At 36.4% G+C, this 144,179-nt stretch overlaps 1 protein-coding gene across 2 annotated transcripts; it reads left to right on the forward strand.

Moving 5' to 3' along the window:
- Positions 1 to 954: 954 nt before the first annotated feature.
- Positions 955 to 105,242, forward strand: ephb1 (EPH receptor B1). Of its 2 annotated transcripts, none has more exons than XM_077723981.1 (17): positions 955 to 1,251; positions 30,536 to 30,600; positions 39,497 to 40,178; positions 55,318 to 55,473; positions 59,377 to 59,712; positions 66,592 to 66,716; positions 70,585 to 70,747; positions 73,811 to 73,919; positions 74,493 to 74,557; positions 78,704 to 78,892; positions 79,426 to 79,673; positions 88,880 to 89,095; positions 98,258 to 98,407; positions 100,263 to 100,456; positions 100,992 to 101,147; positions 101,902 to 103,103; positions 104,848 to 105,242. In XM_077723981.1, exons 1-16 carry the CDS (start codon positions 1,191 to 1,193, stop codon positions 102,008 to 102,010), a joined length of 3,024 nt encoding a protein of 1,007 aa, XP_077580107.1. In that variant the 5' UTR covers positions 955 to 1,190; the 3' UTR covers positions 102,011 to 103,103; positions 104,848 to 105,242. The 2 variants fall into 2 exon arrangements, with proteins under 2 accessions (XP_077580107.1, XP_077580108.1); XM_077723982.1 differs by having other exon boundaries at positions 78,770 to 78,892.
- The last annotated feature ends 38,937 nt before the right edge of the window (positions 105,243 to 144,179 follow it).

Raw genomic sequence — 144,179 nt, forward strand, 5'->3', positions numbered from 1 at the left:
ACAGGCCAGGAGAGAAATAAATGCGAGGTCAGCTCACCCCATGCCTTGTTCAGGTAGGTGACAAACTTTACAGTTTTCGCTGTTGCATATGTACAGTGTATATGTCCCCGTTTCTTCTTAAGGATGGGCTAACGGAAACAAATCTATTGTTCTCACCTTCCCCATATTCTTCCTTCCTATGCACCCCCTAGGGTGTGGACAGCAAACAGGAACAGATTGCTGTTTGCTGCTCATATTGCTGATGACACTGGGATGTCATGATGACTACTGGTTTCGGACAAAGTAAGGCCAGATGGCCTTTAAGGGACAATGTCAGCATGACAGCCCGGGGACTGATATTTCATGCTGCCCAATATTTTATCGTTACAAAAGCTACTGTTAAAGCGATGATGGGAACATTGGATAACAAACAATGAACAATAAAATTCCACAAATTTAGATAAATACTCAATATAAAATCGATTTTGAGGATAGATTTTTTAAAAATAATTTTTATTCAATATTTTTGGGGTGTTTCTTCTATCTCGCATATGCTTTACAATACATTTTAGTCAAACTATGGTTAAATTATCATTTATTTTAAAAGTACTGTATTGAAAAAAAAGTATTAATATTGAATTTGCACTTAAATGTGGTCATTATTTGGAGAATCGAATATTTATTGAAGAGATAGTTGCTTTAAAACAATGAAACACTGATACAAAGGTAACTAGTTAGAAAAGTTGTCAGGGATAAAAACATGAAGCTGTAATGTGAAAGAAATCCTGTTGAGGGCGCTACCTCCTTTCACTTGATCGCAAACAGCTTCAAGTTTTAGAAGAAGTTTTGTGTTTTCACTACGTGAGATGGGCTGAGCTAAGATGCCGATTGGTCAGCGAGTTCCGGTCGTGGCAGCTGATTGGCTGTTACGCTCAATCCATTTGTGAATGGTCCTCGCTGGGTCTCCCCACGCCTCCACGCGGTTCCATCGCCCCCCCATTCCCCTTCACTCGCAGGCAGCGGCTTGCTCCACCTGAAGCACTTTCTGAGCGCTTTTTTTGTGACACTTTGTTTACTACGCTTTGAAATGTGTCTCCTAGACAAAGCGTATATCTGCTGGAGTACCCGATTTTGAAAAGAGAAGGAATTTCTTTGACCCACACCCATCGGGCGTGTTGGCAATTCGGGTGGACAAGCAGTGGAGACCCAACATGAGAGTGGATTTCTTTGCCGTCCTTGGCGTGATGATCATCACTTGTTCAGCGATGGAAGGTAAGACACTTTAAAAAAATACATGCATTTATTTCTTTTCCACGTGGATTTAACACTTTTGGGTATTACATACTTGCGCTTGCCGTTGCACTTGACATAGATGATGGGATGTCAATCACGTGGAGCGCAACCAGCTGCGGCTTCAATCATGATTGCAGAATACAATGCAAATGTTTGTAAATAAATTTCTGTTTTTAGGCGATTTTTGGGGCCTTTTTGAACAATCACTATTTAGTGTCGTTTGTTGCATCAAAATATAACAAAAAATCTCCCTTTTAATATGTTTGATTAAATGCTTTTTCATGATTTCCAGAGATCTAGGGCACATTTTCATTCAAAACTGTTTTAAATATAGATATTGGTCATAAATAGTGTACCGAAAGATATATTTTGTTTTAATTGGAAAAGAAGTCGTAATAAAATGTGGTCAATGTTGCTCAGTAGATTAATCAATCTTTATTGTTAGGTGCATGCCCCGGAAGTGGCAATTTGAATTGAATTGATTTTATTATTATGATAAAAGTATAATGAGATTCACATAATACTGTAAATTGTCTGTAGCTGTAAATGTATATTAAAAAAAACATTTAGTTATTTTTATAATTGTTTATATATACTCTGTAATTGGCCTGAAATCAGTCCAGAGTATCTGTATTGTCATAGGGGATGGCTACATGTTTATCATAATATAAATTATAGTGAAAATTTATATTTCTTCAAAAGCAGGTCATTTTGATTTGTTGTTGTTGTTGTTGTTGTTGTTGTTTAAATGCACTAGTATTATTATTTGCAAGTTATGGGATGTCACAATGCTGTTTTGCCTATGGGTTCCCTACTGCTGGTTTGTATCATAACAATCGGTAATGCATTTTATCTTTTGTCTCTCTTATACTTTTTATCTATTTCTTTCTCATACATTTATTTATCTGCACAAAAAATGAATCGTCGCTGTTCAATGTTTTTTTATTTTTTTATTTCCCCATTATGCTTCTGGTTAGACATCTACATTATCTTTTCTTATTTTATTATGCAGTATCCCTTCCTTGCTCCACAGAAAAACTATATGATTTGTTCCACTGCAGTTTTTGTGTATATAGTGTATATTTGCTCATAGTTGTTGAGGTACCCGGCAAGTTTTTGATTCAGATTAGTGGAGGGTGTTGCAAAATGGCTTGGTTGTTGCTTAGTTGAAAAGATGTTGACGTTGGGAAACAGATTGGGGGTGGGGAGTGGGCTTGGTCTACAGGTTATTATGGTAATAAGATGGAAATTGATTTCCTTGTTTGGGCCACTAGTGTAATTGAAAGGAGGTGCAAATATAAGCTGTTTTTTTCATTGACTTTGCCAGTCACTGTTTTGCACTCATAACTAGGAATGAATGAATGAAATTGATCAACTATGAGAATAATCAATGCTCATTGGTTTAACCCAAGGGTAGGGAACATGTGGCTCAGGAGCCACATGTGGCTCTTTCGATGGTGCTGATTTAATCTTCTTTTTTTGCATTAGACTGCTAGAATGCATACTCTTCTTGATTAGCAACTGCATAAGAATGTTGTCAAAAGTATTCATTTTTTTCCACTTTAAAAGTGGTGAAATTACTAAAATAAAAGACAACCATTTACATGTATTTTCACTTTTAAATTCGGAGTATGCTGTCAAGGAATAACATTAGAAAATATGAATTGTTTATGGATATCTTTGTCAAAAATGTTCCCGACCCGTGGTTTAACCAATTAAGAATCTTAGTGGTATACTCTTGAGAAAAATAATGCTCCATCAGAGGATGAATATAGTTTAACTGACCATACCTAATTTCTGTTTTAGGGAGTATAATTTTAGACAGACTCAACTGGAACTTTTCTAAATACATCCAAATACAATTATTCCCCTTGAAAAAAATATTGGTCCTCTTATATATCACAATATGGACGTACAACAATTGAAATATTGTGTTTGTATTCCCTTAGAAAGAAAGATTTGTTCATCTTTTCTGCTATGCATCCCCCTCATTTGCCTTTTCAGACTCAGGCATTCATTCCCTTAACTCCCCACCACTTCCCCTGGATACTCCCTCAGCTGACGTTCTCTCCGTAATACATGCTTCTTTCTCACCAGGCACTGTTGTTATTCCCCATTGCTTGTTTCTGTTTGCCCTTAAACCAATTAGGCTTAAATAAACCTGCTCATTTAACAGCCAATAACTGAAGATCTGGAAATGAGGACTAGGGGATGTTGTACAAAGGTAGACGGGGTGTGGAATGAAGTGAGACAAGTAGGGAGGTCAAGTTTTCAGGCTCCATGCATATTTGACAAACCAGAAGAAATTGAGTACAGCTGTGTAATTGTGCTAAGTTACAGATTTACTTTCATAGGAAAACATTGACCAAATGCCATAACACGTTCGTAAAGAATTCCCTGTTATAAATAGCCCTAGCGTCATTGAGGTTTGCTGAACTTGACATTACTGATTTCACATTAGTTTCATCCGTTTTAATATGTAGACCACGGGTGTCAAAGTGGCGGCCCGCGGGCCAAATGTGGCCCGCCGCATCATTTTGTGCGGTCCGAGTAAGTAAATTGTGAGTGCCAACATTCAGTTTTAGGATCAAATTCAAATGAAGATTATAGATGTATATTTTATTTGCTAATTTTCCCCTTTTAAATCAATAATTGCATTTTTTTATCCATTTTTGGGGTTTTTTAGGTCTTTTTTTTGCTAAAATATGTATAATAAAATAAAAATATATATATATATATGTATAAATATTTGATTTTTTATGAAATATCAGCCATATTTAGACACCAAATATATCCTTATTTTAAACATTATTCTAATGTCGCACATCTGCTAAGAGAGTTCTTTGTTTAGGTGCCAGGATCCCAAAACAAAAAAATCAGGTTTACTTTGCCCACAGGCACAACTGTTGAGACCACCTCATATTGTTTTTTTTTCCCTCTCTTAATTTTCCACCTGTTTTGCACCACTCTCTGTGTAATGCACATGTAGTTGCCTAGCTTTGGAGGTACTCCACTCAAGCCATTATGACGAACATGGGCAGTCAACATGCCCTCATTCCATAATGGAAGCTTACTTTTCCCACAACAAAGTGCAGCAACATTCAGATTTTGCTCATGTGGCCTTGTGAACTACGCAAAGCCTGGCATTGACCCTTGTCTGCTTCCTGTGTACCTGCAGCATTAATGTGGAGTTTGTGTAAGAGTACTCCTCTCATATGTGGGTATGGGAGCTTGAAGCTAATGCATGCTTGCAGGTTTGTTTCTCCACAATAACATTTTCTGCGGCATTAATATGAACTGTAACTCCTCACTCACCTAAATGCAGCACAACCTGAAAACACTAAATGAATATGCACACACATATGCAGTTCCCCCAGCAGCTAACTTTGCCCCAGAGACATCTGCGCCCTCAGAAGGACAGATGGTGGACGCTAGTTTGGGCTGTGTCTATGCATATGTGTTTTTCCCCCAATATTCTATGCATGTTATAGTTCACATTTTCAAAACAACAGCAGGGAAGACAACAGCAGGATTTGTGGAAGTATATATATGGTCAAATTACTTCGATTCCCACTAAATACAGTTTGTAGTGAATAAAATGTCGTTTAAAACCGTCAAAACTGAATATTTTGATGACCTAATCCAAACAATTAACAGTTTTTTTTCTTAAATCTGAAACTCTGACTCCAACTAAGTTTAAATTTAAGGGAAAAATGGTCAATAAGAGTCATTTAAAGCATCTCTGCTAAGGTGTAGAATTAATTTCCTGAACAGATATCAACTTCAATTATCATACTTTCAATTAATCATTTTTTTTGGCTCACCATCCCAATTGACCATTTAAAATAGTACCTTGAACTGACTTCAAGTTTAATATCCTTTGTGTCCTGTTGCAGTCTGTGCCAGACCACAATTCATTTAGTCTATGCCAACATCGCAGAGTTTATGTCCCTGCTGTTTTATTTTTATGTCTTCCATCAAGAGATTAATCCACAGAGACACGATCAAGTTTCACTCTTCTTACCTCATGTTACTGAGACCTTATCATGGCACATAGCCAGAAGTACATATAAGGTCTGAGTCTCTATCATTTGGATCTTTTGGACTGAGTCAGAGCTAGTGCATCTTCAACCAACTGTGTAGATACATTATACATTGCTTTACAGGAACAGCGACCATGGTAGGGGGGGTATAGCCTCAAACTGTGCAAGTCATCTGTTTCCTGGTACACCCATGGGAGCACAACACAAGCACAATAACAAACCCACAAAGACATGTGAGTCGTATATGATGCTTGCTCAATAAATAGCCTTTCAGAAATGGATTGCAATTGGGGGCAATGACCCATCTCCTTTAATCGAGCTAAGTAACTGGTTTAGACAACAGGAAAGCTAGTTTTTTAAATATGTATTAACTAGAGATTCACAAGAAGAAGGATTCAGTGATCAAATTGTTTCTACTATAATTAATCATGTACTGTGGCTCAATGCTAAAACCTTTAGATACACCCTGATCTCTGTAAGATGTCTCCAATCAATATCCTATCCTCATTCTGTACTGAATTTCAATTGGCCTCTAGCTGGTCTTCACACTTAATACTCATCTGATGCAACACTGCTAATGACTATGTTGAATTATTTTACAGTTTGCAGAAAATATAATGGCTATAAAACACTCGGTAGGCCAGACAGAGGGTGCTAAATCTCCATAGCGCAGAGAAATTGAAACAGCAACAGTGGGCAATGAGGGTTAAAGTTACTGTTGTAGGTCGAAGCTATTTCTAATTAAATCAACTACATCTCCGACACAATAACATTCTCATCCTCATGCATGCACACGTGTGACATAACTTAATATTAATTTACTTAAAATTTACCCTCACCCCTGCATAGTTTAGATCTAATACAGGGGTGTCAAACTCCCTTTGGTCTGGGGGCCGAATACAGCAAAATTACATAGAACTAACAATAAGCCCACTTTTTTTTCCTTTGTATTAGTCACTAATACTAATAATTAGTGCAAAGAATGAGTAAATTACCAAAATGTTTATTAAAAGAATTTTCCTTTTACATTATTAACATTATATTATGTACAAGAGAATAACATAACATAAATAAATGTCAATTCATGTTGTCTGCATGTACTAAAACACCCCTAGCGGATAATACAAAAACTTCAAATTTTAAAGAAAATTCATATTTTTTATACAATGCAGCTTTCTTCCCGGGCCGCACCAAACCACCAGATGGACCGGATCCGGCCCGCAGGCCGTATGTTTGACACGCCTGATCTAATAAATATATAGTCATTTATATCAGGCAGAATTTAAATTGTAGCCCTGTAATGTAATTGGGCTACATGTGTAACAAATGGTAGATGTGACTTTGGAATACCTTGAACACACACACACACACACACATACACATACTGCTGGATGTATGGAGGGGAAATAAGCCATGACAGCGTTAAGGGGTCTGCATCCCCAGGACTGTGTAATTATTCATGACTAAGTGCCTGGCAGCTCCCAGATTCAGGATGCGTGGACATACTTCACCATTCACCTGCCGCTTTGCTTAACACAATTATAATTTCTTATTAAACACCATTGCACTTGGCAAAATTGGGCTAAGCATGGGGAAATTATTCATGTATGTGGGAAAATGCATGCAATATTTAGAATTTCAGATCATTTGTTTGAAAGTGGCGGAGCAAAAAGACAATGCTAGTTTCTAATGAAATGTACTGAGTTGTTAGCTGGAGGATAAGGACCTGTTTTTTTAATGTAGTATATTTTAAATTCATTTTTTTAAGAACCTGGCAGTACATTGAATGTCAATACCTGCCACTTCTTGAACGGGATAAAAGGCTGCTGTTTTGGCGGTAATTAACTATTGATTTGAAGTTTAGAGTGATGGGAAATGAGTGTCAGCATCTTGATTTACAAGTGGTTTGTGTGCCTGATCAAAAAAAGTGCAACATTTGAGTTAAAGGATTTTTTTTTTTGGTTCTTAACACTAATAATGATCAATTATTAATGGGTTGGTTTTTCTAGGCTATGAAGTTCGCCATCTTAATGCTAATTCATAAGATCCCAAGGCGGGTATGATGCTGTTTATGCAGTTTTATGATGTATCATAACATATATGTTTTAATCATGCCTGTGCAGTATGAAATGTGGAGTTTAATAATATATCTCAAGGTCAACTCCCTAGCCTACTTAACAAATACCACAAATATTAATATTCTAAGAAGGATCTACTTTGATTGATTGACACAATTGATCTTATTGGGGATACATTTGCATTTTTTTAATTAATTCATTGGCACATTTGGAACTTGATGAGTGCGGTCACATTGTTTTGAAGCACTTTTCTTCACCCCGTTGTCCTTTACTATGTTTTTTTGACTTTTGCTGAAGGCAAGATAGAGGACATGGATTAGGATTCATTTGTGTGAGGACAAAGAGGTAAAAAGAGGACAGACTCGTATCTGTTTGCAATCTCCTTTGTGCTAATGAGGAGGCTGGTGACTGGCTGCTGAGCTTCAAGCACATCCCGCAATGGACAGTGCATCTGCTGGCACATATTCCACAGTTAATCTCTTTGGATGGCTGCAGGGAGTCTGATTTGCCCTTTTATTTACACAACTCTCATCATCAGTATATAATAGTGAGAAGAGTGATTACTGCACTTAGTGGGTGAACTGCTGCTACTTGTGTACTGCATTTTCATAACTAAAAAAATGTTGTTAAATGTTCTCTGACGTTTTTTGAACAATGAAGACAAACAATTTAAAAAGGCATTTGCTATAAGTATCACAGCAACAAATAATTACTTTTATGTTCAATTTTGAATATTTTTCTCATTGGTTGAAGGAATAAACTAACTAACACAATATTACTTCACCAAAAATTTATAAATTAAGGGCATTTTTTTTGAATGGATGAAAATATTACTACCCAAAATGCCTTTACTTATCAGGGATTACTAATGGAATCCTCTGAAACAAAAAAAAATAAATAAAATTAAAATCATTGGGAATAACTTGCTTTAGACTCGTAATTACAACAAATGAATATAAACAGTTTTCTGATGTTATCCTTTTTTAGTTAATTAGCCTGCTAATAAGCTTGGCACAAACCCCTGCAGTAAATAGCAATGTCATGTTTTTTTTTTTATTTAAAATGCTCTATTGACTGTTATTCCTTTATTCTTTTAATTTATTCTTGTTCACGTCCAGCGCAAATGTGGAAGTTTTCAATTACTGAAACATGATCTAAAATGATGCATTTCAATGTGTGTAGATAGTTTAGAACAACAGTAAGCAACATAAAAACATCATTTTAAGGGATATATATTCAACGTTAATTTGTAAATTTCGGATCATTACTCCAAAAAACCTGCATCTAATTATCTAATCATAAGTAACATTTAAAAGACAAATGAACACCCATGAAATGATTTAAAAATTGATTTCATTTCTCCTTTCCCTTTAAAAGTTGATGTCAATAATGTTATCTTTTTAAAATTGTAGAAATTGCATATAGGAGTTCATTAAAAATATGTAGATACAACTAATGACGAAGCTTGAGGGTTTAATTTGCTAGTAAGTAAACAAATCTGCCAGAGCATAATAAATACTTTGACTCTGTCTTGTAATCTAGTAAACACGGTCATTACCAGGCCATCTGCCATTATCTATCATGTCAAATGTGAGGTATTTATAAGTCGATTGAGCAGTATAACATTTCTACGTACTCCCTCAACCTCAATGGTATACACCTGCTTTCCATCTACACCGTCGTCTCTTGGCGTTTCAAGCGGTGTGCGTTTGATGTGAACTTCACACTCGGTTAGATACCTAGTCATCAGTTTGACAAGAACGTCTGCGTGCATTCATCCCATTTGTGGGAGTTTGGGACACATAACCACAGTGCGTCTAAAAATATTCAATAGTGTTAAAGCATACAATAGCACGGCCTTGAGTTTGTAGTACACGCGCAATAACTGATGTGTTGGCGGTTCCCTTGAAAACTGGGAGTATTTACTCCCTGAGAGAGTATATATGCAATTAATGAATTGACTTGATCACATTACACAGGGTGGTTCAATGTTGTTGTTTTTTTATTATTGATTTTTTTGAGTTTAGTAAATTATGTTGGTCAGCATATACCGTGTTTATGGTCATAAATATTTTTAATAGGATGGAGTTAATGGGGATTAGAGAAAATAGATTCCTGCTTCAGAGTCTGTGTTGTACTGAGTTACATAATATTTCCTAAAGTAGTTTTGATAAAAACTAGATGTATAATTAGAACTGTAGTTTAAAGTACATTTTGTTGATGTTTCCTTCTTTTGGCATTAAAATAGTTATCATTGTTCTTAGGTGATTTGTCTATAACATGGATTTTCTAATTATACTTGTGTTTATAACAGATATTGTCCGAAAAAGATAGGTTTCCAAGTACATGTTTAGTATTATAAATACTAAAAATGTGAGGGTCGTAATTAACAATTATCATAAAGAGAGGTCGCAGGGTTTTTTTTTAACCAAATTTCCAAATCTCCGTTTTCTTTCACATCTTAAACACTCATAATAACTGACTCATAGAGACTGTTTGTCTTCATGTCTTGAAGATTGATAGTGACTTGTGATCACAGATCACAGTAGCTGGCGAGGGAATGACAGACGCCATTAGTGTCTTATGTTCTTTTGAAAGGCCGATGCGTGGCTGATATATTGTTTGGTTTGATGAATTTATGAATACAAACATCATTTATCATCATTTATATGCTTGCTTTTCAGGTTTTGGGGACCAGTTAATAGACTCAGATGATCCACAAAGATAGTGTAGATTCTTGACGGACACCTCAAATGATTGACAAGTCCAAGATGTATTTGCGTAAAATTTAGAAAGTATTGTCACCAGCATCATGATGTACACCACACATCTATGTAGACCTTTTAATATTCATTTACTACTTATTCCAACACATTCTGTATTATTCTGTATTCAATCATTAGTATGGACCACTGTTTATGCTATAATGGCCACTAATTGCTCTCCCTTTCATATGGTAGTGACATCAGCACATTGCTAATTGACCCATAATGGTTCATAATCAAGGAATGGATCACTGTGAGTCTAATTAAAAGTGATTACTACAACCTTGAGGTTTCTTTTTGCATGCAAGGTTGCTAATTGATAGATCCATTTATTCATTTATTTTACTTTATTTATCTTCACTAGGATCGCGGGGGTGGTGGAGCCTATTTCAGCCAACTATAGGCAGTAGGCCAGGAACACCATGCACTGGTTTCCAGCCAATCACAGGGCACAAGGAGACAATAAATAAACAGTTACACTTATGGTCATACCCAGGGACATTTTAGAGTGATCTACTAGCATATCATCCATGTTTTTACGATGTGAGAGGAAACTAGAGTACCTGGATATAATGTGCAAACTCAGCAGGGATTGAAACCTTGCTCTTAGAACTGTGTGGTGGACAAGCTTACCACTCATGCATAGTGCCGGCTAATTGGATACTTGTTAAAATAAATTTGAAAATATGTTGCTGTTTTTGCTACAGTGTGATGAAATTTGGATTAGACTGATGCTTTTGTAGAACTTTGTTTGCTGATGTAGCCGTGTGCAATAACTGCAAGGTATATGTAATTAAATCTGGTCCATTCTGAGAAGGTTGGAGAAAAATGCACAAGGCAGGAATGTGCTTGGTTTAGTTTATTTAGTCAGTGAAGGAACTGATGGTGTGGACAGTATGTGGGCCATATCATGTCCAAATTGGCTTGGCTGAGCGGAACAAAAACTGAAACTTGATATGAGTATCCTTTAGCTATTCAATAAATATACCTGGAAATACTGTTGAGGGCTCACATTCCTTGGAATCAGTATAATGCTCCTGATGACAAGGACAGGAAATAATTTGAGTGCAACTGCATAGTGGAACACAGTCTTTGGAGGATTCATTATCTTTAAACATTCATTTATTGTACCATGTATGTTTCCGTATCAATTATGCACGCTTCTACTCTGACAATTTTCTACATGGACGTCAACCTTCATAATGTATTGAATGGTGTAAATGTAGTTTCACTAGCCAATCAAACAAGGAGATTGTTTATATTTCTAGGGTAAGCAACGCAGGATGTAAGTCGGAATTGTGCTTACTAGGCGAGCACGTCGATTCAGTGCGTGACCGGACGTTTGGTCGCCGGTCAAATGGTGAGTTTACTATTGAAACTGTTTAATATCTCAGTACTGTTTAATACCTAAGTACTGTTTAATATCTAAGTTCTGTTTAATATCTAAGTAGTGTCTAATATCCAAGTACTGTTTAATATCCAAGTACTGTTAAATCCAACTCTCAAAATTATATTCCTGAGAGTTTAATATCTAAATATCTACTGTTTTAAACAATACTTGGATATTAAACAGTACTTGGATATTAAACAGTACTTGGATATTAAACAGTACTTGGATATTGAACAGTACTTGGATATTAAACAGTACTTGGATATTAAACAGTACTTGGATATTAAACAGTACTTAGATATTAAACAGTACTTAGATATTAAACAGTACTTAGATATTAAACAGTACTTAGATATTAAACAGTACTTAGATATTAAACAGTACTTATATATTAAACTGTACTTAGATATTAAACAGTACTTAGATATTAATCAGTACTGTAGAAACTAATGACAGTTACATACCATCCTGTAAGATCTTAAACAAAGCATTATTTGACTTTCATACAAAGTGATTTATTATTTACTGGTTATATTATATTTTGCATTACTTTTACAGCCATAAAAATATGGGAGTCAGTTCGGTAAACATATCTTGAGGAAAAATCGTCCTGCGTCGAAAATTCAAATTAAAATTTCATTCCCATAAACTTCAGTCGCCATATTGGGTTCCATATGGGGCCAGTGTTGACTTCATGCTGTTTTCTGTCAGTGGGAGGGATGGCAATTAGCGGTACATTTGCTGAAGATGGCTCTGAACCAGACCTGTCACCTCTGCTTCACAGCACTACCTTTGAAGCAATGCACACGTATGCACATGCATTTGTGTTTGTGACTGAGTACACGCATGTCTGTCAGAGCATCGTGGGTGGGTAGAACCTATCACGGCACCTGCTTCGCTGCAGGGGGTTGGGTCGCTTCACCGGCAAAAGGTGTGAGTGTTTATGTGTATCAGAGTGTGACAATGGCTGAGCAGCATCTAATTGCAAGCAGTGAGTTGTAATCAATGTTACACAAGGTCCCTTTAGGTATGCTAATGTCCTGGCAAATTTATGTTAATGTGTTTCAGTTGCAGTAGCCCAAATTGTACCTTAAGTGAATGAGCTTTTGTTCACAGATTAATTAAAAGTTGTTTGTCATGGCAAAATTAAGTCCTTAGAGACAACAACATATGAAAGTTTCTGTAAAGTCAACATAGTTTCATACATTTGGTATAGGATGTAGTATATTTATAGAGTATAATGTATATGTACTGTATTTTCACAACTATAAGGCGCACTGCATTATAAGGCGCACCGCCAATGAATTCCATTTTTTCCATATATAAGGCGCACTGTATTATAAGGCGCACTGTCTATTTTGGAGAAAATTTAAGACTTAAGGGCGCCTTATAGTCGTGAAAATACGGTAATTGCTATTGACTTCCAGGTATGAAGCACTCACTCACTCCTCAGTCACCTCTAGAGGCAGCCATTGTTGATGTTTTGGATTTTTTTGTATAAAATCTTGCAGAGGGGGAGGAGCTATATGATGGAAGATGTTGTAAACTAAGATGGCATCTGCATATTTAACAGTATTGTTTCAGTTCAGGCGTTTGTGTTTTTTTTAATATCCAACAGTGGTGGTTTTTAGTTTTTGGTTTTCTGTTTTATCCATATATAAGGCGCACTGTACTATAACTGTCTATTTTGGAGAAAATTTAATACTTTTAAGTGCGCCTTATAGTCGTGAAAATACGGTATATCATATGATGTATACATGTGTTAGGGTTCTTGCTTTAGAACTATTTTGTGGAGTAGAGGAACACAGTCTAGTAACGATTTTTATCATAGGGATGCTTATACTTTAGTATTACTATATACAAAATGTTGCATACTCTTTACTATTGCAGGTAGTGTGCAAGGCGGTCGCGTGTTTTTCTATGTGTGACTAGCTAGATCAAAGAAAGGGTCCCCAAGTGGCTGAGACTTTATTAAAGAGAAGTTCATGAGTTCTCTCATCCGCCTTGTCTCATTTTTTTTCTCCTCTTGCCCATTTATTTAGAGCTATTGCAGCTACATGCACTCTCTAATATTCCATACTCCTCTTCACTCTTCCTTAAAGCAAGTCTTCCTCATAAAATTTCTCCGGCAAGTAAATATACCATGGCTTCGAATGTGGAATTGTATTGGCTCAATCAATATCTTTTGGGCCTTTCCCAAATCTTTTGGGTGGTCTTTTTTCCCCTCCGAGCACAAAGAAATGTCAATGTACTACTTCGGTCTGCAAATGTAATTCTTCATGCTAATTCAAGCACATTTGACCGACTGATGTTACTCACAGATGTTTTGCAAAGTCTTCACAAGTAGCAATCCTTTCCTTTTTTTTATTCCTCTACTTTTTTGGGGCTGGATTTACGTGTATTCAATGTCTCAGAGATCAATTACAATATTCTGTGTTCAACAATTTTTGTCCCTGGCTTTTTCCATCTAATTTATATTCAAGCGGTACAACATCACTGCTTTTAAACTCCCTCAAAAAGAAGAAAAAACAGCCAGACTCTGTAAAACTCGATATATCTAATTTACATTAGATTTTCATCCATTTTCCAATTTTTTTTAAGTCCACTATCACCTACTAATTATGTCACTTCCAAGAAAATCCAATGAAATAGTCTAATTAATCAAGCCATGTGCATATTAATAGGGCCAAAATGTATGGTGTGATAGGGACTGACTTTATATCCTGAAATGTGTAATCTTCCCTCTGACATACTAATTATGCTACATGTTGTCTCGTTAGTTTGAGTTTTGATTTCAAGCACAGTCTGTAATGTTTGATCAAGATTGCTTAGTCTGCTGTTGAACTCAGCTGCTCAGTCTGTCTTCTGCAAAATAATTATTTTAAACTCTGCCTTTCTACGTGTTTGCCTGCACTTAAATAGCACAAATAAGGAGAGAGAAGCCAATAATAAAGGTATAAAAACAAACAAAAAATAATGTCAAGTGACATGCAGGTCAGCTTTTTCCAACAGAGGCAATACCAGGACCCTTTTTTTATCCAGTTATATTGTCATAACCACTTGATAAATTGTACATTGTAAGCAGTTATGGTATAAATGCTCAGTCATTGCCAGAAATGAAACATTTTATTCCATCTCCAAAACCATATGACTCACTATTTTGCCAATATGCCTCTTGAAACATTAATTCTCTATATATTAATTTTCCTTTCCAACCTTGGCTACATGTATTTCAGCCATACATGAACCAGTTTAGTAGTATCACTTTGTTCTTGTCCCACAATGGGATTTTGAACCCCGTGTATTACATGTCATCCAAGTCTTCATAGAGGGGGTCTTTCTCTTCACTCACCCCCATTGAGTCTAGCCATCTGGGCTTTTGATCTGATGGAAATACTATGACAGGCCTATTTGAAAGACTAAATGATGAGAGATGACAATGTATTGCAGGAAAATCCGTAGGAGGGATGTGGAACAGTAACTTGCAGCAGTTGGGTATAGTCTTTCTGAGAAAAGCCGGCAGGTGGGTTGGTTTGGTTGGGGTAGTCTAGACCTCTGAGAAGTTCGGTGTATGAGTGACACGCGAAGCTGTTCATTGGGTTTTCTTTGGCAGGAAACCAAATTAACTGATTTGCACCAGTTTTCAGTCGCTGTGACACTCTGGTAACAGTGGGCATGGAACTTATGATGGGATGTTTGGTGCCAAATCCCAGAAGCATCGAGTTTATCCAGCCAAGCGTGACTGGCTTTATGTGGTGGTTCTGTCCTGCCCTGGTTGTTGCTGGCCTTTCAGTAAATGACTCCAATTCAACTTTTGCTTGTATTCAAGTCTTTGGAAGACAATCTTTGCAATGTTATGCTGCTAGTGACAGCCACAATGGATTTAGTAGATTGGACTATCAAGTCTCGCTTTGCCTTTTCAATCCTAGTTCAGCGTGAAGTGACATTTTGTGTCTTTGTGTTTGTCTTGGTGCGTTTATGTGCATTTGAGTGCTGTTTACTAGTATTAACACAAAGAACAAGAAAGATATTTTTATTAGAAATCAAATTGTATCACATATTAGATGACCTACAGTAGGTATTTGTATTCTGAAAAGATCTAACAGAATCTATGCGTGGGAGAGTGTGGATGGAGGTATTGGAAAAGAGCAAGAGATAGAAAGAGGGTCCCAGATTGGTAATTTAAAAGGGATTAGACTGAACTGCTGATGGAATGGTCATGGTAAATTATACAATAATTATCTTGAAAGGCTGTCACACACATCCTACACCAATCTATACATATAAGATGTGTAGTATGTACTATGTAGGCTGCCTACATGCTTCATATTATAACAAATAATGTCAGTGTGTAATGGTCAAAGTGTACAAGGTGTGCTAGCCGCTTCTAATCTGCTCATTTCTATTGGCATGGTAGAGATTAGTATTTGAAAAGAGGATCTTGCATAAAAGGGCAAGGAAAGCTTGACAGGATTCTACAATGGTGAATTCAGGGGAGCAGTTCTTTGTAGAAAGTTAAATCCAGTTTTTGATGAGTAGATTAGGCACTATCCTCTTATCTTTTTTTTTTTTTTTTTTACTTCGGAAAGTCTCTCAGGTATTGGAGTTTGACGGATAAAGAAGATAAAACTTAGTTTTAAAGTTATGATAACAGTGAAATAGGTATTCAAAGGTTTTGGACCAGCCACTGTAGGTTTTGTGGATCCTTTTTTTAATACAGTTACAATCAGTTCTGCTAAATTTTGCATCATATTTTCTGCAATGCTAACATAATCATTGCTTTCGGAACCTCTGCTCTCTCCCTCTCTCTCCTCTGCATTTAAAATATTTTATTTATAAACTGCTACTCACAGCAAAACTGCAAGATGCGGTTGTAAAATAGCAGGAGCAATCTTGTGGCATTTTTATTGGAACAATTATGAACGATTCAATCAATCAGGAAGTGTATTAACCATAATGTGTTTTGATGTTACTGTACTTTTTGTAACATGATCCATGTTGAGTTTTGTTATCTAATTCAATCCAATGCGATATAATAATGGCTTTTTTATTTGCAATATCGTCCGATATTATTCTCGCACATTAGTGTTTATATCAAATATTAGTCTCATTATATATGCCATTAATCTAACCTCAAGAAAATTTAACACATTTTGTAATGTGTTATTGAATAATGAATGAAACATGTTGAAATTAGATTAGATTAGATAACTTTATTCATTCCATATTCAAGATATGTAAAGAATTGGATGCCGGCATCATGAATAATTAATTAAAGGTCCTTCTGGTATGCACCTTTTGTTCAAAAGTATATCTAAAGAGTTTTAACACTACTTCATAGATACTCTTTATTAGCCCGTCCATGGCATTTATCATTATGAACAAGCCTTAGAGTGTTTTACTGTGTTTTTATAAAAAAATATATGTGCCTTTAATTAAATTGACCCTTTTACTTCATTAGTTCATCTAGAACTCGATGAAAATCTTTTACAATTCGGGTAGATGAACAAGAAATCTGACCTGGGGTAAGCAACACCGTGAAGAGGACGGAGCCCCAGTGGGAGGAAAAAGAGGGGAAAAAACTCCAATAGCGTTTTCCTGTTCCACTCTTGTTCAGCCCTATCTTGCCTTTCCGTGTTATTCAAGCGGCACAATGAAGTGCAAAGCTACTATGGTCACTATTCCCACTTTGCCCTTCCATCATTCCTCTACCTCCTCTGTTGTTTCCCCCATTGAAAAGGAGGACCGTTGGCAGAGCAGATCTAAGACCCACAGAACGGGAATGTTCATTGACCCTCGACCATTGCAGGAAATGTTATCTATTGTATTCATGCAGGGGGAAGCAAACTAGCTAAAACCTTCAACACAAAAGCCAATATCTTATCATCACTGAAGCCAAACATTTTATGTCACATTTTATTTATACCTCACAATATTTTATCAACTTGGCTTTGCAGGAATTCTAATTCTATGTGGTGCAGTGAAACTAAATACTAGTATTTAGTGCTGTATTGTACACCTATATGAATATAGATTCTCTCTTATTGATTTTAGACAGTCTTTATTGACCATATTGTTCTTTTATGCATTCAACTCTGCTTAGAAAAAAAATGTTACATTGCAGATGGGTTTGATCATCAAATAATAGAACTGCTTTATGGTATTAAATATAATGGGTTGTTAAATTATATGTAACAGCCAGTGTAGAAACTGAAGCCTAAAGCTTGTCTGACTGTTTTACAGTGCCTTGTTGTGTTGTGAAAAGTCCTGCAATAACCCGCTGAGATATTTTGTCACCTCGAACTTGAAAGTTATGTGTCAGGAAACAGAAGATGTAAAAGTATCTCTATTTTATAGACTAGTCGTCATAGTTGATTGACAGTTAACAGTTGGCATTCACTAAATAAAATCAATAGTTATTTTTTTGCTTTATACATTTCTAGTAAATACTTGGCATTTCATGCAATTTTCTTATATGCCTACCCTTATTTAAGTGAGAACTGAGCAAGAAAATGGTTTTATTTTACAAAACAAGCTCATTACATCTAATTAAGCAAACTTTACTCTGGTTAAAGTAACACAGACTTGGACAGAAACAACACAGAATGGGACAATTCAATTTTACATAGCAGCTTGGGGGGTAGGTTCTTGGTACTCAGACACCTCCGCCCTGTGTCCACATCCTGAGGCAAAGAGGTCAGGTTAAGTGCTGCCGAGGTGTAGTAGCAGGCCTGTTCTTCCTCTCTCTTGGAACCCAGCCCATAACAACAGTGGCTCCCCTTCAAAAAGCCGCTAATGCCAGGGCTCGTACATGACAGTGTTCTGACAATGACTCTCTATCCTACCAGTCGGGGCCCCTCATCTCCATGACGGCTTCCCACAAAAAACAGATCCTCATCCAGACCAAAGGTTAATCTAGCAGTCAGGCTCTGCTGCCGACTGCCTCCTTTCCTATGTGTGACTGAGAATAGGCTAGGAGGAATTAACACTTCCTCCTCAGGGGGGGTGTTGACAGAAGTGTGTGTACCTCAAATAGCTAGGGTTTGTCTATGTTTGATGATAATAGGGCGTAAGGACACCGTTGTGTTTTTGTGTTCACAATCCATTATCTACAAGGAAGAATTGTACAAGATAAAGGTTGTTTGGCACATTTCCGAGATGCAAGAAAAATAACGGCAGACAGTGTAAACAACTCTGTGGGCTCGGCGTGCTTTTTGCTTTTGTTTGGTACATCAATTGTGTTGTCAACGTGGCACTTTTACAGGGTTCAATACATATGTCTGCATTGTGACATAGAAAAGGAATGCATATAAAAGGATCCAGCAGCATGTGTGGTTCTTGGAAACTGCAACATAACCCCCCCAATGTGAGGATTTGTGTATAGTTATGTGTAATTCCATGTACAGTGTTCCCTCACTACTTCGCGCTTCAGCTATCGCGGACTCAGAGCTTCACAGATTTTTTTCAGGAAAAAATATATAAAAAGTGTAAAGATATTAAGTTAAAATTAGAAATTACATCATTTTACATGAGGTGGAAACAAAATATTCAATAAGAATTCGTAATTGCATCAAAAAAAAGGCCAAAGAAATGGTCAATAACATGGGGAAGGTACAGGAATCGCATTGATGATGTCATGGCTGTTTACAGGCGCATCTTCACCGCCCAAAAAAAAAACAATGTTCTCAACTCCCAATAACGATGTTGCTTACGTGCAAAAAAACTGCAGAAGATCCTCCATCTGGACTACTATGACTACTACTAAAAATTGACAGAAATAACTGAAACTCTGGTGAATGGTCTTGCATAAACTGACTAATGTGTGGTTGTAATTTGAAATAAATAGACTTTTAGCTTTTAGCCTGTACTATACCTTTGACATAATCTTTCTTTTGGTTTCTAATTGGTTTTAGGTTACTGTTTTTGAGACAGGATTTTTTATTTCAGTAAAGTATTACAGGAAATCGTTTAAGGAAAGTGGATATTTTGATAACACTGCAAAGTGGAACACAATCTGTGATATAAATCTTATCCTAGACCAGCCTGCTATTATACATACTGCCTTGCAATGCATTTTTTTGTGAAGCCCTTTACTTTTTTGTTCATTCTCTCTCTTGTGTATACCAGCATTTGTTTTAGTCTGTCAGGATCATTATGAGCTGTCAGGGGACACCTAAGCTAACACCTAAAGCAAACCTAAAAATAGATGCATAGGGGAGTCATTTTAAACGCCATCTACTCTAATAACAACACATGAAAAGATAATTCAAATTTATAAAACTGGAAAGACATGTTTGTTTAAAACACATGTTTGCATGGTAAACTCAAGACAATTGGACTCCATTCATTGGGACTTGAACTCCAGTCGAGTCGTAAATTTGATGTTTTTGCAAAGCCATAAAAAACTAATAAAATTGGCCCCTAGATTCTTGTTTTAAGACGACACCACTGCATAACTCAAAATTCGTAAAAGCTACATTGTGGAAAGTGTCATTAGGGAAACATAACTTACAACTCAAAACATAAATTTGAATTAATAAGAAACTTTCTTTAAGGCAGAGTTTCGTCTTTCGATTACGTTAATTTTGGAAAGCGTAAATTGCAAAAAATATATTGCCACCTGCTTGTCTTTGTTTATATTGCAATGTTTGCTTTAAGCCAGGGGTGTCAAACATACGGCCCGCGGACCGGATCCGGCCTGTCTGGTGGTTTGGTACGGCCCGGGGAAGAAGGCTGCATTGTATAAAAAAGATATGAATTTTCTTTAAAATGTGTAGTTCTTGTATTATCCGCTAGGGGTGCAGTGTTTTAGTACGTGCAGACAACATGAATTGACATGTATTTATGTTCTTATGTTATTCTCTTTTTCATAATATATTGTTCATAATGTAAAAGGAAAATTCTGTTAATAAACTAATAACTTTTCTATAACTATTCATAAATGCCCCCCAGTCCCCCCTGGACGGACTTCTTTTCTAATACCCCGACAGCAAAAAAAGGAGAAATCATTTACGTTTTCAGATCTGTCTTGTGTTTACATGTGCAGAAGAGTGTGTCGAGCTGGTGTGCAATAGCGTATTAAAAGCAAGTCGGCGGCGCTACATGCTTAACGAGGCGTCTCAGCTCTTAAGCTGCGGCATTGTCGAGCACGCCACTTTGTCTCCCTGAAAGGGCGTCTTGCATCACATCAACAAACCACCTCAAGTGCATTGGCTAGCGAGTAAAAAAAAAAGCCCTGTATGGACATTTTCAACTTATTTCGTTATGCATCTCATTGCAAAATTACCTAGAACTAACAATAAGCCCACTTTTTTTCCTTTGTATTAGTCACTAATACTAATAATTAGTGCAAAGAATGAGTAAATTATCAAAATATGTATTAACAGAATGTTCCTTTTACATTATGAACAATATATTATGAACAAGAGAATAACATAAGAACATAAATAAATGACAATTCATGTTGTCTGCACGTACTAAAACACTCCACCCTCTAGCGGATAATACAAGAACTACAAATTCTAAAGAAAATTCATTTTTTAGACAATGCTGTTTTCTTCCCCGGGCCTTACCAAACCACCAGACGGGCCCGATCCGGCCCGCGGGCCGTATGTTTGACACCCCTTAGCTAGAGCTTCTTTTGACAGCTGCAGAAGCTGATGGTCGGTTTTTTTTTTGGCCTACAAGTAGTGTCAGTGGAGCATTGTGACATTTTGGGCCAAAAGCTCTAACCACCAGGCAACCTGAATGCCAAATCCTATAATGTCAACTGTAAAGTGCATGTGCTTTTGTGTATGTATGTGTGTTTATGTGTGTGTTTTGCGTGGGAGTGTGACACAAGATCAAAACTACCCACACTATCCCTGTGGCAAAATGAACTGTTTGTGTGTGTGTGAGTGCGTAAGCGTGTGTAATGACATTTAGCCTCCCAGAAGAGTTGCGCTTAGGGATGGCTTTGCATCCACAATTGCCTGTGGAAATATGAGCGACAGTAGCCATAGCAGGAATGATTAAATACAAAAATAAAAGTAGATTGTAGGCAGGTCAGTGTTTTTGAAATTAGACAACAACATCAAATGGCAAAACATCAAATGCAAAACTCTCAGTGGAGTTGAAAGAATCAGCCTTTGTATGCAATTCCCAGAAAACACATGAAAAGGGCATTTACTTTTTTTTCAAAATCCAGTATAATGAATCTAGTCATAAAATGCTTTCTTCACCCTATGCTTCCAAAGATAGACATTGTTTCTTTTCTCCTCCTCTATTCCCTTGTTGTTATCCCACCATGGATTCCTATCAGGCAATAACCCCACGTCAAAATGTCAGAAGACTCAATTCAACCTTTTTCTTCTTACTCTATGATACATACAAAGCCCTGAAGGAGAAATAAAGCCTATCTCCAAAAATAAAGATGTTTCCTAGGATTTCACCAAATACTAGACAGCAAGGTTAGTGTATAAGTATTTATCTAGTAGCCAGTGCATTGGTGGTTATGTTTGATTGATGGATATAGAAAAGGGTGACTATGTTAAGAGATGCATGTGGTCGTCTTGACAATGTCTCAGCCTTCCTCTTGGGATAGATTCCCTTTTTATTTTCCCTTATGCGAATCCTGTGAAGCCACACTAACAAGATCCCAGATGAACATCTCAGTCTCGGTTTACAAGAGGGAGATTATTCTGTGCCTTTTTCAGTCTAGCCTTGCTGAGTTCTCTCCCAAAAGCATCTGCCTGGGGAAACCCAAACTTAGGCCTCAATTACCTGGATGGATTTCACTACAATGGTCAAGGGACATCACTGCTAAATTGAATAGCACTCATAAGAGTCTCCAAATGGTTGTGGTTTCTCACTGTAGAGAATCCACATTGATTCTCTCACACCTCTATATGACTGTTAAACTATGGTCAATGTGCTGACAGTTTTTTTTTTTTTGTGTCGTCATTGGTGAGGATGATAATATGAGTACCGTATTTTCACGACTATAAGGTGCACTTAAAAGTCTTAAATTTTCTTCAAAATAGACAGGGCGGCTTATAATCCAGTGCGCCTTATATATGGAAAAATAAAATAAAATGTCCCTTTCATTGAGGGTGCGCCTTATAATGCGATGTGCCTTATAATGTGGTACGCCTTATATATGGAAAATACGGTATTTAGCTTCTATAGTCAAGTTTGAAATAGAATAAGGCTGGAAAACAACAAAATCTGTACTGACACTGATAAATGCAAAAGAATATATTGAATAAACAATAGTACTTCAACCAATAGTGGCCTCCACGCAGAATAAAAACAAAAAATCCTAAAAAAAAAAGTAAAAACATACTGTATTTTCACGACTATAAGGCGCACTTAAAAGTCTTAAATTTTCTCCAAAATAGACAGGGTGCTTTATAATCCAGTGCGCCTTACATATGGAAAAAATTAAAATATGCCATTCATTGAGGGTGCGCCTTATAATCCAGTGCGCCTTATAGTCGTGAAAATACGGTAGTTGAAACTTAGATCCGGTAAGTCCAAGGAAACTGTAAAGTTACGAGTTCAGCTTAAATAACCGCATTTGAATTATAGCTAAAAAAAAGTGTTGAGTTTTAAAATGCAGATCATTGATATTGTTGCATTGCTTGGACAGTAACCAGCTAAATTTCAGTGTCAGTGCTGTCCAGATGGAGTTGCACATTAGAGCAGCTGGCCTCCATAGAGTAAAAAAAAATGGCGTTAGCATGCATATACCGTATTGAGTATTTATACGCTCCTGTGAACGTTTGCATTGCAGGACTTGCTTTTAACGTACCTCATATTTTTCTGCTTGCGTGCCATTCACTTTATATTTTATTCATGAATATTTCAAATCCCTCTGAAGAACAGAAGGTGTCATTGTACATTGAAGCTTGAGACAAATGAAAACTGTGTTGAGAGGATAGACAATTTGATTTAACAGAGGTGTTGCTTCGATCATAGTATCTCTCTCGAGTGATAACTTGCGTGTTTTTGCTGTGCAATAACAATGCCATAAATCTGTCATATGACATTTTTAATATTATAAGGTTGATGGATTTTTTTTCTTTGTGTTCTGTCTACAAAAACTGGATAAAAGACTCCTGAAAATCTTTTTTATTTCATTTTGAATCTCCATCGGCCTTGATGTAATTTTCGGAAATCAAGTGCCAACAAAAGTAAGAAGTATTTATGCTTTCATAGTAAATAGAACATTATATATTTATAACTAACCTTCACTACCAATACAGGGTTTACTATACTGAATTTCTTTTGAAGAAGTGCACTTTACATATTTAAAAATACGTTCCAATCTAACCAAGCAAGGGTGAACCAATGTACTTTGTGTTCCAGTCTTTTAAAAATTGAACAGTTAGTATAGAATGGACTGAAAAATGTGTTAACAACTAGCCATACTGTCCTAATTAAAGTGGAAGACTGCAGGCTAGATCATTGAGTGACAACATTCTGAGCAATCAGCAGTATTTCTTGCCATTCTTCCAAGCCAATGACTATTTAATTCACCCCAGACAGCCTATTAACTTATAGTTTATACTGCTAAATGGCAAATTCACAGAATCCCTAATGCCATTGAAACAAGGCTCATCAATGTTAGTCCTTCTTGTCTTTAGGCCATAAGATGAGCTGATAGGCCAACTTTTAAGATGGTTGGAGTTTGGAAAATGTGAAAGATTTCTAGAGTTGACTGTTATCCATTCTGAATATGTTTCCATTGTGTAAATGGTTAAACCACAACACTATTTCCATTGGGAAATTATGTTTAATTTTCCCTAGTTGGGTGGGAGTATTCTTAAGATAGGCATTCAACTGTAATATTAATCGGTTCCTTGTGTTTTAGATCAATTCATAGACAGGGAAATTTAGTTTTGCGTTTTATTAAAGGGATCTCATTACTGTTCAGGTCTTTTTTTGGAGGGGGGGTGGGGGGGATGGGGCAAACTGGCAAGCACAGCAGTGGCAACACCACTAATGTGACTGGGTGGGTGTGTTTGGATGACTAGGAACGAAGCCAAAGTGATGTCCCCCGGCTTGTGAGCCATGATGGGGGAGGAGTCTCTGTCTCACTAAAAAAATCATTTTGTGAGGTGAGCTCCCCATTAGGAGTTGTAATTGCGTCGTTTTAGTGAGGCAAAATGCCAGGTTTCTTCAAAGCAGACAGGCAAGTCAAGCAGTAATGGCAATTTATGATGATTGGAGCAAGGGAGTGAGTTTTTTTCCGATGTGGACACTCATTATTGTGAGGTTTAATATTGGATTTATTAGAAATGTTTGGTTTGCTGGCTTGTAAAAAAATGTTATCTTTGAGAACATTGTTTGAACACATCTGTGATATCTTCTAAATTACTTTTACATTCATCCACAGCAAACCAAATTCTTCACAATAAGACAGTAACATTATAAGGTGGAATTCTTAAGGGCTCCGCTGAAGGAATCTGATCTTGGTATGATAGATTTACTTACTAAGTTGAACAGTTCCTGCCTTTCTTGCACGCACAGTGTGATACTTTTCAAAGTGTCCATCCGTCTCTTAGCACTTCCCTGCTTCTGCCTTTCTCATCTTTATATCATTTATTGCCTTTCTCTTCTTGTCTGCAGTTTTTTCCACCTCCTAAAAAGTGTCATTTTCGCTTTTACCAGATCAAGTGAGCCCAGAGTAGCTATAGTACATATATGCCATCACTTTCTGTCTCAGAGGACGGCAGATTGGTTTTTGCTCAATTTTCAAATCAGCCACATTGTCATGGTTGTCGTCTTCAGAGAGATGTGAAAGTAACATTTTTATGTGACGTATTTCTCTTGCTTGTCTTGAATCTTCGCTTTTAAATCTTTCAAAAAGGGTTTCATAGTGTAGCAGGTAATTGTTTGTTCTACGTCTATTCATTTTTTTAACAACAAATCAGACCCAAAACTATGATACTATGACTTGGTATAAAGAGAATCACTTTGCTTTTGATGGTAGATGGTATTACAGTGTTCCCTCGCTACTTTGCGGTTCAGCTATCGCGGACTCAGAGCTTCCTGGATTTTTTTGGGAAAAATACAAATACAAATATTACATTGAAACAACATATTTTACAGTTTTTTTTGTTATAACATGAATTCCACTCTCTCTACCTGTATTCTATATGGTGTACTGTATACAGGGGGGTATTTTTTTTTAAATTAAAAAAAAAATGTAAAAAAAAAATTAAAAAAAAAAAATTTTTTTTTTTTTTTGGAAATAAATTCAAATTAAGCATTTTTGAAGGGGAATCCCTACTTCGCGGAAATTCACTTATCGCGGGTGGTCCCAGTCCCCATTAACTGCGATAACCGAGGGAACACTGTATCACCTAATTGTTAATGACTGAATAGACTAATAATAAGATAATTAAAATTAGTTTACTGTCAAGAAGCTATTAAGAATCAACAGATTACCTATTCGAAACAGTACAATTTTTCTTCTATGTATGGCGCCTTTTAATTCATTTCGTAAATACTGTCTGGAAATCTGATTTGTTTTGGGAGATGTAGCAGCTTTCACTCTTTCACATTTCCCACTTTGTTTTCAGTTTGGTATTAAGATGCTCGGCTCAGCACGATCAACCACAGTGGGGTGTCATCATTAAGTGCTCATTTCAGCCCAGCTAAATTCTCCTCCTGCTTTCTACACTCTTTTCTTAATCTCTTACCCTGCATTTGTCTTCCTATCTTGCATCCACATCTGAAAAAAATGGATGTCTTCATTCTAAAATGTCTTTCCCTCAAAGCACAAAGATCTCATTTAAGTTTTGTTGTGCCAATCACGGTGTAAGGATCCTCCATGTCTCGCGTTCAGCAGCTGGACATGATTGTCTCATTGAATTTCAAAGTGTGGCAGCATGCTTAAGTGGTGGGAGGGAGTTGTGGTTGTTAGGGTACGTGTTGAAGGATAGATGAATGGAAAAGATCTGCTCTGGGATGAGAAGGGAATCTGTGGAGAATTGTTCACCTTATTGACTGAGGAGCCTTCAGAGAGGCGCTTTAGCACATGTTTTATCGACCCAGAACTGTGCAATCATACATCCAGTCCAAAAAAAAGGCTTGAATTGTAGCCATTCTCATTTGCAAACCATAAATAAATACCTTAGATTAAGGGGTCGGGGACTTTTTGACAAAGAGAGCCATAAACAATTCATATTTTCCAATGTTATTCCTTGTGAGCCATACAATGAATTTAAAAGTCATAATACATACATGTAAATGAGTGCCTTTTCATTTTTTTTAGTAATTTCATCACTTTTAAAGTGAAAAAAAATGATTTTTAAAGAAAATATTCTTAGGCTGTTGCTAATCAATGAGAGGATGCATTCCAGGAGAGTCTCCTACAAAAAAATGAAGATTAAAGCAGTTCTAGATGTAATATCTCAGTTATTTCACCATATTTTAGCTCACAGGTTAGCAAAGACCCAGATGCACTCATCAAAAGAGCCACATGTGGCTCCCGAGCCATAGGTTCCCTACCCCTGCCTTAGATTATAAAGCCCAATGATTCTGGGACAATCCATCGCTGCTCTATTCCCATTAAATGTCTTTGGTTCCAGTTGTTTGCAATATGTAATTGTGGGATGAATCACATGACTGCTTGCTGACGTGTAATTGTGCAAAGAGAGAGTTGCCTTATCGATTTCTACCACAGGGGCCTCATCAATGTTTAATGTAGTCGCTTGCTCTATCATTTCCTCCCCCCTCTCTCACTTGACACGTATAGAAACAGCCCACCTTTTTAGGTATTGATCTATGGAGTCCCTTGTGAAAAATATCAGTGCTGTCTTAGGTTGATATGTTGGGTTTTAGGTTGAACCTTGATCACAAATGACCTGCTGTTTTTGACAAGCAAAACGTTGTATATCCGTCACATTTATTTCCAGTAACTGATTGTTTTCAATATCTCCGCAATATGTCCTGCAGCCTTCTTCCGTAACTCTTTGAATCCATCAAAAGTCTGACTTCTACAAGCTGTTGTTTTTCCAATAGATTTATGGACTCTACTTGTGAAGTCAGCCTTAAGCTTTCTTTCTGTTTTTTAAAAAGCCTTTCACGCAAGATGAACTTTTTCCACCTGGCTGTTTTGAATTAAATGTCTCTGATATTCTGAGGCTAGCCTTGAAAATTGAGCAGGTACAGAGCTGTGTTTTACTTATCTTGGGAATAACATTAAAAATGCAAGGTAATGTCCTTGCTACTACTCAACTTGGGATGAATGTTATACTTGTTATTTTTTGTGAACATTTGACAAAATGACAAATTGCATGGTCCCTTCCAAATAATAACAAATCTTACGAAGCTTAACGGGGGTGCTGGAGCCTATCCCAGTTGACTTTGTGCACCAGTCAGTTATTAATAATTATGTCAATGTACAGTAAATGGAGGACATATAAATTACACATTTTACATACAATTTAACTGTTTTTTTTGCCATTTCAAAAATCCATTTCAACGTACACATTACTTATTTAAAGTCATGGTAACCTAAGCATGAATCCCCTAATGACTTGGTGTCCATAAGTGTAAATAAAATCTATATTCATAAGCTTCTTGCTAATAGCTGACATTGCCCAAACACTTAAGGCCCATTGATAGATGGAGGAGTCTTACCCCGTTACTAATAACCATTTAGCAGATGCAGTTTTCTTATTTCACATGGCATAGTTCATCCACCTGTCCAACCAACCTTTCCCATGAGCATTTGACCTCTTTGTCCGCACCTTTACACATCCAAATCATCGCATCCTCTTGCGAACCACTTCTAAAATGAAATGGAGAATGCACAGAGAGAGCCCGTGTGATTTGGCTAAATCTCCTATGATTTCCCCAGAGAATGTGTTGGCAGCCTCAGCCTCAGTTATGTTGGCTGGTTTTATGGTCCTCTTCTGCCTCCTCAGCTGACAGCAAGTCTGCGGCAAGGCACGGCTGGGGCTGTTGAAACAAGACAAGGCGATGCTCATTTTAAGGACATTTTGTAATGTCACCATTGGATTGGATTGGATAACTTTATTCATCCCGTATTTGGAAAATTTGGTTGTCACAGTAGCAAGAGGGTGAGAATACAGACACAGCAAAATACATTGTAGACATAAATAGATAGGTAATAAGTAAGTTAACAAATAAATACATGAATAAATATATAAATAAATACATATACATACACATACGTATATATATATATATAATATATAAATATACATACACATACATATATATAATATATACATGTGCATACCTATATATATGATATACATATACATGCACATACATATATATAAGATATACATATACATACATATATATAAGATATGCATATACATACACATACATGTATATAATATTAACATATACATACACATACATATATATATAATATTAACATATACATACACATACATATATATAATATATACATATACTTACACATACATATTTATAATATATACATATACTTACACATACATATTTATAATATATATATATACTTACACATACATATATATATAATATTAACATATACATACACATACATATATATAATATATACATATACTTACACATACATATTTATAATATATATATGTATACTTACACATACATATAATATAATATATAATAATATAATATATAATAATATAATATATAATAATATAATATATACATATACATACACATACATATATTTAAGCACATATATACATACACATAGATGTACATGCATGCATACGGTAGATCCTAACATACAGCCATTTTTATTTGTTAAACATACTGTCATTGAGAACGTAGACCAAAAATAGATCAATGTATTTGTCTTATGTCATGAAATATCATGACATGATGTAAGCTAATTGGTTTCATATCTATCTATATCATTTCTCCAAGTCAATTTTACTTCCTTTCTTTTCTCCAAACCAAGATTACTTGATGTAATGATGACAGGCTTCAAAAGCTCAATTCGAAACACTTTCCAAATCACTTGAAGTTCAACATGTCTTAAAAAAGCGACATCTGCGGGGGCACACTTCCCAAAGCTAAGAAGGTAACAAAAAGGTGGGCACTTAAAGGTTGGAACATCTCCTTGAATGAGAGCCTGAGAGTCTGCAGCTTGCAATTCATCTCCCTCATCAGCAACACGTGTGGGTGGTGCTAGCCAACTGTTTGCTGTGCTAAATGGATCATGTCCAAGTCAGCAACACTCTCAAATCTGCAAATGATTAGCATTCAAATACCTCGCTGTGGTAAAGGACGTCAAAAGACTAAAATACTATAAGGATTCCTAAAAAAAAAGATGCTTTAAGCCCTTAAAGACGAAGCTAAATTAGAACTGCACAAATCACATTACTTTAGCCCACATGTCCATCATAATAAATGTCTAAGTATCCAATGCAGAGAATATTTTGAACGACTCTCCTTTTTTTTGGACCTCGTATTGCTAAAAGAGCAGACATAAATCAATACCAAGTCAGTAAATGTCTCCTGTCTCCTGTGAAGACTAATTTATCTACTATGTGTCATGGAAGAAAAGGGAAGCTTTTGATACTTTTATCCAATTTTCCACTGGTAAAGTTTTCGTTTCTTAAATTGTATTGTGACTCCGAAAAGAAATATAACAGATTAATCCCTTTTTATTCGGCCATTTTGGAGGACAATGTGAGCAGAAAAAGCCTTTTTTGTAGCTGTTAGGGGAATGGGAAAGGTATCTTCCTGTAATTGTGACACAGTGAAGATGGAACAATGATTTTCCTAAAAAAAAACACTTCTGGTGTATACAGCTTTATCCTAAGACTTGATTTCTGTCCTCAGATTTACTAAATGTCTGTAAGGGATCGGTCTGTTCTGTGTTCATGAAAGAATATATTTTTTTTTTGGCCTTGAATGTTATTCATCTCTATAAACTGAAATTTAGAAAAAATATGGTTTTAATCTAACTACTCCCACCAATGTATTTTTCTCTCTTTGTTACAGAAACTGTGATGGACACTCGAGTGGCCACTGCTGAACTGGGTTGGACAGCATATCCTAACTCTGGGGTGAGTACATTTTAGCTATTCTCAACCCCATGGCTATATTTTTTTTTATTACTATACTGCATTAGAAAACATGAACACGATGCATGTGTATGTGTATACAGTGTTCCCTCGGTTATCGCGGTTAATGGGGACCGGGACCACCCACGATAAATGCATTTCCGCGAAGTAGGAATTTCCCTTCAAAATTGCTTAATTTGAATTTAATAAAAAAATAATAATAATATTTTTTTTTAAAATTATTATTTTTATTTTTTTTACCCCCCTGTATATAGTACACCATGTAGAATACGGGTAGAGAGTGTGAAATTCATGTTATAACAAAAAAAAACTGTAAAATATGTTGTTTCAATGTAGTATTTGTATTTTTTTCCCAAAAAAATCCACAAAGCTCTGAGTCCGCGTTAGCTGAACCGCGAAGTAGCGAGGGAACACTGTATATATATTTCAGCAAGACAGTTATTTATTCATATATTTATTCATCTCTTTATTTATTAACTTATTACCTATCTATTTATGTCTACAATGTATTTTGCTGTGTCTGTATTCCCGGTGACAACGAAATTTCCCGAATACGGGATGACTAAAGTTATCCAATTCAATATACTGATCCTCAATTGGACAGGGACATAGACTAGGGGAAGGCTGGCAAGAGTAAAGCTTCAGACTAAAGCAGTGTCCAGTTATAACTCCTACTATGGGTATTATTTTTGCTGTATTCCACCTCATAATGACTTAATGACATAATGTGTCCCGTGCAAGCCCTGAACAGAATCTAAGTCCCAGTAAATTGGCACTGTAATGATACTGTAATAGCTCATTTATGCATGGAAGTGGAGGTATTAAGGTGAAAGTCTGTTGAGGAGTGCCTAAAAGGTAGAAAACTGCTTTTTTTTAGATGATAAGGGAACTACTTTAACTGGCTAATTCTATACATGAGATCTGTAGGAATTAAATGGAAAGTAGCCAGTTGCTCAGAAAATGTCAGGTTTCTTCTATTTTTTTAAAAGACTTATGGCATTATAAGTGTGAACATTTGCTCATACAGAAAATGTTAAGGTCTGCTACCACGTACTTTAATTCAATAAATCTTCGACACTCTTCATAACGCAATATTATTAGTATTTCGTAGCATTTTTCTGACCTTGAGGCATTTTACAGCAGAATAAAATGAGCATTGTATTTCTTTCTATACAACTTAATATAGTGTATCAAATAAGAGCACGGTATCATATAAAGAGTTGGAGAAAAAACTCCTACTGCATGGTTGTGACCACATAACAGAAGAGTACTTCCTATAAACTATATACATTTATGTTATGCATCTTAATGCATGTTTGTGTTCACTTAAGAACTGTAAGCCACACACACACACAAGACAAGACATCCACTATATTTAATGGACTGATTCCATGGATGGAAAAGTTTTAGAAGCTCTTGAACTTGTGATGAGATGAACTTTGTTGTCAAACATTATGTAAGTTGAGTATATAGTGTATAACTTCATATCATGAGTAAATTGTCCCCATTTTTTTATATTTTATGGAATTTCGAATCTCAAAATACAACACACACTCTATCGTGGGGGTGCTTTTTGTACGAGTGTGTATGTAGACTACGTTTAATGATACTTTATCTCATGGTATATGCAACATTTTCTACCAGTATGGGTAAGACAGTAACATAGCAAGGTAGGTTTACCCAATAAGTGGTCGAGTTATTTCCCTTACTGCAGGTTTCTACTCGTCTTAAGGCTTATAACAGACAGGCAGCTTAAAAAATGATGCTCAACACAGACGAGAGCCTTTGTGCGCCTGCAGGCCAGCGAAACACGACTGACTCAATGGAAAGATAGCAATGGCGCTGTTATACTATTGTCTGATTCCACTACATTAGTTCTCTGAATTGAATAGAATTGAAATGAAACTGTGAAAGCAAGGCGAACATAAAAAGAAAAAAAATGCTAAAAAGACTATTAGAAGGTCTACATTCAATTAAAGCATGTAAATTGGTGTGATTATTTTCTAAGTAGTTCAAGAAACACAAGTTATATTACATCTAGTGTACCATTACAACCCTACTGTAAGTATAGTAGAACATTTTTGTAGAATAACATAAAGAAATTGACCAAAAATAGTAAATCAGATCTTCCAAAACATGTCTGATCTGACCTCAAAGATCGTAATGTATATGCTAAGGGATTTTTATTGTTTTAGATTAAAGAATCAAGAATTTTCCAGATGTTATATTGCACAACCGCCATTATACTTTAGCTACCGTGATGTAAACACATGGATCTTTATAATATATAAGTGCACATCAGTACACAGTTACACATTTGAATAGTAGCATCTGCTAAAGTGCTTACGATGCAAACAGATGCTTCCAGTCAACAACACTACAACCTCTCCTTCTATTATAATGAGCATCCTAGCTTTGTTATATCTTATGATATACACTTTCTTTTTTAGTCAGTATGTACTTTCCTCTTGTTTTATGCATCTCATCCTTCTCTACTCCTCAACACCATTATATGAATAAAATATTGAGCCCCAAATGGCCTTCAGTGTTCCAACAATCTGCAAGAACAGAGGAGAAAGCCAATGGCACATAGTGGAGTCTCTTTAAATCCCCTTTCATACACTTTCAGAGTCAGTGTTGCAGTTTATTATTAATGGCATTTCTTAGAAGTAAGGGGGAATACTGTTTTTTTTAGATGAGACAATGGAGAACTGAAGAATAACTTGAATGTCAATCAGTTTGAAAAAAAGTGTAACATTAGTCATTGTGACATCATAATTTGATAGGCAGTCAATCCAAATTAGAGGTTGTAAAAAGTATAATTATATATTTGTTAATAGCATTCAATACATTACTTTAACGATATGATTAATCTTGGAATCCAATCTTTCAGAATATGCAAATTTAAATTATTTGCCAGGAGAAAAAAACTCCTGAATGTGACTAAAGTAGAGATAAAAGGACAAACAGTACAGTACTAATAGAATAAAAGCGAAATATTCAGATCTTAATTTATATACAAAGAGATTTTTTTTTTACTCTGGACATTTAATTGCGATAATATTGAAACTCTTCTTGCTCCAAAAACAGACTTTTTACTTGAAAAGTAGATTTCCGTGGAGCAAAACGAACAAAACCGTCAAAAACAAGCTTCACACAGTTTTTCTAGATATTTTCCCCCTGCCTTATTCTCAAATATTTCAATTAAAATGAGGGAAAAGATAAAATCGGCAACAAAATAGACGAGTTTAGGGGGGTGCAGAGTAGAGGGGGGTACGAGGGCGACAGAGGAGAAAAAGGGGGTAGGTTACAGGCTCAAGACAAGGGAGGGGGGATTAGAAGCACCCAGAGGGAGGGTCGTGGTAAAGATCAATTTTGTGTGAATGCTTGTTGGCAGCCCTGCAGACTGTCAGTTGAGTGTGTGTATGTGTGGAAATAATCCGGGGTTAACTCATGTGACTCCTGCAGGTCAAATTCAGAGACTGGGGCGGAGTTTGGGGGGGTTTACCAGGGTCAAAGGGTTAGATACGGCTGCTTCGACAGAGGTGGCGGTTGCTGTCAAGCGTGGCGTGAAGGGGACCAGTTGTTGTGCTCGTTAGGGCTCGCAAAGGAGTGCGATTAAAAAAAAAAAACGTAGAGGGATAAACGCTGGGGGCAGCAACTAAAAACGAAAGGAGTAGTGTGGGGTGGGAAGATAAGTCGGGGATTTTTTTTCTTCAAGCGTTGCCTGTAGCAGGTGCATATGAACAGGTGGAAAAAAAAACATCTAACGTTGGCTATGTTTACTATTATATTCATGTTCTCTTGCATGTGTGCCCACGTGGTTGGTAGATCATACTTGCACCTGCGCTGGGAGGGAATAAATCTCACATGTCTTTGTAGCATCCTGGCCAAGCTCCTGCGGGTTTTTACTGGACAGGTGTGTGCACTTCCTGGAGCTCACTGATTGCTCCATAACAGCCAGCTCACCATCTGCTGTTCATGCTCAATACACCTCAATTATTCATACACTGACAGGCTGTGGTTAAAAAGCACAAACAGATGTAAAGAATAGCATTATTGAGTATCGTATTTTCATGACAATAAGGCGCACTTAAAAGTCTTAAATTTTCTCCAAAATAGACAGAGCGCCTTATAATACAGTGCGTCTTATGTATGGAAAAAACAGAAAACCAAAAACGAAAAACCACCACTGTCGGATATTAAAAAAACACAAACACCTGTACTGAAACAATACTGTTAAATATGCAGATGCCATCTTAGTTTACAAAATCTTCTATCATATAGCTCCTCCCCCACTGCAAGATTTCATACAAAAAAATCCAAAACATCAACAATGGCTGGCTCTAGAGGTGACTGTGTAGTGAGTGCTTCATACCTGGAAGTTAATAGCAATTACCGTATTTTCACGACTATAAGGCGCACTTAAAAGTCATAAATTTTCTCCAAAATAGAAAGTGTGCCTTATAATACAGTGCGCCTTATAATACAGTGCACCTTATATATGGAAAAAATGTAATTCATTGAGGGTGCGCCTTATAATGCGGTGCGCCTTATAGTCGTGAAAATACGGTATGACTAAAAATGAGTTATAGACTTGATAATTAACTGCCGGGGTTAATGAGTATAGTATAGCTGGACTGATGAGTATTTTTATGTTTCTTGCTACCGTTATAAGACATTTTCTTAGTACTCACATAGTAAAACTAATTTTTTTGGGAAATATTCCATGTTTTACTGTTCATTTCAACAAGATGAAAATGCATTCTTACATTTTTTTTTCTTGTTCAGGGATGTGTTGAAATCAAAAGAAAAATCAACCTGAGCGTGTTCCTTTTAGAAATACAACCTTGTTATTGTCGGAGCAGCAAGAGACCATTTTCATTTCGCCTTCATGGTTATTGGGCGGGAGCAGTCAGGCAGTTCAAATTACTCTGAGCTCTGACACGGACGTATACACACCTAGCATGAAGATAAAGTTTGTAATATAGTCTTTGAAAATGAAAGGCTCGGATTTGAACACAACTGTGAGCTGCTGTATTTATTGTCTAAACATGTAAATATTTTTAGCAACATTTACAGCATACACCTACCATTAGTGTATATATATAACATTGAATCTGTAGTATAGTATCCATAATGACTCAACACTGTCCTCCACACTGTTTTACTACTTTCCGATCAAATATTGATGTCCTTCCTTTGGCCTTCATCTCAGTGATTAACATATACACATGAATTTAGTCTAGGGATGAATAAAATATGATATTGCATGGCAATAAATTCTCTTAGCCCTACCCTATCCGGCTTAATAACAGATTTTTTAAATATTTTTTCCCCTCTATTACATACTGCAGCTTTTCTGGGTCAAAGCGATTCACCTATTTGCACGCATGCATGCACTTACATACCACCCGATTCCTCCTGTGCATCTGTCTGGAGGACAGGCTTGTCAAAGGTCATGATTCGCAAAAACCACACACTTAGACACAGGATAATAGGTACATTTTGTATTAAAATAGCATTCTTCAGTTCCCTTATTCAAAACTCCACATTAAATTCCCCCCTTTTGAGGGTCGTTGAAAGGTTGAAACTTGATTAATCAGTGAAGTTTATAAAAGAATTAGCGGCTTTGGAAAATAAAGTTCCAAAAATTTCAGTTGGTTTATATTAAATCTTTGGCATAACTCATATTCCCATTAAAATTATATCGTGTATATGGAAAATTGCTTTCACTATCATTGCATACTCAGCAACCACATTATTAGAGCTTTTATTAGTTTGTTTACTATGGAAGAATTGTCTTTTAGAAAGTGGTAAAACAAATAGTTATGGGCCATACACACTGTTTATTTGCTGTTGACGTTCGTTCTAACGCTGACAGACAGATAGCCAGAGTTCTATTTGAGCCTCATCAAACTGTGAGACCATAATTATGGAGTAGCTGGTATCTGGAGGGACTGGGAGTTTTTTTTTCAGACACCACCATTTCCTTTCCATCCATCACACTCAGCCATGCAGAACTAGGCCTCCATTGCCCCGGCAAAGTAATCATTCCCATGCAAACTAAATTGACAGCAGGCCTTGTTTAATAACATAGCTGATCAAAAATGATAATAGCAATCAAGAAGGGACATATTTTCAAACTACACTGTGTAACTGTCTGTATGCTCTTAAAAAAAGGACTGTCTCAAAACACTGTAATCAAAAACAGGCAGATATTGCTTAATGTGCCTTACTGACTTCCAGGAGATGACCTAACCAAAAAAAAATGCAAATAACCACACTATTCTGGCATATTTTGAGAATACTCGAGGGAAAAAGATTTACCACGTTTATGATTATTGTCAGGGATGAACTCCCTAAATACAAAAAATATTTCAGAAGCATGTACAATCCTTATATTCAGGTGTTCACATATGATTTATTGCCCTCATGAGACCTTAGCCTTTACAAATATGTCAGTGGAAAATCCACCTGAATGTGTCCTACTTTTTTTGTTCAAATGAGGATTTTTTTGCACGATAACATTGGCAGGTAATTGTGTGCTGATTGTCAGTTTATCGTTCAGTGCATTTATTGTGTTGTAGTACTGATAATTGATTAAACAGTGTGTTGTAGTACTGGTAATTGATTAAATAGTGTGTTGTAGTACTGGCAATTGATTAAATAGTGTGTTGTAGTACTGGTAATTGATTAAACAGTGTGTTGTAGTACTGGTAATTGATTTAAACAGTGTGTTGTAGTACTGGTAATTGATTAAACATGTAGTTATGTTTTTAAATCCTTTTTTTAATGGATTTAGGAATTCCCCTTAATATTCTTCACAAATTCTACCAATTTGTACAAGTACAAACACAAACAAATCTGTGTCTAGATTATTTTCATTCCTAAAGAAGCACAAATGGAATATTTCATGAGTATTTAATCAGCACGTAAATCATCATTTTTAAGCTATCCAAAAAAATAACTGCATTTTCTTCTACTACAAAGATTCCCAGATTTCCCAGATTCCCAGTTGATGAATACAAAGCCAATGATAGCAAGTAGAAAAAGTCCTTTGCAAAGTTCGAACCTGCTTTGAGAATGATAACTCATATATTATTCAAGTCTGTTGACACAATGGGGGCACCACATATCTATATCGTTCATTATTTCATGGGCCAATAAGTTCCTGGACAGAATTGAGATGGGCATTATCGCAGATGCCTCAGGTTCCTCTCGGTTGTGAAAGATTGTGGTCATTTGGCTAGACGAGAAACAGTGACGACCCCCTCCTCGACTAGAGCAGAAGGGTGCAGAGAAACCCGGGGGCCGGCTTTATTAATGAACAGGCAGTGCTGAAAGGGACAGGTTCCTGTAACACTGATGAATGGTCATTACATAGCGAGAACAGGATAGGGGGAGACTTAAGAGCAGCATGAGTTCAGAAGAAGAAGCAAAAGGGGGTGGATGGATTCTTAATTGTGCCTCAAATTTCTGTAAAAATCCTTTAAAACACCTTAGGTGTCACTTTTTTTCATTTGTACTGTAACTTTATATTATTTTTGGCCTAGATTTATAGTATAATGTATGTTTTGGCACCTGGTAGACAATGAATGCCTTATTATTCGGGATCATTTCACACTTGTCATTTGAATGATGGCTTAATAGGTAAAATACTCGATGTATATACATTGATATGGCCGTAGGTTTAATTTTACCACGTTTTTATTTGTTAGATATTGATGGTGTGTTGTTTAAATAAGTGCATATTGAGAGATGAACCTGATTTTAACACACTGGCTCGATTTTAATGAGGAATCGAGTGTACCTTTACTATTCAGTACTTTTTCACTTGGAGTAATGAATTCGGAAGTTTCTTGTTGATCTGGTGGCCATACCTCATTTTGTGAACCACTTTTCAAATGACTTATAGTCATTTTAAGTTTGTTTCATTTTCTTTCATAGTCCATTCACATTTAATAACATTGTTTATGTTGATTGGCAAACTACCTTCGTCTCTCCTTTCGTCAAAGTTTCAAGATGGCTATATTGGCAGGCTTAACAGTTGGAGCTTCCAACCTTAGAGAAAGGAAGAGCCAGGCAATATACAATACACTCAAATATGCATTAAACGACTTGAGTCCAACTCGGTCTGTTGCAGACCCCATTAAGTCCAACTTGCCTATGGCTGTTTAGATTATCGATACTACCAAACCAGATTAACATTTTTCCTCGCTCTCAATGCAAAATCCACATGTATGTCTTAATGTATTTCTACCAAAACATAATACTAATTATAAATCATCCTTCTGTCACATTTTAAACCCTTAAAACCATGTTATAGACATGTTATAGTCTTTAAAAAATCATCCTGCCATCCATTTTTTTTAAAAACAAGCAACCCTTTTTATTATTGTGATTCCTCTCCTTGATTTGCAAAAATTCCAAATGTTAATGACACATTTTCATCATGTTTTGATGAAATCAGTGGTTACCCCCAAGGGAGCTGCTTTGCTCACCCACCATGCTTTCTGGGTCACACCTGCAAAGAAAAGCCCTACATAGTACTTTACTTCTGTCTTCATGCAAATATATTCCATGCTGCCATGTCTGTGTCTAATTGTAATTCAGTAGCACCTAATTTTGAATTTGTTACGGAATACCTTGTATAATTCAACTCCTGTGTCCAACACTTGCTGTCATTGTTGAAGTAGGACACCCAAAGAGGTTAGGTTAGTTAATAGATTAATATTTTCGAGTTTCCCAAAATAATTCCTACTAAACAAATAAAAACAAGTGTCTAAATGTTTGTTACAACCCTGGAAATGGATGACATAGCCCTTATGATAATAACCAAAATTGTGGTATCTACTTTTTGTTCTTATTTCCTTAGTGGGAAGAAGTAAGCGGCTACGATGAGAACCTGAATACAATTCGGACCTACCAAGTGTGTAATGTCTTTGAGTCAAGCCAAAACAACTGGCTTCTCACCACCTTCATCAACCGGAGAGCATCACAACGCATCTATGTGGAGATTCGCTTCACAGTACGCGACTGTAGCTCAATCCCTAACGTACCTGGCTCGTGTAAAGAGACGTTCAACCTCTACTACTATGAATCCGATGCTGTTATTGCCACCAAAGGAACTGCTTTCTGGATGGAGGCACCTTACCTAAAGGTGGACACCATAGCTGCAGATGAAAGCTTCTCACAAGTGGACTTTGGAGGACGCCTCATGAAGGTCAACACAGAAGTCCGCAGTTTTGGGCCGCTTTCGAAAAATGGCTTTTATTTGGCCTTTCAGGATTATGGCGCCTGTATGTCTTTGCTGTCTGTCAGGGTATTTTATAAGAAGTGCCCAAGCGTCGTCCAAAATTTTGCAGTCTTTCCAGAGACAATGACAGGCGCTGAAAGTACCTCCTTGGTTATTGCCAGAGGGGTTTGCATTTCAAATTCGGAGGAAGTGGATGTTCCCATAAAGCTTTACTGTAATGGAGACGGGGAGTGGATGGTTCCAATCGGCAGCTGCACTTGCAAGTCGGGATTTGAACCAGACAACGGCAACGTATGTCGAGGTGAGTTATATTCACAATTAAAATATAATAACTACAGTGTGTAACAATGTGATTTAAGATTGGTTAGACTCTTGAGATTCTTTAAAATTTTTACTACTTTGGCCATAATCGGAACAAAGCATTTTAACAAAGAACAGATGTATTTAGCTAACAGTTTTAGGATCTATGTTTATGGAATGTATAAGAACAACTCTTATAATTGTCGAGAGACGTATTAGTTCTATTTTAGGCACACTAAACAAGGCTTTGGTAATCTTATTTTATTTTTATTTGTATTTTTACACATCATAGAGTAGAAAAAGAGCCAAATAGATTGTGTTTCACATATTTGTCTGTGCATGATATGCCACATTTCTTCCCTGATCATGTTCACCTAAGGCGTACTCAAAAGTCACATTAGCATTGATTCTTAATCTGCAGTGAACGCAGTCCATCTGTGCTGTCTGCATTACAGATGGCGAGATGTTTTTTTTTAAGTATTTAAAAAAAAAATCTTCATTTTGATGCAATGGAGTGCCACACATTCCAAGGAAAAGATGGTAGATTGTACACATGGATATAGCTAATCTACATTTAATTTTTTGTTTGTTTCAAGCTGCTATGCGCTTATTCACTTTGTATATCCATGAATGGGCCCCAAAGCTATATTTTGCAATTATCTATGTACTTATACAATACAGAACAAATAGTTGCCAAGCAACATGGTTGTATTTGTAGATCAAGGCATTTTGTGATGAGGTTCATTATGGGTCGGTTTGCTTCTGGTGTACTTGTGTGTGTGGAGCAGATAGGATTGATTGATACACATCTGGTATTTCACTAAAACAAACAAACAAACAAATAATATGAAGTCTTCCAGCAAAGCACAAGGTCTTTTAATCAAGAAAATAATGTATTATTCCACTAAATATGATTTTTTTTTTTTATTCCATCTGTTCTAATCTTCAATTTAGGAATAACATTTTTGTCAGGATTAGGGATTTTGTCTCATGGGAATTAATTTTAGCTCTCCGGAATTCCCTGGTGAGTCAGTGAGTCAACAATCTTGAAGTAATCAAACCTCATATCAGCGTTGATTAATTGTTATTATAATATTTATTTTGCGGCACAGTAATATTCTAGCAAACACTTAGTGTTTATTGAATATTTTAATCTAAAAACATTTGGACTGTACAAACAGTAATCCATCAATCTTGCAATTCCAGATCTTTCATTATACATTAATTTACTTCATCCAATATATCTAGATATTTATACTAGATCAGTTTTACAAGTTGATGCAGCGATTGGAATACACATTCATATTTCCTTTTCCTGTTAGGCTCCAGCAGGCTTTTGACGTGCTGGCACATTAATATTACAAATATTCAAATAACTTTATTTAACATTCTGGCGGCTGACAGTGGCAGCAGGAGATTCACAGCCCATTGAGCATGTGGGCTTCTCTAGGCTAAGTGCCGATTCATCATGACTGCCTTACTCTTATCTAATGGCTGCCATTATGGGGCAAGAGCATACATGCGCACTGATGTGCATAAACATATCATTGGCAACTGCTAAAAAAAGAGGAAAGAGGGGGGTTCTGAAAGGGGGGATTAGTGACTGACTTCTTTGGGTTCATCTTCAATGTTAAATGTAGTTTTACAGATCATTTATCACGTTATTAACGGCTGCCTAACAGTTTAGATCTGCAATGTTCGACATAGTCCCAGGGGCTTCTTTGTCATGCATAGAACCAGCTTGTGCACAATCTACATTACAAAGAGTCTATTTAAACAAAATCAGATAATCATTTCAAATCATACCTGGAAACAGCTTCTATCTATGCATGTGTTTGAGTTCAAGTCTGGCTGGCTCTGTCTGTGGCCACTCGAGCGAGGCTGTGATTACTTCTTAATATGTCTTTCCTGATCGTAAGGAGTCTGGCAAAAGGGGGCCTGCAAAGTCCCACTTAACTATTAGTGCCAATTTCATCTCAATTGGCCTTGTCAGATTCGCTGAGTTGACTTTACACAGAAGCATCCTGTTTCCAGTAACACGCTACTAGGTCATTTTGGGGGAGGTTGGTTATGTTAGGTAGGGTCTGGAAGAACCAGGTTCTTTGTTAAATACAAATTAACTACCATATTTTCACGACTATAAAGCGCACCTCATTATAAGGGGCACCCTCAATGAATGACATTTTTTCCATATATATGGCGCAGTGTATTATAAGGCGCACTGTCTTTTTTTGGAGAAAATGTAAGACTTTTAAGTGTGCCTTATAGTCGTGAAAATATGGTAATTGCTATTGACTTCCAGGTATGAAGCACTTACTACACAGTCACCTCTAGAGCCAGCCATTGTTGATGTTTTGGATTTTTTGTATAAAATCTTGGAGTGGGGGAGGAGCTATATGATGGAAGATGTTGTAAACTAAGATGGCATCTGCATATTTAACAGTATTGTTTCAGTTCAGGCGTTTGTGTTTTTTTTAATATCCTACAGTGGTGGTTTTTTGTTTTCTGTTTTTTTTCCATATATAAGGCGCACTGGATTATAACCCTTTATTCACCTACTGATTATATAGGGGCAGCAACATATTTAATGATACTTTTAAATGGTTCATCATCAAAGCCATAGTCTCTACTGCTCCATAGACCATTTATTCACTTGTACCTATAGAAAATTGAGCATTTTTAAGGTATTCTAAAAGCAGCATATTTGGAATGTGGGAGAAAGTCCAACAATTTGGAGACAAAAAATGAGAAAAAGGAAATTTTTTTCAGGTCTCATCCTTCCATTTGTTCTCAATGAATTTGAGACCTCAAGAGAAGACAGCACATGGCTTACAGTATTTGTATTCTCATCAAAAACCTTTAGTGACCCTACGCCTTTGCTGAGTGTTGTCCCCGTTAATTTGCCGCCTTTTCGTCTACAAAAGAGCAGAGATGGGGAGATTTCTTGTTTCCATGGCTGTCAATAGTTTGAATAGGGGGGATGGCAGGGAGTACTGGTGAAAGAGTGTGACTCAAACAAAGATCTCTTTGAATTGTGAGCCTAGAAGAGTGTATGTAATGGCCCCAAACACAGATGTGTTGCTCCCAACCCTAATGAAAGCTAGCTGCTATTGATAAGAGTTTTGATTTTTCAAGATATTTGCTGGCATCATAATAGAAACACTAACTACATCCAGTGTTCCTCATCATAGACGGACACAAGCCAACTAGTAATATTTTCATGGAGGTTTTACTCTCTTAACCCTTGTTCTCTTCCAGGAAAAAGAATGTTGTTTCTGGGAGACTTTTTAGCTATTTTATTTGATCTTTTTTGTGTGCGTTGTGACACAAAGCTTTTCATGAAGACTTTGTTTTGACCTTGCCTCTCCAATCTGTCTCTCTTTGGGTTCACCTTTCGTCTTTCTTATACAAAGGCTTCGCCCTCTTTTCCGATCCTCCTTTACTTGGGTGTGAAGGCCAATGTGAGACACAGGGGACACTGTGAGACACAAAAGACCCCTCACACTTGGGCAGATGGCTGCAACTCTGCTTAATTTTGCTGATGTCGCCCTCATCGGCAAAACAAAAAAAGCCTACTGCATTGAGGATTTTTTTGCATCATCCTCTCAACCCTAAACATGACCTTCATCAATCAAGTTGGGTTCTTTTGTGCTCGAGCTTTACTGCATAATTAAGGACGTGACAAAAGGCATTATCTAAATGCTGCTAGGAAGTCTATTGTGCTTGTGAAAATTGAAAATCAATAAGAATGAGAAACACTTTTTCATGCTTTCAAAGTCATAATCAGGAAAAAAACATTTTCTGTATACAGAAATGGTCATTTTTAGATTGCTTAATATAGCAATGAAAGATAGTTATGCATTTTGCATCATTTAGATTAGTAAGTATTGATGGTAGCAGTATTACAACTAAGGGTCTTCAAAAAGACCCTATATATGCCTTTGAGAGTTACATTACACATTGCATTATCCATTCTAAAGTACTAATTTAGTAATTCAGTACTGTTGGCAAGTTTTATGTACTAAGCTAAACCTGTAATTCAGGTGATGCAAATTTTAACTGTAATAAAAACAACAATGTTAAGTTGGTAAAACTATAAACTACTATAAGTTCTACTCACATTGACATGGCTTGTATTCATTTTTTCTCTCCATGCATATTCAATTAAAAACTGAAATGGCAGTAAATTACGAACGTAAGAATGAAAGCATTTCTTTTGCTCTCAGCCAAAGAATATATACAGTTGAAGAATGATAGATATTCTTTACACATCTGTCAAATGTTGCACGATCTGTTTTGTGTCTGAATGTTATTAGCTCAGTTTCTATAGATGCAAGACTTTGGCATAGTATCGTCATTCTTTCTATTTATGGTTTATTATTTTATATGTAGTGTCGCCAACACAATTGGGATAGATTAAACATCACTGTATACTAACCCTTATTTTTTTCCCTGTCTTAGTATCTTTCTATTTTACATTCAGAACCACCAGACCATTTTAGTTTAATGATAGGAGGTCATATTTCAAGGTCATTAAAAAGAACACCCCCCCCCCCCCCCCCCACCCAATTGCTCTTGGAATAAGCAGCACAGAATGTGAGCACCTCAAGGTTGTGTCGTTTAACTCCTAGATTGAAGATTTAATTAGAATTGAATTGCAATTATAGTCGGGCCAATACTCTTTCTGCTACTTTCACTGAGGTAAATGCAATGAGAGCTTGTTGACTAAGTCAGAAAATTGGGTGTCTAATGTCATCATATCTAAATTTTAAACCAAAAATGCAAGTGATAATACAACGGAAGTTAATACCAAAGAGAAATGAAATTGTTGCATGTTGTGTATAGGATATTTCTCTTATTTAAATCCATTTTTCTGCTCTTCCTATCTAGCGAGATCATATCAAACATAACCTTAGAATCTTTGCATCGTGTAATCGGCCAATTAAACAACTCCTATAATCTTGATCTTGCTTTTTATACTCATTTAATTGCACGTTTTTTTTTACTGATCGCTAATGTAGTTCCTGTACTATAAAGAAATATCTGTCTATGACTTTCTAGCTCTTAGAGTTCAATGTGTTCGACAGATCTGCGTGACAAATTATTGAGCTCTGATTTATTGATGCCTGCTCATGCAAATGTGATGTGACGGTCTGCCTGGTGTCACTTCTTGAATTGCTTTGAATTTGTATGTGTGTGTGCATACGTTTGGTGGGATTAGACAAAAAAAGAACAAAGAAAAAGGGTGACTAAGTAATCCCTCCTTTTGAGGACTTTCTGCTTTGTGCTGAATTTGTTTACAGAAGTTCCCACATAGGCTTCGGGGGGCTGCAGCTTTTTTCTTAACAAATCAGCATTAACATAGACAGACTTCATAGGTATTTTCCCCCAAAAATAATGATTTGACTGTGTGAGCAATTAAAAAAAGGACTTTAAAAGTCTTTAAAGACGGACGGTGTCTACTTGCTGCTCATTTTCTCATTTTCCAACATGAGGTCTGTTTTTTTTCAGGTTGTGCTTTACATGCATAAGACCAGAGGATCAACCTTAATTAAGTTTAATGTCCAAATACAATATTAACAGCTAATCAAGCCCGTGATCTGATCCTTCCTTCCTACGCAAACTAATTAAATCCAACACCAAAGAGGCAAATTCACTCTAGAATCTTAAATTAAAACCTCATTTTAAATCCACATAATCATACAAAAGATCCTCTCCAAATAAAAGTGTTTTAACACACTCACACTTACTTATTTCATTAAAATGAGTGACATTCTGTTAGGCATTTAATGAACATATGGAAAACATTATTTAATATATTGCCAGTATTGGATAGCTGCACAATTGGCCATTGTTTTTTTTTTTAATATTAAATGTCATCCCTAAAGCTTTGCATTATAAGAATATACTATTAAAGTACATGTTGAAGTTGGTCACAATGTAGTAATCCTAAGAATTAATTCACATTTCATCAATATTATAATAATGAACAAAGGGCATCCAACAGTGAAATGAGATAGTGATGATTGATTTTGAAATTTCAGCTGCCATAAATCAGTTTATTAGAAGTTCACCATGTCTGACAACATGCAGTCAATCAATTATCATCAGAATCAGCTGATTGAATTTTCAAGTATACCAACCTAATATATCAAAAATAAGAAAATACTACTTGAAGTACAGTCACATATTTAAAAATAAATATCTTCATTAAGGCAAGATTTGGTTTTAAATCAGTCCTTAGAATTGAAATTATACTAAAAAATGGCTAGAAAGTGACAACTTGGGAACAAGTGGCTCTTTAATAGCCGTATTAGACAATTTGCAGGGGTTATAACTTTATGTCTTGAATATATTTGCAGTTTTTTTTGCCTGAGAAACAGTTCTACCCTGAAGCGACAAAGATGGTATCTAAACACCGGGCAAGTGTTACTATAGGACTATAGGCCACTCCGGCATCTGCACAATGGCGTCCCTTCCAAAGAGAATCATATCTGATTATGCAGAGTGCGAATAGAGGCAAAAGCTGACAAACAAATGGATTTGCTGTGTCGAGAATGTTCTCTAGGGGAAGCTGCATGCTCGGCGATACAGCTTTTGTGTCAGAGCCAATACCAAGCATAATAAGACCCTTTGGGGAATGAAGCCAGCGCTGAGCGATAGGAACACAAAAGCACACATGCTCATACACTCAATTTCACAATCTCTCTACTACTCTCCTTTTTAACCTTCTTATCTTCTTTGGTAAATGACCTTTACATTCATGTCTTCAATGTTTTGCCTCATCTTGCATCCGCTGTTATGTCAGATTACTTCCAACTCGATTTGGAACAACTGTCTCGCAAACACTATAAGACACCATCCCATATTTTTCTTTTGGTCCTTATGCCAAACTAGGAGAGCAGTCCTGAAGAGGTGTGGCACAATAGAAGTCTTAAACAAATGTATATTGAACATGTTCAGTCAATGGGACTTTTACCCCACTAATGCTATTTGAATAGGGTTAGAAATGCCTCTGTGAGCAGTTGGTACGAGGGGCCCTTTTACTGGCTCTTGTGACCCTACTCCAATGCAGCCTTTGCCTGGCCCCATTCTAGTTTGCAGGCTTTTTCATCTTCACAAACCTTAATCTGGATTGGAAGCCCCCCTCCAATTGTGGAAATGATTTGAGAAGGGGTCCTTAGTAGGACAAAAGGGCACATCCTTAGTGGATACTAGGGCCTCTAAACTCTGTTTTTTTCCTTCCTGTGGCCCTTATTGGTGAGGAAATTAGAAAATCTAACTCTTTCACTCAAAAGTTGCTGATGTACTCCTGTTAATATACAATAGACTTTTTTTAAAACTCTTAACTGGTTGTCACTCAATTATAGGACGTACTGTGTGAAAATATTTTTAAAAATAACACGATGGTTGCGATGATTATTAGCTATGTTGTGTTTTTAGCTAGATTTCCATTTATTTTCTGTTTATTTGAGGCACCAACACTCCATTTTCCCCCCCCTGACACTATTTCTATGCCTCCCTTCTTGTTCACTCTTCTTGCTCACTGTTCCGAAACCCCTAAGTCCAGTGTGAAAGCAATTGGCGCTCAGATCTAATCAATAGTTGGCCAGGACAGCAAGCCAGGGGGAACGTCACTGGCCTGTGCTCACCTACAATCAATTTAAAACCATTGATTCGGTGATTGAAATACAAAGAGCCAAAGCAGTGGACCGGACAGGTGGTTTAGAGTTTGGGTGTGCTACCCTCCTGTTATATATCGTCTTTGTGTGGCAATGTGTTTGTGTGTGTGTGTGTGTGTGTGCTGATGATATGATTTATTTCCAGGCCATCTGTAGTAAACTGGGTATGGCATTTAATCTGGGGGCCTCTGTCGTGGTGCCAGTGGAGGTGGTGGTGGTTGTAGTGGAGGTGTGGGATCATTACTAATCCAATATATCTTGCCTAGAAAGTGTATACCGACCACTGTTTCGGTGTCAAGTGAGTTTACAGTATTGACAGTATTTCAGTATGCAATTAAGAAATATCTACTTTCCATAGGTAAATAGGTCTGCCAAGTGCTTCATGTGGGGGTAAAGAATTGAGCTCAACTACAAATACAGTGTTCCCCCGCTACTTCGCGGTTCAGGTATCGCGGACTCAGAGCTTCGCAGATTTTTTTGGGAAAAAAAAATAAAAAATACAAATATTACATTGAAACAACATATTTTACAGTTTTTTGTTATAACATGAATTTCACTCTCTCTACCTGTATTCTATATGGTGTACTGTATACAGGGGGGTAAAAATAATTTTAAAAAATGGAATTAAATTCAAATTAAGCATTTTTGAAGGGGAATCCCCACTTTGCGGAAACGCACTTATCGCGGGTGGTCCCGGTCCCCATTAACCGCGATAAGCGAGGGAACACTGTAGTACATTTCTGTAAACCAACTAACAACAGTTTGCACATGAAGATGGACAATTAAACGTACATCTGATACTTTATAATTAATGTAGTGTTTGGGTTTTTAAATGAAGAAAACTGTCTGCCAAAGGGTCATCAAGCCAAAGCTGGTAAAATATGTTTCCCAACACTTGGCTAACTACTGACATCAGCTTGGCATGTTAAGGCCACTTTCACATCCCAAAACTCCCCAAAACTGACATACACAGGCTGGCCATACTAAAAAAGTCTAATCTGCAAAATCCCATTTTGCATGGTATTTAAACAAGACGCAAACTTGGCAGTCCGAACCCCAGTCAGAACATTAACTACTAATAAAATAATCTAACCAATGCAAAGCGAATCTACATTAATCTCCGGAAATATGATCTAATTTAATCATAGAAGAGCTTCAAGAACACTTTGGAACATTGACTTGGAGCAGAGAGAATGGTGATTCACATTGCAATTTTCCACTCTGTTACATAAGATTAATTTATTTTACTAATGCTTAATGCTTGGGGGTGGTCATGGATATTGCTGTTAATATGCTAGCTTTCACATTCTATATAAATGCAAAAGGAGTAGTAGCCCCATTTTCCTTTTGGAGTTTACAAAATTCCTTCTAGATTCACAATCCAAGGGAAAATGAAGATGTCATAGGAAGTCGTCCCAAAGGAGAATATTTTAGACACACATGCAATCACACAAAACAAATGTTTTGCTAGTGTCATAGCTCTAGGCATATTGACTGAAACTGGTAGATAAGGTCAGGGCTGTCTAGATTTGGACAGGTTGGGAAGCAGTTGATGAACAAACACACACACACACATACACAAACACACACCATTCTACATCAAAATGTTACGCTGTGTCTGTTTTTCCTGAAGAGGATAGAGCTTTCTGATAAGGTTATGAAGAGGTCATTCTAGTGTCAGATTTGACATGAATTTAGATAAGGTGTGCTTTTCCCAAAGCTTTGGATGGATCCGTGTTGCAGGTGTTTGGGATTTACAATTTAGCATTATATCCCATTAACCAAATCAGATGACTGACCCCACCATCTGTCCTTGTGTTTTTAAGTTGACAAAAGAAAAACTTCTTCTGGTCTCACCTGGAAATCCAGTCATACCAACCACTACTAAAACCCATAATCACTGACCATCACACCACATTTGGATTGCCTCATTCCAGTCAGTCACTCAAAAGTGGATTATCAGTTTTAGACGTGTCACAAGGGTTTTGCAAACTGATGGAATGACTGGGATCACTCGAAGATAGAAAAAAAACTGCTCAGCTGTGCAATCTTACCCTGGATGCTCATGTTTGCTAGAATATTTTCGCATAAACAGTGAATGACATACGCTCAATTAGGAATCAAATTATCGCTGGTAAACACTGAAGGGACTTTTGTTTTTCTGGTGTAAGTCATTGTTCTTTAGTATGCTCACGAGTGCCTAATTGTTTGTTCTTCTTCACAGGTTTTATTAGCAGGTTTTGTGTTCAATGCCAAAGAGGCATGGAATTTTAGGGTTCTGGATTAGTCTAACTGGTTTTGTTCTTAAATCCAATATCTTGCTTCTCCTTGTTTTCCTTCATTCTGAAATGACCAATCGGCATTGCAATAACATGTCCTGTTTGTAATTACCAGACTAAAGTTGATGTAGTGTTGTAAAGCAATACATTTTGGAATACTGTCTCCTTGCTACCTTGCTGGCCAGGAAATGTTAGACACTATGTTGTGTCTCTGAATACCAATGGCACCTTCTAAATCTCTTTCCTCTCCTGCTCTCTGACCAACCCTCTATCTGAGATATGCACTGTGACTTGCATTGCGGCATCCCCCGCAAATAAAATTGACCTAAGCCAGTGTGTCGGGGCAAGATAGTACTAGCACAACACTAGGTGAGGAGGAGTCTGCGTACTGCTAAGAGATTATATATATACCGCATGGGATTTTTATCGTTTTTAAAGATATGGGTACACACATACATGTACACACACATAAATGTATTTTCACTGTAGGACAGACCCAGAAGTCGCCTCCTGCCTCGTGAAATGGAACTTGTGGGCCAAAAAGAATCCTTGTTCTGATGTTACCTTGGCAACGGTCAGCCAATGAGGTGTATCTTTTGAAATTGTGTCTCAATTTGATAAAGTTACACACAAGTCCTTAAGTTTTTGGTATGGTGTTTCTTAAGTGTACATATGTCAACTTTTTAATAAGCTCATTAGAGGAGGATTTCTATATTTGAAGAATGAAATCATTTGGTGGACAATTATTTCTTTTACTGTAACACCCTCAATTGAATCTAGTCAGCCATGTTTATGTTGTCCAATTAGTGATGAGGCAACAGATTACTGCATTATATGTATAACTAAGAGTTTTCTCTTGTCTACCCAGGAAAAAAAACATCAATACTAATTGGTAAATACCTTTATTTATCTCAAATGTTATTCATGGTTTATGCGGCTTTAAAAGTTGCCATTCTTGCAAGCTGCTAGATTCTAACTAGAACAAATTAAGTATGTTAACCAGTCACAATTTGCGATGAGTAGTGAGAGACACACAGAGTTAAGTCAATCTGTTGTAGTTGCATGTTTGGTTTTGGACATAAGGTCACAACCCGGCCAGAATGAATGGATGATTAACGATTGGGAAGGAAGGGAGTGTTCTGTAGGATAACCCTTAAGCTTTGCCATAGAAAATAAGATGAACTGCACTCTTTCAATCATCCTTTTTTTCCCCCTGATAAAATCTTTCAGCCCTGTCTTCCATCTTCCTTGTATTCTATCTCTGGAAAAAAAAGATTGTAATGTGATGACTGACGTTTAAAGGAACTGATCAAACATGCCGAATCCCTTCAAAAATGTTAAGCCTTGCATAGGTTATATCAATTTACTTCAAAGTGTCATCAATCAATCCCTCATGACATACATTAGCAATTCATTAGACATGTTTTTTTTTATCTTAACCTTAAAAGGAAGATTTCACCTTCCTTTAAAAAAATGCATTGGTGATGTTTCCGACAAACCTTTTGTTTAAAAGCAGGCTTTTGTCTAAAATAACTGCCTTGTGCCATTCAATGACCTTGAAGAGAAATTGAGCACCAGAGCTGGAGAAGTTTCTCATTATGGGGATGGTGGCAGGAAAATGAGTAGCGACAGATGAAGGAGAAGTATGAATACCAATTGGCTCTTCTATTGTTTCACGTTATTTAACTATTTCTGTATCCCTGCAACACTGACAACCTCTACCTATTTGTATTTGGTCAACAAATTGCTAATTTATCATAGCCAAAACCTCATAGGGTGTTTGCATGCATCCTTTGGGTTGAGAGAGAGAGTTTTCTTATCAACTGACAAAGTTAAAAAAAAAAAAGAAGTCAAATAGGGGTCAACTGGGGCCTTAACCTAATCATAAGCATGTCTGTCTGAGTGTTTGTGAATAAAGGGCTCTATGTGTGACTGCAAAGCCTTTAAAGACGATGATCCGTTCCATGTGATGAATTAGGGCCAAGGTTAAGGGTCTACTAGGGTGCAAAGATTTGCACTCACAGGTCAGTAATGCAAACTCACAACTTTTTGCTTCGTTGTGGGTCAATTTGTTAAATGAAGCCAATTAGAAATTGGGTTTAGATTGGACTGAATATTTATTAAATTAGCGGAAATATGACTAGGTATTTGTACTTTGATATGTGATGACTTCTACAGTGCAGACAGGCATGTGTATATTATTTAAGTTAGCTATATTTTTCATTTAGTTGAATTTTAATGACAAATTTGAATGTCTTTTTTTATAGATCATTTAAGCTTAAGTGCTTATTCTCTGTTTTTTGGCCATAGTTGTAAAAACTATTTAATATCTTACATTAACAGATGGCTATTTTGTCTTTTGTTCCCTATCTTAATATTACTTTAATGTATAATGTTTATTCTTAGTTTCTGATGTAACTTTAAAAAACTGTCCTCCAGAAATATTACTTATACTCCTGTGCAATTTATATATATTGTTTCCCTTCTATTGTGCATTCTTTGGCTAGTGCGACTTATATTCAGGTTAGGTTTAGTCCGAAAAATATAGTATGCTTAAATACTATTTCATAAGATCACAACAGGTATAAGTAAACTTTATGTACTGTTACATAGCTTGTGTTAAAAGGAAAACCATTTCCAAACCCCATCTTCTTCTTAATCCTTTTCACTGGCTGCCTCTGACTACCAACAGCAATTTTTCATTTTATCCTGCATTGGCCCGCTTATTCTTCAATGACAGCGTAATGCAATTTTTACACTGCTGGACCTATAAATCCCCCGTCTCCAATTAATTCTAATTCTTATAGCCTGTACGCATTTTACAACGCCACATTGCGTACACATGCTGGCAATGTGACATAATGCCAGTGTGTCTCCATGTATGATGCATAGCCTGCAGTGTACACTTCATTATACGCTCCACAAGAATATGGCTCAGTCCAACCTCTGTAACTAACTCCGTCTCAGCATCTCAGCTAATTTTGTAGGCTGATACAACAGCAAAAAAATGATCGCCAACAATCAATTTTCCCTCTAAGTTGCGCACTACTCTCGTCTTCTCTGCGCAGCAGCAATCATATGGCGCGCAGTAAACAAAATCCAAATTTTTATGTATTTATTTTTTATTTTTTTACCCCTTTTCTCATGATGGCTTCATTTACGCGGCAGCCAGTGGCAGTAGCTCTGTCCACTCTTGTTTTTTTGTGTTTTACAGCATGTTTTACATGAAAAATTAGAGGAAACATGCCCATAGCGAGCAATGATGATGTCACTCACACTTGTACTCATTACGCTCAAGGAGGTTGTCTTTCTGCCCCAGACCAACGTAAAATTAGAGGGAACATTGCTAAAAATCTTGTCTAGAACACAAATTGAATCATATTAAATCAAAGATAACTTGCGTTGAATTTATGATATCTAGTTAAGTCGTTATGTGTTTAAAGAATACTTTCTAGCATCTAAAGTTAAGCCAAAATAGCTACTGAGGGGCAGTAACTGAGTGTTTAGGTATCAGCAACAAATCCCACCTGGACAGACTGATGTCAAAATTGACGTAAGGTTATCACAGTGATGTTGTGATGAATTACAAGTATAGCAAAACAGCTGCCACACTTCTTTTAGCTCACTGTAGAGTGATTTTCGATGGGGTAAAGATAACGTCAGGATGACCTAAAAGGGGATGCAAACCTGTCAATCAATGGCAAACTAAACAACAAGGAGAAGAAAGGTGAAAGAGCAGGAAAAAAACATTACTTTACCAATGAGAAGCACTAAAATGTGTGGGTGGATGATGGTGAAATAAAGACAGAAACGGAGAAAAATGTCAAGGAATCTCTGTGGAGAACACATAAGAGTAAGGAATGTTGTTTCTCGGTGTAGCCAGTTCAATTGTGAGTTATTCTCCCACAGGGGAAACTAATTGCTTGTTGATCTAATGTTCTATTTTCCTCCTGTGTCTGAAAAGCAACACAGTCGAGGAGTGATGTTTCCAGGAAGAAGTGAAACACATGCCCTCTTTTACTTCAAATATACGAGAATCAAATGAAGTAGTCAAACATCATTCAGTCTATTATCAACTGTCCTTTATAACCTCTCTAGATTTGCTTTCACTTATAGTACTTATTCTCTCTCATCTTAACTCTTGATCCGTGAAGTAGCTTTGGTAATCGGTTAGCTAATTAAATTAAAGATAGAATATATTATATTATTATAGTATATTATGTTTCACCAAGGTCTGTATTTAGGTTGAATTCCTGCCTTATCTGCAAGCTGCTTTCAATAGAACACTCCTAGTGTACAAGTATGCTAGTACATGTGAAAAGTACTGCCTACATGGAATAAGTCATTGGCATATGATATGCATAACAGATACACAACATATCAAAGATGAATGGCATTTTTTTTCCTAATGCATTTATGGCATATTGCATGCATTAACACTCCATTAAACAAACACAGCCGTTTCTATTTGTTTTCATTTAATGTCACTGCATTTTATCATTTTGGAATCACTGATATTTCTCAGTTATTGCGATCACGGCTGTTGAGATTGAGCGTTTAACTGTTTCAATATCCTTGAATTAGCAGACATACGATTTAAAATATGATGTAATTACATACAGATACAGAAAATATGCCGGCATGTATATTGCTTTCCCACCAATGATGTGTAAGACTGTGAGTGCATCCACATAAACACGCTTACTCATTCATAAGATACTTCGGGTGCAATCACAGCATTGCAGTTTGTTTTTCTTCTTATGAAGCCAGGCTTTAATCTGTTTCACAGCTCCTGGGGTTGTTGTTTATAAGCGATTTGTCGTTTTCTGGGCCTAGCTGAGTCCAAACTGTGTTTTGTGACGTGACAGCACCAGTGTAAAACACTCACTGTTGGGTGCAATGGACAGTGTCTGCAAACACCATTAGAGCATGCAAATTCCAAATTGGAAGGCCACAGTATAATTCCATAGCACAAAGAATATTTCCTTATATTCCAATTCGAAATGGCACCAGAAAAATGAATAATACATATTCATAACACACTCAGTGTCTGAATACTGTCTTCTATCAGTTTCAGTATATTTCTGTCTAGGCTTATGTCATTATGAATCATCCTTGATTGGTTTTGGCTTCGTTTTTTGTCCACTTAACTGACTGTATTATTTTTTTCGTTTTCCAGCATGCCCTCCAGGTACCTTCAAGTCGACCCAGGGTCCTGGTTTATGTCTTCAGTGTCCTCCAAACAGCCGCTCCACAACTGAAGCCGCCACCATATGTGTCTGTCGTAATGGTTACTACCGCGGTGATGCTGATCAGCCAGATGAACCCTGCACCAGTGAGTAGTGGCCATGACATACATGTTCTGACACTTGGACATTACATACATGTTCTGACACTAGGCCTTCTGTAATCCCAAAACCATAGTTCAATGTATCTTTAAACATAAATGTGACATAATTTTATGAAAGTGGATTAGGACATTATTTTTAGGGACATTTGAAGATTTGTTTTGCCCTTTTCCTCACATGGATAAGCTTAATTTGTCAAAGTTTTCAGATTTCATTCATTTTAACTCCTATTACTTATGTCTTGGCATTTTCCAGTAGTTTATTCAGTCGAGTTATCTCATGGTGGTTCTTTCAGTCCGTCTGCTGTCACTCCCTCAAGTCCTAATTACTAGCTAAGAAACCAACACTGTCCTGATGCTGTCTGTTAGATTTCCAAGTAAAGCCACCCAAAGCATCACAATCTCTAGTGATACTATTTGAGGAAAGTCAGTACACTAAGACTTGCTGTTGTGCTTGTTGCTACACACTTGCACTGCAAAGGTCAGTCATGAGTGCAAAGACTTTATTTACCTCTTTTACTGCTCCTCTCACTGTAAATTATGAGTGTATTTTGCAGTCAGGCCTAATTTGACCTTTTGTAAAACATCTTAACAACAAGTGAGTGATTCTACTTGACCTAAAAACATGTTTTTCTGTTTTTGTGTTGTAATTTTGGCTATGAAAAAACCCCAATGCAGTGTAGTCGTCTGCTCTACTGCTCCAACTGCTCCCCAATGAATGCATCGACACCTTTTAGGCATAGATCGTCTCTCGTCATGCCTGGCATCCTTTTGGCAAGAATGCATCATGTCTCTAGTGAATTAGTAGTTGCTCCATCAAGCATACCATCTGCCTCTACCTTGCGGCCCTCAGCTCACCACAAGCCATCTCGCCAAGAGGTCCCAAGTGGAAGCTGTTGCTCTCAAGTATCTGTCCCATTTCTAGAAGCAGACTGTCAAATCACATCATATTCTTTTTTATCATTATCAGTTCAATAAGCTTGTCATTTCAAATGTGACATCCATCCCCCCCAGTTCATGCACATTGTTCACTCATGCTAGTTGTTTTGGTCGAAAGGTTGTATGACTGGATCAAGTCTTATTGTCATATGAACTACCAACAATACCTTGGCGAGAAACTGGCAGAACACCAATGCACCTTTAGGCGAATTATTCAGTGGACATGAAAAGGCAAATGAAAATTCTACTGGTATAATGCTGCTATTTCAAGTACTCATAACTCATATAATTTAAAACTGACCGCTCTGGTGTTTTGATAAAAATAAATACTTAAATGAATGAAGAATACTTCAAATTGCCTCCAGAGACCCTTTGCAACCTTTATGAGGATGATCAGTATGGATGATGAATGAATGAAGGAAAAATACATCAAATGTAAGCTTGAAAGAACTTTTATTCGTTATTGTTTAAAAAAGAGTGGGATGGATGGCTTGAAATTGTCAACTACCCCTTTGATCACTGAAAAGGAAGACTGCAATTCCTCCTCAAATGTGTGTTAAACGAATTATCTTGCAACAGAATCTCCAATGCTTTTTCTGACTACAGAGTAGTAGCTTAGCTCGATGCTTTGACTTCCTCAGATCTCAACAGGAGGTAGGCCATGAGATCATCCTTGTAAGAATCTCTTTAATGCACCCTTGGCCTGATAAGAGCAACCATTGTAGAAAAAGTCACCTCATCGCTCCCTCATGCTCATCAACTTTCTTCTTGGTGGTAGGCCAAACTATCACAGCTCTAAACCAACCCAATGTATCATCTTTTGCTGACTCTAACTTAGCCCTAAGAGAGCAATGGCAGCAGCAATCTTGCGACTCGTAATTTTTAACACAGCAGTCTAAACCAGCAATTCACATCTTGACATCCTTATACGTAAAGAGTCCCTACATACACCTATAGTATAGTTCATCTGAAAAAACCTTGTCCTTTCCAGTGAGGGAGTTTTTTTTTATCACAGCAATCAATACAAGTTATTATAACATGTTTTTAAACGCACTACTTTTAAAATGTCCTTCAAAAGTAATGTTTTGTGCAAGTACTACCAATGTTGTGGCTAAGAATTGTATCTGGACAGTGCCAGTAGACACCTAATCCCAACCGCCATCTTTTAGACACCCACAAATTATTAGTCTTCATAACATGTTGTATTTTAGCTCTCACCAGCCCACGCTACCCTTCAGTGGTCCTTTCAGTTTACCCTAGCTGTGATCGGTATCTGCATACAGGGACCTTCTGTTGCTCACTCAAGCCTGTTTCACAACATAAAAACAAACAATTTAAAAGAGCAGACACCAGAGACCCACAGCCTTTTTAAGGGTAACAAGTAAACAATGTGTCCACATTGGTTTCAGTAAGGAAACATAGGGAATACTTCATATAAGCACCAAGTAAATACAACTTACAACACAAAAACAACCATTTATACTTGAAGGTAACATGGCATATCCAAACAGGTATTTCTGAACAGTTTTTGGAGATAGTTGGCGAATCCACACAGGCACAGAATCTAAATTACATACAAAATCCTTGATAATAACAAGCATTCTAATTGGTTTTTCCTTCTTCTTTTTTTTTTAGAATTGGCCTTTCATGCAAAATCAATTTAATTGAATGGAACAGAATTGTAATTTGCACTTGAATGCACCCCACTCACTGCCCTTGACTAGTAATACTATTAATTATTAAATTAAAGACTCATTTTTCGACAGGGCCTAGATTTGATGACATGAAATAGTAGTTCAATCAAAGAAACATATCTCTGTGGGCAAACAATTGTGACTGGCATGGCTAAATGAAGACCAGCTGAGAGCCTGTAAGGAATGTTCCCTACAAATTAAATCCTATGGCCAATTAAAACAGCCATGGGCTGCACTAATACTTTGTAAATCGCTGGATAAGTGGCAGTCACATCTGATTTCCCATGTCAGTTCAGCATGTGTAGCTCAGCTGGATCTGGGACAAAAGTGTGAGAAGCCTGCTGTCACCCTTCGTAATGGCTGACAAGTCATAGTTAATTTTTATATGGTAAGGGAAGCGTGGGAACTCAGCATTCAAGTATATGTTCTTTTCTAGCAGGTATATATGCTCATGTATACAATCATTTTGAATAACATACACAATAATTTTAAATAATGAGGTTCAGGGCCAAATTGCTGTAAATTCAACTGATCATTTTGTTGTTTTTTGAAAAATTAGTTGTTTTTTAAATGCTTACCGTCACTGTGTATGTGGGAAATTGGTTTGTTTAATCTTTTATATGAATGTCAGATTTAATAGGGAAGAATTGAATTCTGATATTGTCACTAGGGAAGTCGTACCAAAACTAAGAAGGTTTTTGATCAGTGTACCATCTTAGGACCAAGATATAACCGAACAGCTAGAGGGTATCCCACTGGCAGTGAAGAATATGCAGCGTCATTTGAACTCTTAGAGATCTAAACTCCAATTGGTTGCTAGTGAAGAATCTTTTTTTTCAAGCAGCCAAATCTGAATGCGCCACTCGAGCAAAGCACTTTGTTTTATCGTTGTGTGATTTTTCTATGAATCTCATTTGGGAGGTTTTGCTCCAGCCTCCAGCTGTGTTGCTCCTGGGGAGTGAATAGGAACGTGAATCTCCAGATCCACTTGGATTTGAATACTCTATGCAACATTGCATTTTGCTAAATAACCAATGTTTGATAGACATAAACGTTTCATCGTATAATCCTTCCAGATGTGAGTGGAATAAATTAGCATTTTCAATGTCCATTATCCAACTAAATCACATTTTTTTCCATTTACGCTTACTATGACTATCACTATAAGGGTAATTAAAGTAATATGCACATAATCGAAATGTTTATTTTCCCCCCGATCTTCCAGTTTTTAACTTTAACGGGTAACGTTGTCTTACAGGTGTCCCATCCAGCCCAAGAAATGTCATTTCCATAGTGAATGAGACCTCTGTGATCCTGGAATGGCATTCGCCAAGAGAGACTGGCGGCCGTGGGGATGTGGTTTACAACATCTTGTGCAAAAAGTGCCAAGCTGATCAACGTTCCTGCTCCCACTGCGATGACAATGTGGAGTTCCTCCCACGTCAACTGGGTCTAACAGAGACCAGAGTGTTTATCAGCAACCTATTGGCGCACACTCTATATACCTTCGAGATACAAGCAGTCAATGGTGTCAGCAATAAGAGCCCATATCCTTCACAGCACGTGTCTATCGACATCACCACCAACCAAGCCGGTAAGTGGCTACAGGGCGTGCTAACCTTAAAAAAATGGGACTAATTAGCCTTAAGTCATTATGTACCGTATTTTCACGACTATAAGGCGCACTTAAAAGTCTTAAATTTTCTCCAAAATAGACAGTGCGCCTTATAATACAGTGCGCCTTATAATACAGTGCGCCTTATAATACAGTGCGCCTTATAATACAGTGCGCCTTATAATACAGTGCGCCTTATAATACAGTGCGCCTTATAATACAGTGTGCCTTATAATACAGTGTGCCTTATAATACAGTGCGCCTTATAATACAGTGCGCCTTATATATGGATAAAACAGAAAACCAAAAACTAAAAACCACAACTGTTAGATATTAAAAAAACACAAACGGCTGAACTGAAACAATACTGTTAAATATGCAGATGCCATCTTAGTTTACAACATCTTCCATCATATAGCTCCTCCCCCACTGCAAGATTTTATACAAAAAAATCCAAAACATCAACAATGGCTGGCTCTAGATGCGACTGGGTATTCAGTGCTTCATACCTGGAAGTCAATAGCAATTACCGTAATTTCACGACTATAAGGCGCACTTAAAAGTCTTAAATTTTCTCCAAAATAGACAGTGCGCCTTATAATACAGTGCGCCTTATATATGAAAAAATGTCATTCATTGAGGGTGCGCCTTATAATGCGGTGCGCCTTATAGTCGTGAAAATACGGTACTTACAACATTGTTCTTGCCTCTTGTGCTACCTCACGGGAGAAATGTGTTTTGTTTTTTCAATACACGAGTGGGAGGGAATGTTAAATTCAGACCACCTTTTTCGCCATGTGTATTTGAGTATCTCAAGTCACAGTGCGGTGACTGCAGTGCCAAAGGAATTTTACAGAGGTCAGCTGTGAGTAATAAATGTTAGGCTGGAAGCAAAAATGGTAGCTGGTTTCAGGCCAACGCACAGTATAGGATTCCCTACAAGCCTGAATCCAAACAAAGCATTAGAAATTGGATATTCTGAGTTTTTCTGTGATAGTCGTAATCATACTCCCGTCACGGTTTGTTTCCAGATCAAACCAATTAAGATAGTAGCCCTCAGTTTACATTTTCAATGCCTTTTCAGTTGATGGTGCATTTTTTTAACTGAAGTAACCACATCTTTAAATCTCCTGTCTTTTTTTCCGCTCCGAGGCTCTCACATCTGCAGCTTTCAGGCTGAAAAAGCCGCTTTGTTGTTTTCTTTGGGTCAGTGCTTCATAAGACTTTGTTTTGAGTGCAACGCTGCACAGCAAGTCGCCACTACTGTTGCTACAGATGGCTACACCCCACTCAAAATGTGCCTGCAAATCTTAAGATTCATCAAAGCCCACATGCCCAATCTCTCAGTTAACCAAACTTCACAAAAAACACTTATTTGTAAGTTTTGAGGCTTTCTTGTTTCAAATCAAATGAGTGATGATTTGTGTTTGAAGCCAACCTACATGAGACCTTAGAATACTTACTTAGGCTACTGTATATAGACAGCTTTTGTTTTCAGGGTTGTGCTGCCATGTGATGGAAATACAAGCAAAAAACCTGTGTTTTTTGGCACTTTCTGCTATTATTTTTGTGCGTGTTGAAGTTGTGCTGTTGTCCCTTTCTGCTAGGGCCATTTTTATGCTTCTCTAGTGCTTCTATTCCGGTTAAGTTGCAGCCATCTGTATAAACTGATGTAAGCACTTATTTTGTGTCTCAACTTTAAACTTTAGGTCCCCTAAAACTTTGCACGTTTACTTCAAAATGGCTTTACATTTTTTGAAGATATAATGAAATATCTTAGGCACCTGATGTTTTCAATATTTGTTGATACAGGATTTAATAACAAACTAATGGAAAGATTTAGTGACATGTTTAGTGGGAAGACAACCAATCTGTGCAACCATGGCAATGCAAGTGGGGGGGGGGGGATGAGAATAAATAGGCCTTATTACAAAGGTGGACTAATAGTGCTTTGACAGGCTAATAGCATGCTTGACAGATAGATGGAGGGGAAGAAATGTCAATGTCTATTATCGAGGTTGGCTGTGGTAATGAAGTGTAATCTGCCAAGCGTGTGTCCTGCTCTTTGTGGCCTTTTGTTGCTAGGTAATTGCGTTGTTCCTGTTACACAGGTAGACACTGGTGATGCCAAATTCTTCAAGAGGAATATTAAAAGCTTCCGGAGCTACGGTCAATTCAGTTCACAAAAATGTATTGTAACACTAGTTGAAATTTGTTATGTATTTGGGTGTACAGAACAAATTTTCTATTTTCTTACTGTTACATTTTAGCTACTGACCCTGCCTTTTAATTACATGATGTGACCAACATACTGTTAAATGTTTAAAGCAGGTAATTTACTATGTAGATATTGTTGATCTGGTCCTTTGGGCTTTGACCATCTACACCAGGGGTGTCGAACTCCCTTTGGTTTGCGGGCCAAATACAGCTACATAGAACTAACAATAAGCCGACTATTTTCCTTTGTATTAGTCACTAATACTAACAATTAGTGCAAAGAATGAGTAAATTATCAAAATGTTTATAAACAGAATTTTCCTTTTACATTATGAACAATATATTACGAACAAGACAATAACATAAGAACATAAATAAATGTCAATTCATGTTGTCTGCACATACTAAAACACTGCGCGGATAATACAAGAACTACAAATTTTAAAGAAAATTCTTTTTTTTTTTTATACAATGCAGCTTTCTTCCCCGGGCCGTACCAAACCACCAGACGGGCCGGATCCGGCCCGCGGGCCGTATGTTTGACACCCCTGATCTACACTCTTCTTATGAAACTTTGAGGTCCAATTAGAATGCGGCTTCTTGTAATTATAAAGCCAATATATTCCAAACCACAATATAAATGCAACACATACATAGTTGTCAGCAAATTAGGTTAATTGGTATTAGCTGGGGAAATTGTTATTATATTTTCAACTCTGTATCTGTGTGTAACAAACAGGAACTCCAGGGTATAAATTTGTATTTTTTGAAATTCATCAATTGTTGAAGAAGAGCAGTGATGCTTTGAAATTAATTATGCATATGAGTCTGCTAGACAATTATAAAAAAATATTATCACCTTCTGCACTACATTTAATTTATTTTTCATTCAATTCTCTCTCTCTTTCTCTCTCCATGTCTCTCCAATTTTCTCTGTATCATTCTCTCTTCTTCTTTCTGTCGCAGCCAGACACTGAGGGGCTCTCTGACTTTGATTAATGGTGAGCCAAGTTCTGTATTAAAAGCCAGGGGCAGCAAGTTGGGCCAGATAAAAGTAGAGCATCGTAACAATGAATAGGAAGAAGAGAGAGGAGAACCGGACACAGTCACCAATCATTGTCAGCATCACTGTCCCTGGGTGACAGTGGGGGACACACTTGGAGGGGATGGCGGTGCATCATTAGGCTGAATCCCAACCTCGTATAGACAGATTGGCTCTTTTCACACAAAAAAACGCAAGGACAAGGTAATTTAGAAGACCATAATCAAAATCAGTGGGATTTCATGAAGACAAATGCATCACAATATATTTCTACACAGTGTTCCCTCGGTTATTGCGGTTAATGGGGACCGGGACCCCCCGTAATAGCCGCGTATCCGCGAAGTAGGCGTACCCCTTCAAAAATGCTTAAAGAAACGTATAACACGTGCACAAAAGCATCAATGCGATTCCTGAACTCTCACCATGTTATTGACCATTTCTTTGGCCTTTTTTTGATGCAATTACTTAATTCTTATTGAATATTTTGTTTCCACCTCTTGTAAAATGATGTAATTTATCATTTTAACTTAATATCTTTAAATTTTTTATTTATTTTTTCCTGAAAAAAATCCGCGAAGCTCTGAGTCCGCGATAGCTGAAGCGTGAAGTAGCGAGGGAACACTGTATACGGAAAAACACTTTTCGAAATACCCTATTGTACAACATCCAATGGGGCGTACGTGTTCTGTGTATTTTTAAGTTAAGGATTTGGTTTCCTCATTGTCTTCATAACTTGCCAAATTATGTCTATTTTCACATAGTAGTAGCCTTTCTTTGCAATGATTTCTTTCTTTTTCTCAATTTCAATTCAATTTGACTGTGAATGACATTTCTCAATCAATCAACAGTTAAATAATTAAACTTCTGTACCATACTAATACCCATGCAAAAAGACTCCAATGGTGCAAATACATTTTCAAATGCTAATTCATAGTCACCTGCAAATTTCGTCACGTGGAGTTTTCCACACAGGCTCCGTCACGAAGCACAACATGTGCCTGTGACCAGTAATTGATAATGTAGCCTAGGGAGCACCACCTAACTCCTCTTACTGGAGCATGAAGCAGCCTAAGAGGCTGAAGTGCTACAAGGTGATACTCATCCTTCTCACTCTCTATTGAAGGATGAAAGAATGTGAGAGTCAAGGGATAGTAATACCACAAAATCTCTTCATACTGACCTGATACTCATAATCCAAATATTTATTTACAATTGTATTTTAGCATGGTAATTATACACTTCAATTTAGAAATATTTAATCCAATTCAAGCTGTGAAATAGGCTACCAAATTCATGTTAAACAGGATTTGATAGTAAACTGTTGAAGGAATACATCAAAAAGTTTATATTTTCCCCCTTTTCAAGTACTGATGGGACCATAGAATGTCTCTGAAAAAGACATTGCAAAGAATTTGAACAAACACTCAGGAACCAGATAAAAAGGACCATTAAGTTGAAAGAGGATGCCATTTTAGCAGAGGACTTGTTCAGAAAGATGGCAAGTTGAGGCCAGGTGGAAAAATGACGAAGCCTTGCTGGCAAGGCAGGCCAAGAGCCAAAAGACTGATTGGACTAAAATGTAGAGGACAGGCTTGGAGGAGACCATCTTTTTTATATTTTTACAACCTGTATACAGGTACTTAAAAGGCTAAAATCTTCTTTTTTACAACTATCAATACAATTAACTGAAAATTAGCGAATACAAAGCTTATATTATGTTTATTGTATAATCCAACATTGGTTTACTTATGCATTTCTTTGATTATTGGATTGGATTGGATTAGATAACTATTCTTATTACCATTCCAAATAATGTCAAGTCATGTTTACTCGTGGAATATATTTCTGAAGGCCATGGGTTTTCCTTTTTTTACTATTGGACCTTGTTTAAAATGTGTTAATTTCACAGATTTATCACACTAAAAAACTCATTTGATTGTACTATAATGTCATTTATAGTTATGTAGAAACAAATGCAAAGCCTGCACTCCGCTCTTTGTAAATCTGTGACATTTCAGAACCCGGCACCCCTAGCCTAGTAACACAACAAATTCAAAAATGCAAAAAAAAACAGAACTTATCAGTTGCCAGGAAATGTATTTCCCCCCCTCACAAGTGGAGGGCAAGGTTATTAAACTCCTTTCATGTCTCCGTCAGCCATGACAATCCAAAACTGGATCTGTAAATGTCACACACGTATGGAAGAGATAAAGATGGGGGTAATTCATTCTGCACTGGCATATGGTACCTTTTCCAGTTGCCGAAAAAAAATAAAACAAGCCCTCAAGCGCTCACCCTAACGTCCCTTAGCTTGAAATATGACGAGAGTTTCAGTTTATGTGCAATGCTCTATTGAACTAACCATTAACGCCTTACAATCCAAGTCAGAGAGATATTTTCTACTTCAAACTTTGTAGACACACACTACATGGATAATTGCCTTCCTCCCTCAGAAAAACACAGTTCCTCAGCAAAGTCCAATGAGTTTATAGATAATGAAGATTTGACAAAGACAATAATTTTAGAATAAACAGAAAATTGCAGAGTTTCAAGACTAATTCAGTCAGTCAAGGTCTTCATCTAACTAAAGCTAATAGAGCACCATGGACCGTGACTAAAATTACAATGCAATACAGATGGTTAAAAGTGACATACATCCTAGCAGGGTGAATTTGAGGGCAGTCTTTCATCCAGTTTCAGAACAAACCTCCGCAGAGTTTGCAACAGTGCAGAAGCTGCTTCAATCTGCCTGTCAATCTCCATCTCTATTCTTTCTTTACTCCTTCGACAAGACCCCAAGACACTTGAACTCCTCTTGGAATGAAGGGCATGATCTCATTCCAGAGAGGAAACCCCAACCTTTTCTTCCTCTGGATCATACCCTCATATATATCGAGTTGCTGATTCTCATCACAACATCTTTATATTCGACCATGCATGAACTTTTCCATTGACAATTGAAGAAAACTTCTTAATGAAGCCCAAAGAGCAACATTAACTGCAAATAAGGAAAACATATGGAAAATATTAAAGGTCAGAAAGAGACAATTTAAAAAGTCACTACTTTGAAGTACAATCTATATGTTACAACTCAATTAAGAACTGCTCAGTAACTAATTTTATCTCTCCAGGAATAAATAGAAAATGAGCACCAGGAAGTCAATGTAATACCCAGAATGCAGTAGTGCATGTTATTTTTTTAAAGAGATTGGTTTTACAGTTCATTTCTTTTCATGTTGGTCTTCCTAAATCAAACTGGCAAAGCAGCAATTGGTTAGCTGCCCAGGAATGTTGATTTGTGATAATATCATGAGTTCATTGTTTCACTTCTAATTCACATTTGTGGCTCAATTTACGGTATTTGGCTTCCTGCCCTGCTCAGGTAATCTAAACTCTTAAATAGTGGCTATGTGATTACTGGACAATTAAAGAATACTGATTATATCAGACAGTATACGCAGTGCTTCCTGTCAATTATAATCTTGTTGAGTCAAATTACATTAAAGAGTCATATACACTATCGTTTAAGTGCAGTGCTCACTTAAGGTATTTCCAGACTTATAAAGATCTTTGGTGTGTATTTGTTTTCTCTCTTACAGCTCCCTCCATTGTTCCCATCATGCACCAGATCAGCTCCACCATGAATAGCTTCACGTTGTCATGGCCACAACCAGAACAACCCAATGGCATCATTCTGGACTATGAGCTACGTTACCATGAGAAAGTAAGATAATCATTTAATTAATCAGTTGTATTTGACTGTGATGTGTGTGCTGTACAAATCCTTGTATTTTCTTTCTTGGTTCAAGAATCGTAAACAACACTCGCACATTTGTCGACTGTTGTTTTTGTTGTGACAGTTTTCTAGCTTTGTGGTTTATTGACGGTTTATCTTGTTGGTGTACAAGCAACTCGTTTGGTACTAAAGTTTATGCAAAGCTTCAATTTAAGGACAACAATTCTAAACATGAAATATATTAAAAGCAATTACATTGTAGAGATTGACTCAAATACCCTAAAACCTCAATCATGCCTCGTCAGACATAGTCAACCTTACGAATATGATTGTAATTTGCACTCTTAAACTCCTGTCCTTTGTAGTCCACTATAGTTTATTTTTCTAACTAACCCTTTCTTCAATTTATCCGTCCCAAATCAAAGCCATTGTTGTGAGTCTTGCGCAATTCCATTCATAACATGTGAAAAATAGCAATAAATGAACCGAAATGCTAAGGGATTACCAGCTTGATCATGTTGTTTCACTTTGTTTGCTTCAATCCTCCCCTTTGGGAGTTCTGCTGCAAATAGAGACAAATTTGTTGACCTGTGATCTCAGTCCTAACCCCACATTAAACCGACCGACCTGCACTGCAGTGAAAATGCATTGCCTCTGAGGGGTGAATCACATCGACCCGTCTGCTCACATACAATGCATCTGCTTTATTAAGTCGCCAACCCAGCCCCAAGGTCTAGTATTGACCTGTAGCTTTTTTCCCAAGGCCTCAGATATAACGATAGCTGCAGATCAGAGACTTGAGCTTCTTTTTCAGGGCTCAGGTTTGTCCTCGTAAAGCTGATCGATTTGGCAGTGCATTGCTAGTCATGCACTTTTGCCTATTTTCAATAAAAGATGGAACTCCATAGTGTATAAATTATCATTTGAAATACTTGTTTTAAACTAATTCTAGCAAAAGTTTGCTAATCAATATCTGGAAGTCAAATGTATAGTAGTATCTTTGTCTCTCCCGAGTCATTGCTCAGTTTAGTTAAAAAAAAAAAACATGGTGTACTGCTTCTACACTTGTTTTGCTTTGTTCATGAAAGGGATTCCAATCATCAAGGACTTGAAGAAGCTTATCTTCCAGACAGCTTAGCGTCATGTAAATAACAATTATACAGGCTCCTATTAGTTCATGAATATCAATGAAACCTAATCCTGCTGATGTTTACGTAGCACGTTCTCACGCAAATAGATGAGTGCAGCGTAATGGCATATTAGGAAACCACTAAGGACGGGGTGACACACTCATTGAACTGGGATAATTCAGGTAAACATAAACTGCGGCATTTCCAAACAACATTCTTTAGTTGATGAATGCATCAGAAAAGATACTCAACCTCGTCTAACTAGCCTCGATCATAACAAAATATTCTTAGATGTCATACAGACTACTTTTAAACCCAAACTGAAAAAAAGGGCGTATACATTTCATACTTGACAACAGCTTTCTTCTCTCATGCTCGGTTTGTTTCCACACTCCACTAGCTCATCAGTCTCTAGATATTAAGAATATCAGGTATAGTCATCTCAAAGGAATGCAGAAACAGGAAAATAGACAGAAAACCTTAGTCAACTGACATTTTCTGCACATTTACTTCAGAACTCATTTATTTTCGTCACATCTTGTACAGACTTGAAAAAGGGATATTTTAACTATTGTATATTATCCATTATTTTTTTTCCCTAACACTTTTTTTCTATTATCTTTTCTACTAAAATCTACACTGCACCTCCTCCCATGTGTGAGTGTTTATGTGTGTGTGTGGACACATGGTACACCCCACCATGCCTGTCTTTGGGCCAAGTGGCCATGCTGTCCATTTTGTGTGGTTGGCATTTTGGTAAAACACGTGCACACATACAGATACACACACACAAACACCAAGTTAATTATAATTCTATTCCAGGTTTGGATAAGACAATAGATTCTTGCAAAAAAAAATAAAAAAATAAACGAATGGTCAAAAGAAAGTCAGTCCTTTGTTGCACTTACAGTTGGCTGATTAAGTAAAACTGCTTTAGCCAAGAAAAGTACTATTGGACCATTTCTCGAAAAAAAAGTTACTATAAAGGCCATTGATATATCTCCAAATTTGACCATTACTAATCTTTTATGTATTTCCAAGACGCCAGGTTGGTGGGATATTTAGTTCTTCAACATTAGCGCACAGTGTATGAAGACTCTTTGTTTGCAGTTTATCTTAAATATTTTTGGTAGATTTATCTGCCCTTATTGTTTATCAGTTAAGGTTTGGTCTAACTAATCATAATTGTCCAGCAACAGTTAAGACCCCAATTTATAGATCCACATTCTTACCTATTAACTGAAGAGTCTGCCAGATTTTTTTTCTTAGTAAATGCATGTTTGGTGTGTTTGTGTGTAATCCCCATTTGACTGGCAGCATGATAGAGCCCTTCCAAGTGTGTGCACCCATAAGGAATACTCCCCCCCCCCCATTGGATGTTTGCCATCTGTTGGGTCACCTGTCCTCCTGTGAAAACTCAACAGATGGAGAGAGTGGTTCATAGAGCTAAATTCTTGGATGTGGGCTATTTCAAATGCACCAAGTGGTCTATTTGCACTTGGACTTGTCCTCAAGATGTTGACTGGTTTCATTCATTTATGGGAGGGACGATGACTGGCTTCTTTTTTAGCCCCGCTTCTGTTTTTATAGATTTAAAAAAGGATAATTTACATATGCATCTCATTGATGAGGTTAACAGATGGTGTGATGTCAAAAGCAAAAGTGAATTATAACATTAAATTATTAAACAAGGTAGATTTTTTATTGAATTAAAAAAAAAGGCTGTCCTAAAATAGAATGTCCTTCAGTCTCAAGCTCAAGCATTTATTTTCATTAAACCTGTAAGAGTTAATGCAATTTTGTGTCTCTAGGTTTCAAAATGGTAACCGTGTTTACAACATCATCAGACCAACTTGGGATAAACAATTTAACCACTTGGGTTGGATAATTCTATTAATGTTGTTTATGACTTCCATCCTTGCTTTGTCAACCTTAAAGCCTAGTTTCCATGTGTTCTTATACAAGCCACATATGGTTTATAAGACACAGTCCAGATTTTTAAATCCCTAAACCATATTTTCACAGTTTTACAGACACATGCAATATCCCTCCTGCTGATCCTTTGAACCGTATGTCTTCATCAAGTAATCAGCAGCCTGCAGCCATGGATGTAGTAGTGCCTTATGCTTTTATTTACAGGCTGTCATAGTTGCTTTTGTGTATGAGAAGTTGACAGGTCTAAGTTATTAATGAAGGCCTTTGGCATATTGGCACCGAATCTAAAACTAACTATCAAGCAGAGGCATGCACACCTAGATTATCATAAAACGTGGCAGTTGGAAATTACGAATATACCAACAATAAAACTGGATCCATAACTAATGAATCCTTCTGTTCACTTCATAATTTTGTTTGTAGGATTACCCATTATCTACCCTTTAGAATTAAGCGCTTTCTAAAGCAAAGGAACCATTTCAAATGACACTATTTTATATAACCATCCCACTAAGCAATTTAGAAGCATGTAGTAGCAAAACATAGTCGTGAATATGTCTAAATCTGAAAACAAAAATACTTAAAGCTGGGCTTTAGTGTCAATATAAAGAAAATCATTATGGAGTGTTTTTAGCCACTTTTATACCACTTTTTTTTAGTTCATATAGGAACATATTACTCTTTCTTTGAAAGATATTTTACACTATATTGTAGTGGAATCACTCCTACTGTTGTTATCATTTCTTTCTGCTTTTTTTGTTGCTAATTTGTTTATACATTATGGCTTGCAGGACCATGCAGAGATTAACTCCACCATTCTACGGAGCCAAACAAACTCAGCACGCGTGGAAACCCTGCGTTCAGGCACAGTGTATGTAGTGCAGGTGCGGGCAAGGACCGTTGCTGGTTTTGGCAAATTCAGCAGCAAGATGTGCTTCCAAACCCTCACAGATGGTAAGGATCTATGAGCCAGGAGAAATAGCTCTCTTTTGCCCTACACTGTCTCTCACTCTCTTACCATCCTCCCTCTTTTTCTTGCATTCACTCTCACACACGCCAACACTCAGCGTCTTGCATCGTATTTGATACTGCCGTCTTATGAGTAGATGTGGAGGGCAGCGTTCAATTTGACTTTTGTTTCTGCAGCTAAAATAATTCATTTTATAGTCAGGTTTGAGTTCTTGTGTAGGACTTTCTTGTGCAACTAACTGTGTTTTATCCAAAAAGCTAGTTTAAGTGGTTTTTAACCCAACCATCGTCGAATTGGAGTGTGAGATTATTAGTTGACGATATTCTTTGTTCCAAGTCGGCTAAAAGAAAGTGTTTATTTTTTTGTTCGTTATCAGTTTATACTTTATTATCCATACAAGGTAAGGATTTAACACCCTAACAATAACATATTCAACACTCAATGGGTTACAAAGTACAAAGAAATCTGCTCAAATGTCATGTTCAATTTTATTATTTTACACCAATATCTGACTGAACATAATTCATTAAAACCACCAATTCAGCCAAAATATTAAATGTCTTACTATAACTCCTTGGAATGACAAACAGGCATCAGTTTGATTGACAAGCACACTGAACAAAAGGTGATTGCTTCTTGGGTAAGGTGACTTGATGTCTCCTATTGCAAAATAGGCCAACACCCAAAAATGCTAACTGATTGCAAATGGCGCCTGTTTGAAATGGAACATGTTGCAGTGTGATTTTCTGCTGTCAAAGTTCATCAGCACTCTGCATGAAAAAAAGAGAGCAGACGCCTGCGAATTGGAGTTCCGGCGACACTCATCACACACATTCTTGACAAATGTACCCGGCTGAAAGAGTGTACTGCTCTTGTCACATACTGTCCTCAATGTACGTATTCCAACCAGCTCCCACGACTCACTCCAGATATGCACTTGTCCTCCTTATCCTTCTAGTCCTCTAAGCTCCTTCTACGAAGAGAATTGGATTTTGCCAAAAGATGATTTGCCGAATCAATCTTTGCATTCACTGCCAAAAATGAACAATGATGACCGACTCTCGCTTAAGAGGGTTACTCGCGAACATTTGAAGTCAAAAAAACCTTGACAGGGAAAATCTTATGAAGAAAAACTCTAAAGTAGGACAAAGTCACAGGCTCTTTATTTATGTCATATTTATTTGAATACCCAAATATGTTTAAACATCGGGCATGGGCACCTCCTTTTTGGTGTGATTTTATTTTATATTTTACTTCAAAGTATACATCACCTGTTTTTAGGAAAATAGAAAAAGACGAACAAACAAAGTGCTAGATTACAACCAATGTTCCATCTAATTTATAAGCCTATATAACTACTACTACTGCTACTACTACTGCTGCTACTACTACTACTACTGCTGCTACTACTACTGCTGCTACTGCTGCTACTACTACTACTGCTACTACTACAACTACTACTGCTGCTACTACTACTGCTGCTGCTACTACTACTACTACTACTACTACTACTACTACTACTACTACTACTACTACTACCACTACTACTACTGCTGATACTACTACTACTGCTGATACTACTACTACTACTGCTGATACTACTACTACTACTACTACTACTACTACTACTACTGCTGCTACTACTACTACTACTACTACTACTACTACTGCTGCTGCTACTACTACTACTGCTGCCGCTACTACTACTACTGCTGCCGCTACTACTACTACTGCTACTACTTACTACTGCTGCTGCTACTACTACTACTTCTGCTCCTACCACTATTGCTGCTACTACCCCTATTACTACTACTGCTGCTACTACCACTACTACTACGACTACTACTGCTGCTACTACCACTACTACTACGACTACTACTGCTGCTACTACCACTACTACTACGACTACTACTGCTGCTACTATCACTACTACCACCAATACCGCCTTTTATAATCCGAAAAAAATATTTTTTTAAAAAGAAATACAATAAAAATTGGATTTTATTTACTGCGCACCACCATGATTGCTGCTGCACAGAGAAGACGAGAGTAGTGTGCAATTGCACAGCGTATAGGGAACATTGATTACAACACTTTTTGCTGCCAACAATTCCAAGTCCACAGTATTTAGGTTTTATGTGACACGTCTTTTGATGCAAACCTTGTGAAACAGAAATCCAAAGTGTAGTTGCTTTTACTAGTTTGGCTATATTGAAAGATAAGGACCCCCTTGTCGTTCTTTATTTTTTCTTTTTCTTGCATCACTCGCTCGCCGCTTTGCTTTTTGCACCTCTCTGTCTCAGTTTATCAAACACAACCTGTCACTCAATGCTGTAAAAGCCCAGCGGATTTCAGTCAGCAGCGCCTCTCAACTGAGACATCGGTATGTTTTCTTTATCTGTCAGGCAGCCAGTCGAGCCGTTCAGTACACACCCTCCTCGCACGAAAACCCAAACCCACGCAAGCATGCCCTTTAAAGAGGGGATGTTGTATGTTTTTCATATTTTTCTGTCATGTGGTACTCTCTCAATATATTGGACCATTCTCAGATTTGTTATGTTAGCAATACTCTCATGACCTTACACAGCAATTCAATCTATTGGGACCATTTGCCTGCACTGACCAAAACTTTTTTATTTCCTATTTTTTTCATAAGCGTACATATATTTACTTTTTTTAAAAAATGCTATTTAGTTATTTTTATGGCTTAATTAAAAAAAAAAACATGTTTTTTTTAACTTTTTCAAATACATATTTCATACAAAATTAGGATCATGTTATACTTTTTAAAGGTTTAGGGACCTTTTGGATAATAACCTGGGAACTTGCATGTAAAAAGTGATTCTACTTATGAAAAATTAATTTTATAACTTTTAGAAATTACCGATCAAAAGATGTTGAAATCTTTAAAATAGTTACACAGTCCACTTATTATTATTATGAATGGTCATTCAGAAACACTTATTTTTTTCTCTCCAGGACAATTCTGTTATTAATTGTGATTATTAAGTACTATTCTAAGAATATCTGTGTTTCCACATTTCTAGATGACTTCAAATCAGAGCTGAGAGAGCAACTTCCTCTAATTGCGGGGTCCGCAGCTGCAGGAGTGGTCTTCATTGTTTCGCTTGTCGCCATATCTATCGTGTGCAGCAGGTAACCACCATTTTCATTAATTTTCCCAATCTGACAATGTAAAAGCATAATAAACAATCTTACTGCAGTACACTCTTATCCATAGAAAATACTTGGTCCATAAACCAATGCAAAAAAGCTTTTTTCAATACCCGCAAGCTTATTCCACAATGTTGCATAGTTATATATTAAGAACTTCAACATCTCCAACTTATTAATGAAGTTGAGCTGATTTAATTTGGCATTTGCCGGTCACTTTGTCACATTGCTAAGGCAACCTTGCTTTAGATATTTGAAGGTCACACCGATTCTGCTGAGCCGTGCGCAACTTTGAGCTTTCACAAAAGAGGCCGAGCTCTTTTGATGGCATTGCAGAGGAGACATGAAAAGCAAAGCGATCCAATCGAGATCTAATTAAAACGCTGCTCATTTTCATGAACTTCGTTTAGCACTGCAGAAGCTTCAGCCCACCCTCGTGTAACCGATTATATTGCAGCCATGTTTACTCTTTGGCATTTGCCAGGACCTTGTTCATGCCACCTATCATCTGATGTTTATCTTTTTTCTTCTTTTGTCTTATTGTTGTTACTCTAGGAAAAGGGCCTACAGTAAGGAGGCCGTCTACAGTGACAAATTGCAACATTACAGCACAGGACGAGGTAAATTTAACATTAATAGAGAAGGCACATATTTGATGGGTACTTCAAATTTGTTGATTTTGTTGCCATTTTTATTGGGTTCTATAAAGCACTGATAATGTTAAGTACTCAATATCACTATGTAACTAAATGTATGCTAACAGTCTCTAAGATATAATCCATTATTCCAATTTATAATATGAAAATATTATTTTTAATTGGCGTAATGGGCACAATAACATTGTAAGTAGTGCAATATTATAGTATATGGTATGCGGTAGTTTATGATCATTTTTCCCCAGACTAAAACCCAATGGAGTTACAATTTGCTTTTTCTTTAAAAAAAAATAAAAATATCTCTATCCCTGCTAACTATGGGCATCATAATGACAATAAATTCAATTCAATATTGAAACATTTTCACATAAAAGTAACTTAATTACCCTAAGGGTTGTCCTTATAGCTGCGACTAATAGTCAAAATTATGTTGTCTTTATTTCATGTTAATTGGTTGAATTTAACAGTCATAGAAAGAGATTATTGTACAGAAATAAATGTGAGATGTATATCTAAGGAAAACAGATAATGCTAAATTCATTCTCAGTTCTTTGCGCCATTGACGGTCGGTGATTGTCAGTCATCTCTCATGGGTTTACTTTGGCTTCGAACGCGTCGTTGTAATAAGCACTCCCCTGACGAGGAAAAAGGGTCTGGAGAATACACGCTGCTTCAAACACAAAATCAGCCTACGAGTTTTAAGCATCCAATGCAAACCGTGTAGTACGTCGACAGGGAGCTCACTCATGGGGATGGAGCTTTGTCAAGCCTGACACAGCAGTGTTTTCAATACATACTTGTCTCACTGCTGACTCATTAAAGCTGCCACGGGCCACAAGAGCCAAAAGAAAAGTGCCACAAAGACAGTAGAATAATCAAAGTCATCAATCATCAAATATGTCAATTTGCTGATAAGAGATCCTATTCATTTTTTGCCATAATGCAGGCAAACCCGCCCCCTTATCCGCCAGCACACAATCTCATAATGTATTGTTGTCTTTCATTCTGTACTGAGATGGAACTGACAGTTTGGTAATTACAGTATTCAGTCCAACAATTAAACTGTGCCACTAAACCAATTGTTTTAGGTGAAGTTTTAGAAAATATGCCAAATTCCCTTTTAGATGCCCCGCCATTACCGTACACACAAACATGTGATAATGTGTCCTCATTTTTAGATGTCAAGATACAAGCTTATCAAAACTTGAAAAATGAAAGTTGCGGAATCTGCATAACGGCTAAAATTAAATAAATCATGATGAAAAAAAGGCGTTTATTGCACAAAGTCTAACAAGTGTAGTATAGTCGTCACTTATCTTGCTTATCTTTAATGGGCTTATCAATTTTATCGTCATAATACACATATTTTACTTGTGGATTTGACGCAATGTAAGATGAATACAGGCAAGTAGATTAAAACAGCATGAAGATTGATTTAGTTATTATTTTGAAGTCTGATAAGTGAACATTACATTATGCAAATCAGTTTCAGATCATTTGAAATGTATCCCTTAACATAATTCATATCTTCATAATCAAATGAACTGCTGAGTGGATATTTCTACAGTAATGTACAGATATGAAAATCAGGACGTTTTTTTTCGCGATACAAGTGATTTCGACAGATTTAACAAAAGCAGCAGTTTAGCAAATTGCGAAAAAAACTCTTTAATAAAATGTCCCAAGCTACAGTAGTTAATACCACTCACAACATAGCCCAGGGCAAATAACATCATTGATAACATAGTTAACTCAATAAATCACAATCTCTTTGAGATTCCCCCACTTTTGTGCATCCATCTACTAGAAAATAAAGTAATTGGAAAATAGTGTGAACTCTTGTCAAAGGGAAAGTCATGCAGTAGCCACAACACCAATGTACTTCCCCCCCTTTGAAAGTACGTATTGTTTCTTTCATGGCTTGGTAAAAATAGGACAGTGGTTTTGATACATTTTCCTCACACACTTAGATAAGAGACTTGTGAAATATTCAAGAAAAGATCTGTTTTTATTTATGAAATGGCCATTAAAAGATAGTCCAGATAATAGTCCATACTGCTGGATGCTAAATAATATATGAAAGTGTTGTTAGAAATGGGAAACAAGAAAATAATGGATTTGCTGTTGTGTCTTTGTGAAAGGATTTGGTTTCCGTATTGTCAGCACTATAAGGCGCACCGGATTATAAAAGGTGGTAGTAGTGGTGTTGGTGGTAGTGGTAGTAGTAGTTGTAGTAGTAGTAGTAGTAGTAGTAGTAGTAGTTGTTGTTGTTGTGGTTGTTGTAGTAGTAGTGGTTGTTGTTGTTGTAGTAGTAGTGGTTGTTTTTGTTGTTGTTGTAGTAGTAGTGGTTGTTGTAGTTGTTGCAGTAGCAGTAGTAGTAGTTGTTGTAGTAGTAGTAGTTGTTGCAGTTGTTGTAGTAGTAGTTGTTGCAGTAGCAGTAGTAGTTGTTGCAGTTGTTGTAGTAGTAGTTGTTGCAGTAGCAGTAGTAGTTGTTGCAGTAGCAGTAGTAGTTGTTGCAGTAGCAGTAGTAGTTGTTGCAGTAGCAGTAGTAGTTGTTGCAGTAGCAGTAGTAGTTGTTGCAGTAGCAGTAGTAGTTGTTGTTGTAGTAGTAGTAGTTGTTGCAGTAGCAGTAGTAGTTGTTGCAGTAGCAGTAGTAGTAGTAGTTGTTGCAGTAGCAGTAGTAGTTGTTGCAGTAGCAGTAGTAGTAGTAGTTGTTGCAGTAGCAGTAGTAGTAGTAGTTATTGCAGTAGTAGTTGTTGTTGTTGTTGTAGTAGTAGTTGTAGCAGTAGTTACACCGGTTTATAAAATGCATTTGGGGGAAAAAAATAGTATTTTAGTTGTGCCTTATAGCACCAAAAATAATTGCAGTATGAAGGAGACCTTTTGGAATGCTTAGCGATAAACCCCTTAATGGATTACCTTGAATCTAATCTGAATAGAATCTCTAATGACCAATTAGGTTCATACAGACAGGGTTCAAGGCAATTAGTGCTGTACTCTGAATCAGCTTTAAGTGAAGATAGTGGTGAGCTACCTTGATCCCTCCAAGACCAGAGCTCATCCCGACTCCATCTCTTGAGACCCTTCCATCGCCACGTGTTATGCAAATGAAAAGAACCCAAATTGACTTGATGCAGGTGGATTTATTCCAATCATGCTCATGCCTGAGGTTTTTTTGTCCCACTTTGCCTCTGTCGCCACTCTTAAGAATAATGATTTGACATCTGCTTGTTCACAGCTATGTCCATCTTATGGCGGTGTCTGTTGAATATGTTTACAAGTTCTTCTCAGTAGTGATGCCCACTAGCTGTGTCAATACAAGGATTGTGGTATTATCGTCGGCAGGTCCGAGAACTGTGCACTAGCTCTCATATTGCCAAGGGGCATAAAAAGCAAATTGATGGCGCTGCAGTTTTTATCGCTTCATGAGCCTGTAGGGAAAAGCTGTAGGCAAAATTGCTTCTAGCACTATCAAAGAATTGAGAGAAGCTGCAAGGGGGGATGGCGGGTGAAGGGTAGGTTGAAAAATATTCGGTGACTGTGTGGTCTCCCACATCTCGGCATCCAATTCTGCTTGCTATAGGATTATTTATAAAATAAAACCGATAAAATCGAACAACCCTGAGGGTCCAAAACTTGAAAAACCTTAGGAAGCTATAACTTTTTTACATACAAAATGGTTTATAGACTTATTTTTGTGATACACAAAATGAACACATGGATATTAGTTACATGACTGTATAACTAATCATAGTTTAACTGACATCTATATCATATTTGTATCGTATTTGTCTTGACGTGGAACTGAAATTGGCCTTGTGACTCATCACCCATACTTTTTAAAATGTCAGTTTTGTGATATAATAACCAATTCCATCTGGTAAAGACCTTCCATTTATCTTAAGGAAACTCATATATCATGTTTAGTTGTCCCTATTAATATTGTTAAAAGCTTGCACTGATGGGAAGTACTCCTGTTTCACATTGTGATTGGAGTGTCAACCTTCAGGTCAATTGTATTCGTCAGCCATTACGAGCATACTTCATCCACATGGAAAAAAAAAAATAGATGAGATTCTTCTCACTGTGGACACCTTTTGGTTGTTCTAGAACTCTCTTTACGAGCCGACATGTCTAACTGCCCCTCACCACTGGGCTGCCCGACCCACTTCTCAGGCTCCCCAGGGATGAAGATCTACATCGACCCCTTCACCTACGAAGACCCCAATGAAGCAGTCCATGAGTTTGCCAAGGAGATTGATGTATCGACTGTTAAAATTGAGGAAGTTATTGGTGCAGGTAGTCAATCTCTCTGTTTTTTTACTGAATTTCTGCATTGTTATTTTACATCTCTGTGGTAGAACACATTTGCTAGGGATGTAAAGCTAGCAAATCATTGAGAACCATGGACATGAACCAAATATAGGCCAGATACCATGGGATTTACTGTAACTGCATAAGAAATTATTCCTGCTACATATGTCCATTGGATTATGGTTAATTTCCAATATGACTGTTAAAATGTAAGCAAGTGATCGTCAGGTAATTGCTTTTACGATTTGTTCTTTTTAATGTCTTATATCTAGTATGTATAGCCATGTTCTAGTAAGCTATTTGATAGTATTTTTCCCCCAGACTAAAATAGCATTAGTAATGAGTTTGAGGTTGAAATAGCTCGTTGATTTGCATTTTCACCAAGTCAGATTAGAGGGATGAAGTAAATTAGATTATCAAATCAAAACGCAACTCAAACATGAACATATATATTTTTTTTATTATGAAGCAAATTATCCACTCCTTATGGATTGCAATGACACAAACTTTTATTTCAGGTGAATTTGGAGAAGTATACAAGGGCCGTCTAAAGCTACCCAGCAAGAGGGAAATCTTTGTCGCCATCAAGACCTTGAAAGCAGGTTATGTCGAAAAGCAGAGACGTGATTTCCTGGCTGAAGCATCCATTATGGGACAGTTTGACCATCCCAACATCATTCGTCTGGAAGGTGTCGTCACCAAGAGCCGGCCTGTCATGATTGTCACGGAGTTTATGGAGAACGGAGCCCTCGACTCATTCCTTAGGGTGAGTGACTCTAACGTAGTGGTTCTCAACCTGGGTTTTAGAATTTTTTTCTTTAAAAATCTAGTATAGTAAGGCTTTTTGCTTTCAAAAAAGACATAGTATATTAAGGCTTTTTGCTTGAAAAAAACGACATAGTATTGTAAGGCGTTTTGCTTGAAAAAACGACATAGTATAGAAAGGCTTTTTTCCTGAAAAAAAACGACATAGTATAGTAAGGCTTTTTGCTTGAAAAAAACGACATAGTATAGTAAGGCGTTTTGCTTGAAAAAACGACATAGTATAGTAAGACTTTTTTCCTGAAAAAAACGACATAGTATAGTAAGGCGTTTTGCTTGAAAAAACGACATAGTATAATAAGACTTTTTTCCTGAAAAAAACGACATAGTATAGTAAGGCTTTTTGCTTGAAAAAAACGACATAGTATAGTTAGACTTTTTTCCTGAAAAAAAACGACATAGTATAGTAAGGCTTTTTGCTTGAAAAAACGACATAGTATAGTAAGGCTTTTTTCCTGTAAAAACGACATAGTATAGTAAGGCTTTTTGCTTGAAAAAACGACATAGTATAGTTAGACTTTTTTCCTGAAAAAAAACGACATAGTATAGTAAGGCTTTTTGCTTGAAAAAAACGACATAGTATAGTAAGGCTTTTTGCTTGAAAAAATGACAAAGTATAGTAAGGCTTTTTGCTTGAAAAAACGACATAGTATAGTAAGGCGTTTTGCTTTCAAAAACGGCATAGTATAGTAAGGCTTTTTGCTTGAAAAAAAACGACATAGTATAGTAAGGCTTTTTGCTTGAAAAAAACGACATAGTATAGTAAGGCGTTTTGCTTGAAAAAAACGACATAGTATAGTAAGGCTTTTGGCTTGAAAAAAACGACATAGTATAGTAAGGCTTTTTTCCTGAAAAAACGACATAGTATAGTAAGGCTTTTTGCTTGAAAAAACGACATAGTATAGTAAGGCTTTTTGCTTGAAAAAAAACGACATAGTATAGTAAGGCTTTTTTCCTGAAAAAACGACATAGTATAGTAAGGCTTTTTGCTTGAAAAAACGACATAGTATAGTAAGGCTTTTTCCCTGAAAAAAACGACACAGTATAGTAAGGCTTTTTGCTTGAAAAAACGACAAAGTATAGTAAGGCTTTTTGCTTGAAAAAACGACATAGTATAGTAAGGCGTTTTGCTTTCAAAAATGACATAGTATAGTAAGGCGTTTTGCTTGAAAAAAACGACATAGTATAGTAAGGCTTTTTGCTTGAAAAAAAACGACATAGTATAGTGAGGCTTTTTGCCTGAAAAAAACGACATAGTATAGTAAGGCTTTTTGCTTGAAAAAACGACATAGTATAGTAAGGCTTTTTTCCAGAAAAAAACGACATAGTATAGTAAGGCTTTTTGCTTGAAAAAAACGACATAGTATAGTAAGGCTTTTTGCTTGAAAAAACGACAAAGTATAGTAAGGCTTTTTGCTTTCAAAAACGACATAGTATAGTAAGGCGTTTTGCTTTCAAAAACGACATAGTATAGTAAGGCGTTTTGCTTGAAAAAAACGACATAGTATAGTAAGGCTTTTTGCTTGAAAAAACGACATAGTATAGTAAGGCGTTTTGCTTGAAAAAAACGACATAGTATAGTAAGGCTTTTGGCTTGAAAAAAACGACATAGTATAGTAAGGCTTTTTGCTTGAAAAAAACGACATAGTATAGTAAGGCTTTTTGGTTCAAAAAAACGACATAGTACAGTAAGGCTTTTTGCTTGAAAAAAACGACATAGTATAGTAAGGCTTTTTGCTTGAAAAAACGACATAGTATAGTAAGGCATTTTGCTTGAAAAAAACGACATAGTATAGTAAGGCTTTTTGCTTGAAAAAAACGACATAGTATAGTAAGGCTTTTTGCTTTCAAAAACGACATAGTATAGTAAGGCTTTTTGCTTGAAAAAAATGACATAGTATAGTAAGGCTTTTTGCTTGAAAAAACGACATAGTATAGTAAGGCGTTTTGCTTTCAAAAATGACATAGTATAGTAAGGCGTTTTGTTTGAAAAAAACGACATAGTATAGTAAGGCTTTTTGCTTGAAAAAAACGACATAGTATAGTAAGGCTTTTGGCTTGAAAAAAACGACATAGTATAGTAAGGCTTTTTGCTTGAAAAAAACGACATAGTATAGTAAGGCTTTTTGCTTGAAAAAAATGACATAGTATAGTAAGGCTTTTTGCTTGAAAAAACGACATAGTATAGTAAGGCTTTTTGGTTAAAAAAAACGACATAGTACAGTAAGGCTTTTTGCTTGAAAAAAACGACATAGTATAGTAAGGCTTTTTGCTTGAAAAAACGACATAGTATAGTAAGGCATTTTGCTTGAAAAAAACGACATAGTATAGTAAGGCTTTTTGCTTGAAAAAAACGACATAGTATAGTAAGGCTTTTTGCTTTCAAAAACGACATAGTATAGTAAGGCTTTTTGCTTGAAAAAAATGACATAGTATAGTAAGGCTTTTTGCTTGAAAAAACGACATAGTATAGTAAGGCGTTTTGCTTGAAAAAAACGACATAGTATAGTAAGGCTTTTTGCTTGAAAAAACGACAAAGTATAGTAAGGCTTTTTGCTTGAAAAAACGACATAGTATAGTAAGGCGTTTTGCTTTCAAAAACGACATAGTATAGTAAGGCGTTTTGCTTGAAAAAAACGACATAGTATAGTAAGGCTTTTTGCTTGAAAAAACGACATAGTATAGTAAGGCGTTTTGCTTGAAAAAAACGACATAGTATAGTAAGGCTTTTGGCTTGAAAAAAACGACATAGTATAGTAAGGCTTTTTGCTTGAAAAAAACGACATAGTATAGTAAGGCTTTTTGCTTGAAAAAAATGACATAGTATAGTTAGGCTTTTTGCTTGAAAAAACGACATAGTATAGTAAGGCTTTTTGGTTCAAAAAAACGACATAGTACAGTAAGGCTTTTTGCTTGAAAAAAACGACATAGTATAGTAAGGCTTTTTGCTTGAAAAAACGACATAGTATAGTAAGGCATTTTGCTTGAAAAAAACGACATAGTATAGTAAGGCTTTTTGCTTGAAAAAAACGACATAGTATAGTAAGGCTTTTTGCTTTCAAAAACGACATAGTATAGTAAGGCTTTTTGCTTGAAAAAAATGACATAGTATAGTAAGGCTTTTTGCTTGAAAAAAACGACATAGTATAGTAAGGCGTTTTGCTTGAAAAAAACGACATAGTATAGTAAGGCTTTTGGCTTGAAAAAAACGACATAGTATAGTAAGGCTTTTTTCCTGAAAAAACGACATAGTATAGTAAGGCTTTTTGCTTGAAAAAACGACATAGTATAGTAAGGCTTTTTCCCTGAAAAAAACGACACAGTATAGTAAGGCGTTTTGCCTGAAAAAAACGACATAGTATAGTAAGGCTTTTTGCTTGAAAAAAAACGACATAGTATAGTAAGGCGTTTTGCTTGAAAAAAACGACATAGTATTGTAAGGCTTTTTGCTTGAAAAAACGACATAGTATAGTCAGGCTTTTTGCTTGAAAAAAACGACATAGTATAGTAAGGCTTTTTGCTTGAAAAAAAACGACATAGTATAGTAAGGCTTTTTGCTTGAAAAAAAACGACATAGTATAGTAAGGCTTTTTGCTTGAAAAAAACGACATAGTATAGTAAGGCTTTTTGCTTGAAAAAAACGACATAGTATAGTAAGGCGTTTTGCTTGAAAAAAACGACATAGTATAGTAAGGCTTTTTGCCTGAAAAAAACAACATAGTATAGTAAGGCTTTTTGCTTGAAAAAAACGACATAGTATAGTAAGGCTTTTTGCTTGAAAAAAACGACATAGTATTGTAAGGCTTTTTGCTTGAAAAAACGACATAGTATAGTCAGGCTTTTTGCTTGAAAAAAACGACATAGTATAGTAAGGCTTTTTGCTTGAAAAAAAACGACATAGTATAGTAAGGCTTTTTTTCTGAAAAAAACGACATAGTATAGTAAGGCTTTTTGCTTGAAAAAAACGACATAGTATAGTAAGGCTTTTTGCTTGAAAAAACGACATAGTATAGTAAGGCTTTTTGCTTGAAAAAAACAACATAGTATAGTAAGGCTTTTTGCTTGAAAAAAACGACATAGTATAGTAAGGCTTTTTGCTTGAAAAAAACGACATAGTATAGTAAGGCTTTTTGCTTGAAAAAAAACGACATAGTATAGTAAGGCTTTTTGCTTGAAAAAAAACGACATAGTATAGTAAGGCTTTTTGCTTGAAAAAAACGACATAGTATAGTAAGGCGTTTTGCTTGAAAAAAACGACATAGTATAGTAAGGCCTTTTACTTGAAAGAATGACATAGTATAGTAAGGCATTTTCATCCACCACTGAACACTTATTCAGTTAGACACTCAGCCATTAGAACATATTCTTTTGCCTGCACTGGGATTTGAACCCAGACCACAGATGTGGGAGACTGATGACTTATCCACTGGGCCACCACCCTGTGAGAGAAAGCAGTAGTACTTGTACTTTTATCTTTTTCATTTACCTGAATAATATTGGGAAAATCTTTGCCTGCACTGGGAATTGAACCCAGGACCACAGATGTGGTAGACTGATGACTTATCCACTAGGCCACCACCCTGTGAGTGAAAGTGGTAGTACTTATACTTTTACCTCTGTCATTTACCTGACTAATATTGGGAAAATCTTTGCCTGCACTTGGAATTGAACCCAGGACCACAGATGTGGTAGACTGATGACTTATCCACTAGGCCACCACCCTGTGAGAGAATGAAGTAGTACTTGTACTTTTGTCTTATCCATTTACCTGAATAATATTGGGAAAATATCTGCATGCACTGGGAATCGAACCCAGGACCACAGATGTGGTAGACTGATGACTTATCCACTAGGCCACGACCCTGTGAGAGAATGAAGTAGTATTTGTACTTTTGTCTTATCCATTTACCTGAATAATATTGGGAAAATATCTGCATGCACTGGGAATCGAACCCAGGACCACAGATGTGGTAGACTGATGATTTATCCACTAGGCCACCATCCTGTGAGAAAATGAAGTAGTACTTGTACTTTTGTCTTATCCATTTACCTGAATAATATTGGGAAAATCTCTGCATGCACTGGGAATCGAACCCAGGACCACAGATGTGGTAGACTGATGACTTATCCACTGGGCCACCACCCTGTGAGAGAAAGAAGTAGTACTTGTACTTTTATCTCATTCATTTACCTGAATAATATTGGGAAAATCTTTGCATACACCGGGATTTGTACCCAGGACCACAGATGTGTTAGACTGATGACTTATCCACTGGGCCACCACCCTGTAAGAGAAAGAAGTAGTACTTGTACTTTTATCCTTTCCATTTCCCTGAATAATATTGGGAAAATATTTGCATGCAATGGGAATTGAACCTAGGACCACAGATGTGGGAGACTGATGACTTATCCACTGGGCCACCACCCTGAGACAGAAAGCTGTAGTACTTGTACTTTTATCCCTTTCACTTACCTGAATAATAGTGGAAAAATATTTGCAAGGTTGTAGGATTTGAACCCATGACCCAAGAGTTGGCAGACTGATGACTTATCTTATCAAAAAAACGACATAGTACAGTAAGGCTTTTTGCTTGAAAAAAACGACATAGTATAGTAAGGCTTTTTGCTTGAAAAAACGACATAGTATAGTAAGGCATTTTGCTTGAAAAAAACGACATAGTATAGTAAGGCGTTTTGCTTGAAAAAAACGACATAGTATAGTAAGGCTTTTGGCTTGAAAAAAACGACATAGTATAGTAAGGCTTTTTGCTTGAAAAAACGACATAGTATACTAAGGCTTTTTGCTTTAAAAAACGACATAGTATAGTAATGCTTTTTGCTTGAAAAAAAACGACATAGTATAGTAAGGCTTTTTGCTTGAAAAAAAACGACATAGTATAGTAAAGCTTTTTTCTTTAAAAAAACAACATAGTACAAAAAACAACATAGTATAGTAAGACTTTTTGCTTTAAAAAACGACATAGTATAGTAAGGCTTTTTTCTTTAAAAAAAACAACATAGTACAAAAACGACATAGTATAGTAAGGCTTTTTTTCTTTAAAAAAAACAACATAGTACAAAAAAACGACATAGTATAGTAAGGCTTTTTGCTTTAAAAAACGACATAGTATAGTAAGGCTTTTTTTTAAAAACGACATAGTATAGTAAGGCTTTTTTCGTTAAAAAAACAACATAGTACAAAAAAACGACATAGTATAGTAAGGCTTTTTGCTTTAAAAAACGCATAGTACAAAAAACGACATAGTATAGTAAGGCTTTTTTCTTTAAAAAACGACAAAGTATAGTAAGGCTTTTTTCTTTAAAAACGACATAGTATAGTAAGGCTTTTTTCTTTAAAAAACAACATAGTACAAAAAACGACATAGTATAGTAAGGCTTTTTGCTTTGAAAAAAACAACATAGTACAAAAAACGACATAGTATAGTAAGACTTTTTGCTTAAAAAAAACAACATAGTATACTAAGGCTTTTTGCTTTAAAAAACGACATAGTATAGTAAGGCTTTTTGCTTTGAAAAAAACAACATAGTACAAAAAACGACATAGTATAGTAAGGCTTTTTGCTTAAAAAAACAACATAGTATACTTAGGCTTTTTGCTTTGAAAAACGACATAGTATAGTAAGGCTTTTTTCTTTAAAAAACGACATAGTACAAAAAACGACATAGTATAGTAAGGCTTTTTGCTTTAAAAAACGACATAGAATAGTAAGGCTTTTTTCTTTAAAAACAACTTAATATAGTAAGGCTTTTTGCTTTAAAAAACAACATAGTACAAAAAACGACATAGTATAGTAAGGCTTTTTTCTTTAAAAAAACAACATAGTACAAAAAACGACATAGTATAGTAAGGCTTTTTTCTTTAAAAAAACGACATCGTATAGTTAGGCTTTTTTCTTTAAAAAGAACAACATAGTAAAAAAAACGACATAGTATAGTAAGGCTTTTTGCTTTGAAAAAAACAACATTTTACAAAAAACGACATAGTATAGTAAGGCTTTTTGCTTAAAAAAACAACATAGTATACTAAGGCTTTTTGCTTTAAAAAACGACATAGTATAGTACGGCTTTTTTCTTTAAAAAACTACATAGTACAAAAAACGACATAGTATAGTAAGGCTTTTTGCTTTAAAAAACGACATAGTATAGTAAGGCTTTTTGCTTGAAAAAAAACGACATAGTATAGTAAGACTTTTTGCTTTAAAAAACGACATAGTATAGTAAGGCTTTTTTCTTTAAAAAAAACAACATAGTACAAAAACGACATAGTATAGTAAGGCTTTTTTTCTTTAAAAAAACAACATAGTACAAAAAACGACATAGTATAGTAAGGCTTTTTGCTTTAAAAAACGACATAGTATAGTAAGGCTTTTTTTTAAAAACGACATAGTATAGTAAGGCTTTTTTCGTTAAAAAAACAACATAGTACAAAAAACGACATAGTATAGTAAGGCTTTTTGCTTTAAAAAACGCATAGTACAAAAAACGACATAGTATAGTAAGGCTTTTTTCTTTAAAAAACGACAAAGTATAGTAAGGCTTTTTTCTTTAAAAACGACATAGTATAGTAAGGCTTTTTTCTTTAAAAAACAACATAGTACAAAAAACGACATAGTATAGTAAGGCTTTTTGCTTTGAAAAAAACAACATAGTACAAAAAACGACATAGTATAGTAAGGCTTTTTGCTTAAAAAAAACAACATAGTATACTAAGGCTTTTTGCTTTAAAAAACGACATAGTATAGTAAGGCTTTTTGCTTTGAAAAAAACAACATAGTACAAAAAACGACATAGTATAGTAAGGCTTTTTGCTTAAAAAAACAACATAGTATACTTAGGCTTTTTGCTTTAAAAAACGACATAGTATAGTAAGGCTTTTTTCTTTAAAAAACGACAGTACAAAAAACGACATAGTATAGTAAGGCTTTTTGCTTTAAAAAACGACATAGAATAGTAAGGCTTTTTTCTTTAAAAACAACTTAATATAGTAAGGCTTTTTGCTTTAAAAAACAACATAGTACAAAAAACGACATAGTATAGTAAGGCTTTTTTCTTTAAAAAAAACAACATAGTACAAAAAACGACATAGTATAGTAAGGCTTTTTTCTTTAAAAAAACGACATCGTATAGTTAGGCTTTTTTCTTTAAAAAGAACAACATAGTAAAAAAAACGACATAGTATAGTAAGGCTTTTTGCTTTGAAAAAAACAACATTTTACAAAAAACGACATAGTATAGTAAGGCTTTTTGCTTAAAAAAACAACATAGTATACTAAGGCTTTTTGCTTTAAAAAACGACATAGTATAGTACGGCTTTTTTCTTTAAAAAACTACATAGTACAAAAAACGACATAGTATAGTAAGGCTTTTTGCTTTAAAAAACGACATTGTATAGTAAGGCTTTTTTCTTTAAAAAAACAACATAGTACAAAAAACGACATAGTATAAGAAGGCTTTTTGCTTTGGAAAAAACAACATACTACAAAAAACGACATAGTATAGTAAGGCTTTTTGCTTTAAAAAACGACATAGTATAGTAAGGCTTTTTTCTTTAAAAAACGACATAGTACAAAAAACGACATAGTATAGTAAGGCTTTTTTCTTTAAAAAAAACAACATTGTACAAAAAACGACATAGTATAAAAAATGAAATAGTATAGTAGGGCTCTTTTCTTTAAAATGACATAGTATAGTAAGACTTTTTACTCAAAAGAATGACAAACTGGTTGAACACATAGGTCTACTGTTATTCTAAGGAAATTTTAATCAACATCCAAGTCCCCTATTTTCTCCTTCAAACTCACGGACGGCTGCTTCAAATCTTTTTGATCTCGGGTGAGCTTTGAAGCAGGCTTTGCTAACCGCCATTTCCGACTTGTGTTTCTATCGATCTGTTTCACCCTTGTATTTGTTCCCATGTCCCACCCATTTTTTAAGGGTGGAGTTTTCATCACTATATTTTTACTGACAGATTATAAATAAAATCCACATTCTTGCTTTCGTCAATAAATAACCTTAACAATTACAAGTTACTGGGAGAGTATTGAGTACATTTTCTAGATTACTACTGCAATGTAGTTTGATTTTCTTACCAATAAATCTCTAAAATAATACAACTGTTGTATTTTGCAGCAAAACGATGGTCAGTTTACAGTGATCCAATTGGTGGGAATGATGCGTGGAATCTCAGCCGGCATGAAATATCTCTCAGAGATGAACTACGTGCATCGAGACTTGGCCGCACGAAACATTCTGGTCAACAGCAACCTTGTGTGTAAAGTATCAGACTTTGGCCTATCTCGCTACCTGCAAGAGGACACCTCCGATCCCAGCTACACTAGCTCGTTGGTGAGTACTACTCTGAGATTCAGTATACTATTACGTTTAATTTTCAACTGGTATTCCAATCACAAACCTGTCCAATGAGATTTGTGTCATCCAAACAATATTCTGTTGGAGTTCACAAAGTGCAAAGTTTTCCCAGAGCTCACGGCACTTTCTTCCTTCTCCTTATCATCAGTCCCTCTTTCCTATGCTCTGTTGCCACGGGCCATGGTTCTGCTTCTGTCACTTCTTCATTAGTGTGGAGACAAGCCTCCTCTGGGAAGGCTTCTCTTTCCTTGACATGCCCAAAGTGCATGGAAACCAAAGGGCAAGGCGCCCTCTCTCCAACTGACAGTTCCCATCTCTTCCGAATGCGTGTTTGCCTAACTCCTTCTCTTTCACTCATCGTTCATTATTACTGAGGCATCATGGGAGGTTTTGGCTTCTCATTACCTCCTCCACACCACAGATCTGTAATTATCAGAAGCCATTCGTTAGTTCATCGAATGCCACTTTTTATTCTCGTTCAAAACACATTCAGGCAACCTCATGAACACAAAACTAACATGAAGACTCCTATAGTGGGTGTCTGGATGTGTAATTAATGGTAAGTGTTTTCTATGTGTTACTTTTATCTAGTTACCGTATTTTCACGACTATAAGGCGCACTGCATTATAAGGTGCACCCTCAATGAATGACATTTTTTTCCATATATAAGGCGCACTGTATTATAAGGCGCACTGGATTATAAGGTGCACTGTATTATAAGGTGCACTGTATTATAAGGCGCACTGGATTATAAGGTGCACTGTATTATAAGGCGCACTGGATTATAAGGCGCACTGGATTATAAAGTGCACTGTATTATAAGGCGCACTGGATTATAAAGCGCACTGGATTATAAGGTGCACTGTCTATTTTGGAGAAAATTTAAGACTTTTAAGTGCGTCTTATAGTCGTGAAAATTCGGTATCCCTAATTTCATATATTTTAAGGTTGGAGTACAAATGAACTGATGTTTTTTTTTTTTTTTTTTGGAGAATCCATAATGTTTACTAATAGCAGAATTTGAAAGACAAATTGAGGTTGAGTTTATACACAGAAGTACTGAATACAAAATGTGTCCATAAAGTTCAATGGATAATGTCATACAATATATATTTAAAGACCAAACTATCAGTTTTCCCCTACAGTTTGAAACAGATGAACTAGTATACCTACAAAAGCATATAAACAATTCAGAATGTCTTTAAACATTGTGCCTGCTAACAACGCCTTGAGCGTAAGACAGATTCAGAGAACAGCAACAACCCCCTCTATTAAGGGGCCCTGGCTGCATGAGTTTTTTTCCCCCTCCTTCATTCCCAAGATCAACGGGCTCATCAAGGGGACCTGTTTTGAAGACTTCAAGATGGCAATGACAATAGAGCTACTGAGAATTTAGAAGGAATCCTTTGAGACTGCTTGAAAATAGTGCTGAAAAAGGCTGGGAACGTTTATTATACTCAAAAAATGTACTTTGCTTTTGGAGCCAGTCGTTTCCTAGATGTTGTTTCATATCTGGCATTTCACCCTTCTTTTGTTTACTTTTCTCAGTTAGCCTCATGGACATTTAATGTTAATTAGGTTTTCTTTACGCTCTGATTATACAGAATATTGTTACTTCTATGATAGAACTGTATATATTACGGGTGGATATGAATATTAATACTTTATACTATGAAAGGGGCTCTATTTTAGGACTGCTTTGTGATGTATTTGACACATGCAGGTAGTAAGTAGTCTGCCTGGAGGCTCAAAAGAAAGACTTCTTAAAATATATATTTTTTTAATTTCATTCGCATGAAAGGTTTTCATTTCTCTTCCAAAATAGTTCTTTTCATCTCTCTTAAAAAACAAAAACAACACTATGTCACTCACTTGAGTTCAGCAAACCCTAAAGGTACCGTATTTTCACGACTATAAGGCGCACGCATTATAAGGCGCACCCTCAATGAATGACATTTTTCCATATATAAGGCGCACTGCACTGTATTATAAGGTGCACTGTATTATAAGACGCACTGTATTATAAGGCGCACTGTATTATAAGGCGCACTGTATTATAAGGCGCACTGTATTATAAGGCGCACTGTATTATAAGGTACACTGTATTATAAGGCGCACTGTCTATTTTGGAGAAAATTTAAGACTTTTAAGTGCGCCTTATAGTCATGAAAATACGGTAAATAATGCTTTTATACATTACTGAGAATCCTAAGGATAGTTCATTAAGACTTCCTTGTTATAAAGATCTTTCCTCTAACGTATTTAAAGCGGACATGCAAACAAGCTTCAGGGGATATTGGGGGTTTGTGTCTCATACACACACGGTTTTACAGCGTAATTAAGCGAGCCACGCTCGCCTTCCCTTCATGACCTGCTCGGTTGGCTATGACCTGTCGCAACCAATCAGCAAGCGAGACTGCTGCTGCAGACAAGGCCGAGGGAGTTGGGGAAAATTAAATTGCGCTAACATGCGGTGATTTACATTGGCATCGACCTACTCCCCGGGCAAATTAATCTCCTTCTTTGACACTTCTTTTTCTATGCAGTGTTTGGCACTGCAATTACTGTACATGCGTTTTGGTACGATGTATAGTCAAGGGGGACTGGCTGGTCATTGTGTTTAACATGAACATGGGTTCACGTTGAGGCTATGTTGTGAGGTGTTCGTATACAGTGTGAGTAGGTATACCGTTGTAAGGGGGCATAGGACAAAAGGATTTGTTTACTGTAGATATAAAAATTATGCCTAGACTTGATCAGTACTTTTAAATGAAGGTGTACAACAGGGTTTTCCCAAATGTTTGACTCGATTTTGCAGGGCAATAATTTTGAGAATTTTCATTAAAATTAGCTCAAATTTTCACTGTTTGTGTAGAAACGCTTCTAGTTTTTGTTTGTAACGTTTGGCAGTTCCATCGTTTATGGTTAAGAAATCGTGTCAAATTTTCACTGTTGGTCAAGAAACGTTTCTAGTTTTTGTTTGTAACGTTTGGCAGTTCCATCTTTTCAGGTTAAGAAATGGTGTCGAATTTTCACTGCTGGTCAAGAAACGTTTATAGTTTTTGTTTGTAAAGTTCGGCAGTTCCATCTTTTCAGGTTAAGAAATGGTGTACAATTCAAAAGAAACAGCATTTTGCATGATACAGTATGACAGACTAAGTCACTGCAGACTGCAGCATGCCTTCTTCACAAATTTTGCAAAGAAGGCACCAACTACAAAACAAATTAAGACTAGACCGCAAAATGTTCAAGAAAAGGGCTGTTTTTGCTTACCTAAATCACCAGGACAGACATCGACATCAACAGAGACAGTTCGTGAAGCCTTCTTGCGTAGTCCTCTGAAGTGTATTAGAAGAACAAGTGTGCAAACCCACATTGCAAGGTTCCAATCCAGGTCAGTCCACCTGTGTGGAGTTTGTCCTGCGATAGGAAAACCTATACATTTGGTGCCAAGTCCTAAAATGTTTTGAGGTTGGTGCCTTCTTTGCAAACTTTGTGAAGAAAGGCACTGTCTTCGGTGACTTCGGAGTCCAAGCATACTCTAACACACCAAATGCCTTTTCTTTTGAATTGAAAGGCATTTCTTAACCTGAAAAGATAGAAATGTCAAATGTTACACACAAAAACTAGAAACATTTCTACACAAACTGTGAAAATTTGAGGTCATTAGAACAAAAATTGTCAAAATGATTGGTCTACGAAATGAGGTCAAACATTTTCCCCATATGATGGTGTGGTAAACACATCATTACCATTATTTTCTGTGCATACTCTATTTCTGTATGTTTGTGGACAAACACAAAGAGTATACATCTTCAAGTACCTTTTGCCATTGGCGTATTTGTCTGTGTCATTGGGGTGGAAAGAGGTTGAAAGGCGAGGTCATACGGAGTTTGCAACAAAGCTCGTCTGCCCGCAACCCAATCGACATTTTGTCCGTTCTGCTTCACTAGTCACACGATGTGAAATGTGCTGCTGTTTTCTGTCACTTGGCTGCTTTCTATTTGCATCATTTTACCCTGACAGACGCTGGCCGTGTGCTCCAATTTGAAGTGAACATTTTTGCTATATAGATTTTTTACAGGTGCTTTTCCACTTTCAATCAAATATGTGCTATTTAATTTTTTTAAGGCAATACTGTCATCACGACCAATTAAATGGTGCTCAGATGTTGTATACTGTTGTATACTGATGAGTATACTGTTGAAACCTGCTGTCAAAATTATATTTATTAGAGAGAGTTTAATATCTAAGTACTGCTTAAAATTTGAGTACTGTTGAAAACAGTAGTTATTTAGATTAACTTTCTCTCATGAATATAATTTTGAGAGCTGGTTTTAACAGTACCTAGATATTAAAAAATATTTAGATATTAAACAGTACTTAGATATTAAAAATATTTAGATATTAAAACAGTACTGAGATATTAAACAGAACTTCGATATTAAACAGTACTTCGATATTAAACAGTACTTAGATATCGAACAGTACTTAGATATTAAACAGTACTTAGATATCAAACAGTACTTGGATATCGAACAGTACTTAGATATTAAACAGTACTTAGATATCAAACAGTACTTGGATATCAAACAGTACTTGGATATCAAACAGTACTTAGATATCAAACAGTACTTAGATATCAAACAGTACTTAGATATTAAACAGTACTTAGATATTAAACAGTACTTAGATATTAAACAGTACTTAGATATCAAACAGTACTTAGATATCAAACAGTACTTAGATATTAAACAGTACTTAGATATTAAACAGTACTTAGATCTTAAACAGTACTTAGATATTAAACAGTACTTAGATATTAAACAGTACTTAGATATTAAACACTATTACGTTCTTATAAGATATTAAACACTATTACGTTCTTATAAAATTAATTAAATGATAACAGATAAATAAGTGTGTTTAAATTGGTGCCCATTGCAAAAGCTACAAACATGCAATGGATTAGCTACAAAAACCACAGGGGTCTCGAACTGCCATACATTATTACCCTGATAAGATCAACTTTGACAAAACATGAGCAAGGAGCTTGAATCTGACAACCTCGGGTTTTCTACCCAACTACAAACGGATGTTAGGAACTAGCGATAAAAAGCTGCCGGCAATTTCAAAAGAGAACCTTGCAATATTGCTTTTTCTTCTTTTGATTGATTTGTTATGAAAAGATAAAGAAGAACATTTTTTTCTCACAATTGATGTCAGTCATTCTCTTTCGAAAATGTGACAAGCAAGCTCTGAGCCCTCGGGCTATTTTTCATGTTGAAAAAAATGAGCCTTTGTTTATCCATGCATACGTAGGTGAGGTTAAAAATAGACTTGCATCTGGTTTAAAATAAATTCAAGCATAAAAATGCCTGGACCCAACATTGTGCTACCTGATGAGGGTCATGTATTCAAATAGAATGACTTTGTTGTCATTTCTGTCTTGTTTTTGCTCAATTTTGGCATCAGCAAATGCTAAGGGAACATGAAGAGAGACGATACACTTACCTCAGAGTCGTCATCGCCTCCTGATGAGCATGAGTCACCAGTGCAGTGACCGAATATGATCTTTAACCGACATCCCCACCTGGTTTGAAGCTCTTCTGAGCATTTTCCATCTCATTCGGCACTACAATTCTAACCCTCATAGCGTTGTCTCTAATGAACTGTGAAGGCCACACTAGGAAGAAAAATCAAAAGAAAGAATTAGTTATCATTATCAAGAATTGAAAGGACTGAGTTTTTAAAGCAAATACATAAATCTACTATGTGACCATAGGGCAGTCATCTGAAAGATATTTTCTCAAGTATAAAGTAATGTAGTTTATTGGAATGCCAATCATTTTAGAACTAATTAACCTTGGGAAACTGCATTTTTATCTTGATTTTAGTCCAGATCGAGATGTCAGGGTGGAAATTTAGTGGTATTTTGCAAGATTTTTGCACTTTTCTTCTTACAGTGAAGAATTTGCTGCTGCCATTTTTTGACCAGTGTCCATATCTTTGCTAGACATTCCCGTGGGGTGATTTGGGAACCCACCATCTTGCCATGCTCCCTTTTTATTAACTTATTCCTGTACTTCATCTGACTGTCACTCTTCCCCAATCCAAAAGTCGCTCTCCATCACTCTTACTTTGGGAAGATATCCAGTAGAGATTTTTTCTCTTGGGATTTCATGGAAAAAAAGATGTTGCATTGTGGGTGAAGTACTGGAAATAAGAGATTGGGAATTGCAAAGTGATGAAAATTAGTAATAAATAATTCTAAGTTGGCTTTTGGAGGATGACTACTGACTTCATTGAACTGGTATATTTGCATCGTACATCATTTTACAATGCCTCATGCTTTCTGAAGTTCTACTTCAAGTCTTGCTTGTTTTCTTGCGGTATCTATGACATGCTACAGGAAAATGGTTCTGTCAAGGCCCAAAGGCTCGAGGGTACACAGTTTTTCGGCCCACGTTTCACCACGGCATCAAGTGTGTTGCCTCTTTGCCAAGCAAGGCCACAGCAGAGTGAAATAAACTTCAACATCAGCTCAGGGGGTCGGCACTCACTAAATATTAGATATTAGTTCCCGCAACAAGAAACTTACCATGTCTAAATACAAAAGAGTATATTATTTCCATAGTGCAGTATGTTCTCCACATTCCAGGAAATGGAGGCTGCTTGTTGAATTAAGATAAATGACTTGCCTTGTTGGAAAGGGATTTTTAACTATTTTCACAAAATATGAACCTTTGTTTTTTGTTCTGTCATCAATGTATTATTCATTTGACTACCAATTATCTTTTTGGTGGGGGTCATGTGTATGTGAATGCCCTAACTAGCTCAAACTAACCCATATCTTAAAACTAAATATCTAATTGGCAAAGTCTCATTATGGCTAAAGTACACAGCTTTCCGTGTATGGACATTTTCTTATTTTCATACTTGAAACTAGCCTGAATTCAGATTTTTCTACTGCTATCCCACATGCAGTAAAGCCAACGTCTTTTTTTAGTGATGCTCCTGGGATTTCACAAAGCACTTGATATTTTTCTGTTGATACAAGGTCTGTTTTAATTCCCATCATCACTATTCCCCCCACCCTAACTCTCAGTGGTACTAACATCATTTTTTGTCAAGTGTGAGAAGTGTAAAAACACAATTTTCCCCTTTTTGTTATCTTTACTTTTTTTTTTCCTTCAGAGCATGATCGCTTCGGTATTTTTGAAACCAGGATTTTTGGCAGCGCTATCACTAGCCCACAGCCGTAATTACCAAAGGGTTTTTGCATTGCTGCTTCCCTACGTGGTTACCTTCGAAATGTTATTACTTTTCGCTCTATTTATGAAGACTATACCTAGGCCATTCCAACTTGTATCCAAGGAGGATGCCACAGTGTGAAACCTAATATTAATAAGGAGTAAAAAAAAACCTTTGTCCGTGTTTACATTGGAATGTTTTAAGATGCCTGAAGTCATAACATTTGGAATTCAGGTTCCCCTCCTCATTGACAAGAATATTACCTTTGTTATTAAAGTTAAACTATGTTTTGCCTATCCAACTTAATAACAGTGGTAGATATTTAGTGTTATTACTTTACTACAGTTAAACATATTGCACATACCTGCGATATATACACGGTGCTTGGACGTTTGGTTGCCGGTCTTTTGGTCGCCGGTCTTTTGGTCGCCGGTCTTTTGGTCCCTTTTGGTCACCAGTGGAATGGTGACAGAGATTTTACAGTTGAAGCCAGGTGTCAAAATTATATTCATGAGAGAGTTAAATATCTAAGTACTGTTTAATATCCAAGTACATTTGACCGGCGACCAAAAATATGGCAACCAAACGCCTGGCGACCAAACGTCTGGCGACCAAATGTCTGGCGACCAAACGTCTGGCGACCAAACGTCTGCCGACCAAACGTCTGGCGACCAAACGCCTGGCGACCAAATGCCTGGCGACCAAACGTCTGGCGCCCAAACGCCTGGCGACCAAACGCCTGGCGACCAAACATCCGGTCACATATACGCACAGAAGAAAAATGGCTTTATTAATTTATTTACTCACTTTTTGGGATTTTGTACTTAAAGTTAAATAATTCAAAGCAATGTGAAAATATAAGAATCTGCTTTGTCAATTCATGGTCATGATAAAGTATTGCTAAAGCACTTAAATCGCTTGGGATTAACTCGTCTATTGATCTGTTCTTTAAGTGTTTCATTCACTGTTGAAACCTACCTTGGACCGCTTTTGCTCCTCAACTACTGCCAATTTATAGCGTCTATGTGTGTGTATGTGTTGTTCCACCAACAATACACAGGGTCAAACCCTATCGAGATTAATGTGCTGAGCTTCTGGCACATTTGCAACACCTCCACAGACTCCTTTTGACAAGACTTTGATCAAGCACTGTGAACACACATTTTGAGATTAGTTCTCGCCAGTGAGTCAAACTGTGCATGGAAATCCTTTGAATTACTATTCATTGTCTTCATCCATCCTCATCTCTACCCCCATCGCTGAAGCTGGTTTGTTTTTCTTCAGTATCTGTATCCAACTGTGGCTTATCGGTGAATTCTCAGGTTTGACTAATTGGCATTATTAAACCAGTGGTGGGCTCAAGATACGCAGCTTGACAGTCTGCCTGTTTACACAAAACTATCAATGCCTCTGCGTGCCCATTTGGAAAATTAGACAAGCAGCTGTCAGTTTCAATAAAAACAGAGGCACGCTTTTTTGCCGCAGGCTCAGGTAGTCCAATTACAGGCGGACACAGTCAATGTATTAGGTAGGAACCGACGTCCATCTCTTTCCATTTAAACAGGAGGGAGGGTGGCGTCATTTGTTGATGTGTGAAGGGCAAACGCTGTTGTGAGACTTTAGCCGAGACAATTGCTGAATCTTCTGGAAGTTTGCAATTGATGTACAAGTTAGAAGAAGGACAAATAGACAAAGTCAAGTGAGGAAGGATTTTAGGGCGGGTTTGATTGGAGGGATGGAAAGTTGACTTGGTTTTAAGTCACTGTTTGATGCCTTGAAAATGAACAGAAAGATTAAGACTTGTTGATGAAGTAAGACAAAAGTATTAAGATAGCTTGATGTGAATGATCATTTGTTTGTGTTGTTTTTTGGGTTTTTTTCAGGGTGGAAAGATCCCTGTGAGGTGGACCGCACCGGAAGCCATAGCGTACAGGAAATTTACATCAGCCAGCGACGTGTGGAGCTATGGTATCGTCATGTGGGAAGTGATGTCATTTGGAGAGAGGCCCTACTGGGACATGTCCAATCAAGATGTAAGTGGTATTGAAGGAGGGTTGGGGGTGTCACATTACCCCATTTATTGTAATATTGTAGAATCGGAATCAGTTTAGATAATGAGGTCAAGTCAGAAAAACCATGTGTAAATTCAAAGAAAATATTTTTACCATTCATTCATTCATTTTCAGTACCACTTATTCTCACTAAATATATTAAAAGTAAAGCTAAATTAAATAAGTAAATACCCTATTTAGATGTAAATACCATTTTAGATATAATATATTTTGGAAACTAAAAACACAAAAAGAAAAAAAAATGATTAAAAATTGCAATTGTTCATTTAAAAAGGGAAAAAACAGGAAATATAATATACTACATCTATAATCTTCATTTAAATTTGATCGTAAAACAGAAAGTCGGCACTCATGATTAACTTTTCCGGACCATATTTGGCTGTCAATCATTTCAAGGTGTCCCCCCTGTTTACTGCCCTTAGCTGGCTGGGAGAGGCCCCAGCACCCCCTGCAAGCCTTGTGATAAACAGCACAGAAAATGAATAATGAGCACTTGTCAAGCACCATCCCACATGTACTTAACATACTATCATCACACATTTCATCACCTCTCACATCTCACATCTTTGACAATGCCCTTGACATTGATGATGAGAAAGAGGAAATCTCACTTACCTCCCAAGAAGTTTTTGAAAGCAGTCCTCCACATCTGTTTGGGTTGGTGCCACACACAAAAATAGTGCGGCACCAGCTTGGAGTATATTGCCAAAGTCTTGAGATGTATCTCTCAGCTATTGAAGCCATGGGCTTATTCAGTCGGCCCCAGAGGATGATGCTCCACAAGGACCATCCAATGCAACAGATGCTGCCTCAGTGGGCCAGCAGCAAACAGCAATGTGCTGAGGAGGCCACTGTAGCGGTAGCAACTGGCATCACTCAGCATGTCCGGATGGTCTCTGCACAATTTCAAAAACACATAAAAACACAAAAAATAATTTTTCAACTCTCTTCTAAGTTGTACTTAATTCTGCTCCGGTGATATAAACCAGCATTTTTTTTCCATGATAATATCTTTAATACTGAATGTCACACTCAGTCATTATCTCATAGTGATGTATTTTAATAGGAAAATTATATCAGCAGACAGAAGATGTTCAGTATAATAAATCACTGACGTTTATATTATGGAAGAGCCATAAATGATGTCGTTTTACAACACGTCTGCAACTGAGCTGAGTACTTTAATGGGATATTTCCTTTTAAAAGGATTTAGTCATTGATTACAAGTATTTTCCTACTGTTTGTCTTCATTTTTTGCATTAGATCCAAATAACAGGACTTAAAAATTCAATTCACACTGTATCCTTCCTTATATGTGAGCATGTGTAGATAGATGCATATTATGCATAGTATCACGTTTAAAATGTGCTAAGTATAGATCACAATAGTGCTATAAAAATACTTTTGCCATGATTTGTATTATAATAGTATGTTGTGTGTATGTGAGGGCTGAATGTTTACATGGTGACCAAATTCTTACAGTTTTTATTGTTTTCTATGCCTGACTTTTGCAGGAGGCTTAAAGCAGGTATCACTGCCTGTGTATTAAGTAATGCTCAATTTTTTGGTTTACAAACCAGTTTTTTTGAATAATATCTGTACGGCTCATCTTTGCAAGTGTCGCGGGCCAACCTATTTTATACACTGAATAATAGAGCTACTTGAATGGTTTATCAGGTCAATAGCCTCGTAAGGATAAGAGGAGTGAATGTACCATTACAACTAAACATGAAGGGAGTACAAGTTTATGAGATGGAACCATCAATGAGCTTAATATAAGAGCTGATAAAACCTGATTCTCCTTCACGTTGTCTAGGTGATTAATGCCATCGAGCAGGATTACCGTCTGCCGCCTCCTATGGACTGCCCCAGTGCCCTGCATCAGCTCATGCTGGACTGTTGGCAGAAGGACCGCAATGTCCGGCCACGCTTCACAGACATCGTCGGCACCCTGGACAAGATGATCCGTAACCCCACCAGCCTCAAAGCTGTCGCCAATATCCCTGCAGTGTATGTATTAACACCAGAAAAGTCAGGTTACTCATAACTCATAAATATAAAGAATGTTTTTTGTTTATGGTCATGTATTATGTACAACATGGTCCGTATCATCGCTATATATTGCAGGGGTAGGGAACTTATGGCTCGGGAGCCACATGTGGCTCTTTCAAAGGGTACATATATAGCTCTCCACTAACCTGTGAAGTAAAATATGAAAACTATGACACTACTTTTACCATAATTTTAATCATTATTTGGTTTTTTATTAGTCTTTTGCCTATATGATATCTCTGATATTGATTTATAAGCAACAGCATTGTTGGCAAAATAATTCAGAGACTTTTTGTACTTTAAAAGTAGTGAAATCACATAAAAAATCAGATATTTTCATGTATTTTTACCATTAAAATCTGAGAATGGCTCTCAAAAAATAACATTAGAAAATATCAATTGTTTATGGCTTCCTCTGTTAAAAATGTCCCCTGTTATATTGTAATATTTCCATAGTATCACAAACCTTTTTTTTTGCATGTTGTGTTTGTAGGCCTTCTCAGCCACTGTTGGACAGATCCACCCCCGACTTCAACACCTTCAGCTCAGTAGAAGACTGGCTTAGTGCCATCAAAATGAGCCAATACAGAGACAACTTCCTAAACTCAGGCTTCACGTCCTTGCAGCTGGTGGCTCAAATGACCTCAGAGTGAGTTGGACACACGTGCTCATGTTCAAAAGCCATATGGGACTTGAAATGCTCACTCAATTCAAGTGCGTCTATTTTTAGCTCACAACTCCTCCAAGGACTCGACATACTGGAAGAATCTGTCAAAATACATGAAAATAGAAGTCGTCAACATAGTTATATTGGAAAAAAATGTAGAGATACACGAAAAATGCAAAGTACCGTATTTTCACGACTATAAGGCGCACTGCATTATAAGGCGCACCCACAATGAATGACATAATTTCCATATATAAGGCGCACTGTATTATAAGGTGCACTGTATTATAAGGCGCACTGTATTATAAGGCGCACTGTATTATAAGGCGCACTGTATTATAAGGCGCACTGTATTATAAGGCGCACTGTATTATAAGGCGCACTGTATTATAAGGCGCACTGTGTTATAAGGCGCACTGTCTATTTTGGAGAAAATTTAAGACTTTTAAGTGCGCCTTATAGTCATGAAAATACGGTAGAATTTTTTTTTGTTGAAAATATTTCATGTCAAGAGTCTTAAAATGTTCAATTTGGGATTATGTCCATTAATGGGATAATCCTGTAATTGTCAATCAATTAATTGATACACCTCAGTAACATCAACCAAAAGTACTTGGAAATTCCAGTGGATTGACATTTCAATGTTCTTCAATTTGGAAATTATGCATTCAGTTAAAAGTCACAAAATCAAGACATTATTCGTCTGAATTTTCTCTTTCCCATTTTCTGTTAATAGGGATTTACTGCGAATAGGTGTAACCTTAGCCGGCCACCAAAAGAAGATCCTAAATAACATCCAGTCCATGAGGGTACAGATGAGCCAGTCACCCACTGCTATAGCATGACTACAAGGGGCGTCGTACTATGGATCGGGCAGCATTCGGAGGACCACCAACACCACCACAACCACCACCAAGAACAACAAAAATAGCCCACGAATGACCCCCAATCTGTCGGAACACGCCAGGATCGAGACTGTTGTCTTAATCTGATCATCACCAGGAGACCAGGGTCCTAAAATTCCAAATTTGACTAAAATCGAGGAGTTCAGGGTCCACATATAACAAACGCCAATGGAAATTGTTGTGAAAGGACTAGAAAATCCTCAACAGTAAATCGGGATATTCCTTTATGTTGTACCTCTATGTTATCTGGACAATTTTAGAAACAACATCATGTGATCTGTGATTTTTATTGTTTGTTTTATAACACGTGTGCAATGAAGACGCCTTGACGTGGCCATATGTAAGTGGTAGAATACGCAAGTGATTGCTAGTAAGGGTCATTAGGGGGAGAAGAATACAGGGATGTACAGTTGTTTTGCTCAAACAATGTTGAGCATCTTACATTTTTTCCATCTTTGTTTTTAATCGCTGTAGCAAGATGGCTCACTCTTGCTTTTAACACTACCTGTAGAGTCGAGGAGGGGTACTGGACCTTGCCTGTGCCAAGAGTATACACTAAATGTTTATTTCTTGCTAAATATTATTATATCTTTCATAATAGACCTTCATATTGAAGGTGATGCTCATGAATGTTTATGTACAGGACCTTTTCTTGCTTGCATTTTTGGCAAAGACTGCTTAGGCAATGTGTAGCTTCTTCCTGCGATGAACTTGGATCGCTTTTTAAAAAGATGGACTAAGCCCTAAGTTCATCTTGTAAATCCAGAGTCACCTCTGGACTTGACCTTTTACGTGATGGATATGTTAAAAGATAAAGAAAACAACAAGTGAAGTATTGTTGAGATGAAAAAAAAGCATCTTGCTGGGATCATGTTTAAATGTGGGTCTACTCATGCTGCCTATTGCTGGTGAGCACTTATCTTGTACAGTTTCATTCTTTGATTCCTCGTGTTTGTTAGAAATGAAACCATCCACAGAGGAAGGAAGGAAAGAAGTAAGGCGCCTTTTCGCTTTGGCCGGCAGCACATTCATGGTGAGTGTCAAGCGATTCACTGATTCAATTTGATCTTTTAAGACCAACACAATAGTGTTTTCTACATGACTAGCTGGATTCACCCATTGTTTATTTTCAACTCAAAAGCTTTGCTGAGTTCAAATCCAAAACAATGCAACATTACCAACAGTAGCCATTTTTTCTTCTTGTTTACAAACCTAATTGTCACAAAAATTTAGTCACCAATATAATCGTTCACATTAAAAATGTTAACGGCAAATGTCTGGACAAGTAAAGTAAATATAGTAAGTTTGAAAAGCACAGAAGAAAATCAGACCTGAATGTCAGTACTGCGTTTCTTCAGAGCATAAATGTCTGATAGCATTTTGACAGAGTTTATATTTGCATGAGCACAAAGAGGCTTTTAGTGTCATTCATACATAAGAATCATTTCACTTGCCAAAGTGATTTGGCAGTGTCGTGGAATCATCTAACACACTCATCTATGCAATGGATTGACACACTCTAGCGCAGCAGGTTAACATTAAAAATTATCTAGGGTGGAAAATCTTGTCTTAAAGTTGTCTTTGTTCAATGATCAATGCCAGTGACAGAATGACAAGTAAATGAATGAAATGCTCTTTCATTACATGGCACAAGGCCGAGACCGGACGTTTGGTCGCCGGTCAAATGGTGACCGAGAGTCGACTGTCGAAACCAATTCTCAAAATTATATTCATGAGAGAGAGAGTTTAATATCTAAGTACTATTTAATATCTAAGTACTGTTTAATATCCAAGGGCTGTTTAATATTTAAGTACTATTTGATATCCAAGTACGGTTTAATATCTCAATACTGTTTAATATCTATGTAATGTTTAATATCTAGGTGCTGTTGAAACCAGCTCTCAAAATTATATTTATGAGAGAGTTTAATATCTAAATATCTACTGTTTTCAACAGTACTTAGATATTAAACAGTACTTAGATATTAAACAGTACTTAGATATTAAACAGTACTTAGATATTAAACAGTACTTAGATATTAAACAGTACTTAGATATTAAACAGTACTTAGATATTAAACAGTACTTAGATATTAAACAGTACTTGGATATTAAACAGTACTTGGATATTAAACAGTACTTAGATATTAAACTCTCTCTCATGAATATAATTTTGAGAATTGGTTTCAACAGTTAACTCCAGCAACCAAAAGACCGGTGACCAAACGTCCGAGCACCCACAAGGCACAATAAAAAGCTTTTGTCCTACCTGTTTCTACCCCCTTTGGAAATTGAAGCCTTTCACAGGGGTGTTTTCCAATGTTGTTCAAGATTGGCATGAAGACCTGCAGTGGGATTCAATTAGAATGCATTAGCACCTCATCCCGTCTCAGTCTCATCTGTTTGCTTTGTCTGCACGAGGGCCGTGAATGAGTAAATGCTCATTACGCCAACATTTCAATCCTCATTTCATCAATATGTCTCCGTCAGTTTCAAACTGTAAACTTTACTTTGGGTAGGGTTGATAAATGCACAGGTGGGCTAAATAACCAACCCCCTACCTCAATATAAATCCACATGCAATAATCATGAATGACTTGAGGGAAAACACAAGAACAGAGCTCATTAAATTCTTTCACAGTACTGTAAAAGTGTTGGAAAAGAGACCACTCACTTTAAGTTCCTTATTTCACGCTTGTCATTTGTAGGTTAGAGGGGTGGTTCATCTTGATCATGCTCTGAAATGGTCCAATCTCCTTTTTTATCTTCTTTTTCAGACTCCTGAGAGGTTCGATACACTCTTCATATACCACATGCATGGAAAGGACTCTGAAGTCACTGTAAGGGCCAATGGAGGTAGCCAATTAGAAGATGACCCATGATTGCTAGGAAACCAGTCACAACCTCCCACCATTCTATGGTACACAACGGATTTAATGTCCACATTTGTTTATTTGTATGTGTGTGTATGTGAGCCTGATTATGTACAGACATTTATATTGGCAAAAGGTACACAGTATGAGTATGACTGCCCCCCACCCTTTATTCGTCCGTTTCTGTATAGCTCCACACTTGTAAATTGTGACAAAGTACACGTCCAAGAGTTTGTAAGCTGTAACTTTCTGAGAACTGTTGTATTAAAATGCACATAATAAACGCCTTGACAAAACAAGTCCATCACCTAATAGTCTTGACGTGCTTGTATTTTATTAATATCAACCTATGAATCTGTGAATTAGTCAACAAAACATAGGTGGGACTGCTAAAGTCATTTCACAGTAGGTTTGACAACCCAATGTTTTCAGTCTAATGTTTACTTTCACAAAGAACTGACGGATTACGTTTTAAGTCTTTTACAAATAATAATAGAGCCGTCAGTCATAATACAAGTCAGGGAGAAAATATACCACTTAAAATCTGCTAAAAATGCCAATGTGAGAAATTTGTAGAATATAATACAAAAGGTGTAGCCTATCATCATGCTAACTGTGCATTATGAAGGTCTTTAACTACTTTTAATGCATATTTTTACACTTATTCGTGTATATTATATCTTGTGAACCTCAGTTTTCCAGTTGGTGATGTTAAAGTTGTTTCCTGTTAGACTGTAAAGTACGTTCCCAAGTAATGACATGCTCGATGAGGTGTGTCGAAATAGTACGTGGATGTGTCCCAACTCTTCCCACTCAACTAAAACAGTTTTATTGACTTCAAAATGATTGATGACTGCCTACAAACTCAATTGTAGCGGACAGTCGGCTGAGCCAACAACGAGATGACGCCAAGTGGATTTAGAAAAAAAGCCAATGTTCTGTCTTTTTCAATGTTTGATACACAACACTCACTGCCGCACATTGTTAAATCATAAATTGAGAAAATGGGAAAACATGCCCAAAAGATGTAAATCTCCTGCCAAGTCCATTATTTATTGTGCTTAATACGTTATAAAAATATTTAATTACAAAGCTACACCAAAACAACAATGACGAGTAATTGGCTTGTATTTCTACAAGCATATAAAGTCGATTAAATGAAATCTCTATTTTTTTAAGTCTGGAAATTGGACATGTTAATGTCATGTTTCCATGATGAGAGTACTATTTCGAATCCAAGTTTCTGACAGTTTTTTTCCTTCTTATAGTGAGTCCCCTGATGTCTAACACACGTTCCTTATCGCTTCATTCAGTCCTATTTTTTCCAGAATTTTTTATTACTAAAAAATCCCACGTTGCCTGGTCAGGAGATTAGAAAGGTTGCTCTAGAAAAGCAATGTACTTCCCAGATTGTATTTGTACCGCTTGTATCTTCTTACTTAGGGGACTTACTGGGTTAAATATCATGGCAAAGTTGAAGATAAATCACATGAGGTTTCTACAAGGATTCAAACTATAGTTATCATGTCGTCACTGGTATTTTCTGACTCACCTCATACACCCTAACAATCAATTTGGTACTATTATGTTGTTTAGTATCATCTGATTACTGTGTTTATGCACATAACTATAACAACATTTATGAGGAGTGATCTTACCAAAGTAAAAATGCATTATTATTTAAGAAATTTGACTGAATTGAAAATCCAACCTACAAACTACAAGTTTCAATATGAGTCAATCTGACAAGATTATGGAGACATGTGTTAGACTCCAAAAACTACCCTTAAGAATTCTAGCTTGATTTTAAAACATAACTACTTAGTGCTGACTTGAAGTACTGCATTGAAGGGGTTTAATTGCATTTTTTAGACTTCTACTCAAAGCAAAACAAATTTGTTACAATTGATGTGGTGATGTTCTTTACGGCATTCTTCCCTTATTTGTTCTGCTTAACAGGGCATGTTTATCACAGTAATCACAACAATTACAATGAGGAGACTCTGTGTGTGTGTGTGTGTGTGTGTTGTTACCTTGTGTCCTGGCACATCACCTTCACATCCCAGCAAGTTTGAAAAGTGACTTTTCTTCTGCACTTGCCTTAATCAATATTCCTTGAGCAATCACCTGTGTGAAAGGGATTGGTGCACAGCGGGGGGCTCTCCTGCAGAGGGAAAACGTGTTAGTCCAAGAGAAAGCAATGCATTGAGCAGTGTTGAGAAGAGTGTGGGAGTAGAGAACTTAATGTGAATACTGAGCGAGGGACAGTGGGGGAGCATCGTGAACTTCAAGTCACACAACAAAGTATGACATACAGTAGATGTTCCTTAATGTACCAAGGCAAAATTCAAAATTTCTTGCTCTGTATTCGCTTTGTTTAATTGGTGCTCGGACGTTTGGTCGCCGGTCAAATGATGACAGAGTTTACTGTTGAAGCCAGATCTCAAGATTATATTCACGAGAGAGAGTTTAATATCAAAAAGAAAGAGTTTAATATCTAAGTACTGTTTAATATCTAAGTAGTGTGTAATATCCAAGTACTGTTTAATATCTAAGTACTGTTTAATATCTATATAGTGTGTAATATCTAAGTACTATTTAATATCTAAGTACTGTTTAATATCTAAGTGCTGTTTAATATCTAAGTACTGTTTAATATCCAAGTACTGTTTAATATCTAAGTAGTGTGTAATATCGAGGTACTGTTTAATATCTAAGTAATGTTTAATATCTAAGTACTGTTTAATATGCAAGTGCTGTTTAATATCCAAGTACTGTTTAATATCCAAGTACTGTTTAATATGCAAGTGCTGTTTAATATCCAAGTACTGTTTAATATCTAAGTACTGTTTAATATGCAAGTGCTGTTTAATATCCAAGTACTGTTTAATATCTAAATACTGTTGAAACCAGCTCTCAAAATTGCCGATTTCTAAACAATATTGAATCTGTGAATCCATAATCTATCAAGGTTGACTCATTTAGAGGCCGACTGTTGGAAGTAGTGGTAGAAAGGCTAGTAAGTCAAGCACTACTGTAGTAGACATTCGTCCAAGTCATGTGAACGATCAGAACAAGATTTGACCTTCATCTGATTGATGCTGAGATTTAAAAGCTTCATTTTACTTTTATGATGAACTATATCTCATTTTGGTGAATTTATTACCTTGCTCTGATTGAGCGTTTGCATTCTCCTCATTCATTAGTGGAATCACTAATGGACCACATTGAATTCCGAACATTGTTTAATCAAGACGTTACATAGAACATCTCTCAAACAACCAATGACATCTCTACTTTTGTAGAGGGAAAGATATTCAGCTTGAGGTTAAATTAAATCCTCAAATTTAATTATGAAATATATCATTCCAAAAAGCAGTTGTAATATAAGTGTACTAGAGACTGACTCCCTATGGAAAAACATCACCTGAAAATGCAACAGTCGGAAATGAGTCTATTTGTAAAGATTTATAGGAGAAAAAAAAAACCTGAAAATTATGTGTGAAGTGATACCACACAAGAAAATGTATTAAGCCATTACGACATAAAAAAAGAGGAGGATTTACATTAAATAAAGTGTCTACTATTCATGTGGTGGCCTCAGCCTCCCAAGCATTTTTTATTCTAAAGTTTGAGATTGGATTGGGTTATAAGAAGGACATTACACCACACATACACACTCACAAGTACCCCACCCATCCCTGATACCCCCTGCAGAGTATAATCCTGCATAGAACCACTCTCAGCTTTACCCGCCTTCGATTTCTGCAAAAATCAATGAAATATTTTTTCCCACCAAAATGAGGAGGAACAATGGATGAAATCCCCATGTTAAGGTCTTCCTAATTAAGGAGCTCACTACAAACTCCTAAGAAGGAATGAGATTGGCAGATTGATAGAAAGTGAAGGTCAAACACTTTAAGCCATTTTGGCTAGATTTTAATAACTTTATATCATGACCTTGACTGACAAAATAGACAGAACTCTCTTAGATTTTTCCAGTCTTTGCTGCAGAATTACAGTCATGTGGGAATAAACCTCAATAAAATGGTACTGGTCAGATTCTTTTGTCCTGTCCAATGGGAAACAATCAGAGTCGTCTACTCCTTCATAGAACAACTAAAACTAAATTACCATTATTTATATTTTTGTGTTGATTCAGGACAAAACTGAGCAGCCGTGAATACCCCTTTGGAAAAATTAGGTGCAGTTGATATTAGAACCCATTGCCACGTAGGGAAAATCTAGATCCTGTTGACATTGAAATACATCCAATGACCACTCCCTTCTAGCCCATGCAATCTTATTGCCGTTCTCGTAAGATCATGTTACATTGAACAGGACCGCTTGTAAAAATATTTTGTGAACCATTCCCCTTACTTTGTTCCTGATTGGTAGCTTTTCTTCTCCCACTTGTTGCCTAGAACTCAAGTGTGTTTATCACAATGTGAAACCTTCCAAATCAGCAAAAACAAGGACATGGTAGAGCTTAAGATCTGTCTCCTTAATTTAAATAAGATCTACATAGCACTAGAACCTATCTCCTCACCAACACCTACCCCCTATTCCCTTTATCCCCCACATGTGAGCCATTATCAAAAGTGATGAAAGGAAAAGAATAGTACCACATGATAACAGATTCCCTTTTGGAATTCTCCAGCTCATTTTGAAGCTTCTTTTGCTTTCTACTGTCTTCTCTATTTAGCATCTCTACCATCGCCACTGCCCCCAAAAGGCAAGGAAATGCAGCTGCTGTCAACCATGAAGGGCCTCCAGGCTGTTCACTCACTTTCTCAAGTGTGTGGCGCTATAATGAGCCTCCTCCTCCATCTGATATCTCATTTGAAGAGTTCCCCTTATCCGTGGTAGGTAAAGGGGCATGTACAGTGCAGTGCATTTGAAATTAAAAGACACTAGGATAATATGCATACATATATGTATAATCTATGACATAGTAGAACCCAAAGAATAAGGTTGCAATTAAAATAAGCCAGCTACACCAAATGTCCTTACTTAACGTCAAGGGTAAGATCGTCTTATCACTGCACAGAGGTTGGCTTAGTACCTGTGAACACACATCTGTACAGGAATCAGGTTTATGAGGCTTTTTGATCATGCTAGCATGATTTGGCACAAGATCTTAATAGCACAGTAGGAGGAAAGAGAGACCCTTCCTGGACCCTGTCTACAGAGCCTTTTGGCTTTGTGCCCTGTGAGCTTGTCTGAAATGCTTACCATTCTTTTGACTTCCCATTACACCAAGGTTTTACCACCTTACGCCTGAATGTAGGCATCATGACCAGATGAATCATTTCCCCTAGCTTGTCACCAACCTCAAAGATGAGTTTAAGTGCACAGATGATGCAGAAAAATGTGAATATATTGTGGTCTGTATCAAAAAAGGAGGAAAGCCATTGGCTTATCAATTATCAACAACCACGTAGGCCTAGGGAGAACATGCAAATGCACTAAACACTCATCAGTGGAAGAATGTTGAGAGGAAGAAGTTGAGCTTTGAGGATGTGTTTTTGTCGTTAGAATCACTCGATCACTTCTTACATCAACTAATCTCACTTTATCCTGGATCAAGTAAGATCTTGGATGGTACCCTTTGCTCCAGGCCATACTCAAAGGTTGCAGGAACAATCTCACCCAAGGGCGGTACACTAAATATCACAACTGAGTGCCATCTATTCATCGACAAGTTCATTTTATGTAATGCACATGATGCTAACATTCCATCCAGAGTTTTGGAATCATTCCCAGTTTGACAATCTAACAATCACTCTATCTCCAAATCAAAAGTTACGAGTTGGTACCTCTCTCAGAGAGTTTACTGTTAAAGCCAGCTCTCAAAATTATATTCATGAGAGAGAGTTTAATATCTAAGAGAAAGAGTTTAATATCTAAGAGAGTTTAATATCCAAGAGAGGGAGATTAATATCTAAGTACTGTTTAACATCTAACTACTGTTTAACATCTAAGTACTGTTTAATATCTAAGTACTGTTTAATATCTAAGTCTTGTTTAATATCCAAGTACTGTTTAATATCTAAGTACTGTTTAATATCCAAGTACTGTTTAATATCTAAGTACTGTTTAATATCCAAGTACTGTTTAATATCCAAGTACAGTTCAATATCTAAGTACTGTTTAATATTTAAGTACTGTTTAATATCCAAATACTGTTTAATATCTAAGTACATTTGACCGGCGACCAAAAGTCCGGTCATGTAAACGTACACATCAGTGAATGACTTCCAAAAAATAATCTGTTAAAAATGTGCAAGTTCTGTGCATCGGTTGCCAAAAGTCAAAACGTTAATATTAATTAATAGCAGTTGTTTTTAGGCAAAACTTTGATGAACTGATGAAACTCTAAAGTAGACTGTGAAGCAAAGCCTTAATGCAGCTGTGCTCTGTGAGAGCGCTAATGTTGATTCAAGACCTATGAACCCCAGTCATTACCAACACCTGTCATTCAGCAGAGGCCTGGTCTCAAGGGGGAAAGATCCACGACAGCTGAAGGGTGAGTGAGACATGCCTAGCACCCTAACTCTTGAGTCTATATACGCAGTGCTCCCAAACAATCATAACTCAATAGGCGACCTCTGACATAAGACTCAGGGGGGCAAAGAACAGAAATAAGCCTGGCTGCAGTCTGGTCAAGAGAGAAGCCATCTTAACTAAGATACTCTGTCATCTATATTAGAAGTTTTACCTCTGCCAAGGGCATTTTCTTTGTCATTTGTTAGAAAAACTTCAAAAAGTACAATAGAAGGCCACTTGGGTTCTTAATTATGAAGAGGTTCCATTTTAATACATTTGCTGTTTAAATGTGAGGAATCAAAAGCCTATCATCTTTAGGTGATTTAAAGAGTTAGATTTATTTCTAAATGCATTACTCATGTGTGTGCAAAGACTGGGAATGTATTTCTTTTTTTAGCTTGGCTAATGTGAAATATTCCGGCACTGGTATTAGTCACTCAACTACAGTAGATGAAAATGGAAGCTCCATCTGTCAAATCAGTCATTATCCAGTAGAGAACCAAGCTAATGTTACTATTTGATATGGCATTTTTAAAATGTTTGAATATTTACTGATAATAGTTTTGTAAGTCAGTTCAATTCTAAAATCGAGGTTATGTAAGTTCACCTGATGAATCAACAAAATGAAATGGTTAGTATACTGCGTAGTGAAGAAGCGGTTAGTATTTTTTTAAGGCTTACAGACTATATTGGCTCTTCTGCAGAGTCTATTCACACCCACCATGAAATCAAAACATTCCTTATTGGGTTTAGCTTTCTCTGGTGATTGACTGGTGTCGCATTTCTCAGTTTGTCCGGTCTGGAGTGGCAGCCAGGATTAGGCTCCATTTCAACTCGCTCTCCAAATGAGGGATACAAGATGTTTAATGTCACAGGAAATAGGAACTAAAAGGTTTACAAGCTTGGTTTCAGAGTCTGAAATTATAATGACTACATTGTTCAGTGGAGCAGAGGCTCACTCTCGAAAACAGTCAGAATAAAAATGTCCAATCCCGTAGAGACATTTCACACATACAATGCACACTTTGGTGGTTTTAGTCTATGTAAAAGTACCAATAAGTAAGACTGGTTTACATGGGAATGTTAGTTCAATTCTTAAACCAATTCATTGGCGGGGAAAGGCTTCCAATCTTGTGGCTCTAGTTTTTTTCTCCATTATTTTAAGTGATTACTAGTAGACATTCAATCCATTACAAGTTGCAGACTGGAAGCGAATGAACTAGACACCTATCGAGGACTTAGTTGCCGTTTGAAGAGAAGAATTGTGCTCAAATAAGGCGTAGATGGCCAAAAGAAGGTTTATTTTTGAAGCACTAAAGATTTCACAACTTCCCCGAGTGTGTATGTCGTCATTGTTGTTTTTAGTTGGATTCTGCCAGACCGCAACGAAACCACGAGTTGAATTGTGATGTGGAGACAGCAAGAGAAAACAGACCTTTAATTGCCTGTCTGATCACGCATAAGCACTAACTTGCTGAAGTTGTTGCTAATTTCACGTGTTGTTGCAGAATCTTTTGTTTGGCAAGTAGATAAGCTGCAGCTTTGCTGGGTCGGGTCCTCGGAGAATCCAACTGTTGTCAATCTACAACCCATTGACCGCTCTGATAGAAGCCTACACCCCCCCATGTCAGGCCAATTAACACACTTGTCACACTAGGAGTAGGAATTTCTTGTTTTTTCTTTTGAAAGATAACTATTTTGAGTGAAATGCAGTGAAATACTACATCCTAGGTTTGAAAATATTAACATTTTCTACCATTGTTTTGTGTGTCAAGCTAATAATGTGCAGTAGTAGCATAGAAAAGTCTTTTTTACCCCTCTTTTAAGTTTATGCTTCTATTTATGACAACTAAAATTAACTCAGAGAGGGCACATTTTTTGGTATTAAGTTTCTGCAGCAAAAAATACAAATTATTCATAACCTGGTCAAATTTTAAAAGCACCTTTAAGAAATATTTTCGACTATTTTATACAAACAATTAATTTTTCACATTACTTACATAACCTACCTGTTTCACAGCCAGGAAAGATGGATTATAATCCCAGTAGTTTGTTGTATTGACTTTGCATGCTCCACCAGTACGTTTATTGGGCTCCTCTGGTTTCTTCACACTTCCGAAAAATCCAGCATCTATTCAATGAGAAAATGAGATGGTTATCCATAGTATAATCTGATAATTGTGGTGCTAATAAGAAGGAATTCTGTTAAATGAAAATGTCACTTGATACATAGCAGCTGCATCAAATTGCTTCCCAAATCACCCAGTCTCAAAAAAACAAAAAATGATGGTATTGTCAATTACTGGGAGATGAGATCATAAAAAGCCACACATCAGTGTAACTTCTAGATCAGGGGTGGGCAAACTACGGCCCACGGGCCACATACGGCCCGCTAGGCTTTTTAATCCGGTCCGCTGGCGTTGTCCAAATAGTTTTACAGCCCCTCTATCTTTTTATAAATGACATTTTAATATTTCTTAATACATTCCTTTTTACTTTACTTGTACTTTATACTTTTTACTTGAATGATGAGTGAGTATATTAATACTTTAGTCCTTTTTTTCTATTTATGTTTCGTATATACTGTTAACGGATGCACTTTTTTATTTGTATCATATCTTGTGCTGACCCGACTCATCTGTCCAATTTTAAAAGTCAATGTAGAGAAGAATCTATATATTCTTAATCCTGCATTTGATTTGCAATCCCATTCCTCCAATTTAACCCAAAAGTTTAGAAATGTTAAACTTTCAAACCTTCTGTGTAACATCGCCTAGTTTCCCAACCCCCCGTTTCGCCCTACAATTTATTCAACTGTGACATTTTGTGTTGGTCTCCCTGCTGTAGCAGGTGGTCAAGGCCATGTGAAATGTCCAGAGAAAAAGGCATTGCAATACTCTCAACAGTCAAGACCAAAAAATGCCCTGCTCTTGGCTCTCTCCCCTGAGAATATTACTTTGTGTCCTCAGTACTTGCTGTGGCTATTCGGCTGAAAACTCCACGGTAATGATAAGCAGAACTGTCATCTGGGGAATGATTCACACCGTAGCTATTGCTGCAGGCAAGTCAAGTATCTGTATGGAACCCGTGATGAGTTCATAAATGATATTTTACACTGTATAAAATGTGTACTGTGTCATTTTTTTAACAGTCTGACATTTCCTTTCCATATCTAAATTAAATAGTGCTTTATTTTGCCATAAAACAGCCTCAATAAACTATACATCTTGTTTTTCTGATTAAATGAAATACATATTTTTAATTGCATGTAGTCTATAATATATATCAAATACTACTAAAATCATTAATAAAAAAAAAAACGTTATACAACGAGGTTCTAAATAGTTAGTTTTAAGACCATGTATTGTAAAGTAAGACTTTTATTTGGTGAAAAAAACATGACCATGAATATTAAGCTTTTTTTTTGTTCGAAATAGACACCATGTATAGTAAGGCTGGTAAATATTTAATAAAAATTATCATGTATAGTATAAATTGGAAGTATAAACCATATTCCCTGCTAACTCTTATTATGAAGTTAATAAGGTGCCTTGTTACATATACTGTACATAAAAAGCAAGCCAAAATTTGAATGGCTATGGCTATTAATCATACTTCAAATACTTTTATGTCATGGTGAGACAGGACCCGTCAGCATACAAAGATAGAAAACAATAAAAATGTTATCCTCCACACACAACCCTGACAGCTATTGAGCTGTCATTATATGGTGATAAAGTCATTTCCACGCCTAACTTGAAAGCCTATTATTACAAAAGTGAACAACGGGGAAATGCCAATCAATTTGGGTATTATTGCCTCAGAGTCTTACTCCAAGTTTTCTTGCATATCTCAGTTGATGCATAGAATTATGACAATGTTACCTGTGGGAGGATTTCAACAAAACTTAAAATGTGGTGGTGTCTGGTAGTAAATTCTCCTTAAAGTCACCTTTCTGCCGACCGATAAAATGATATATAGTGGCTATTTTAAGTACAATTCAATGTTTTTTTTTTTATTCTTCGCAAGGTGCAAGAAAGATATATAACCATCCATCCATTTTCACAATCTAGGCTAACGGTGATACAGCCAATCCCAGCTGACCTATGGCTAATGGAAAACAATTCACACTCAATAAGTGGGAAATGAACCCAGGCTACCTATTTTAAACTCATGTGAATTTACCACTACAACTTCAGCGGATTGATTTTTTTACTATATATTATTTATGCTTTGTTGATCAGAGGTTATCATAAAATTAGCAACGAAATATTTGTGTAAATTGGAACAATAAAGGATTTTCAATTTTAGCATAAAGGGAGCAAGCAGTAATATTAAAACATAAGCCTTTTTTAACATAACAATACTCTTAAGTAAAAGTGCACAGTAACATTAATGGTTTATTATTGGATTATTGCAGGTTTTGGGAGACCTTGACTCTGACTGTAAGGGTACATTTCTCTTCTGTATTATTGTGGTGCTTCATTTTCTCCATTTTTTATAAGTGATTAGACTTTCTGGGTCAGAGGTCACAGAACACAAAGAGAGAACAAAACCGTGACCGGACGTTTGGTCGCCGGTCAAATGTACTTAGATATTAAACTCTCTCTCATGAATATAATTTTGAGAGCTGGTTTCAACAGTAAACTCTCTGTCACCATTTGACAGGCGACCAAAAGGGACCAAAAGACCTGGCGACCAAAAGACCTGGCGACCAAACGTCCGAGCACCCGAACAATACTACTGCAGTTCCACATAAGACTTTACATTCTTTCATGCCAATCATTAGCTGCCATAACTGCTGCTCAGGACTACCTAGTGGACTCCCACATACAAAAAAATACTAATTTACATAATGGAGAGTTGAAATCTATATAATAATTTAAATCAGCCAGGCCCAACCTTTGCAATGTGCTCAAAACAAAATGTACTTTTCAGCCACAATGACTTTAGATTCCAATTTCCAGCGACAGTAAGCCATAAAGAGAACAATAAAATACTCCAGTAATTGGTATATTATAGTTGTATTAATTGCATGGATGCTGCAAAACTCCAATTACGTCAATTTGTCAGGGTTTCTCCCAGTGGGCTGATAGTCAGCTCCTCTCAAACCCAACTTGTGTTCGTTCACCGAGTTAAAGAGGAGCTGTTTCATCCCTATCATTTGCTTGAAAGATGCATCAGTCAAAGCCTATCGCCAGCGCCTGACTGGCATCGAAAGGGATGGGCTGCTGTTTCCATGACAACCACATCAAAAGTGAAACCCCCTCAACTTAAGCTTTTTTCCCCATTATTTTTATCTTTTGTTTCTTCTTTTTTTTGTTCCGCCTTCGAGGAACATTCTGATATGCTAATCTAAGAGTGGCACTGCTGGATAAAGGGTGCAGTAGGAGATGTTCACCTCAAGAGAAGGCAGATGAAATTATGGAAACTGCCAAGCAACAGCAATCTCGATTGGAAAAAAAAACGACTTTGTGCAGAAATCCAATTTAAGGTACTCGCCTTATATATCTTATATACTCAGGCTTAATCTGGGATGCATAACACAGTACATTTGCAGTAAGTCTCACTCCCTCATTAAGGCAATTTAGTGCATGAACAATATGTATCACAATGCATTATGCAGTAAGATTTAAAAGCAGTTTCAAACTCAGATTAAGATTAAAACAAGTGTTAGAGTTTTGAAACCAGCCATTTTACAAAAAAAGGCCAAAACTGACTAACTCCAAAAATACATTTTTGAGGAATATTTGCATTTTAGGAAGAATCCTGAAGCCATATTCTGCCATCCTGACAATCGTTCTAAACCTGTGCAAAACTGCGTTTTGAGCAAATATAAATAAAGGGATGAGAGTCCAGGAATGATTGGCATGGTGGCATTTATCTATGGATTTGGTTATGGGATGACATTCTATTATAAATCACCCCTATATTTAAGTAAGACACACAGTAATTTGTTTGATTTTACAACTGTAGATAGACATCTCATACACAGTTTTGCTTGTGGCTCATAAGTAATCTCTCATGACATTTACATTTCAGGCAAGAATCCATTTTTGGTTAATACTCAACTAATAGGGCAGGAAACTCGGTTTGTATGGCTAGAAAAATAACGTGGGGTTGCGAGACCGGACATTTGGTCGCCGGTCAAATGTACTTAGATATTAAACAGTACTTAGATATTAAACAGTACTTAGATATTAAACAGTACTTAGATATTAAACAGTACTTAGATATTAAACAGTACTTATATATTGAACTTTCTCTCTTAGATATTGAACTCTCTCTCATGAATATAATGTTGAGAGCTGGCTTCAACAGTAAACTCTTTGTCACTATTTGACCGGCGACCAAAAGGGATCAAAAGACCGGCGACCAAAAGACCGGCGACCAAAAGACTGGCGACCAAAACGGACCAAAAGACCGGCGACCAAAACACCGGCGACCAAAAGACCGGCGACCAAAAGACCGGCGACCAAAAGACCGGCGACCAAAAGACCGGCGACCAAACACCGTCGGAGCACCGTATGGTTGTTCTGCCTGACAAGGCAGGACGTCAAACGCCACCAATGGAGGCTAGTAAGTTAACGTTCTTCTCCAGAGGGTTTAAATGTGCCGCATGCACAAAATGGCTGCTCACATTTTAAGTGCATGCTGACTCTGTTATATAGCTGAATGTGAAACATGGGTGGAATGGAGCTATTGTGTCATGCTCCTGTTAGTGGCACATTAAAAAGGGGTGCACAGTGGGAACAAGGCTAAGCTGATGAGGACTGATGCAGGGCACAGTCAGTGGAAAAGCACAGTAACACAGCAGGAAGGTGACTTCCAACAGGACTTGCACAAAGAATGGAGGCTTACTACACAGTATACACCTGTGTGAGATTAACCCTCAGAGATCTCTATCTTCCAATGTTTTCTTACCTCTATTTTTCATTTCCTATGGAAAATCGACCACAAAATACTGAGTTTAACCCTGATGTGCAACATAGCATAGTTTTGTTGTTGTTTTTTCCGTTTGTTTAGCGCTTATGTTTCATGATTGTAAAAAATGTGTTGTTTTATGTAAATGTATCTATATTTAGGTAGTCAGAGATGGAAGAGTAATAATTGATGGAGATTAGACTCAAGCAAAATGTCATTGCTGTCATAGTTATTTAGTATGCACAATAACCAACTCTCAAATGATTATTTTTTGGGTGAGAATCCATGAATTGTCATATTTAAACTATAAAATTAGGATTGAATTTTGCCAGCAATTCTAGATCAGGATTTTGTTGTTTTTTATACTTGGATCAAAATTGATTTTGTTCAATCTTATTTGTTTTACAGCTTCTCTATCTTTTTTTATTTTTAAGGCGAGTTGTACTATTAACGGATGTACTTTTTTATATGTATCGTATCTTGTGCTGACCCGGCCTATCTGTTAAATTTTTAAAGTCAATATAGCCCCCAGACTGAAAAGTTTGCCCACCCCTGGGTTAAATAAAGTTAAAGGTTGATAACGTTTAAGTTAATTACGGTCCCTATATAGTTGTACAGATCTGAGTCTTGCAAATTGGAGAGAATAGTAAGAGATAAATAGAACTCAGCTATGATCAACAGCCAAAATCAATAGTGACTGTGAAAATAAAGTCTAAGACTGACTTCATCCAAGAAAAGCAATCAAGTTGGGCATGCTAGTCACACATGTTCCAAGGATTTTAAATGAGTATAATCAATGCAGCCTGAAGATGAATAGGAGGACTTTTGCAAAGAATGGCCTGTGTATTTTCTGTTTCTAATCCATAAAAAAAGAATATAATATAATACTTTGAGAACCAAGAGGTACACAAGCTTCCACGAGCATTCAAAAGCATTTTGAAAGATGTATTACATATAAAAAAATACATTTTTACACTGACAACTAAACTTAAATAACAAAACTTCATAAATAAAGGTTTTTAGATTAACACAAAACATTTTAAAAGAGTATAAAGTTATTTTTTTTCCCTCAGGGAACACTCTATCCTAATGATCACTAATTGATGGATTAAATTAACATTTATCAACAGTCCCATTTGCTAGCTGGTAATGATTAATGAACCAAATTAATGCTTAGTTCTTTGTGTAATTACACCTTATTGGAATTGCTTAAATATTTAACTTCGACTATCACATTCACCTCGAATTCGATTGTGAGGGTCTCTTGGGGGGGAAAACTACTCCAAAAATAAGGTTTTTACTGTAACGTTATTCAATAATGTGCTTTAAGGACTTTTAACCGATATCACAAAGACAAGCAAATTCAAGCCAGGGGTCGAGAACCTTTTTGACGAAAAGAGCCATAAACAATTCATATTTTCTAATGTTATTCCTTAAGAGCATACTCCGAATTTAAAAGGCAAAATACATGTAAATGGTTGTCTTTTATTTTAGTAATTTCCCTACTTTTAAAGTGTAAAAAAATGAATACTTTTGACAACATTCTTATGCAGTTGCTAATCAATGAGAGGATGCATTCTAGCAGTCTAATGCAAAAAAAAAAGAAGATTAAAGCAGTTCTAGATGTAATATATCAGTTCTGTCATCAGTGGGTTCCATATTTTAGTTCACAGGTTAGCGAAGAGCCAGATGCACCCATCGAAAGAGCCATATGTGGCTCTCGAGCCATAGGTTCCCTACCAACCACTGCTCCCTAGAGAAGGGGAGTTTGATTTTAGTAATTTTGGCCTGTACCCATGCTATGGAAAGTGGATTTTTGAATCATGTCTGTCTAGTCTGCACCTTTTAAGACATAATTAAGTTACAGATATTAAAAATATGACAAAAAAAAATCTTAACATGAGAATTATCAGAATTAAGGCACACTGTATTAGTCGCCTGTCAGTCATAAGGCAAATAAAAAAGCAAAAATGCAGTCTTTTGATTTTTCTTTCTGCCAAATCGGAGGCACATTTAAAATAATGAAGTATGTTAACACACTGGCAAAATGCATACATGTGTTTGTGTATTTATTTATTAATTTCTCCCCTAGAATCAACCCTTCATGTAAGTTATTTCCAATCCCATTTTCCAAGATGCAATAGACTCCCTTAATTTATTCATTTGCATACAAAAAGCTCTTTGCAACACAAGTTATTAAACATAATGAAAAGATGATGAAGAGGAGATATGCAATTCCACCTTAATATGTGACTTTTATCCACAGCAAGGACGAAAGAATAGTGGTTTATTTAGACACTTAAATGATAAACTACATTAAAACCACCAGCAGTGACAATGACTAAGATTAAAAAAAATCTAAAACATCTGTCAACAAAATACACATACAAAGTATATAAATTACCTCAAGAGATTTTTACTACAGTCTCTGTTATACAGCTATGTGTTCATGTGTTTTTATTTTAGTGACACAGTAAAAAAATACTTTACGTATTTTTGTGAGGTTGGGTGTAATTTCCAAAAGTCAACAAAGAGAGAAAGTTAACGCTTTGGTAATCGCCAAACTACATACATATGAATAAAATCCAAATCCAAAATGAAAATGACTTTTAACTGCTATTCATAATATTCTGAGTTTATTTATATTCAACTCAGCATCTTTTACTTTCAGGGAAATGTCCTCGTGTTTAATATTCGACCTTGTCTCGCATTCACAGAAGCAGACCAGATGGGAACTTGCAGCTTTAAGATAGCGCATATGTGTGTAAGTAAAATAAGCCATTTGGCCTTGACTAAACTCCCCAAAGATGATAAACCTCCAGAGAAAGACAAAAGATGCACTGGCTGTATATACTCAAATTAATTAGGTAGTGTAGATGGTTGCCACTGCACTTTTGTGAGTGTCTTTTTAAAAAAAAATTCTGACCCTTCTGGCAGAGTAGAATAACATAACAGAGAAATTTGCATTCAGGGACTCACCCGGTCATAAGTACACATTAGAATATTACAAAAGGACAGATCCAAACACTCCATCGAGTCAGAAGAGAATAAGCTAGCATACTCCATGACTGTCATCCTTTATTTATTGTCAACAGAGAAAGTGTTTGCTGTGATCTCAGTTGTCATAGTATTATTTACACAGCTAATATTTTACTATGCTGAATACTTGACAGAATTTATTCTATTTTTTTATATATATAGATACTAGATTAGCACATTTGTTTGGCATCTGCTGTATTTTCACGACTGTAAGGCACACTTAAGTCTTAAATTTTCTCCAAAATAGACAGTGCGCCTTATAATCCAGTGCGCCTTATATATGGAAAAAAACGCAAAAAATGAAAAACCATCACTGTCGGATACTAAAAAAACACAAACGCCTGAACTGAAACAATACTGTTAAATATGCAGATGCCATCTTAGTTTACAAAATCTTCCATCATATAGCTCCTCCCCCACTGCAAGATTTTATACAAAAAATCCAAAACATCAACTAGGGCTGGCTCTAGAGGTGACTGTAAAGTAGTGAGTGCTTCATACCTGGAAGTCAATAACAATTACCGTATTTTCACGACTATAAGGCACACTTAAAAGTTTTAAATTTTCTCCAAAATAGACAGTGCGCCTTATAATGCAGTGCGCCTTATATATGGAAAAAATGTCATTCATTGAGGGTGCGCCTTATAGTCATGAAAATACGGTACTTGACATTTTACGACCACCCAAAGGAGAGATCTGAGTGCCACAACCTTGACAACATTTCAAATGTAAACAAAAACCCGTAAAATCAGTGCCAAAACCTCCAAAAAACACCTGTCACCAAGCTTTTTAGACTCAGCAATCATTCTGTTTTGCGATGAGACAGCAATCTTTAGGAAATAGTACAGGTGGCATCTCTTTTCTGGACAGTTTTAGCTCATATTTCGGGTTTGCCATGAATAAATAATATATAGCTTTTATGACAGTGACAGCATAGAGTCCAATAGAATGGAAAGCCTATATACATGCTTGTGTTAAGTGTTATTCTGTGTGTATTTGTGTGTTTATGTCTGTGTGTTTGCAGTATTTCGATGGATGCAGCTGGACTGTATGTATTATTGATGTGCTGTTAGCACTCCTAGGGAGTTGCAGTCTCATCACAGTTTGCCAAGGGATTAAGAGACTCAAAAAAGCAAACTAGGGAAATGGCAGAAAGGCACGGAGCGTATCCCTGATTCAAATCCTCTGCTGCCTTCTCTCAGGAATGAGTCTTCAATTTAATGGAAAAATACACATTGCACAAGATTGAAATGCAAGAACAACGCGGAAGAATTATTGAACGGTTTGATGCAGCGATGCGGTTTACAAATGAAACATATTTGTAATGACATTCCACATGATTACACTGTTGGCATGGGGGTAAGATGGTTTAGCAATAATGTTTTGGAGGTACATATCTTGCCTTTCCTTTTCATTGACTCTCCTACTCTTTCTGATGAAGACTATTCATACAAAAAAAATGAACTCCAAGGTGGTGTGTCTCCGAAGGACAGGCTTCAATCGTGAAAATGTGTATTGAGCTTGACAGCATCACAGGCAAAGACAATAAAGATAAAAGAAGAAATATCTTTGGTTTGTGGTTAATATATTATGCAAAGAACAACCAAGTGATCGAATTGGCCATCCATACAATCTTTGCCATCTCTCCAATTTTGATCCAAGGTTTTCTATACAAACAACGCATTGATTTTTAGCTTGCCTTACTATTCGCCGCTTTATTCTCACGTTTCTTGACTAGGCCGTGACTTAAAATATGAACTAAATAACAAAATTAGTTATTACTGGTTCATTCGATTGTTGTTTTTAGCAATAAATGACAATAACCTTATTTTCTGGATTTGGTAGATCACTGCACAACTGACACATTTTTACACCCAAGGACAATTTCTAGACTTCAATGACCCTAACACAGATATGGGCAAACTACGGCCCGCGGGCCACATCCGGCCCACGAGGCGTTTTAATCCGGCCCACTAACGTTGTCCAAATGTACCCCCCCCCCTGCCCTCAAGATGGCGCTGTCACGCAGAAGCCACTAGCAGTAGCTCTGTTCACTATTATGTTTTTCGTGTTTTAAAGCCCCTCTATCTATTTTTAAATTATATTTAAATATTTCTTAATACCTTCTTTTTACTTTACTTTGTACTTTATACTTTTTACTTGATTAGTGATGAGTATATTAATAATTTACTCCCTTTTTCTGTTTATGTTTCATATGTACTGTTAACGGATGCACTTTTTTATATGTATCGTATCTTCTGCTGACCCGGCCCATCTGTCAAATTTTTAAAGTCAATATGGCCCCCTGATCGAAAAGTTTTCCCACCCCTGCTCTAACAAATTCTATAGAATGTGCAAGGACACCCACAAAGGCTTGGGGAGAACATGGTAACAGGAAGAGTACTCTAAAAAGTATGAAATGGACAAAACATGCAAAAAAAATAGGTATCAACAAAAGAAAATCACTACACGAAGTTAATATAGATGGAAACTGAGATGACAATAGCAATTCTAATCCCATTATTCATTATACTTATTGATCAAGCTCCCTATCAATTCTTCATTACTCCAAAACAGAGTCACTTCCTTTATGTCAGTCATGTTTGGTTGAGATAATTAACGTACTGGAACATGTTCAGAAAGCAGACGAGAGAAAAGCACCCTGATAGTGACCTTGAGGCAGGATTTGATGTTAAGTGGCTACAAATACGAATCTGATTCTTCTAAAGGATTCACATTTTTCCCTTGGTATTAAGTGGTATTAAGGACTAAAGCATCTGTTCTTCATTGCCTTCATCTTCTACAGACACGTGCGAACACACAAAGAGGCCAAAAAACAGTTTTTTTTTATACAGGGCCATTTGAAAATACACCACAGGGGTACTTCAACACAGCAGGAGAAATACATTGTGTGTGGGGGCACCTTCAGAGTTGACGTTACCAAAAAAAAAAGAAGGGAGCTCCCTGCCTCCTACCATGCTTGACCCCAAGTGTGCTGGGAAAACGTTAAGAAAAAAAGAACGATAGATAGTAGGATTGAGTCTTGGGAATCCAGCCTGAACCCACATTAAAGACTGACGAGGCCAGGACGCATCAGCCTTGAAGATCAAACAAAGCAAAGATGCAAGCTGTGAACTCAAGAGTCTCCTTTTTTGATTTATTTTTTGTGCCAAGTTTGTGTTTAAATATTGACTTCCCAGCCATCGTAAGTCAACATTGTCAACTCAGCAAAAAAACACACTTATGTTAACCTACCGTATTTTCACGACTATAAGGCGCACCACCGCATTATAAGGCACACCTTCAATGAAAGACATTTTTTTACATATATAAGGCGCACTGTATTATAAGGTGCACTGTCTATTTTGGAGAAAATTTAACACTTTTAAGTGCGCCTTATAGTCGTGAAAATACGTTAATTGCTATTGACTTCCAGGTATGAAGCACTCACTACTTTACAGTCACCTCTAGAGCCAGCCATTGTTGATGTTTTGGATTTTTTTGTGTAAAATCTTGCAGTGGGGGAGGAGCTATATGATGGAAGATTTTGTAAACTAAGATGGCACCTGCATATTTAACAGTAATGTTTCAGTTCAGGCGTTTGTGTTTTTTTAATATCCAACAGGTGTTTTTTCGTTTTCTGTTTTTTTCCATATATAAGGCGCACTGGATTATAAGGCGCACTGTCTATTTTGGAGAAAATTTAAGACTTTTAAGTGTGCCTTATAGTCGTGAAAATACGGTAATTTGTTTTTAATCGCATCAGGTTTTAGTTGCCCTACAAAGATACTACAAATAGTAAATATGATCAACAATCCTTATGCGCTGTAGGTAACTGATGACTTCATAACTGCAAACTGCTGCACTTTAATCCATCAAACGAAAAAAAAAAGACTATGCCAAAGCCTGATAGTTCTAAACTAAAGACACAATTTCTTTGTTCCTCTGCCTGACAGGTAACATGGGTTTTCTCACAGTTGGGGGTCTTAGAAGCCCATATCCCTGGTCACTGTAATCCTAATATAATGTTCCGTGTGCCATTAAAGCCTGCTGGACTATAAAGCAAATCATATTAAGTAGCAAAGCCGTTTAGACACGTGACGTCTTTCACAGCAAGTGTCCACAGCATGTGTTCAGCCTAGAATGTCATTTCTTATGAAAAAAGAATGTGAAATGACAGCCAGATAGATGTCAGGTCAGAAAATGAAGCAGCGCTCTAAGTAGCTCTCAGCTTTGGTAGAAGACCAAGACAAATGGCAAAAGAAATGGTAAAGTCATATGTGATTATGTATATACAATGTCACGAGGTTAACACATAAAAGTATTTGTCGATTAACCAGTATCATGAAGTACTTTAATGTAGATTCCAATACAATCTGACATTTTAAGGTGTAAAAATGATGAAATATATGATTACGGTCTTCATGCATTAAACTGAAAATGTGCAATACTTGGATCGCAGTAGTAAATATAGTTTTAATCTTTCAAACTTCATATTTATAATGTGTGGTGACGAGTATCATTAAGTACTTTACTCTAGATTCCAATACAATAACATTTGAGGGTGTAAAAATGATGAAACATGATTACGATCTTCATAGAGCAAACTAAAAATGTGAAATACTTGGATTACAATAGTATATATTGTTATAATTTTTCAAACTTCATATAAAAATGGATGGTGACCAGTTTCATTAAGTACTTTAACATAGATTCCAGTACAATCTGGCATTTTAGGGCGTAAAAATTATGAAATATATGATTACGATCTTCATGCATCAAACTGAAAATGTAAAATACTTGAATCACAATAGTATATATAGTTATAATTTTTCAAACTTCATATTAAAAATGCGTGGTGACCAGTATTATGAAGTACTTTACTGTAAATTCCAATACAATGATATTTTAGGGTGTAAAAACTATGAAATATACGATTATGGTCTTCACTGATCAAACTGAAACTATGAAATACTTGGATCGCAGTAGTAAATATAGTTTAAATTTCATATATAGAAGTTTCATATTAAAATGGGGTTACCTATCCATAGTATAACCTGCATCTATCCCAATGTCAACTGAATGAAAGGCTTTTACGTCAAAATACGTGCCTAAAAATCAGAGCAAGCTGACAGTTAAGCCATAGCAAAGCATATCAGCTCCTTGCAGTATTATGCATAATAAGTACCTTATTATTTTTTGGTCTGTGTTTGTTAGTCTTTGCTTAAAGAAAACCTGAGAGTGGACCAGACCTTGGTGACCTCTGTCCATGGTGTATGCTCCTTTCTACAGCTGCATCAGTTTAACCTTGTCAGTAGCATGCCCTTATTCCCAACACTGCTTATTCCATACCTTTGTGGTGTATGCAGATGGAAAATGTTAAGCAAACTCAGCCGGGCATAACTAATAATTCTTGCATATTGCTTCTTGATTTTGATCGAGAGCTGGGGTGACTTCAGATGATTAATATGTGCATAAATATTGTTGTCCCCAAATGCTGCTACTGTCCGTTTTTATCAGGAATGTTCAAGAAAGAGCAGAAATACAACCAAAAATGGCCTTTCCACTAAGGATAATTCTGTTAAAGTGCATTTATTTATGTGGTTTTGATGATGTTTCTCTGCTTTAATTATTGATTTTATTTTTTAAGAGTACTTTTGGCAAACTATTGCTGTCAATTTTCTTTTATAAAGACAAAAAGTGTCATTAGTCGATGTTTTCTTTTCGATTGACATAGCAAAAAGAGCAGCATTAGGACAGAGAAGCTCTACTTTCAATGTCATGCACATCAAAAAACCCATCGAAATTCACAGAGAGATTTCAAAAGCTTAAATAGTAAATGACTCTGCACTTTTTTTTTAACATGTCATAAAGAACAATGCTTGCAAAGTCACACTTTCCAATTATTAAACTGTGCAGCCAATTTGAAAGGGTTTATCCTTCCACCAGTGTGCATTTAATTACGCCTAGCTTGACCCATTTATGTTTTAGGCATTAAAAATAATATTACTATATACTTTTTTCTATACTAGATGTTTACAAAATTACCAAACAAGGGTACTAATTTACTACATTTATTCCGTTAGTTCCACAACATAACTTTTTGGACGAATTGCACTTTTCAGTGTTTTCAATGCCCTTTGCTTTATATTTTTACTATCTGATTTAGTTAAAAAAAATACAATTTACACTGAGATATTAATATTACATAATGTAAGTTACTATTTATAATAGGATTTGGATTGTTAGAGAACTTTGTGTTACATGACTTCTCTCCATATACCCCCACAAAGAAGCAATTAGTCTATATATAACATAGCAAAAATGTGAATTTAACTAACGTCCATCTTATTTAAGACCCGAGCAAAAAAGCACTTTGGAAAAAAGACGGGTGGCACACTAGAATGACGGTATATGAATGCAAATTTCAGTTCATAGAAATCTCTCAGGCCTGTTTGGTTTGTATGCGTTTATAGCTTTAGAGAGCAATGAAAGGTCTCCTATGTGACTAGCATAGTATTTCGGATAGCATTGGCAAATCTATTCTGGAATAGTTTCCTCGCATCATGTTGTGAACTTTAGATAGTCAAGCTGTTCACAAACAAACTGGTTGCTTGTCAAATCTGTAAAGACAAAGTATGGAACTCTGGAGGAAGCTAATTAGGTTTAAGATGAGCTGGAATTAAAATTATTTTATGAGAAAAAAATGCTTTTCTCTAGAATCTAGATGCTGTGTTATTGTGACGTGCTTGATGAAACAATCAGCCATTTGCTTGATTGCACTTGAGGTTAGATGGCTCAAATGTTAATTTGAAACCCTGATTAACTTTTGATTTGTTTAATATTGAACTTAGTTGAAATAGTTTTTTTAGGGCTAATGACATAAATGAATATACATAAGGCTTTTCGTGAAGTACTCTTTATAATACCAAATTTAAGATTTTCGTTATAATTGCAATACAATGATTCGATCACTATGAGATTGTTGTCGTGACCGGACTTTTGGTCGCCGGTGTTTTGGTCCCCTTTGGGTTGCTGGTCAAATGGTGACAGAGAGTTTACTGTTGAAACCAGCTCTCAAAATTATATTCATTAGAGAGTTTAATATCTAAGAGAGAAGTTAAATATCTAAGTACGGTTTAATATCTATGTACTGTTTATTATCCAAGTACTGTTTGATATCTCAGTACTGTTTAATATCCAAGTACTGTTTAATATCCAAGTACTGTTTAATATGTAAGTACTGTTTAATATGTAAGTACTGTTTAATATATAAGTACTGTTTAATATCTAATTTACTGTTTAATATCTAAGTACTGTTTAATATCTAAGTACTGTTTAATATCCAAGTATTGTTTAATATCTAAGTACTGTTTAATATCTAAGTACTGTTTAATATCTAAGTACTGTTTAATATCTAAGTACTGTTTAATATCTAAGTACTGTTCAATATCTAAGTACTGTTTAATATCTAAGTACTGTTTAATATCTAAGTACTGTTTCATATCTAAGTACTGTTTAATATCTAAGTACTGTTTAATATCTAAGTACTGTTTAATATCTAAGTACTGTTTAATATCTAAGTACTGTTGGAACCAGCTCTAAAAAGTATATTCATGAGAGAGTTTAATATCTAATATTATATATATCTTGATATTAAACATTACTTAGATATTAAACTCTCTCTCATGAATATAATTTTTGAGAGCTGGTTCCAACAGTAAACTCTCTGTCACCATTTGACTGGCGACCAAAAGACTGGCGACCAAAAGTCCGATCACCGATTGTTCTATATAGACAAAGTTGACTTCACGAGTTAGCTTACTATGCATTAAAATGAAAGTTTCAGAAGTGAACGCTGACTTTTGATCCGACCACCCAAGAGGTAGTTTGACCCATGAATGTGAATGGATGGAGTATGAAGATGAATAGGCGTGTCTGTTTGTGTTGCGCTAAAGTTAAGTGAGATGAAGTGAGGCGAGTAGGATGATGTAAATTGCCGAACGTGGAATTTGCAGTTGGCTAATGAGCAAACCAAGAGGCACATTAGTTATGTATTTCCTGCATTTGTTTCGTTAAGAGAAGGGCAGGGCAATTAGCGTTGAGGAGGTGACATCTCTAAGCACCCTCGTGTTCAACTGCGAGGCAGCACAAGAGCCCCTGAGTGAAATGCTAAACAACCTGTATGGCCATTTTGTGTGGAGGATTGGAAATAACGTCATGTATGTGACCCCATGTGACATCTATTAAGCAGCTTGGCAAAATGCAGCTGTGTAATGATATAGAGAGAAAAACATGGCAAATACTTCTTAAAATAGGTGGCTCACAACTATTTGATTCTTGGAGGCATGGATTCTTTTAACGAGTTTCAAGTGTGGTACATCATTTTGACTTGTTACATATTTTGTAAATTCTGAAATTCTAAACTAACGTATATTTTAAATACAATACGATACTGTAATAAGAAAATTACTTTAAGTAGCTGCAAACTGAAATAATTGCAAATATCTTTCATAGCAGAATCATGTAAGGATGAGAATCAGTTAATAATATACCATAAATTCAGAATGACAATTGAATAAACAACAAATTTATGTTAAGAATATAACCCCAACCTCACAAAATTAAACATCAATAAAGTTTTCTCTCTATCTCCCTCTCAAAGAGTTTTTCAAGCAAATTCAATCAAAATAAGGCTAAAACTGTATCTTGCACAAATCACCACTACATAACGGATGCCTTTTAATGTACGTCCCCATTAAATTATTGATATAAGTGCAAACACAAAGTGCACATCCAACATTTTTAATCAATACTACCTATAAATTGATAACACAGCCAGCCATTTACACAAAGAGAAAGAAACCAGATCACAATAAAAGCCATTGCTTTCATTAAAATGAAAGGTGACAAGCATTAGACTTGTTTAAAATATTAGCTTTTTTTCAGATGGCACAGGCCCCTTCAATCAAGAGAACAAAAGTGTGTGTGCCCACAAAGGTAAGGCTAATTAGCTTTGCTTTATAAGTGTGCGTGGGGAAACTTGTGGGTGATTGAAATGACACACCACTCCACAAACAGTCATTTTGAGGCATAATAAGCACACCTTCCTCCTACGTTATGTTCTCCACATCCCTGGTTTAGTATTTCACATTATTGTGTCACTGTACATAGACAGTGTGTGTATGTTTTTAATAAAAAATTGATAAAAACGATTACAAAAAACCCTAAGTCGTCTTTCTCACTCATGATTCTCTTCAAACTGCTGATGTGCTAAGAATATCTAGTAGCTAGAAATACAGCATCACCTTTTCCTTAACCTTGCTTCTCTCCTCGGGAGAGGTGGTAGTGATCAAAGTAAGGCTCTTGCTGTAAGGATTCTGCATTGACTGATGGAGTCAAGATCTAAAAAAGACCACTTTGCTGGAGGCATGACCCAAAAGTATTCTGCGTATACCGACTGCGACAAGTTCTGAAGAAAACTACTTCCTAAAAAAGGTGTTCACATGCAGCAAATACCATTAAAACAAACTATATGTTAGTATCGTCTCTAATTCGACTCTTGTATATAATTTTGTAATTTTGCCACTAATAGTCTATAAGAACATCATCCTTTGGACTTTGTGGAGGATGCGAAGGATGCTGACCAGGATGATGTCAATCATGGACCCTCCAAAGCTCTTTCAGCAATACACTGCTTCACCCTCATTGCAGAATGATATGTATTTATTTATTAACTTACTTATTAACTATCTATTTATGTCTAAACTGTCTTATGTCTTAACTATTTCTGCATCCTCACCCTATTGCTAAAGTGTCAATGAAATTTCCTGAATATGGGATGAATAAAGTTATCCAATCCAGATAACTGTTTTGGCAGACGCACAAAGAATACAGGTATGCCAGCAGAGAAGGAATTTAAACCCTTAAGCTAAGAAATGTGAGGCATGTATTACAACCAATCACCACCCACCATGTCGATAAATCACCAACAGGCTTTAAAAAAATAATATATATATATATATATATACATATTAAACTTTAGTCATGTTAGCATGAAAACGGAGGTTTATCACCACATTTTACGGACTATAAGTCACATTATTTTTATTTTTTTGCTGTGCTTGCAACTAACAAAGTGCACTCATATGACAACCAACATCTTGTTATGCTGTTTTTCAATCAATAGTTATCTGAAATTTTAACATATGTAGTCTATTGTTTTCTATTTCACTATTGTTACTTTAACATAAATAAAAAATTGCCGTCTCAAACATATGACTTTTCTATACTTTCCCTTTCATTGTGTTTTCTATTGCTGTTGTGACATAAAGTCTAAAAAAAATACGGTAAATCTGATTCCTCGAACTGGAGGAGAAAATCAAAATATGTTTTTTTAAAGTGGGATCGTTGAAACCATTTTTTTTGCTCATCTTGTTTGTATCCTGCCAGATAAATTCTCCTGAAAACAACAGCCTGTGTGAGTGTATCCCTTTGACAACTTGCATTCCATTTCTCATGTGTCTTACCAGCAATTGCACCATATGCCTGAAGGGCTTGATTGCAAGAGCACTTAGTCATCAAGTATACAGTTCTTAATGTCATTAACCTCTAGACGCTAGAAACATTGCTAATTCATATTCAGTAGGGGGATGCATGTTATTGCTATGCAGAAGAAAAAATGAATAATAATTAAACTCAGTTCAGATGGCTGGTTATTTGTGGTAGTAATTCGTTTACTTTTGTCCTACGCGTGAAATACTAGGATTGATATTCCATTTTCCTATCAAACAAAATTGTGTTCAAAGCACCTTATCACAGAACACAGATTATCATACTCAATGCAAATCAATTACGCACAAAGACTTTGGTAAATTTGCACGGCAAGGAATTAATATGGATGATGAAACAGCATATCCTAATCATTTAGCTCTGTAATGCTTCTCCTGTGTTTGCCCATCTAAATATATTACCATTTTTATACCCTCCTTCTTGCTATTGTATTTAATCAACAAGATCATTTCTGCTCTATATTTAGTTCCATTTAAATATCTTCTTTTAGGCAAAAACACTCATGGATTTAAGTGAAGAGGCAGCAAACAAAATCAAAGCTCTTATTTCAATTTCTTAAGATGCCATTCCATCTGGAAAAATTCATTTTTACTCCAGGGGATGAGAGGGGTAGTTGGGTTTCAAAAAAGGACCTTAACCCCTAAGACTAGGCTCTAAGAAACTCCTTTTAGTGTGCATCAGTAGGAAAGGAATGCTTACATTTGTATAAATTAGCATGCATCGAAACCAAGGTCAAAAAACGCCGCCCTTTACATAGGGTGAATACAAAATGGTGGGTATACCGGTGGAATATATTTAAATAATGGCTTGAACATCAAAAAGTGTCACTTTTCTCTTTTAAAAATGCCAAATACTTGATTACTATTCAAATTATCTCGTTATATTTATTCTGTATGAGACAAAGAGGCCTAAAATATATGACAAATTGCTAACACTTGTTATTATTTAGTTTGCACAAGACAAAAAGCAGGACTAAACCATTAATCACAATCCAGTGTGGCATTCTTATCTGCCCATTTGCCTATCAGACCCAAGAAGAGAAGAAGAGCTAAGATGACTTATCAATCAACCACTTTTAAATGGCACTTCAAATTAAAGCCAAGATACGGTCTTAAATTTAAAGCCACGCACAACTGGATCGAATATAAACAACATCAACAACAACAACAACAGACTTATCTTAATAAAGATTAAAATTACACAAAGACGTAACTCCATCTCCATGTTTTGCATTTATCTAGTCCATCTATTAAAAACCTATGATATTTGTTAGGTGTATAAGTTTGACATGAGATAAACTGGGTAATCGGACGTTTAGTCGCCGGTCTTTTGGTCTAAGAGAGAGAGTTTAATATCTAAGAGAGAGAGTTTAATATCTAAGAGACAGAGTTTAATATCTAAGAGACAGAGTTTAATATCTAAGTACTGTTTAATATCCAAGTACTGTTTAATATCCAAGTACTGTTTAATATCCACGTACTGTTTAATATCCAAGTACTGTTTAATATCCAAGTACTGTTTAATATCCAATTACTGTTTAATATCCAAGTACTGTTTAATATCCAATTACTGTTTACTATCCAAGTACTGTTTAATATCCAAGTACTGTTTAATATCCAAGTACTGTTTAATATACAAGTACTGTTTAATATCCAAGTACATTTGACCAGCGACCAAACGTCCGGCGACCAAACGTCTGGCGACCAAACATCCGGTCACAGATAAACTGCTATATTAAATTAAAGCAGACATGTCCCATTATACTACAAGATGTATTCCCTGATAGTTCCTGGATTTCATGATTACTATTAAGATTTAGACACAATACAAGTTTACTAGAATAGAAGTTGATATCACACAATGATACACAGTGAATGGTCAGTGTATAAGTGTTGTAAACTCTTTTTCATGATTGATTGTGGAATGTTTTCACCACAAGGGGTATAACATTTTTTGAGATTGCACTTGGGCATCAGTGCAAAATGCCTTTTGGAAATGGGGGTGAAATTGTTTCGAGTTCAGATGTGATGACTGCCTCTTGCTCTGGCGTTTCTATTTGGACCACAATACAATGGATGAGGAGGGAAAATGAAAAGAAATTGCTTTTTCCGTCTGACATTTTTTTTTCCTGCACATACAGTACAGGGAAGGTGTCGCAAAACACTGCTTCCATATTTTTTTTCAGCACTCTGCCTGCTGGAAAACAGGAAATAAGTTTGTGTGATTGTTCTCACACTTTAAAAAAGACATAAAAAGTATCAGAAATCATTTTTTTTTCCAATTCCAAACTATTTTATCAAGATTGGGGTCAAAGCTTAATGAAGAAATTCAAGTATAGTAGTTTTACCTCCTCGTTTTCCACAGATAAGACAAGACAGTTAAATTGAAGGTTAGGATTCAATTACATTTCCAGCTTTGAAGCCAAAAAAATAGCTTCAAATCAATTTGGATTCCTGTCAATGTACAGCAGGTAATCATGCCTTTCTGGCTCTCTTTAGCAGCCCAATTAAATGTCCTCCCCCAATCGACCCAAATCACAGTTTGGGAACTTGCAGTCATAACATGTTACGTCCCAATCATAACATTTGTGGACAGAAGCATATGGGAAAGCTCTTATTATGAAGACTAATAACAGACGGCCTTGAGCTGTAGAGGATGAGAGCCTCAGTGGGATTGTAATATGCACTGTGACTTTTATTTAACTTCAGTCAGCTGATGGAAGTTTTAAAGGTTTGATTGGAGCTGAAATAAATCTGTCTCTCCAGCAGGCAGTTTTTGGCTGTGGTCCCTTTTGAGGTTGTGCAAGGTTGTGTGAAATCTAAAATAAAGCTGGGAGTATTACTCTAATTTATTACTCTCATTTAAATGTTCGCAGAAGACAAACGATGTGGAAAATTTGACAAGACAACAATGCGACAATCTGTCAGTTTCACTGCAACACTGGGATTAGTACTACAAATGCATATTCACTAAAAGAACTTGATTATTGTATATATTGTTAACAGCAGTCAAGCCCAAAACCACTTAGTTTACCTAAAATGTATCATCTGTTTAAACAATGCATTTTGCATGGAGTTTAAATGGTTTTCATCACAATTTAAAGTGTTTTTAGAAAAGATGAGAAACCAGTAGCACAAAAGCTATATTTAAAAAAAAATCCAAATGACATGTTTGGCTTTTTGGGGTAATACTCCTGTGAACCAAAGTACTTCCACAGTTTCTCTGCCACAATATTTTTTGCTAAACCCTCACTATCGCTATCGTGATGTTGTCCATATCTTCAAATTGCTACCAAACATTGATGGGCAGCAAAGTCAGGTAATTGAAAAACTTGGTCACTTTGAGTGAATGATTACCAGTCAATGACAGGGTACATGAATGTAGAAATAGGCAATCATTCATATTGTCATTGAAATGGAACTTGCGCGGATAGCAGATGAGGGAACTGAGGCAAAATTACGCTCTTAAATTTGATTATTCTTGTCAAATTTGCATCGCTGCCAAATGGACGATCTGGACTAGAGCTTTCCATCCACCTGTGCTCGCAAAATGAGCATGTCACACTGGGTATATTGGAAAATCTCACTTAATAAAAACAAGAATCCAAAGAGTCCAAAAATATGAATGACATTTTACACTCCTAATTGAGCTAATGTTAAAGTGTAAAGGCTCCCAAAGCGAAGGTTCATTCATCCTAAAAATGTTGTTCAAGGCTTTATTATCCTTTTTGGTGCTCGGACGTTTGGTCACCGATCTTTTGGTCGCTGGTCTTTTGGTCGACAGTCTTTTGGTCCCTTTTGGTCGCCGGTGAAATGTGACAGAGAGTTTACTGTTGAAGCCAGCTCTCAAAATTATAACCATGAGAGAGTTTAATACCGATCAGAGAGAGTTTTTATCTCAGTACTGTTTAATATCTAAGACATTTGACCCTCGACCAAAAGACCAGTGACCAAAAGTGACCAAAATACCGGTGACCAAACGTCCGGCGATCAAACATCCGACAACCAAATGTCCGGCAACCAAACGTCCGGCAACCAAACGTCCGGCAACCAAACGTCCGGCGACCAAACGTCCAGCAACCAAACATAAAATAAAACTTATGATTTAGCCATGAAATGGCCCAACCAAAACAAGCTGCCTCTAACACTGACGATGCTAATGTTATATTTAAATACAGATTAATAATGAGGACCTAATTCATCACCATGACAGCTGTGAAAGCATCCTGTCAGTCGTAGGTCACTCCTTCTTCTTCTTTATTCCCTCTGGTCTATTCAAGCACTACTCCAATTTATAAAAAAAAGGACTACTTTTTCAAATCTAGCAACACATGGTTTTGACATGTATCACAGCAAGTGGACTCAAAGCTGAGCAGTTAAGTGGGAAAAATTAACCGAGCTTGACAGACATGCTTACGACCTCACGCAAAGATGCCTGTGGGCAAACCAAAACATTGCTCATGTGACACCATAGCCGTCAAAGTGAAAGGCTACAAAATGATGGAATAAACGACTGAATGAAAGGAAATTAGAGACAAATTAGAACAAATAACCCTTCTGCCACTTTCTGTAAATATGGTATGTCTTTAATTCACTCTTCCCCTTCTCTACAGGATAATTTGAGACCAGAGAAGAGTTTGTTCATCATTTTGCTGTGTAGAACTTCTGTTTTAGTCCCAGCCTTGTTTAATTAAAACGAGTGAGACCAACAGGCAAAAGAATTTTAAGCCTAAGAAAACTAAAACCAAGACAAACAAGAGTTTTCAATGGAAGATAACATTATTTTTCCTTCTACCTGTATTTGAAGTGTTGTTTTTAAATATATACAAATGCTGTTCCAGTATAACTACACCTCAGTTCATAAAACAAGCCTCAATAAACATGCTAAGATTGTTTAAGTATAGTAGAATTGAGAAAAGCTTTAGGATAAACTGCAAGTAAAATTGCTAGACTAGCCTTTGACCTGACAGATGTTGTTCCAGATGAATTTGGGTGGGGGGGGGAGAATTTTTCTTCCAGAAAGACATCTATCTAAACATGGCAATTGTTCCGAGAAAAATTAAAAGCTGTTAAAGCTGTAAAAGTGTGAATGTTCTCATATTTTTACTTTCTGGAAGACGTAGTCTACGAAATAAGACCAAATTTCACTACTCAAAGCTATCGAGTTCTCTCCAAAGAAGGCAAATATCTATGGCGAGAGTTTCAGGCGTGCAGTATTGACATTTTTACTCAAAACTTATTTCTTTCAATTCATTTTTTTGTTTTATGAAATCCCACCAGATACATCCTTTTAAAAAAAAAAATCAATACACACACCTGGGGCATGTTTTTTTTTTTTGCTTCCTCTTTCCTCATAAGACCAGACTCGCCCAATGGCAAAAAAAACTGTCTCAAACTGACTATAAAGATTATAAAAAAAGCCTTCACACAAGTTTTTTTTTCATTAGGAGACTAAATTGTACATTTGAAGCGTAAAAATGAATTCCTACTCATACCATACCCAATAATAAGTTAATAAACAATACATCACAATAATGATCTAGAAGCTAGAGGCTGTTTTAAATGGCTTCGACTCCATTTTGCGTTTAAAAAAGTTGTGCCCGTAGGAGATAAATAGCATCAATCAGTATAAAAACGACAAAAAAACACAAACATGATGACTAGTATATCTCGTTTGACGCAAGCATCAATAATGCAAGTAAATTTTAACAACAATCTACAATAAATGGATTTATAGTACTTGACAATAACAATTAACGTATTTTCACGACTATAAGGCGCACTTAAAAGTCTTAAATTTTCTCCAAAATAGAAAGTGCGCCTTATAATACAGTGCGCCTTATAATGCAGTGCACCTTATAATGCAGTGCGCCTTATAATGCAGTGCGCCTTATAATACAGTGCGCCTTATATATGGAAAAATGTCATTCATTGAGGGTGCGCCTTATAATGCGGTGCGCCTTATAGTCGTGAAAATACAGTAGATCAAGACAACTCATCATAAAAAGTTATTTTCTGAGGTCATTACTGTACACACTGTTAAGCCTTTTTCAGTGTAATTGGAGTAGCTGCAAATTACTATAGAGCCGCCATCTATAACACATTTGGCTACAGCATATCAACTTTTTCCACTTGACCTTGTCCTTAACATCATTATTCCCTACATTGGACACCTTCATGTCTTCCCTGTAATCTATGATGGGATATATTTGAAAAGAGCAAAAGTTAGGACAGAGTTCATGCTTATAGTTGGCTATACCGGTGTGCGTCGTGGAACCGGAGGCTGTAGCGTGGAATAGTAGGCCAATGATGAATAGCACCGTCATGCATAGCGATAATCACTCCTACGCGCACTGCTTCCTGCATAATTTATTTTTAAGACGCTAATAGGAAGTAAATCCGCCAATAGCAAAGGTAGAGGAATGAAAATGGCTGGAAAGACATTAAGATGAAGTTTAATGGGTGTAAAATAGTATTAAATATATTTTGAAGTCTAAGTTCTATAACAGTAGCAGATATTTGCTTAATATGCTTGTGTGTGTGTGTGTGTGTGTGTGTGTGTGTGTGTGTGTGTGTGTGTGTGTGTGTGTGTGTGTGTGTGTGTGTATCACAGGCAAGATGACATTGTTTGGCAAAAGTAATGAGATATAGATTGACCTGAAAGGCTGATACACGGGCAGATTGTATATGTCATTTAAAGTAAACATGGCAGTCGTGCACTAAAACGAATTCTTCCAAGAAGCTATCAGGAACGTGCATTTACTATGCAAAGATGATGTCATAAGAAGAATGTAGATAAATCGATGGATCCATTATTTCATTGGACCTTGAAAAAGATGCTATTTGCAAAATGGTAATCATTTTTTCCCCCTCTTGTCATACGTAATACAACTTATTCAAGTAAATTGTAATTTATACATTGAGAATTCGATGTAAATATGCATCAAAAAGAAACTAGGACTGTTATTATGAAAAGGTAATAATATTGATTGTAAAGGCATAGTCACTCTGAATATAATTCAATAGCTACGTGTTCCTGTAAGACTGCAGCGCAATAGAAGCCAGATATAGAAGAAGGGGCCACTGTCAAAACAAGAAGTCTTGTGCAGACACAGCACTGATAAACATCAGGCTACGCACAGCAACAAAAGGACAAGACAGCAAGACAGAGTGAGTTGGGGCCAACAGGATGCCTGTCACAAGATGTGCCAGCCATCCGGGATGAGAAAGATGGAGGAGAGAGAAGAGAAGCTGATACTGATGGAATGTGGCGCTAGCACCAAATAAGAAGGAGACACTGACAACTGATTGATGAGATGTTAGTGTCCAAATACTGCATTTCTTTCCAAGCAGTTCAGAATTTTATGTTCAGTCAAAAGACTGACTGAAAGCTCAGATTTGCTCATCCAAGCTTGCTGACTTTCAACAACACCTTTTGTAAAAAATATTTAATCCGTCTTTCATTTGCATTACGGATATCTAAGTACTGTTTAATATCTAAGTACTGTTTAATATCGAATTACTATTTAAAATCGAAGTACTCTTTAATATCTTAGTACTCTTTAATATCTAAGTACTGTTTAATATCTAAGTATTGTTTAATATCTAAGTACTGTTTAATATGTAAGTACTGTTTAAAATCTAAGTACTGTTTAATATTTAAGAATTGTTTAATATCTAAGTACTGTTTAATCTCCAAGTATTGTTTAATATCTAAGTATTGTTTAATATCTAAGTACTGTTTAATATCTAAGTACTGTTTAATATCTAAGTACTGTTTAATATCTAAGTACTGTTTAATATCTAAGTACTGTTTAATATCGAATTACTATTTAAAATCGAAGTACTCTTTAATATCTTAGTACTCTTTAATATCTAAGTACTGTTTAATATCTAAGTATTGTTTAATATCTAAGTACTGTTTAATATGTAAGTACTGTTTAAAATCTAAGTACTGTTTAATATTTAAGAATTGTTTAATATCTAAGTACTGTTTAATCTCCAAGTATTGTTTAATATCTAAGTATTGTTTAATATCTAAGTACTGTTTAATATCTAAGTACTATTGAAACCAGCTCTCAAAATTATATTCAGGAGAGAATTTAATATCTAAATATCTACTGTTTTCAACAGTACTTAGATATTAAACTCTCTCTCATGAACATAATTTTGAGAGGTGGTTTAAACAGTAAACTCTATCACCATTTGACCGGCGACCAAACATCCGAGCACTGTCACTGTGAGCGCCTTCATGTTTTTATTCTCATTCCTGCCTTTTCTTTTACCATTTTGAGGCTATTGGAAGTCTATTTCCCTACAGACTTGAGTCAAACAGTTAAAAATCTCAGGTATTAGGAAAGTGTTAAAAAGGTAAAGCCATCCTTGCATTAGGTTTAGAATTAAAAGTGACAGTCAATAGAATGGAGCTCAAGTGGGTTTCTCCCAGCGAAAGCTACCTTTTTTTTTTTTTAGTCATGCGTGCTTCGGAAATGGACTAGAATGCAATCACCTACTTTTTTTTTCTTTTTTAATGGAGCTGTCAGGATGTTCGCCTACCTGAGGGTGTGTGAAGAGGCGCTAAGCCAGTTGATGAGCCCTGCAGGCCTGATCACTTTGCTTATAAATTTGGTATGCATGATGTGTGTCGACAGGCTATTGTGAGAGTGTGAACAGACAAGTGTGTGCTTGAACATGAATGTGTGTGCACATGAATGTGTGTGCACTCGAGCGGATCTCACTAGAATTTGTTTTGAAATAGCTAAGAGCTTCAGTGATTTTGTATCCGTGCATGCATACCAATGCATGTTGCTTTTCACACTGGTGGAGATGATTATATGAGAAGGACTGTCATTGAATTCCTGCTCAAAACAACACTGACTGGTTACTGATGAAGTTTTAGTCGTTGAGTGGCTAAAGGAGAGTCCAATTTTCAAGGAAGAGGGGAGCAACATCTTCACATTCAGCCAATCAAGGCGAGAGCGGTTATGTCAAGACTGTGGAAATTAGACTGGGAACACGAGAGGCAGGTCACGACACAACAGATAGGATCTGACATCAACAGAGTGCATGCTGAAGCACACCTTACTCAAATAAAGAGGAATGTAAACGTTCAACACTGGCTGCATGACATGTCATCAAGCTAATTTTGGTACAAACAAGAAGAATATTTTACAATGTGTCAGATGAAGGCGTCAGATCTTGGGCTTTTTTGTATTATAGTTGTGCTCGGACGGTTGGTCGCCGGTCTTTTGGTCCCTTTTGGTCGCCAGTCAAATAGTGACAGTGAGTTTACTGTTGAAACCAGCTCTCAAAATTATATTCATGAGAGAGAGTTTAATATCTAAGCACTGTTTAATATCTAAGTACTGTTTAATATCTAAGCACTGTTTAATATCTAAGTACTGTTTAATATCTAAGTAGTTTAATATCTAAGTAGTTTAATATCTAAGTAGTTTAATATCTAAGTAGTTTAATATCTAAGTACTGTTTAATATCTAAGTACTGTTTAATATCTAAGTACTGTTTAATATCTAAGTACTGTTTAATATCTAAGTACTGTTTAATATCTAAGTACTGTTTAATATCTAAGTACTGTTCAATATCTAAGTACTGTTTAATATCTAAGTACTGTTTAATACCTAAGTACTGTTTAATATCTAAGTACTGTTTAATATCAAAGTACTGTTTAATATCTAAGTACTGTTTAATATCCAAGTATTGTTGGAAACAGTAGATATTTAAACTCTATCACCATTTGACCAGCGAATAAAAGGGAGCAAAAGACCGGCGACCAAACGACAGACGACCAAACGTCCGGTCACGATTATAGTAGTAATAGTTAACTTGTGAGTACGCCCAGTTGTGAGAATTTGTTGATGATATTTTGAAAGTCAAATGAGTGTTTTAGATAGGCATGGATAGATGGCAGCATAAAACACAATATTATTTTGACTATTTGACACGTGAAAAGTGATCACAAAATCAGTGATCATGAATAGGAAAGCCTAAACAATACTTCAAAATTCATTGCGAAGAAGAGCCAGTGATTAAAACAAATGCACTTTCATGCACAAGTAGTTTTTTTTTTTTTAAGAAAGAGCCTGGAATACCTAGTCTAATTAATTCTATTGATCGCCAAGTGAGTCAATTTTTCGTCAACCCCAGCCAGGTATAATTTGAACCACAGAATTTGCACTATGAATTATTTATATGACAAAAGACTTATTTATCTATAGAAGGATTAAAGGTATACTATATACATTCTCTTTGCCAGATGTAGCATCTTAGGATGCCACCTTCCTTCATGCTTTTAGTCAGTGCAATACATCAACATGTATTTTTCTAAATGCACTCGATTGGTATAAAGCACTGAGGCGCTTCTTCACAGGCAACAACTGATCTGAATATCAAAGGAGAGTCATTTTTTCGAATGTATTCAGTGGGTGTTGTTGTTTCCCAGCGTTGCCCTGACCCTGTAGACTTCTGTCAGGATTCACGCAATCCCATCAAGAAATTCAAAACCATGCTGCCCACAGGGACCAATATCAAAGGCTTCACTTTCTATTACCACATTACATCTTTGCCAGGCTGTTTTCTGCTCACTGAGCTGAACGTCAACATTTGTCTCAGTGAGACGATTGGAGTTCTAATTGACTGCAACTAGAAAAATAAAAGATTCATTGCTAATTTTGTCCCACTTCATGTGTTTCTATCTTAATAACTCTCTTGACACCAAGTTGGTAGCCAGCTAAGGATTGCATGCAATTTCTAATGCGGCATATTAGCATTTTCAGTAGCGCAGACTGGGATGTCCTTTACTTAAACGATTTGCTTCATTTCCATTTCATAGTGGGCCTCTAAAGATTGGGAAGCAAAGCTCAGAGGGAAGAACAGTTTGAATCCCCACACAACTGTACCAGCTCGAAAAAAACAGTTGTGCATTATGCATACAAATCTATTAGGGTTTGTTACATGCCGACACCTTCTAGTCACTTTAAATCTAACTCTAGTTCATTTCATCTCTTAGTTGGCTTCATTTTGGCATATCTGGACACAGTAAACATTTTATTTGTGTATCTGATTTTTTCGTGACCGGACGTTTGGTCGCCGGACGTTTGGTTCGCCGGACGTTTGGGTCGGCGGACGTTTGGTTCGCCGGACGTTTGGGTCGCCGGAGGTTTGGTCCGCTGGACGTTTGGTTCGCCGGATGTTTGGTTCGCCGGACGTTTGGTCGCCGGACGTTTGGTTTGCCGGACGTTTGGTCGCCGGACGTTTGGTCGCCGGACGTTTGGTCGCCGGACGTTTGGTCGGCGAACGTTTGGTCGCCGGACGTTTGGTCACCAGACGTTTGGTCCTTTTTGGTCACCGGTCTTTTGGTCGCCGGTCAAATGTACTTAGATATTAAATAATACTTAGATATTAAACTCTCTTTTAGATATTAAAAGACTGGCGACCAAATGTCCGAGCATCTATCTTTTAGATTAAACCGCTTATTCTAAAATAATATTAAGTTGTTCAATGTCAGCCTTTGACCTCAAATGGCCTCTTTATAACTATTCTTTTCTTTTAGTTTTTATTTTCAGCAAGGCATAAATAAATCCCTTGAATGCCTCTGTCATTCCATTGTTGTTTAATTTATTTTTAAGGCAATCTATCCATCTGTCTCATATCGAAGCTGAGCTACACTTCATTTTTCTGACAGCTGTGAGCGTGATTTGAACTGGCAGCCATGTCATTGATTCCATGACAGAGGCAGAACTATGGCATCTGTCTAGGTTGAAATATCATCACCTGTAATGAGACAGCACTGCCTTTACTACATCCCTGTCATTCAATGTCCCTAAAGTAAATTAATAATTGAAAAATGAATTGAACATGGACATTGGTGTAGAGCAGGAGTCGGGAATCTTTTTTAAAAGAGAGAGCCATAAACTATTCTTATTTTCTACTGTAATTGCTAAAGGGCCAAGTAAAAATATATAAAAATGTGATTTACAAAAACATTTTTTTGGTCATTTCATCACTTTTTAATCACAACAAGACTGAATTATTTTGACAACATTGTTATGCTGTTGCTAATCAATCCGTATTAATGAGTAATTCAAAACTAAATTATGATTAAAATGATGCTAGAGATCATCTCAAAGCCACTAG

This window comes from Stigmatopora nigra, chromosome 9 (genome assembly GCF_051989575.1).
Source record: "Stigmatopora nigra isolate UIUO_SnigA chromosome 9, RoL_Snig_1.1, whole genome shotgun sequence".
NCBI lineage: Eukaryota > Metazoa > Chordata > Actinopteri > Syngnathiformes > Syngnathidae > Stigmatopora > Stigmatopora nigra.

Coding starts and splice junctions, on each gene's coding strand:
- ephb1 (XM_077723981.1), top strand. CDS start 1,191: ATGAGAGTGGATTTCTTTGCCGTCCTTGGCGTGATGATCATCACTTGT. Junction 89,096..98,257: donor CCAGCTACACTAGCTCGTTG/GTGAGTACTACT, acceptor GGTTTTTTTCAG/GGTGGAAAGATCCCTGTGAG. Junction 101,148..101,901: donor GTGGCTCAAATGACCTCAGA/GTGAGTTGGACA, acceptor TTCTGTTAATAG/GGATTTACTGCGAATAGGTG.